This window comes from Rhinatrema bivittatum, chromosome 1 (genome assembly GCF_901001135.1).
Source record: "Rhinatrema bivittatum chromosome 1, aRhiBiv1.1, whole genome shotgun sequence".
Lineage (NCBI taxonomy): Eukaryota > Metazoa > Chordata > Amphibia > Gymnophiona > Rhinatrematidae > Rhinatrema > Rhinatrema bivittatum.
In genome coordinates, this window is record NC_042615.1 from 373,354,152 (window position 1) to 373,498,330 (window position 144,179).

A 144,179-nucleotide genomic window follows, 5' to 3' on the forward strand; every position below is an offset into this window, starting at 1 on the left:
ATAAGAATATCAAGTGTCTTGTTTATAATTCATGAAAGGAGTAGTGATGATTTTGGAAGGTGGTTGGCAGATTCCTTTTGTGATATTTGCATTTTTGCTTGCAGGATCAAGTTGTTTCTCTTTTTTGTTTGTTTACACTATCGCTCAGACTATTAGGTGACCCACCATTACCATGACATAAAGGCCCAGCTAAAAACCAAGGTTTTGAACCAGAATAAATATTTGCACAAGACCGGAGGAGGAGCAACTTGCCCCATCATGATGACCCCCATGGAGGATCGCCTAATCAAATGGCTGGGACCAGATATCTTTGAGGGAGTGGCCGAGTAGCTGGACTCCCTGTGAGCCAGAGCCGGTAAATTAATCTTACCTGTAAATGACAAGGCTGCTACAGATGCCCACATATTTTGACATAAGATGCTCACATTGATTGATGCATTATGCCAAACAATACATGTGTACTTCTTAGCATTCATATTTATGTCTTCTTCATTCTTTCCACAGCTCTCACCCAAGAAATTGGCGGTCTCAGCCATGAAGCCCCATGAACCAGCAGCACAGTTCCACCTTTTTCTGCACCTTTCCAAACAGATGCAGAAACTCAGTGGAGCTATGAAGAGGAGGAACAGCAGCATCAGCACCCGCCACCACAAGAACACCTCCAGATGCTGGCAACCCTACCATCACCTGTACTACTCAACATGAGCTTCCACTTGAATGGCTTTAATGATGACTCGTTTTTTTCATGGGAGGAATCTCAGCTATTCCCACCTGCCTCCACATGCCATGTTGCCAGCAGAAGTCAGCTATCACTCATCAAAATGAGCCCACTAGACTGGACATGCCAGTTTTGAAGTGCAAGATTATGCCTTGAACAGCACTGACCACACCACCTGCAGCACCAACACCAGCAGAAATGGTGCGGACAATGTATGAGATGGTCAACCGCATGGAAAGGAAGCATAGCATCTATCTCCACCACATATGGGTAGAGTTAGTGCGCCTGAGGAGGGCCCAAATCAGCCACACCCAGGCCCTTTGGAATCAGACAGCAGCGCTTATGTATGGCCTATCCACTGTGGCAACATCCATTAACATGACAAACCCATTGATGCAAATTCCTCAGTGCTTGCCAGAGCCTCCATCAGTGCAATTGCCAGCTTCCCAGGAATGCAATCCAAACAGATGCTACTCCCAACCAAAAAACCCTCCAATGAAAATGTCCATGAAGCCCCAGGGTTAAATGAAATAAAAAGGCAATTGAAGATTGGTCCAAACAAGACTGGCTGGTCCTCTATGCAGTGTTCCTGTGCCAGCTAGATGGAATAAGACTCCTGAGTCCATCCTGACTACAGAGATCCTGTGCCAGCCTGCTGATATGGATGGTCTACTGTCTGCTGTATCATCCTGCTGCATACTTATAATGCCCTCCTCTATCCTCTGCCTGTACTCCTGCCTCCTTGATTCAGTCTCTAGTCACAGTTCTGCTGGTGTCTCTTCTAATCATGTCTCATTTCCTGGTCCAACTGCTGATGTCTCAACTCATCTCAGCCTGCTGATGCCTCCATGCTGCTGTTTCATTTCCTGGAGCTGCTGCCACATTTTCTGGAGCTTTTGCCTCTATGCTGTGCTCTTCAGTCCTGATCCTGCTGCCTGCTCTTTGAAATATACTGCCTTGACCCTTACGTGTCCCCTTTGAGTGCACTCTGTCAACAAGGACTGTCTGTGCCTTTGCTTGCTATCACATAGTTGTGCTTCCATCATAAGAACATAAGAAATTGCCATGCTGGGTCAGACCAAGGGTCCATCAAGCCCAACATCCTGTTTCCAACAGAGGCCAAACCAGGCCACAAGAACCTGGCAATTACTCAAACACTAAGAAGATCCCATGCTACTGATGCAATTAATAGCAGTGGCTATTCCCTAAGTAAACTTGATTAACAGCTGTTAATGGACTTCTCCAAGAACTTATCCAAACTTATGCTCTCTTAACAATTCTTACGATTGAGACGCCTATGCATGACTGTGGATGAATATAGAGCGAGAGCACAGGAGATGACAGCAAGGTTTTTGGAACGAGGATATATGAAAAAAGTTGTTAAGAGAGCATTTAAGCAGGCGTTATACGCCAATAGAGATAATCTATTGATTACAAGAAAAAAGGAACCATTGACTAGAGTGGTGTGTACCCTTCCATTTTCCCATTTGGGATTTAATATTAAATCAATTGTTAATCAATGCTGGCCAGTATTACAGGATGAGGGGGTGTTTTGAGAATTGCCAATTTTTGCGTTTAGGAAAAAGAGATCTTTAAGGGATATGTTAACTTCTTCGGTACTGCCTATTCAAAGTGAAAATCAAGAAGACAGGGGGCAGTACACTTGTGAAGGTTGTGCAGCTTGCCCATATGTGCAACAAGTAAAATATTTACACATTCCATCCACAGGGGAAATATATTACTTACCAAGACATTTTAATTGAAAATCTGCTCAAGTGATATATGTGATCATGTGCCCCTGTGGATTGTTTTACATAGGGCAAACTAAAAGAATTATTAATGTAAGAATATTGGAACACATCAGTAATATTCGGATAAAAAAAGATAAAGCACCATTGGTTAATGATAAGAAGGGACATAAAATAGAAGAAATGAGATTCTGCTTACTGTACCAATTGACATTGAAGAGAGGAGGAAATATCTCAAGGGTATTGACACAAAAGGAACAGCGATTCATATATAGATGGGGAACAGTGGAACCAGGGGGGTTCAATCAGGAGATAGAGTGGAACATTTTTTTTATGAGGGATTGTGTAGAATGAGTAATATCGATGGCTCGGTTGTACATTAGGTCGGTGGAGAAATATATACAATTCCTGGTTCGTGCGTTCCACTTGGCCGTTAGCTTGGGGATGGAACGCGGTATTGAAGTCTAGCTGGACCCCAAACTTTTTACAGCGCGCCCTCCAATACTTCACCATGAATTGGGAGCCCCTGTCCGAGGCGATGTGTAGAGGGAGTCCATGAAGGCGAAAGATATGATGAGTAAACAGGTTCACCAGTTCGGGTGCTGAGGGCAATTTAGCGAGGGGCACAAAGTGAGCCATCTTAGAGAACCTCTCTATAGTGATCCAGATCACCATTTTCCCTTCAAAGGCGGGTAAATCTATGATAAAATCTGTGGATAAGTGGGTCCATGGTTCAGAGGGGACAGGCAAAGGCTGAAGAAGACCCCAGGGATGACCGGTGGGAGTCTTCTGTCGGGCACAGGTTGGGCAGGAGCTGACATAGAGATGGATGTCCCTCTTAAACTGAGGCCACCAGTAGAATTCAGAGAGTAGCTCCTGTGTCCTAGCTACTCCCAGATGACCAGCGTTCAGGGAGTCATGGGCCCAAGAGAGGACCTTTTTTTGAAGTCGGAGAGGCACCACTGTCTTCCCCATCGGGACCATGTCGGAGGTCGCAAGGAGCACTTTGGCCAGGTCAAGGATGTACTGTGGTGGATTAGGGGTATCTTCCATCTCCACTGTATGGGAAAGGGTGTCCGCCCGGATGTTCTTGTCTGCTGGCCGGTAGCGGAGAAGGAAGTCGAAGCGGCTAAAGAAGAGAGACCACCGGGCCTGCCGGAGGTTAAGACGCTGGGTGCGGCATAGGTATTCCAAGTTCTTGTGGTCCATATACATGACCACTGGGTGCTGGGCCCCTTCCAACCACCTACGCCACTCTTTGAATGCTAGTTTGATAGCCAGCAACTCTTTATCCCCTATGTCATAGTTCCTCTCTGTGGGCGAAAAAAATAGGAGCAGGGCAAGGATTTACCCCCATTGGATAATTGGCTTAGGACGGCCCCTTTGGCCCTGTTGGAGGCGTCGACCTCCATGATGAACTGGCGTTGAGGGTCTGGGTGCCAGAGGCATGTGTCCTGGAGGAAAGTGTCCTTCAATTCCTGAAAGGCTCGTAGGGCCGTCGCCAGCCAGTTCTTAGCGTCGGCCCCCTTTCTGGTGAGGGCTGTCAGCGTGGCCGCCATCTGGGAATAGTGTGGTATAAATTGCCGGTAGAAATTGGAAAAACCGAGGAACCGCTGAAGTGTTTTGACTCCCATAGGCTGAGGCCAATTCTTGATGGTGGCAACCATCTCTGGGTCCATATGGAACCCCGTGGAGGATATGATGTACCCCAGAAAGGGTAGTGACTCCTGTTCAAATTGGCATTTCTCCAATTTGGCATAAAGCCGATTCTCTCGCAGTTTCTGCAGTACTTGACGGACATCTCGGCGGTGCGCCTCCAAGTCCTTGGAATATATTAACACGTCATTGAGGTAGACAATCACTGAGGTGTGCAGCATTTCCCTGAGTACCTCGTTCATGAGGTTCTGAAACACAGCCGGGGCATTGCAGAGGCCGAAGGGCATGACGAGATATTCATAATGACCATCTCTTGTGTTGAATGCGGTCTTCCACTCATCACTGGGCCGAATTCTCACCAGATTATATGCCCTTCGGAGATCCAACTTCGTGAAGACCTTGGCTCCCTGTAGCCGATCCAATAGTTCTGGGATCAAGAGTAGCAGGTAGCGGTCACGCCGCGAAATGCTGTTCAGGCTGCGGTAATCGATACAGGGTCGAAGGGACCCGGTCCTTCTTACCTACGAAGAAAAACCCGGCTCCGGCCGGGGAGTTGGACGGTCTGATGAACCCTCGGTCCAAGTTCTCTTTGATATAGGCAGACATGGCCTGAGTCTCCGGGAGTGATAGCGGGTAGACCCTTCCTCGAGGTGGCGTGGTGCCAGGGATCAGGTTGATCGCACAATCGAAGGGCCGATGTTCAGGAAGTAGTTCGGCCTTCTCCTTAGAAAATACGTCTTGGAAGGCATGATACTGGGGAGGTAGTGCTAGTGGAGTTGTCAAGAGAGTACCAGCGGTCGAGGCTGGGCAGACAGACACTCATTAAAACAGGTTGGACCCCAGGATGTAATCTGGAGGGAGTCCCAACTGATCACAGGAGAGTGCTTCCGAAGCCAAGGCTGTCCTAACACAACTGGGTAATAATAACAACTGTTGGTAGTAATACCATTGCAGTTTATCAAATAGGTATAGACTGCATTTTATCAAATAATTAAAGAGAACCAAACTCTCTCTACAACCTCTAGCAAAACTAGAGTGGGTAAAAATGTGGTTGCTTTACCAGAATGGACTTTCTTCATCTTCACCTTTGCAGCTTTTGAAAAAATTCCTCAATATCAGGCACACCATGAACAGACACCAAGGGACCAATGCAATATGCCGAGTGCGCTCTTAACGAGCAGTTAGACGTGGGTAAAATAGGTGCTAATCATTAATCAATCCCCTAATGCAATAAGGGGATTAGAGCCTATTTATCGCGCGTCTAACGCGGAGTGAATGATATAGCGCTCATCACATGCAAATGCATGTAAATGAGTCTATTACTCATTCACTCCCATGTAAAAGATAAATGTGCATCTCAGATGCCATTTTCATTACTGGCAGACAGGCAGGATATAAAATCCGAGGTCGAGTTTACCGGCGTCCGTCTTTATAACTCGGCTGTCTGCCAGTACTGAAAATGGCCGCCGATAAACTTGGGGGTTGTTTTCATTACTGGAAGACAGGCAACCATGACCCCCTAATTTAAATATTGCATGGCACCCCCCCTTTGGGGCACCATGCGTGTGTTAAGAGAGCGGGTGCCTTTATTGCATGGGCCCCTAAAGCCGCACTGGTTGTATTTTTTACTTCATGCGCTGCTGCTGAATATTTTCTTCCTGCTGTCTGCAATTATTCTATTGGGGAACATGCTGATTTTATGGAGCCTGAGGTTACTACCATCAGAGATGAATTCCCAGTGAAGTTGAAAACTTTTACTTGCTGGAACTGCAACCATCAAGATGTATTGGAAGTTTCTGCAATTGCTTCCTTCTTACCAGGAGGTATGGCCAAGTGGTTAGAGAAATATCCTGAAAGCTAGGAATACCAGAGATCCAATCCTATTTCCCTCACTGATACTCCTTGTGGCCTTGGGCAAGTCACTTTATCTCCAATTGCCTCAGGAACCCATCCAGACTGTAAATTCCTTGGGGTACAATCTTATTGTATATGAATACTAATAACACCGTAAGCCTCCTTGAGCATTATTTTTAAAAGTAGGCTAAAAATAATAATATTTTTATTATTATTACTACTCCATTATCTGTGAAAACATCTGTGAGTAATATGGGCCAGTCCCCATTTCAATTTGGTAAGAGGACTTTAATTATGGAAAAAATAAGGAATTTTCTTTTGATTCTATATCCAAGCGAAAAATCTTTGGACACATTGCTACATTTATTAGGTTAGAGGCTCTTGTGGTTGCAAAAATTGAGCTTCAATATGATTTGGGAGAGAAATCTGTAGACTATATTATTCAGTGTGAAGTGGTTGTGACAAAAATAAATAAAAAGTATCTTCTGTTGAATCTAATGTATATCTATTCAGCATACATGTGTTGCCTTTACTATAGATAAGATCACACTTCATCATAATTTGTAAAGTGCTGAGAATGTTTTAAAAACATAAAAATATACATCTAGTCAGTTTTCCATGTGTGCCAAGTATTTCAGGTATCGAGCTATTTAAACCATTATTTGAAAGAGGTTTTGAAAATTCCTGAGGCAGCTTTGCTGCCCTAAGCCTCAGCTTATTATTTGCCAAACAAAACCAGAGTAAAGTTTGAAAATGGGAAAGCAGAAATAATTGTTGGAAAAGAGATAAATTTTGATAATTCCTTGGGGAAGGCCTTGAGGCATTTTACAAGCATCGCTGACTTAATCTACTTCGCTTCCAGATCTTTTGTTGGAACTGGATTGTGATTGGATTTTAAACCTTTTTTTAATCCCTAGATGTGATTTAAAAAAAAATTGGCTCAAGTAATAAATCCATAAAAGAGGAGTCTTAAGTATTCCTTCCTTTAGGGAATACACTACCTAGGCCAGGTAAAGGAGAAAAGAAAAATCAGTTTTTCTTTTAAATCAAGCTTTTCCTTTCAAATTCACTTGCCATCTGATTTTAATGGGTCTATTTTGGCTATACGTATTTAGAGAGCATTGTTAATATTTTTGGGTTAGTTTTCTTATTTTGTTTCATATATTTCTGTTTGTTCATGGAATATTTTAAATCTTATTTTTTTATTATTATTTGTTACTGCTGTTTTCTTCATATTTGTTTATATATTGCATGTTGATTTTATTCTGTTATTATTGAACACTGTTTCATTTGTTTATTATTGTGCACCACTTTGATCATTACCATAGAAAAATGGTCTTCAAACACTGTATAGATGTAAATAAATAAATAAAGGCATAAATAAAATAAATATCAATATTTTCAGATATTGGAGACAAGCTTGTAAACAGGCATTAAAAATCTAAAGTGCTTGCTATGAGAGCTGATTTTCTCCCATAAATGTAATTTATTTCATAAGCAGAAAATTTGTATTTTTTTTTAGACAAATCAACTTTATGAATTTTCAAAGAATGACCAGCAGGCATTTAGGGAGCCTCAGGTCATCCCAAGCCATTCGGGATATGGTGCCAACAAGATAGAAGTAACTGAGGATCAATCCTGGCCCATTAGAGACCTGGAGGGTTCTACATGTAGTTGGGGGGGTGGGGAAGGATCTGAGGAGTGCCAAGGTAGGTAAGGGTATTTTTATCTTGTGGAGTTGGGGGAGGTATTCAGAGCTGGGAGGCAGTCCTTATACATTCACTCTTTTTGGAAAGATACTAAATATGGGGAGCCTGAAAGCCTTGCTTTTTGAGAGAGGTTTTCTGAAAGTGGTGCCTTAAGGTGGGGTTGGAACTTGAATTGCCCATTTAAATATCACTGGGTAGACTGGGACATGCATTTCCACAACATGGCACATGCATGTTATAAAATCCAATGGCCATGCATACATATTCGGGTGGCACGTGCAGGGGGGGATTTTCACGAAATATGTGCGCCAATGCAATTGGGCCTCCCCTAGTTCCCTCCTAGTCCACTCCAATTAAGGAGTGGACTGGGAAGTAACTTCCACACCCCCCTACTAACCTTCCTCCCTCTTCCCCTCTCCTCCCCACCCCCTAAACCTATCCTAACTATCCCAAATTTTTTATTTTAGTACTCACTGCTACTCTGGAGCAGAAGTAATCTTCACACACCGGCAGCCAACCAGCGCTTCCCTGGGACAGTGTTAAATTGTGCTGTCTCAGCCAGCCCCCCCACCCACCCAGACTCCGACCCCTGGCCCACCCCTTTGGTGAGGACCGGCACTTCGGCGTTTAATGGGGTTTACTTGTGTGGCTGAGCCAGTTGTAAAATGTGCGCGGCATGTGCAATGCCTTGCTACACGCATAGCCAATTTAAAATTTACTTGTTAGTGATTACCATGCGGACTAAGGGGGTTATTTTCCAAGCTGCGTCAAGGCGTAAACTCACCCAAAGATGAGATTTCTGCAATGTTCTCTCAACCTAGCTTGATGTTACCCAGGTAGAGAGTCCATCAAGCTAGGTTGAGAGAACATTGCACAAATTTCATCTTTGGGTGTCAGTTTCCTCACTCCGAAGCTCATCAAATCTTCACAAGAGAGCAGTGTTCTAAACCTCACCTCGAGTAACTATGTGGCCCTCATATAGAGGTATAAATACCTACCTAGAATGAGGGCATTATGGCTAGACACTCTCTCCTCCCTCCCCCCAGTGGTTATAGATAGGAATTATATCAGTTGTGGCACTTACCACAAAGTATGAAAAGTTATCACACTCTGCAAAGTGCTATGATAGCACACTTGGCAATAAATAAGCTATTACCATAAAACATGCCCCTCTTCCTATCACATGTGATAGTTTGATGAATCTTGGCCTAAATCAGGTTTTATTGCTTGACTTTACTGCACTTTAGTAAACAGGCATCTTAATTTATTGGTGCTACCAGCATATGTGGTGGTTTCTGGCATTCACTTCCTTTAAACTGGTAATCCATTAATTAAAGGGTGCACAAATCCAGAAGTAGCCAAGTATGCTTTCTACTCTACTCATTCTTGAAATATAGTTATCTAAGATATGTATCATTTCTAGGGATGTGAATCGTTTTTTGACGATTTAAAATATCGTCCGATATATTTTAAATCGTCAAAAATCGTTAGAGCCGCGATACAATAACAATTCCCCCGATTTATCGTCAAAAAATCATAAATCGGGGGAAGGGAGAGGGGAAGGGGGAGGGCGGGAAAACCGGCACACTAAAACAACCCTAAAACCCACCCCGACCCTTTAAAATAAATCCCCCACCCTCCCGAACCCCCCCAAAATGCTTAAATTAACTGGGGTCCAGAGGAAGGGTCCCGGTGTGATCTTTTACTCTCGGACCTCCGGTGCTTGTAGAAATGGCGCCGGCGCTACCTTTGGTTTTTCCGTACGGAAAAACGATTCGTGGCAGGAGATCGCTCCCGGACCCCCGCTGGACCCCCAGGGACTTTTGGCCAGCTTGGGGGGGCCTCCTGACACCCACAAGACTTGCCAAAAGTCCAGCGGGGGTCCGGAACGACCTCCTGCAGTCGAATCGTGTTGTCTATGGCCGGCGCCATTTTGCGCAAAATGGCGGCGCAAAATGGCGGCGCAAAATGGTGGCGCAAAATGGCGCCGGCCGTAGACAACACGATTCGACTGCAGGAGGTCGTTCCGGACACCCGCTGGACTTTTTGCAAGTCTTGTGGGGGTCAGGAGGACCCCCCAAGCTGGCCAAAAGTCCCTGGGGGTCCAGCGGGGGTCCGGGAGCGATCTCCTGCTGCGAATTGTTTTTCCGTACGGAAAAACAATTTGCATGCAGGAAGTCATTCCCGGACCCCCGCTGGACTTTTGGCAAGTCTTGTGGGGGTCAGGAGGCCCCCCCAAGCTGGCCAAAAGTTCCTGGGGGTCCGGGAGCGATCTCCTACGCTCCTGACCTCGAGGGACAAAAAACAAAATGGCGCCGGCGCTACCTTTGACCTGTCATATGACAAGGCAAAGGTAGTGCCGGCGCCATTTCTACAAGCACCGGAGGTTCGAGAGTAAAAGATCACACCGGGACCCTTCCTCTGGACACCAGGTAATTTAAGGCATTTTGGGGGGGTTCGGGAGGGTGGGGGATTTATTTTAAAGGGTCGGGGTGGGTTTTAGGGTTGTTTTAGTGTGCCGGTTTTCCCGCCCTCCCCCCCACTGGACCCCAGGTAATTTAAGGCATTTGGGGGGGGGGGTTCGGGAGGGTGGGGGATTTATTTTAAAGGGTCGGGGTGGGTTTTAGGGATGTTTTAGTGTCCCGGTTTTCGATTTAAACGATTTTCACGATATTTAAAAAACCCAAACGGTGACGATCCAATTCCCTCCCCCTTCCAGCCGAAATCGATCGTTAAGACGATCGATCACACGATTCACATCTCTAATCATTTCTCTGACATTCCTTTCTCCCAATTTGATTTAAAGATATTTTATTAGTTTAAACCAGAAGCCTGCAGCCTTCCTTGTTTTCTCCTTCCAGTCAATTTTTCTTTTCTTATTTAATTTCATATTTTTGCATTTATAGACCTTCTGCAAATACCCCAATGCAGTTTACAATATTTGAATATTTAGCTTTCTGAACAAGCTAAGTTGAAAAATCATATTTTCCTAGCATGTAGCAGATGGATTCAGGACCAATAGGTATAGTGTGCTCCTGATAGCAGTTGGAGATGGATCAGATTTCAATCTGACGTCAGCCCTAGTACATATACCCCTGCAGGAAGCCCTGCTCTTCAGTATTTTCCATCTCCATAGCAGTTCGGGACTCTATACACACTTGCACAGCGTTATTCTAACCAAAGAAATCCCAAACAAAGAAGAAAACTTATCTTTACAGTTGAGCCCCGCTCTCCTGCGATGATACCTTTGGGTCCCTCCCCCAGTCGAGATTCCTGAGGTGATTTCCGCAATGAGAGGTAGACCTCAGTCTGGCAGCCGGCTCCCGGCGGAGACTTAGACCCTGGCAATGGGTGCGGCTGAGAGGCAGCGTGTGCAACTTCGAGCGCGGTGATGAAGGTACTTTTCCCTCTCCCCCCGCAGCCGAAGACCGCCTGGGACGAGACCGGGAAACGCTGAGACAAGGTAAGGTAGAAAACTTCCTAAAAGTCTCCGGTCTCCGGGGCTCGAATAGCTGCACAGATTGCCAGCCGGCGTCAGTGCTACTGGGTTGATCAGCCCTATCCGGGCTAGACCCTGGCCGGACAACAGGGTCCTCCCACGTGGAGACCCCCCGAGGTGCTAGCCATATTGCTTGCGTGGTTGCTGTCACCATTTTCACTTGATCGCCGCCCTGTCCGCCGATTCGATCCATGTGCACAGAGGAGAGCCGTGCGCACAAAATCACTTGTGCACACACCGGCGCACGCATAAGGCTGTGCGCACAGCAATGCACATAAGGTGCCAGGCGCACAGCCACACGCTTCACTGTGCTGGGCACAAAAGTAAACCCATGTGCACAACGGCGTGCGCATCTTATTGAGCACGCATCCAACCTACATGCACAACTTCTGCACACACGGAGTACATAACTAAGCCTCTCGGCGTACACTTGAATGCACAAACCGGAGTATTCTTCAATCCTACACACACAAACCATGGCACCACCGGACAAGAAGCTCAAGGTTCAGGGCCTCTGCCCAGCATGCAACATCAGAGCTGCACAGCAGGAAGATGCCACAGCCCTGTGTCTACAGTGCAAGGATGCTCTGGGTGAACCAGGCCAAAGTCCTCTCCAGACGGCACTGGGATCCGGATCCACAGACAGTACACTGGATCTGGCTACCCCCGATGGAAGCCTCCTTCCAAAGGGGCTCCCTGGGGACGCGGAGCCTCTCAATTTAGACCCAGCATCTTTCTCCTAGGTAGAATTCTTCAAAGGCCTACATACCTTTGTCCACATGCAACCGTCGCCCCCGATGACACAGCCACAGCCTGCCCCAGAGGACCCGAACATCCCGGGATCCTCTAAACCTAAAGAAGTGCCCCTCCCACCTCAAAGCCCCAACTTTGGGGACACGGACACCTCATACAAGGATCAAGACTCTCTGGAGGAAGGGGAAAGCCCTCCATGAATGGAACCTTACTGAACCATGAGGTGTTCCTTTGCTAAAGATGAACTATAAGACCTCGTGGCTCACAGCCTGAAAGAGCTTTCTATCCCAGGCATGAGTGCCACAGGGGAACCGAAGATGAACCCCCTCCTCGAGGGACTCCATTAGGCCTCCCGCCATTTCCCTTTGCTGCAGGCCGTTCAACAGCTGATTGACCTGGAATGGGAGGATCCAGAGGCCACGTTCAAGGAGGGACAGACCCTGGCAGCCCTAAACCCCCTGGACCCCGCTGCCAAGGACCTCCTGACATTCCCTAAAGTGTATGCCATGGTCTGCGTGGTCTCAAAGTGCACTACCATCCCAGTCGAGGGAGGAGCGACACTCAAGGATGCCCAGGACAGATGCCTCGAATCCATCCTCAAACAGTCATTCGACGTATCAGCTATGTCACTACAGATCATGGCCTGCTGTGCCCGGGTGACACGTGCCAGCTTATCAAAGACCAGGAACGCCACTATACCCGTCGATGCACTAGAACCAGCAGGATAATTACTCACGGATGCGACCTCTGACCTGGTATGCACCGCAGCCAAAGGCGTTTCGACCATCATGGCAGCCAGAAGACAACTCTGGCTCAGAAGCTGGTCAGCCAACGCAATGTCCAAAATGAGACTCATGAGAATGTCCTTTAAGGGAAGCCTCCTGTTCGGAAGCAAACTGGAGAAGTTAGCCAATAAATGGGGTGAATATCCAGTACCGCAGCTACCGGAGGACAAGAAGAAGAGAAGCCAGAGCCCCTCCCCATGAACATCTAAGGGCAGAGGATCACAGCACTTCAAACCGTACAGAAGTATATATCAAGCATCTCACCCCACAGGCAGGGCCAGTCCTTTTGGAACAAACACAACAAAAGGGGAGCCGGCGTTAGTCCAGGCCCCAGCTGACCCCGCAATGAAGATCAGCCAATCCATCCACAGGAAGAAGCCATAGGGGGCAGGCTTGCCCTATTCTGCCAAAGATGGGTCAAGATAACTTCGGACAAGTGGGTCCTAATACTCATTCGACAGGGATATTATCTGGACTTCCACAACATCCCTCCAGACAAGTTTGTTAAATCTCCCTGCCAAGACCATTTCAAGAGTGCGGCAGTGGAATCTACACTGACCAAATTGCTCAAATTAAAGGCCATAATGCCATTGCCCATGCAACAAGAAAATACGGAGCACTATTCCATCTATTTTATCATTCCCAAGAAAGAGGGTATGTTCCGGCCCATCCTGGACCTCAAGTCGATCAACCACCACCTGAGGGTACCTCGCTTCCACATGGAAACCCTACCCTCGGTCATAAGGGCGATATAGCCGGGAGAATTTCTCACATCCCTGGATCTGTCAGAAGCCTACCTACACATCCCGGTCCATCATGAGCATCAGTGTTTTTTAAGCTTCGCGATCCTGGACCACCACTACCAGTTCCGGGCACTACCCTTCTGGTTAGCCACAACACCCCGAATGCTCACCAAAATCATGGTTGTAGTGGTGGTGACACTGAGAAAAGAAGGAATCCTCATACACCCATATCTGGACTATTGGCTGATCAGGGCACAATCCCCAGAGGAAAGTCATCAGGCGACCACCAGAGTCAAAACTCTACTGGAGAACCTCGGGTGGGTGGTCAACACAAACAAGAGCTGTCTGCAGCCCTCCCAATCTCTGGAATACCTGGGAGTCCGGTTCAACACCAGACAAGACAAGGTCATTCTGACTCCTACAAGGAGAACAAAACTGATGAACCAATTGCGAAACCTATTAAGCAGTCTTTGCCCCAAGGTGTGGGACTACCTCCAAGTCCTCAGTCTTATGACATCCACACTGGAAGTGGTCCCATGGGCCCCCTACAGCATTCTCTTCTGTCATGATGGAATCTGATGTACCAGAATTACTCCATTCACCTTCAGCTCCCGGAGGAAGTTCAAACCCAGCTACAATGGTGGCTACAAGAAGATTATCTGAGTAAGGGAGTAAGGCTATCCCCGCTGACCTGGATCCTGCTCACCATGGATGCAAGCCTACGAGGGTGGGGAGCCCACTACCAGGAACTGACCACCCAGAGGCAATGGGACTAGGAATAGTCGGGATGGAACATCAACCAACTGGAAGCCCGGGCAGTCAGACAAGCCTGCCTACAGTTCAATTACAAACTCCAGGGTGAATCGGTCAGAGTCTTGACGGACAATGCCACAACAGTGGCCTACATCACTGACAGTGAGGAACCAGAAGCCAACAAGTGTCCCTGGAAAAAGACCCCCTAATGGCGTGGGCAGAATCAAACCTACAAGAAATCTCAGTCGCCCACATCGCGGGAAAAGACAGCGTCACTGCAGATTACCTCAGCAGACAAAGTCTAGACCACGACATCCTCGCATGGATAGTCAAGATTCCCACGATTCTGGAATTCCTGCAGAACGGCTTACAGAAGGGGTTGTCTCTCAACTCCATCAAGGTGCAGGTGGCCGCGTTCGCCTGCTACAGAGCCAATGTGAGGGTCGGCAGCCTAGCCTCTCACCCAGACGTCTCCCACCTCCTGAAAGGGGTCAAACAGATCCGACCACCCCTAAAGTGCCCGGTACCTTTATGGAATCTCAATCTAGTTCTAGACTTCCTAGCAGGAGCCTTCTTCAGACCAACCTGCGGTCTGTCCCTCCGACTACTAACATTGAAGACTGCATTTCTAGTGGCAGTCTGTTTGGCCTGTTGCATCTCCAAGCTTCTAGCACTGTCCTGTCGAGAACCCTTCTTCAGGTTCACACCAGGACCCATACAGCTAGCATGGTCCCCACCTTCCTCCCAAAAGTGGCTTCTCACTTCCATCTAAACCAAACCATCTCACTGCCATTGCCAGACAAGCATAAGGACTCGGAAGAATCTCGCCGCCTTCGCCATCTTAACGTCAGCAGACTCCCAGTCTAATATCTGGAAACGTCGGAATCCGACGAAAGAAGGACCACCTCTTCGTCCTTCACAATGGGAAGAAACAAGGGGAAGCGGCCTCACGGGCAAACATAGCCCGCTGGATCAAAGAAGTTATCAAGGCAGCCTACGTAGAGGCAGGCAAGCCTCCACATCTACAAGTCAAAGCCCATTCCACTAGAGCCCAGGCAGTGTCCTGGGTGGAAACCAAGATGTTGTCAGCTGCCGAGATCTGTCGGGTGGCGACATGGTCCTCCATTCATACCTTCTCTAGGTTCTACCGCCTGGATATTCAGTCTCGGGAGGACATAGCATTCACAAGCACAGTACTAAGTGGGCCATGGGCAGTCTCCCACCCAGTTCGGGAGTAGCTTTTGTACATCCCATTGGTCCTGAGTCCATCTGCTACACACTAGGAAATGGAGAAATTACTTACCTGATAATTTCATTTTCCTTAGTGTAGACAGATGGACTCAGCATCCCACCCATGGCTGCCGACAACCACGGAAAACTCGGGTGACAATTCCCCGAGAGCAAGACAAACACGGGTAAGCCAAGCTTCATAAGAACATAAGAACATGCCATACTGGGTCAGACCAAGGGTCCATCAAGCCCAGCATCCTGTTTCCAACAGTGGCCAATCCAGGCCATAAGAACCTGGCAAGTACCCAAAAACTAAGTCTATTCCATATTACAGTTGCTAGTAATAGCGGTGGTTATTATCTAGGTCAACTTAACTAATAGCAGGTAATGGACTTCTCCTCCAAGAACTTATCCAATCCCTTTTTAAACACAACTACATTAACTGCATTAACTACATCTTCTGTCAACAAATTCTAGAGTTTAATTGTGCGTTGAGTGAAAAAAAACTTTCTCCCATTAGTTTTAAATGTGCCACATGCTAACTTCATGGAGTGCCCCCTAGTCTTTCTATTATCCGAATGAGTAAAAAACTGATTCACATCTACTCGTTCTAGACCTCTCATGATTTTAAACACCTCTATCATATCCCCCCTCAGCCGTCTCTTCTCCAAGATGAAAAGTCCTAACCTCTTTAGTCTTTCCTCATAGGGGAGCTGTTCCATTCTCTTTATCATTTTGGTTGCCCTTCTGTGTACCTTCTCCGTCGCAATTATATCTTTTTTGAGATGCGGCGACCAGAATTGTACACAGTATTCAAGGTGTGGTCTCACCATGGAGCGATACAGAGGCATTATGACATTTTCCGTTTTATTCACCATTCCCTTTCTAATAATTCCCAACATTCTGTTTGTTTTTTTGACTGCCGCAGTACACTGAACTGACAATTTCAATGTGTTATCCACTATGACGCCTAGATCTTTTTCTTGGGTAGTAGCACCTAATATGGAACCTAACATTGTGTAACTATAACATGGGTTATTTTTCCCTATATGCATCACCTTGCACTTGTCCACATTAAATTTCATCTGCCACTTTGATGCCCAATTTTCCAGCCTCACAAGGTCTTCCTGCAATTTATCATAATCTGCTTGTGATTTAACTACTCTGAACAATTTTGTATCATCCGCAAATTTTATTACCTCACTTGTCGTATTTCTTTCCAGATCATTTATAAATATATTGAAAAGTAAGGGTCCCAATATAGATCCTTGAGGCACTCCACTGCCCACACCCTTCCTCTGAGAAAATTGTCCATTTAATCCTACTCTCTGTTTCTTGTCTTTTAGCCAGTTTGTAATCCACGAAAGGACATCACCACCTATCCCTTGAGGAACTTTGTCAAATGCCTTCTGAAAATCCAAGTACACTACATCTACAGGTTCACCTTTATCCACATGTTTATTAACTCCTCCAAAAAAGTGAAGCAGATTTGTGAGGCAAGACTTGCCTTGGGTAAAGCCATGCTGACTTTGTTCCATTAAACCACCTCTTTCTATATGTTCTGTGATTTTGATGTTTAGAATAATTTCTACTATTAAGACACCCATACCTACCGGGTGTTGGTGTTTCTCGGTTGAAGTGCACTGGCGGTCTCCAGCTATATCCACATCAACCAGTTCAATTTATTCAAGTTAATCAAAGTTAACCAAGTTAATCAAGTTGTTCAGTCACACATATATCCACAATTGCTTTTCGAAGAGAATACTGAAGAGCAGGGCTTCCTGCAAGGGTATGTGTACTAGGGCTGACATCAGATTGAAATCTGATCCATCTCCAACTGCTATCAGGAGCACACTATACCCATTGGTCCTGAGTCCATCTGTCTACATTAAGGAAAACACAATTATCAGGTAAGTAATTTCTCAATTTTATAATGTATAAAGAATTAATGAGTTCGTGTCAGGTTATATGATCAATCTGTATTTCTCAGTGAGCAGGAAAGAGAAATATAGCCAATCACTTATCATCTACTATCCACTCTTGCAGAACAATCTCCTCTTTTAAATTTGGTTCTGATATATATAGCCAAAGTGGGTTGTGACAAATTACTGATTTCTTTCAGTGAAACCCACAAAGTTAATAACAAGTTTATTTATGTATGTATTTATTTATTTGATTAATATACCACAATTCAAATCCAAATTGGGTTGCCCAATGCAATTTACAGTTTATAATCGTTAAGCCATCAAATAAAAATGCATCATAACAATAAATCATAATGAATAATAAAATAAATAATTTAAAACAAAATTGATGCCAAGCAAGTAGATCATAATCCTTCCACCCTACATCCCCACAGCTCAGTTAGATCTAGACATCACCCATTCCCAATATTAAGCCCATTCAAATGTAACTGCTTCAAGAGGCTTACCAAGGAAAAATCCATGTTTTGGCTTTCTTCCTTAAAGTGAGATTGTTCTCCTCCAATGTAAGTGCCAGCAGAAGCCTATTTCACATGGAAGAAGCCTCTACTAAAAAGGCTCCAGTGTTTTATGCATTTTTTTTTTCACAAAGACAACAATTAGTACTGCTACTTGACTAGAATATTAGCATCACCATCGGATTTGTTTTAGGTAAAATAGACCATTTTCCTTCATTACTTAAAATGTCAAAGATATCAATTTGAATTGGATACAGTGTAGAATAGATTATGGCTATAGGTGATTAGCACTTTAACTGATATCCTTTAAAATGAATTCAATAGTTTTAAAGGAGCAGAAGCTTACATCTTTTATGAGATAGTAAATCAGTTTTATTTTAGCAGCATAAGTATACAAGATGTAAGATGGTAAATATAATTTTGTTTTTAAGTTTCTAAGTTTTACAAAGCAATGAACTGTTATAAAAAATAAGCATAAACTCATGCGTTACCTCCATGTCAACCTGTACTTGACAAATATGCAATGAAGGACTAATTAATTCAGGTGAAATATTAATTAAACCAATTTATCTAACCCTTAGCTGTTGGCAGGTCACACTCCTACAGAGATCCAGGACCTGTCTCACAGCACAGTGCTGGGGAATCCAGTAACATTCAAGCAGCCAAATGACAGGTTGTTCCAAATCTCAAAGAAAACTAGAATTCAAAGGTCGCACAGATGTCACTGTGAGGTATATCGGCAAGAACAGAGTAAAGAAGCACTTGGATTGCTAAATTTTAAGCAGAAATAAAATTGGCAAATATTATAAGGCAGCTACCCCAGAGATTAATGGAGCATGTTAAGCTGAGCACGGAACTTAGTCTTAAACTAGCTAGTTCACAGGTATTTATTGTGAACCGCAACAGTTAATGTTCTGTGGAAAAAGTTCTGGAAAAATCCCCTGGGAAAAGATTCCTTAGGAAAAGATCCACTGTCTTTTAGTTCAGGGTTTTTTTTTTTCTCTGCAAGGAACTTATTTGCATATTCAGTTCCAGGGGATCCAATGTTGATCTCAATTCAATGTCACCATCATCTACAGGCACAGAATTGGTGGGATGCTGATGTCATCTTCTGTGTCCAGATGCTTGTGAATAACAAGCAATATGTGAATAATAAGTAATATGTTATTAACTAACTGAATAACTAGCCAATATGTATCTAGACATAATCAAACAGCTATTAAACCAAATGGAGCTAGTGATAAACTTAGAACAAAAAAACATAAACCCTATCCATTCACCAATAACAATTAACAATAACCAAAGAGTAGAATTAGCAGAAAAGGTACGAAACCTAGGTGTCATACTAGACTCTGAACTAAACCTGAAACAGCACATATCACTGAAAATAAAAGAGGGATACGCTAAACTAATGGTACTCAGGAAGTTAAAACCTTTACTAACACTATCAGATTTCCATACAGTTTTACAAGAACTAATTTTCGCAAGCACTGACTATTGCAACGCCCTGTTCCTAGGACTATCACAGGTGACCCCACGACCTCTTCAAATTTTGCAAAATTCAGCCGCAAAAATATTGACAGGTAAAAGAAAAAGAGACCATATTACTGGAATACTTGCAGAACTTCATTGTCTACCTACTGAACAAAAAGTGCAATATAAAGTGCTATGCACTATACACAAATTAATTCAGGATGAAAAAGCAGAATGGCTGAACACAGCATTACATGTACATGTTCCACACAGAAACCTAAGATCAGCTAAAAAAGGACTTACTAACTATCCCCTCGGTTAAGTCTGCTAGACTCACACAAGTACGGGAGTGAGCACTATCTTTGGCAGGACCCACATTATGGAATTCAATAGGGATATGAATAGTTTTTTGACGATTTAAAATATCATCCGATATATTTTAAATCGTCAAAAATCGTTAGAGGCGATATTTAATAGGAATTCCCCCGATTTATCGTCAAAAATCATAAATCGGGGGAAGGGGGAGGGGAAGGGGGAGGACGGGAAAACCGGCACACTAAAACATCCCTAAAACCCACCCCGACCCTTTAAAATAAATCCCCCACCCTCCTGAACCCCCCAAAATGTCTTAAATTACCTGGGGTCCAGTGGGGGGGGTCCCGTTGTGATCTTCCACTCTCGGGCCACGGGTGCGTTGATAGAAATGGCGCCGGCGCTACCTTTGCCCTGTCATATGGCTGGCGCCATTTTGCAAAATGGAGCCGGCCGTACGGCAACACGATTCGAGTGCAGGAGGTCATTCCCGGACACCCGCTGGACTTTTGGAAAGTCTTGTGGGGGTCAGGAGGCCCCCCCAAGCTGGCCAAAAGTCCCTGGGGGTCCAGCGGGGGTCCGGGAGCGATCTCCTACGCTCGTGACGTCGGGGGACAGGAAGCAAAATGGCGCCGGCACCATTTCTATCAACGCACCCGTGGCCCGAGAGTGGAAGATCACAACGGGACCCCCCCACTGGACCCCAGGTAATTTAAGACATTTTGGGGGGGTTCGGGAGGGTGGGAGATTTATTTTAAAGGGTCAGGGTGGGTTTTAGGGATGTTTTAGTGTGCCGGTTTTCCCGCCCTCCCCTGATTTACGATTTACACGATATTTAAAAAAACAAAACCGCGACGATCCGATTCCCTTCCCCCCCCCCCAGCCGAAATCGATCATTAAGACGATCGATCACACGATTCACATCTCTAGAATTCAATGCCTCTGGAGATAAGACTGCAAAACAACTTCATTTTGAGTACAAGCAGCTGATAGCCTTTGCCCTCACTATGTCACAAGGGCCAACAGTCGGCCCCTGTGACATAGTGAGGGCAAAGGCTATCGGTGACATTTTGAATACTGGCAGCCAACTTTTTTAAATCAATGCCTTACTGAACAATACCTGCTTCATAGCTGGTTTCATGGCTAGATACAAAGTTTTCCACAAAGGATATGCTCAGCAGTTCATGGGTCTGAGGTGCACTAGAACATTGTGTAGACAGCTATCTGATAGGGAAGAACAATTGCAGATTCTTCTCACCTGTGTGATTCACAGCCTCATATGAAGTTGCCAAGGTCATCACATAGCAGAAGATTTCATTGTTGTATTGCTTAAACTTGCTCTTTGGTTCAGTCTGTGTGCATGTCTGTAGGCTGTAGGGATGTGCAGAGCAAAATTTTATGTTCATATTTTTTATGTCCGAAAGGGGGTCCCACTTGCGGCCAATATGGACATAAAAAAAATCCAATGAGTTGGGTATATGTACATATGTGCAAAAAAAAAATTTAAACTCCCTCACCCTCCTTAATCCCCCCCCCAGACTTACCACAACTCCCTGGTGATCGAGCGAGGAGTGAGGACGTCATTTCTGCAATCCTTGGCGAGAAGCATGTGACGTCGGCGGCACGTCGAGTGACGCCGGCGTCACGTGATTCCCGGCTCGTTTGCGCCGGACGGCTCGTTCGGCCCAAAAAGAACTTTTGGCCAGCTTGGGGGGGCCTCCTCCTGACCCCCCCAAGCTGGCCAAAAGTTCTTTTTGGGCCGAACGAGCCATCCGGCGCGAACGAGCCGGGAATCACGTGACGCCGGCGTCACTCGACGTGCCGCCGACGTCACATGCTTCTCGCCAAGGATTGCAGAAATGGCGTCCTCACTCCTCGCTCCATCACCAGGGAGTTGTGGTAAGTCGGGGGGGGGGGGATTAAGGAGGGTGAGGGGGTTTATATTTTTATTTTGGCTCAACAATCGCGATTTCCCACATATCGAACATATCTATGTTCGATATGTGGGAAATCCGATCGTTTATGTCGAATCAATTTTTTAAGTAAAAAAAAAATATGAGTTGCGTTTTACTAATGCGGTCAATCCGAATGCACACCCCTAGTAGGCTGAGGTTCAATTATGAACCTCCTCAGGGGCGGATTGACTTAACGGGGGATCGAGCTTCCCCCGGTGGGCCGGTCTAGCTGGTCACGTGGTCTTGACCGCGTGGCTAATCGTCTCTTGCAGCCTGCACTCAGCCCAGTGACCTCCAACAATTCAAGGTAGGTGGCGAAATGGTGATTGCAGCCTCGCAGCCCCCCCCCCCCTCGAAGCAGGGCCGACACAGGTGGTAGCTGGTAGCTGTACCCAGCCAGTCCCTGCCGGAGAAATTAAAATCGAGGCCAGCGGAGGCCGAAGAAAAGAAGATGGGCCGGCACCGCCCAGCCAGCCCCCACTGGAGACCAAGTGGCAGGGGCCGAAGAAATAAAAATCATGGCCGGCGGAGGCCAAAGAAAAGAAATGGGCCGGCCCAGCACCTCCCAGACAGCCCCCGCGGGAGACCAAGCCTGCGAGGGCCAAAAAAATAAAGATGGGCGCCGCCCAGCCAGCCCCCGCTGGAGACCAAGCGGCGGGGGCCAAAGAAATAAAAATTGTGGCCGGCGGAGGCCGAAGAAAAGAAGATGGGCCGGCGCCTCCCAGGCAGCCCCCGCGGGAGACCAAGCCCGCGAGGGCCGAATAAATGAAGATGGGTGCTGCCCAGCCAGCCCCCGCTGGAGACCAAGCGGCGGGGGCCGAAGAAATAAAAACCGTTGCCGGCAGGGGCGAAAAAATGAAGATGGGCGCCGGTGGGGGCCAAAAAAGTGAACACCGGTGCTGCTAGCCACCGCCGGAGACCAGCTGTTCAGCTGGGGGCCTTAGATCGACAGAGTGCTTCTGTGTGTGTGTGTGTGTGTGTGTGTGAGAAAGGAATGGTGCTTCTGTGTGTGTGTGTGTGTGTGAGAAGGGAATGGTGCTTGTGTGTGTGTGTGTGTGTGAGAAAGGAATGGTGCTTCTGTGTGTGTGTGTGTGAGAAAGGAATGGTGCTTCTGTGTGTGTGTGTGTTTGTGTGTGTGTGAGAAAGGAATGGTGCTTCTGTGTGTGTTTGTTTGTGTGTGTGTGAGAAAGGAATGGTGCTTCTGTGTGTGTTTGTTTGTGTGTGAGAAAGAAATGGTGCTTCGGTGTGTGTTTGTGTGTGAGAAAGGAATGGTGCTTCTGTGTGTGTTTGTTTGTGTGTGTGAGAAAGGAATGATGCTTGTGTGTGTTTGTTTGTGTGTGTGAGAAAGGAATGGTGCTTGTGTGTGTTTGTTTGTGTGTGTGTGAGAAAGGAATGGTGCTTCTGTTGTGATCCTGCCCGCGAGGAGCGTGGGCAGGCTCTTACCTTTGTGGCCAGTGGGGCTGCCGACTCGCCCCCACGGGTCCCCAGCTGTTCAGCGCGGCGGGCCGCCACTGTCGCCGTCCTCTGCGGCATGGAGGCCGCGTTCTTCTGCCCTGCGTGGCAGGGCCGATTCGCCGGGAGCCGTCTCTCGCGGCAGTAGCCATGCTGCCACGGCCGGGGTCCTCAAATGGCAGAGAGGCCGTCTCTGCCGTTGCCTGTGCTCCTTCGTCCATCTTCACGGCCGGGTGCCGCTCCCGCAGCCTGCCTCTCTCCCTTCAGCTTCACAGCAGGGCTGCCACTCCGAAGCTGCTACAGTCCGGGTCTTCAGCCAGCAGGGTGGCCGTCCCGGCCGGTGCCTGCAGCTCTCCATGCTTCCTACCTTCTGTCTTCACGGCATGGAGCCGCTCCTGCAGTCAGCCTGGAGTTCTCTTGTCCTGTGGCTGGAGGCCACCTCTGCTCCGCTGCCCGACTGGCTTCTTCAGACCTTCCACATGGCTGAGGACGCCACCTGCAGATCCTGCTTCTCTCTCCAGCTTCCTTAGGTATGGGCGCGCACCTCTCGTCTGTTTTTCAAGGGCCAGCTGGGTGTGGCCCTCTGCTGACCCCTCCCTGGGCATTGTCCTCTTCAGCCCTACAAAAGGGCTCAGTGTCCATTCCAGCTTTGCCTTCGCAAGGAGTTGGTCAATCCTGGGATACTGCTGTCCTTCGCTTCAGGAGTCATCCTTGTTCCAGCACTTCAAGGTCCTGTGTTTCCTGTTTTCATTGGAGCTCCTCGTCTTGTCTTCTTGTCTACGTTCCAGTCCTGATGTTTACCTGCTGTTCCAGATGTTCGTGTCCCAGCCCTAAGGTCTGTCTCCTGATCCAGTATCTGTGTTCCAGTCCAGATGTTTGTTCCTGATATCCGTGATCCAGCCTGATGTTGCTTCTCCTGATCCTGAAGTCCGTGAGTTTGTCTTGCTCTCCTGAACCCTGGTTCCTCATTCCTGAGTCTTTCGTACGCTTGGAACCTCGCGGCAAGCCATGTCGTGGTCCGCAACCAGCCCCACGGGTGGGCTGAGTAGGGCGCTTCATGATGCAAGCCTTGTACCTTGTTCCTGAGTCTTCTGAAAGCCAAGTACCTCATTCCTGAATCTCTGAAAGCCAAGTACCTTATTCCTGAATCTTCTGTACACTTGGTACCTCGCGGCAAGCCATGTTGTGGTCCGTGACCAGCCCCACGGGCGGGCTGAGTAGGGTGTTTCATGATGCAAACCTTGTACCTTGTTCCTGTGTCTTCTGAAAGCCAAGTACCTCATTCCTGAATCTCTGAAAGCCAAGTACCTCATTCCTGAATCTTCTGTATGCTTGGTACCTCGTGGCAAGCCATGTCGTGGTCCGCGACCAGCCCCACGGGTGGGCTGAGTAGGGCGTTTCATGATGCAAGCCTTGTACCTTGTTCCTGAGTCTTCTGAAAGCCAAGTACCTCGTTCCTTCCTGCGCTGGTACCACTCCCGCGGATGTAGGACAGGATGGTCCGTGACCAGACCAGTAGTACTGGCTGAGTAGGGCACCTGAGGGATCGCGCCACTGACCTTATACCCCGAAGTCTAGTCTTTGCATCCAAGTACTTCGTTCCTGAGTCTTCGTCTGTGCCTGAGTCTTCATCTGTGCATCCCAGAACCTCTTTCCTGAGTCTACGTTTGTGCCTGAGTCTTCGTCTGTGCATCCAAGTACCTCGTCCCTGAATCTCGTCTGAATCTCCATGTTCCGGTCTCCGCTGCCCTGAACTCCATCCGGCCTGCCACTTCTTGCCATTCCCTGCGGCAGGTCCGAAAGGGCTTGGAACGGTTGGAGGACTGTTCATAAGACCATCATTGCGTTGTTGGTCTTCCGAAGCGTGCAGGTCCGGAGGAGGGTCAGTATCTCCAGTCTTCAGTCCAGCCTCGCTCCTGCCAGCCCATGCTCGGGCATGCCTCGCCTACCGCGGCACCTCTTTGGAGTTCCTCTGGGTTCGAGCCGTGGCCAAAGAACACACATCTCTTGGTAAGTGGGACCGCTCTCCTAGCGCTCCACAACAGCTTCTGTGTGTGTTTGTTTGTGTGTGTGTGTGAGAAAAGAATGGTGCTTCTCTGTGTGTTTGTTTGTGTGTGTGTGAGAAAGGAATGGTGCTTCTGTGTGTGTTTGTGTGTGTGTGTGTGTGTGTGTGTGTGAGAAAGGAAGGGTGCTTCTGTGTGTGTTTGTGTGTGTGTGAGAAAAGAATGGTGCTTCTGTGTGTGTTTGTTTGTGTGTGTGTGAGAAAGGAATGGTGCTTCTGTGTGTGTTTGTGTGTGTGTGTGTGTGTGTGTGTGTGTGTGAGAAAGGAAGGGTGCTTATTTGTGTGTTTGTGTGTGTGTGTGTGTGTGTGTGTGTGTGTGTGTATGTGTGAGAAAGGAATGGTGCTTCTGTGTGTGTTTGTGCGTGTGTGTGTGTGAGAAAGGAATGGTGTTTGTGTGTGTGTTTGTGTGTATGAGAAAGGAATGGTGCTTGTGTGAGTCAATGTGTGTGTGCGAGAGAGAGATGGAGCATGTTTTTGGCTGGCTTGTGGCCTTGAAAGAGAGGGCATGTGTATGATTGAGCATGTAAGTGAGATAGAACATGTGTGTGATTGAGAGCTTGTGTGTAAGTGAAATAGAGAGAGCATGTGTGTGATTGAAATCCTGTGTGTAAGTAAGGGGAGCGAGAGCATTGTGTGATTGAGAGAGACTGGCCAGAGAGGCGACGTGTGTATGTGTGAGACTGATCAGGGAGATGACTGGTATGTGTGTGCTTGTGTGTGTGAGAGAGAGATACTGGTTGGGGAGATGATTGGTGTGTGAGAGATAGAAACTGGTCTTGAGGGTGTGACTGGTGTGTGTGTGTGTGTGTGTGGGAGAGAGATAGAGAAGAGACTGGTTGTGGTCCCTAAGGAAGAGGACCATGTGGACAGCTTCAGCAGCTACTGCTGCTTCTGGTGTTGCCTGCAAGGGAAAGAAGTAGGAGAACTGCTGGAGAGGGTAAGTAAAGGTGGCTTTTTAAGTTCATTTTTCTTGACTGACTCCCATTTTAATTATTGGGTAGTATGTGATGTGTCTGCTGTTTGAAATATTTTATTGGTAATTGGTAAAGGTTTCAAAATTTTCTTGAGTCTTTAATTATTGGATATTCTATTCATATAGAAACATAGAAACATAGAAGTGACGGCAGAAGAAGACCAACGGCCCATCCAGTCTGCCCAGCAAGCTACGCAGTTTATCCATTTTTTTCCCCCCTTTTTTCTCCCTCCCACCCGTCTCTATTGGCTTCCAGCACCCTCCGGCCCCAATTCCCTTCCACCCCTCCACCAATGCAGAGAGCAGCGCCATCCTAGTGAACATCCAGCTCAATCAGGGGTAGCAACCGCCGCAACCAGCAGGCCACATCCCTGCCCCTTACCCACCCCTGTTTTGTTTGCTTGTTTGTTTTTTTTTTATTTTTTGAGATGGCAGCCCTCCATCCTTCCACTCTGTGAAGGTGGAACACCAACCACTGGCATCCCGCTCCGTGAATGCCTCTGTGGCTACTGCCACTCCGTGCAGTGTTTTGTTGCATGAAAGTGGAACACCAACTACTGGCCACTGGCATCCCGCTCCGTGAATGCCTCAGTGGCTACTGCCGCTCCGTGCAGTGTTTTGCTGCCTGAAGGTGGAACACCAACTACTGGCCACTGGCATCCCGCTCCGTGAATGCCTCAGTGGCTACTGCCGCTCCGTGCAGTGTTTGCTGCCTCCTCTCTATTTATTCATCAGCTGTTTTGAAATTATTTTATTAGTATGATTTTATAATTATGATTCATGATTTATATATCTTGATTTTATTGTTTCATGAAGAATGGTGACTTTTTGTTTTTCCATTGTTGCACTGTATAGAGTCTGGTGTGATATGTTTTACAGTTTAGTTTTTGTCTGCGCATTTCTATTTATACTTTATGTGGCTTTATTCTGTATTTGGTGAGAGTTTGTGTTCTGCATGCAAAGACTGAGATGAAGCATTATTTTTAATATGTGGTTTCTCTGTAGGGATCTGTAGTAGCTTGGCCTGTTCTGCTTTCCTGATAGGAGGTGTATTGATATTTTAGATTCTGGTGTAATATTTGTGGTATTCTTTTTCATAGGTGGGGTTGTTATTCTTTGAGTTTTGGCAAATAGTACTGTGTTGATACGGGAGGACCGTACCGAAATATAGGTGTGTGTACATATATATGTAAACTATATATGTAAATTATATTGTATATGTAATTAATATTAATATTAACGACAAAGAGACATTACTGCACAATGTAAATAATCTACCTCTGTAAAGTTTATATTCATTCCTATCTATTCTCCTTCATCCCCCAGTTTTAATGACCTTGTTATATTGTAACTTTTTTGCTTCTTCTGCACTGGTTAAAAGTTTTTCACACCCCTGTTATTTGTAAACCGGCATGATATGATTGTATCATGAATCCCGGTATAGAAAAGCCTTAAATAAAATAAATAAATAATAAAATAATTGGGTACCCATGGGCCAGTATGGAGAAAAATCCCCCGGGCCACTATTTTCCCTCAATCTGCCCCTGAACCTCCTTGATTCAGTCGACTGGGTTTTACCCTACAGCAGGATTGGATTGGAAGCTAATGTACGAATCTCAAAATTGAGTTCATTGTAGAGCATCTAGGGCAACCCTTAATCATACATATAGTTGCAATCGAGAAGGTACAGAGAAAGGCAACCAACATGATAAAGGGAATGGAACAGCTTCCCTATGAGGAAAGGCTGAAGAGGTTAGGGCTGTTCAGCTTGGAGAAGAGCGGCTGAGCGGGTATATCATAGAGGTCTTTAAGATCATGAGAGGTCTTGAATTAGTAGATATGAATCAGTTATTTACACTTTCAGATAATAGAAGGACTAGGGGGCATTCCATGAAGTTAGCAAGTAGCACATTTAAGACTAATCAGAGAAAATTATTTTTCATTCAGCGCACAATTAAGCTCTGGAATTTGTTGCCACAGGATGTGGTTAGTGCAGTTAGTGTAGCTGGGTGGAGGTGGAGCATAGGAGGAGACAGAGTCTATCTGGAGCTTTGCCAATAGCAACCCGGGGTTCCCTCAGGTTGAGCCCTTGGTTAACCGGGCCGCCTGCTACTTAGGTGGGCCTCACAGGGTCTCCTAGAGAGGAAGTGCAGGGGAGTGCCCACCATGAATAAGGGTGTGCAGTCGATGTCCAAGCAACAATGTCCAGAGGTTGCAGGAGGCCAGAAGAGTGTGTCCGAGAGGAAAGCAAAGATCAAGGCCAGTCTAGAATGGTCAGCCGAAGCAGGGGTCAGTACCTGTAGTCAATCCAGGAGTAGTCAGTTCAGGCAAAGGTCAAGTTCCAGGCAGTGGTCAGACAAGGTCAGTGGACAGGCAGAGGTCGGTTCCAGGCAGTGGTCAGACGTGGTCAGTGAACAGGCAGAGGTCGGATCCAGGCAGCAGTCAGGCGAGGTCAAGAGCAAGCAAAGGTCAGTACCGTGAGATCAGTCTGAAGGGTACTACCAGAGATAGAGATGAAGGAACAGGAGATGCTGGAACAGGAGACACTGGAACAGGCAAATTAGAGAACACCAGAGTGTACGACCCAATTGCCAAGGTAAGGAAGTGGTGTCTGACCACGTCCTTAAATCCTGCTGTTAATCAGGGTGCACCGCAGAGCTGGTATCCGCCCTTTGCCCTTTAAGAGGCCGGGTGGTCTGCTCGCGCAGGCCTAGGGGCGGGGCTGACACCATGGAGGATGCCGAACCCTGCCGTGAGACCTGGATGGGAGACTGTGAGCGGGGGAGCCGGGGACACCGCGAACTGGCTGCGGCTGTGGAGGAGGAGAGGCCAGAACTCATGGATGGGAGAGAAAGGTGAGCAGGGCTGGCACGGAGCGGACGCGGCCAGGATGCGCAACAATAACCACTTCTATTAATTGCATCAGTAGCATGGGATCTTCTTGGTGTTTGGGTAATTCCAGGTTCTTGTGTCCTGGTTTGACCACTGTTGAAAACAGGATGCTGGGCTTGATGGACTCTTGGTCTGACCCAGGATGGCAATTTCTTATGTTCTTATGTACTGGCAACTGTGTTCTGAGCAACTTGTAGTCGATGCAAAAGCCTCTTTGGCAGACCCATGCATAGACAATTACAGTAATCTAACTGAGATATTATTACAGCTTGAACAATTGTGCAAAATAACTTGCAGTCTAAATAACTCAATTATAAAAAAAAAAATCCAAAAACATTTTTACCACCTGGGAGACCTGAGGGATCCAATTAAACTCAGCATCTAGCTTTACTCCTATATTCTTGACTATATTGGACAGTGTTATCTTATTCAATCCAATCTGAATAGAGATGGGAGAGAATTCTCCCTTTGTAATCCAACTCTCAAGAGTTTGGTTTTCTGGACATTTAAAATCACTTAAAGAAAGCAGTTTGCATTACCTCTAGATCTAATTATACTTTATTAGTTTCTAGTTTGTACCTTATCCAGGGGAATAAGAATCTGTATGCCATTGGCATGTATATCCTTTTAAACCCAACTCCACAAATAATTTCCCTAATGATTTAAAAAAAAATATTAAACAAAAAGGGAAACAATTAAGAAGCTTGTGGGACTTCATAAGTTTATTTCCTCCCAACAAGTTGCTCTAAATAATGTTTAATCTATTTTACATTTTTAAAAATGAGATATTTTAGGTTACGAGAATGGTTAAAAATGCTTAATACAAAGCAAACAGTCAAAAATGTTAAAATTATAGGAAAAGAAAAATACTATAAACAGCCACCATCACAACCAATTATGAATGTAGACAGGTCAAAAACAGGATAATTAGTGTGAAGTGTCAGACCTGCAACATCTTGGATATCAATGTGTTAGGTATTACAATTCTCTAGTAGTTACTTTTGAAATCTCTGGATTCTTACTGTAACTTTAATGTCCAGTTCATTTCTATGCTATACAATTCTGTCTTCTTACATTTTCTGGTAAATTGTGATGGCATTATAGATTTCCCAGAAGCTGCTGCGGTAAGGTGGGGCTAGATCCACTGAAGGAGGTTGGAGTGGCAGCAGGGTCCCTCAGCATTCCCTGGTAAAGCCACATGACTCTCTTGGGTTAATGAAAGAGATAAGAGGATGATTATGCATTCTGTGCACGTATGTATTACAGTGCAAGTTTCAATTTTCTTCACCAATAGTTGGAAGCATTGTCTGAAAATGGAATTTAAATGCATTTAAGGGAAAGTTAAATGAAGACAACAATATTGTTAAATCACATAAAGATATGGAAGGGAGCTTAAGAAGTTATCTAGTCCATCTTAGTGCTTCCAGGCAGGATCTTCAGTATCTGAACTATCTCACACAGATACATGTCTATTCTGTTTTTAAAAACATCCAGTAACATAGATTGTACCATTCCCTAAGATAATTTGTTTTAGTGCTTAATTACCCTTACAGTTAGAGTTGTTCCTCAGGTTGAACTTAAATCTCCCCTGCTACATTAAGCCCATTACATCTTTCTCCAGGGAAGATAGAGAATATTGATTATTATCCTTTTTGTAGCTTCTTTCTATATAGTTCAGTGCTGTCATGTTTTTGCAGGCTAAAAACAAAATTATATTAACCTTTTCTTGCACACATATACAATCACACCTCTCCCACATACCACCACCCACATACAATCCACACATGCCTGAACCCACACATATACATACACACACACATTCCTACACCTACACACACACACACACACACACATACACATACCTCCACTTCTAGAACAACCACACACATCTGTTGTGAGCACACAATCGTGAGCGTGAGCCCCTGTGCTGCGACATGACTGACACAACCCCGGGGTTGGCCGTGGTCCATGCTGCTGGCAGGTGAGTGCATCTGTTCACGGGCTAGGCTGAAACAGGAACACTCTTGACTTGGAACAGGAACACTTGGATGTCCATCACACACTACCAACTGAGAACCAGCAACCCATGTTGGTCTCTGGGGTAGTCCTCCGGCCACTCCAAAAGCCCTTTCAGACTGCCGCTTGAAAGCAGTTTGCATGAGGACAGATGGAGGCAAAGAAAACTGAAGGTGACACTGGAGACATGGACATAACACTGAAGACTTGCACGTGATGAAGCTGAAGCATGGTTTAAAACAGGAACAAGACGAGGCTCAAGGTTTGGAATAGTCAGGTGGCTGGAACAAGAACTCCAGAGACCCAGGATAGGACTCAGGAACTTGGACTCAGGAACTCAGACTCAGGAGACTCGAACCAGCGAGGAAGGTGAATATAGGACCACAAACCAGGAACAGGAACTGAGGTCTCTGAAGACTCTGAAGACTGGAACAGGACTCAGGAACTGGAACAAGATGACAAAACCAACAGGAAACAGACCAGGAACACGAAGGGCCTTGAAGATCACAGGAGACCTGAAAACCTTGTGAAGCCCTGCGGCAATGACAGAAGAGGTCTTTTAAAAGCCTAAAGCAGTGACATCATCAGAAGGGGCAGCAGTCCCTTTAAATTTCAAACAGGGATGTGCACAGCTAAGGAGAAAGGTGTGCTGCAGCGGGAGTCATCAGTAGCATTTCAGGGCCACACTGAAGATCAGTGGCGTCTTTCCCTCTGAGAGGAGTGGCAACCAAGCTGAAGTGGCATCCGGCTAGCATCTGATGGAGCGGCAGCATTCAAGGGCCGCATGGAACCAAAGCGGCGTTAAGGACAGCGGTGCTCCAGCCTCACAAGAAGCCAAAGGCAGCAACTCAAGCTGCAAAGAGGCAGAGGCACACAAGCGGTGCTGGGAGGCAAGTGAGGCCACTTGTGGAGCTCTCCTGTGAGCAGAATCGCAACAACATCCACATTTGTATTCCCCACAAAGATGAAGGTGATTACAGTGACAATGTCTGTGTTGTGAACGTGTGGATGCGGTTGCTTTCTCTAGAGGGATGGAAGCCCTTGGGTCACGGCACAGCTTAGGGAGGAACCTCGAATCACACACTGTGGGAGGTGAGAGTGTCCAAGCACAGGCTGGAGCTGGAACAAAGCTGGAGCTGGAACAAGATGTGGAACATCGTAGGCAATGGAACAAGGCAGGCTCAGACCTCCACTGGACCTACACGCACAGGTGAGACCCAGCAACGCAAAGCTGGTCTCAAGAGTAGCCCTCAGGCCACTCGGTAGCTCTTGGGAACAACGAGTGCATGAGGCTAGGAGGTAGCTGAGGAAAGGAACATCACTGGACATCACTGGACAAAAACCTCTTAGACATCCCATCACCACGACAGGCCCGTCTTGACATCACCAGAAAAAGATCATTCTCTGTCATTGGACCAATCTTATGGAACGCATTACCAGACTCTTTAAGATCCATATCCAACTCCAAACACTTCAAAAAATCCCTAAAAACACATTTATTTCAATCTGCTTTCCATATATCACACACTAAATAACATAACTACTTCTCCATCACACAGGGCACAACATTATTATATATTGATTTATTTTTATGTAAACTATTCATTGTTTTAGATTTTTATTTTTATTATATATTTTTGTAATTTTGAGCTTTTATAATTTGATAATCTTTATGTTCTTTTAAATTTAAATCTTTATTTACATTTGTTTTTTATTTAGTTATGTAAACCGTTTTGATTAAACACTGTTTGTAAAGACGGTATACAAACACTTTTAAATAAATAAATAAATAAATAACATGATGAAACATGGAACTGAGGAACTTGGAAGACTCAGACAGAAATTTGAGGAACTTTGAAGATTCAGACAGAGACTCAAGGAACTTGGAAGACTCAGACGAGGACTCGAGGAACATGGAGGACTCAGATGAGGATTCAAGATTCAAGCACTAGTACAGGGTGAGTACTGCTCAGCAGCACACCCTAGACAGCCGTCTATGGCTGGTCGCGGACCATGCCGGAAGCGAAGCAGACTCCAGACAGAAGATGAAGATTTGAACTGGAAACATGACGAAGATTCAGGAGAGGCCTGCACCAAGGTGCGCCTTACACAGCTGCCTGTGGCTGGTCACGGACCATGCTGAAGTGGAGCAGGCTCTGGCTTGAGTCTAGGGCATAGAGAGAAGCAGGAACAAGGAACTCCGAAGACTGGGAACAGGATTCAGGTTTCAAGGCTCAGGTTTAAAGACTCAGGATTCAGGATCAGACCTCGGTATTAAAAGCAAGAGCCTTCTGGAGACTTGTACTGCAGACATGAAGACAGACCTTGTGCCCCAAAACGCCATACACAGCCCCCCATGGGCTGGTCACGGACCACAACGGTGGCATGCCAGGAAAGGTGGATGAGAAGGAAACCTGGAAGCAGGACGAAGAGCCAGAAGATGGAACATCAGGACCAGGATTGGAACATCAGGAACTCAGAACATGAAGAACAAAGAACATCAGGAACATGGAAAATCAGGGACACCGAAGAGACAACGAAGCAGCTCCGATGAGGAACAGGAATATCCATGGAGACCAGGAACATCTAACTTGAAAACCATCAAGGCAGACGAAGGCCACGGAGAACCTTGCATATTGAAGGAAGCACAGACGACTTTGAGAATCTGATGTGAAGTTCCCGAGGAAGTGGAAGAGAGCCCTTTTAAAGGGCTGACATGGCATGGAGTGATAATAGCATCTGTTTGAGCCGCGGGGCTTTTCCCAATGCTGGCCCTGTAAATATTGAATAGAGGCATGCGCGCCTATGCAGGGCCCAGGACAGGCAGGAGAAGGATAGCAACGTCGGCGGCATTCCTGCCGCAAGGTGAAGCACAGCAGCGGCGGCACCAGGGCTGTGAAGAAAGAACCGACGGTGGCGGCTTCTCAGCTGCAAGGGATTGGAGATAGCGGCTTCCCCTGCTGTACAGAGATGGTTTCAGCAGCTGCTCCTACCATGCAAAGAAGAGGAAGATGTAGCGGCCCTTCCTGCCGCAGACAGCGGTGGCCCCACGGCGTAAAGGAGCAACAACAGGGGTGTTGGGCCACGAAGATGAAGAGAAGACATTGGGCGCCACCCTGACCGGTGCGGGAGGTGAGAGGCTGCTCACAGGATGGGCTCAGTGAGCAGTATCGCAACAGCCTGATAGGACATCTGTAAGTAAAACTATATTTTACTTAGAGAAGTTGCCTTTTACAAAATTACATGCTGCTATGCATAAGATTACCTAAACTGAGCAGAGGCTTTCCTGGGGACAGAATTGGTGAGGGACTTGCATATAGGAAGGATAACTGTCAAACATGCTCATATATGGCCATGTGGAGATCTAGTACAGTATTTTATGTCCTGTGCATATTATAAAATACACATATCTGTCCCTCAACATTCGCACGTATGTTTGCTTATGCACAAATATCTGCAATGCACAGAAAATACATACTTTTCCAAACTATTTTATAAACAAACACATGTATATTTTACACGTAGAAAAAATATAACTTCTTTGCTTAAAACCCTGCGTCTATTTCTATACAGAAACATAGAAACATATAGAAACATAGAAAAATAGAAACATAGAAATGACGGCAGAAGAAGACCAAACGGCCCATCCAGTCTGCCCAGCAAGCCTTACACATTTTTTCTCTCATACTTATCTGTTTCTCTTAGCTCTTGGTTCTAGTTCCCTTCCACCCCCACCATTAATGTAGAGAGCAGTGATGGAGCTGCATCCAAGTGAAATATCTAGCTTGATTAGTTAGGGGTAGTAGGGGTAGTAACCGCCGCAATAAGCAAGCTGCACCCATGCTTATTTGTTTTACCCAGACTATGTTATACAGCCCTTATTGGTTGTTTTTCTTCTCCCCTGCCGTTGAAGCAGGGAGCTATGCTGGATATGCGTGAAGTATCAGTTTTTTTTTTTTTCACCCCTGCCATTGAAGCAGAGAGCTATGCTGGATATGTGTGAAGTATCAGTTTTTCTTCTCCCCTGCCGTTGAAGCAGAGAGCTATGCTGGAAATGCGTGATGTATCAGTCTTTCTCCCATGCTGTTGAAGCAGAGAGCCATGTTGGATATGCATCGAAAGTGAAGTATCAGGCACATTTGGTTTGGGGTAGTAACGCCATAACAAGCCAGCTACTCCCTGCTTTGTGAGTGTGAATCCTTTTTTCTTCTCCCCTGCCGTTGAAGCTATGCTGGATATGCGTGAAGTATCAGTTTTTCTTTTCCCCTGCCGTTGAAGCAGAGAGCTATGCTGGAAATGCGTGATGTATCAGTCTTTCTCCCATGCCGTTGAAGCAGAGAGCCATGCTGGATATGCATCGAAAGTGAAGTATCAGGCACATTTGGTTTGGGGTAGTAACCGCCGTAACAAGCCAGCTTCTCCCCGCTTTGTGAGTGTGAACCCTTTTTTCTTCTCCCCTGCCGTTGTAGCAGAGAGCTCTGCTGGATGTGTGAAGTATCAGTTTTTCTTCTCCCCTGCCGTTGAAGCAGAGAACTATGCTGGATATGCATTGAAAGTGAAGTATCAGGCTTATTTGGTTTGGGGTAGTAACTGCCGTAACAAGCCAGCTACTCCCCTGTTTGCACAAGTAATTGAAATCACCAGTTTGCCAATACCTCCACCAGTTTACTCAGTCCTTCTCCGGGACATCAGCATTCTTCTAGTTATTCACCCAGTTCACCCCGACCTCCCACCCACAATAGTAGACAACATACAGGTCTGATATCAATTGCATTAGATAATTAGCAGGTGTAACCCCTGCTATAGTTACCCAATGTTAGGTTCCATATTAGGAGCTACCACCCAAGAAAGAGATCTGGGCGTCATAGTGGATGACACATTAAAATAGTCAGCTCAGTGTGCTGTGGCAGTCAAAAAAGCAAACAGAATGTTGGGAATTATTAGAAAGGGAATGGTGAATAAAACGGAAAATGTCATAATGCCTCTGTATCGCTCCATGGTGAGACAGCACCTTGAATACTGTGTACAATTCCGGTCGCCGAATCTCAAAAAAGATATAGTTGTGATGGAGAAGGTAGGGAGAAGGGCGACCAAAATGATAAAGGAAATGGTACAGCTCCCCTATGAGGAAAGACTAAAGAGGTTAGGACTTTTCAGCTTGGAGAAGAGATGGCTGAGGGGGGATATGATACAGGTGTTAAAAATCATGAGAGGTCTAGAACGGGTTAATGTGAATCTGTTATTTACTCTTTTGGATAATAGAAAGACTAGGGGGCACTCCATGAAGTTAGCATGTGGCACATTTAAATCTAATCAGAGAAAGTTCTTTTTCACTGAACGCACAATTAAACTCTGGAATTTGTTGCCAGAGGATGTGATTAATGCAGTTAGTGTAGCTGTGTTTAAAAAAGGATTGGATAAGTTCTTGGAAGAGAAGACCATTCCTGCCATTAAGTTGACTTAGAAAATAGCCACTGCTTTGGTCTCAGTTGGAAACAGGATGCTGGGCTTGATGGACCCTTGGTCTGACTCAGCATGGCAATTTCTTGTGTTCTTATGTTCTTATGAACAGACTTAGTTTTTGTTCTTATGAACAGACTTAGTTTTTGGGTACTTGCCAGGTTCTTATGGCCTGGATTGGCCACTGTTGGAAACAGGATGCTGGGCTTGATGGACCCTTGGTCTGATCCAGTATGGCATGTTCTTATGTTCTCACATATAAAATAATGTATTCACATATAAAATAGTAACTTACATGTGCATCTATGACAGCGGTTCTCAACCCTGTCCTGGGGGACCCCCCCAGCCAGTCGGGTTTACAGGATATCCACAATGAATATGCATGAGAGAAAATTTGCATGTTATGGAGGCAGTGTATGCAAATTTTCTCTCATGCATATTCATTGTGCATATCCTGAGAACCCAACTGGCTGGGGGGGGGGAGTCCCCAGGACAGGGTTGAGAACCACTGATCTATGAGCCATGCTCAGGACACACCTAGACCACCCTTTTGTTGCGCAGGTAAATGTGCATGGGAAACAAAAAATGTATGCATACTTTTGATGTTTATGAAACAGCATGTATGTGAGGTTCCAGCTACTTATCCATGTATATGCTAATTTTATATTTTTAACTCCTTTGAAAATTCACTCCATTCTTTGTAAAATTCAATCATATGTGCATAAATTTTCATAATTTTCAAGGTAAATATATGTACTTAAATTTGCTTTCAAAATTTGTATAAACTATGCATGTATTTGCTGCATATATTATGTGGAATTTTTAAACACAACTGAGCCTTTGTTTTTTTTCTTGGGGGTGGCCTCCCCTCTCTCTCCCCTGCACCCAGCCCTTTCCCCACATCAGTATCCCACCTCTTCTTCCCCATCCACCTCTTCTCACTTCAGCCTCTGTCCTCATCCACTGTCTCTCTCCACCCTTGCTCCCTTCAGCCCCATCCTTTTCCTTTCCCCTGCTTCCATCCCCCCCTCTTGCTCATTTTTCCACTTCCTGCCACCACGCCGATCCCTACCCATCTGGGGTGTTACTAAATGCATAAAAAATCCAGGTCAAAAGCCCATAAGTTCTCCCCTTCCTTCCCCCCAAGGTTTTAATAATTAATTCATCATGATCAACAACTTCCCACCTTCCCCAGAACTTTCTTTTAAAAACACACAATTGGACATCTGACTATTCATTTTTTTTTTAAATTATTTATTTATAAATTTTTCACATATATACAAGAATATCTAAATATCTTGCAGATAAGAAATATAAGTCATTTACATCAGGTAAACAAAAGAAAGAAATATAACATAATTATATCAATACAACATTCGTAAATGTACTTCTAACTATAGGAAAAATTTGTTGAGATCTCTACAATTAGAATAAATGAGCCAAATTCAAAAGAAAACATACACAAGAGAATATAGTACTTGGAATCTCACTATACTCTTATTTCCCTATTTTATTTCCCAAGAAGTTTTTTAACTGATCTGGATCTAAGAAGGAATAATCCTTCCCCCCTAGTTTAATTGCACACCTACAAGGGTATTTTAGGAAAAAGAAACCTCCTTTTTCCTCCACCTCTTTTTTGAAACCTAAAAACTTTTTCCTTCGCAGTTGTGTGTTTTTTTCCAAGTCTGGAAAAATCCAAACTTTCTGTCCGTAAAAAGCTTTTGTTCTATTACGGAAAAATAGCTTTAGGACATTATCTTTATCAGTTATGAAAGCAAACTGAATTAATAAAGTACTTCTATCATTAATGTCTAATTCATCTTGGGATTTTTGTAATATTTCTGAAATATTTAATGATGGTTCCAACTGCTGTTCTCTCTCAGCACCAGGTTTCGCTAATTGGTCTTTTCTCTTTTTCCCCCCAACATAGAAAGCTCGTACTATTACAGGGTACATTTGTTCAGATATGTTAAGAATTTTGTTGGCATATATTTTAAACAATTCAATAGGGCTTAGATATTCAGAGACTGGAAAATTTGTTATTCTTAAATTTAACGCTCTTACAGTGTTTTCCAATGTTTCAATCTTTCTCTGTATAATAATCTCGTTTTTAATCTGACATTCTTGAACATTTTCAACATGTTTCAACCTTTTATCTAAGCAACTAATTTCTTTTTGCTGTTCCTGAATCTTATTACTATTTTCTTTCACAGTAACATTTGTCTGTCTAACTTCTCCTGTCAAATTTACAATAAGGGAATCAATTTTCGCCATATAATTCCAAAGTGATTCTAACGTTATAGTAGTAGGTTTCATCATTTGCAACTTTTCCTGGTCTAATTTTACAACATCACCCTTAATTACATTTGACATTTTAGGAGTACTAGAGTCTCTAGGTTCCTGTTGAATTTTCCCATCGGGACTTATTTCATGATCTCCTAATAAGGGAGGTTCCACCTGTTGGTCAACCAGTCTCTCTTCTCCTTTTTGTAGGTTAGCAACTATTCCAGTACAGTTAATTACTTCTTTTGGTTCCTCAGGTTCCATTGAGGGTAAGGACCCTTCATAGCCAGGAGGAGATGGTTTATCGGGAGCCCCCGGACTCAGAGATATTTCAGAGGTCAGGTGGAGGGGATTTAGCTCATAATCACCCTGCACAGCGACCTGTACAACGGGGGCATTTTCGGAAGATTCCATCCATTCTGTAACCGATCTTTGTCCAGGAATTGAGGAAACATTAGATACTAGGCGTAACTTCGCCTTTCTCTTTGAGTGAGGCATTAATCCTTGAAAATAACCTGGTCACTTCAAGGTACAGATAGGATCTCGTACTACTGATCAGGAGAGTAGAGAACCTCGTGGAGAGGTGTTTGTGTGGAGAAAACCTCAGCAAAATTAAAGGACTAGTTAACTCACAGTTTGTCGCAGTCAATTCAGGCAAATCAGGCAAAGCCGGGCTAAGCCGGACGTAACCGCGCGCGCCCCTTAGGCTTTGGCGGCGCACCTGGCGTCGGCTGCGCGCCGCTATCGGCAGTGTTTTTAAAGTCCCGCCCCAGTTCCGGTTCGGGGCAGCCGGCCAATCAATCTCCACCACTCCGTCGGGGCTAAGAAAATCTCCAACCCCCGGTTAGGGCAGAGCAGGTAATTGTAGGTTCAGAGTTTCCTCTCACCCAGATCCTCTCAAGGCAAAATAGGACTCGGCAGCGTTTTTAAAGTCCCGCCCCAGTTCCAGTTCAGGGCAGCCGGCCAATCAATCTCTACCACTCCGTCGGGGCTAAGAAAATCTCCAACCCCCGGTTAGGGCAGAGCAGGTAATTGTAGGTTCAGAGTTTCCTCTCACCCAGATCCTCTCAAGGCAAAATAGGACTCGGCAGTGTTTTTAAAGTCCCGCCCCAGTTCCGGTTCGGGGCAGCCGGCCAATCAATCTCCACCACTCCGTCGGGGCTAAGAAAATCTCCAACCCCCGGTTAGGGCAGAGCAGGTAATTGTAGGTTCAGAGTTTCCTCTCACCCAGATCCTCTCAAGGCAAAATAGGACTCGGCAGCGTTTTTAAAGTCCCGCCCCAGTTCCGGTTCGGGCAGCCGGCCAATCAATCTCCACCACTCCGTCGGGGCTAAGAAAATCTCCAACCCCCGGTTAGGGCAGAGCAGGTAATTGTAGGTTCAGAGTTTCCTCTCACCCAGATCCTCTCAAGGCAAAATAGGACTCGGCAGCGTTTTTAAAGTCCCGCCCCAGTTCCGGTTCGGGGCAGCCGGCCAATCAATCTCCACCACTCCGTCGGGACTAAGAAAATCTCCAACCCCCGGTTAGGGCAGAGCAGGTAATTGTAGGTTCAGAGTTTCCTCTCACCCAGATCCTCTCAAGGCAAAATAGGACTCGGCAGCATTTTAAAGTCCCGCCCCAGTTCCGGTTCGGGGCAGCCGGCCAATCAATCTCCACCACTCCGTCGGGGCTAAGAAAATCTCCACCCCCGGTTAGGGCAGAGCAGGTAATTGTAGGTTCAGAGTTTCCCTCTCACCCAGATCCTCTCAAGGCAAAATAGGGACTCGGCAGCGTTTTTAAAGTCTCGCCCCAGTTCCGGTTCGGGGCAGCCGGCCAATCAATCTCCACCACTCCGTCGGGGCTAAGAAAATCTCCAACCCCCGGTTAGGGCAGAGCAGGTAATTGTAGGTTCAGAGTTTCCTCTCACCCAGATCCTCTCAAGGCAAAATAGGACTCGGCAGCGTTTTTAAAGTCCCGCCCCAGTTCCGGTTCGGGGCAGCCGGCCAATCAATCTCCACCACTCCGTCGGGGCTAAGAAAATCTCCAACCCCCAGTTAGGGCAGAGCAAGTAATTGTAGGTCCAGAGTTTCCTCTCACCCAGATCCTCTCAAGGCAAAATAGGACTCGGCAGCGTTTTTAAAGTCCCGCCCCAGTTCCGGTTCGGGGCAGCCGGCCAATCAATCTCCACCACTCCGTCGGGGCTAAGAAAATCTCCAACCCCCGGTTAGGGCAGAGCAGGTAATTGTAGGTTCAGAGTTTCCTCTCACCCAGATCCTCTCAAGGCAAATAGGACTCGGCAGTGTTTTTAAAGTCCCGCCCCAGTTCCGGTTCGGGGCAGCCGGCCAATCAATCTCCACCACTCCGTCGGGGCTAAGAAAATCTCCAACCCCCGGTTAGGGCAAGAGCAGGTAATTGTAGGTTCAGAGTTTCCTCTCACCCAGATCCTCTCAAGGCAAAATAGGACTCGGCAGCGTTTTTAAAGTCCCGCCCCAGTTCCGGTTCGGGGCAGCCAGCCAATCAATCTCCACCACTCCGTCGGGGCTAAGAAAATCTCCAACCCCCGGTTAGGGCAGAGCAGGTAATTGTAGGTTCAGAGTTTCCTCTCACCCAGATCCTCTCAAGGCAAAATAGGACTCGGCAGCGTTTTTAAAGTCCCGCCCCAGTTTCCGGTTCGGGGCAGCCGGCCAATCAATCTCCACCACTCCGTCGGGGCTAAGAAAATCTCCAACCCCCGGTTAGGGCAGAGCAGGTAATTGTAGGTTCAGAGTTTCCTCTCACCCAGATCCTCTCAAGGCAAAATAGGACTCGGCAGTGTTTTTAAAGTCCCGCCCCAGTTCCGGTTCGGGGGCAGCCGGCCAATCAATCTCCACCACTCCGTCGGGGCTAAGAAATCTCCAACCCCCGGTTAGGGCAGAGCAGGTAATTGTAGGTTCAGAGTTTCCTCTCACCCAGATCCTCTCAAGGCAAAATAGGACTCGGCAGCGTTTTTAAAAGTCCCGTCCCAGTTCCGGTTCGGGGCAGCCGGCCAATCAATCTCCACCACTCCGTCGGGGCTAAGAAAATCTCCAACCCCCGGTTAGGGCAGAGCAGGTAATTGTAGGTTCAGAGTTTCCTCTCACCCAGATCCTCTCAAGGCAAAATAGGACTCGGCAGCGTTTTTAAAGTCCCGCCCCAGTTCCAGTTCAGGGCAGCCGGCCAATCAATCTCCACCACTCCGTCGGGGCTAAGAAAATCTCCAACCCCCGGTTAGGGCAGAGCAGGTAATTGTAGGTTCAGAGTTTCCTCTCACCCAGATCCTCTCAAGGCAAAATAGGACTCGGCAGTGTTTTTAAAGTCCCGCCCCAGTTCCGGTTCGGGGCAGCCGGCCAATCAATCTCCACCACTCCGTCGGGGCTAAGAAAATCTCCAACCCCCGGTTAGGGCAGAGCAGGTAATTGTAGGTTCAGAGTTTCCTCTCACCCAGATCCTCTCAAGGCAAAATAGGACTCGGCAGCGTTTTTTAAAGTCCCGCCCCAGTTCCGGTTCGGGGCAGCCGGCCAATCAATCTCCACCACTCCGTCGGGGCTAAGAAAATCTCCAACCCCCGGTTAGGGCAGAGCAGGTAATTGTAGGTTCAGAGTTTTCCTCTCACCCAGATCCTCTCAAGGCAAAATAGGACTCGGCAGCGTTTTTTAAAGTCCCGCCCCAGTTCCGGTTCGGGGCAGCCGGGCCAATCAATCTCCACCACTCCGTCGGGGCCAAGAAAATCTCCAACCCCCCGGTTAGGGCAGAGCAGGTAATTGTAGGTTCAGAGTTTCCTCTCACCCAGATCCTCTCAAGGCAAAATAGGACTCGGCAGCATTTTTAAAGTCCCGCCCCAGTTCCGGTTCGGGGCAGCCGGCCAATCAATCTCCACCACTCCGTCGGGGCTAAGAAAATCTCCAACCCCCGGTTAGGGCAGAGCAGGTAATTGTAGGTTCAGAGTTTCCTCTCACCCAGATCCTCTCAAGGCAAAATAGGACTCGGCAGCGTTTTTAAAGTCCCGCCCCAGTTCCGGTTCGGGGCAGCCAGCCAATCAATCTCCACCACTCCGTCGGGGCTAAGAAAATCTCCAACCCCCGGTTAGGGCAGAGCAGGTAATTGTAGGTTCAGAGTTTCCTCTCACCCAGATCCTCTCAAGGCAAAATAGGACTCGGCAGCGTTTTTAAAGTCCCGCCCCAGTTCCGGTTCGGGGCAGCCGGCCAATCAATCTCCACCACTCCGTCGGGGCTAAGAAAATCTCCAACCCCCAGTTAGGGCAGAGCAAGTAATTGTAGGTCCAGAGTTTCCTCTCACCCAGATCCTCTCAAGGCAAAATAGGACTCGGCAGCGTTTTTAAAGTCCCGCCCCAGTTCCGGTTCGGGGCAGCCGGCCAATCATTCTCCACCACTCCGTCGGGGCTAAGAAAATCTCCAACCCCCGGTTAGGGCAGAGCAGGTAATTGTAGGTTCAGAGTTTCCTCTCACCCAGATCCTCTCAAGGCAAAATAGGACTCGGCAGTGTTTTTAAAGTCCCGCCCCAGTTCCGGTTCGGGGCAGCCGGCCAATCAATCTCCACCACTCCGTCGGGGCTAAGAAAATCTCCAACCCCCGGTTAGGGCAGAGCAGGTAATTGTAGGTTCAGAGTTTCCTCTCACCCAGATCCTCTCAAGGCAAAATAGGACTCGGCAGCGTTTTTAAAGTCCCGCACCAGTTCCGGTTCGGGGCAGCCGGCCAATCAATCTCCACCACTCCGTCGGGGCTAAGAAAATCTCCAACCCCCGGTTAGGGCAGAGCAGGTAATTGTAGGTTCAGAGTTTCCTCTCACCCAGATCCTCTCAAGGCAAAATAGGACTCGGCAGTGTTTTTAAAGTTCCGCCCCAGTTCCGGTTCGGGGCAGCCGGCCAATCAATCTCCACCACTCCGTCGGGGCTAAGAAAATCTCCAACCCCCGGTTAGGGCAGAGCAGGTAATTGTAGGTTCAGAGTTTCCTCTCACCCAGATCCTCTCAAGGCAAAATAGGACTCGGCAGCGTTTTTAAAGTCCCGCCCCAGTTCCGGTTCGGGGCAGCCGGCCAATCAATCTCCACCACTCCGTCGGGGCTAAGAAAATCTCCAACCCCCGGTTAGGGCAGAGCAGGTAATTGTAGGTTCAGAGTTTCCTCTCACCCAGATCCTCTCCCTATTCATTTTTATATGAGCTCTATTCTACATTGCTATGCAGCTGTCATTAGGGAATCATCCTGAATGACCTGTGACAGGGAAACCATCCAGCTAGTTCAATCTCAGTAGGGGTCCCACAGTTATCTCCACACCCTCTTCTTATTTCCATTCATATGAAGACAAGACATCCCTGCTCATTAGGGGGCGGATTTTCAGAGCCCTGCTCGCTTAAACCCGCCCAAAACTGGGCGGATTTACGCAAGCAGGGCCCTGCGCGCCGGGAAGCCTATTTTACATAGGCCTCCCGGCGCGCGCAGAGCCCCGGGACTCGCGTAAGTCCCGGGGTTCTCCGAGGGGGGCGTGTCGGGGCGTGTCGGGGGCGGGCCCTGTCGTCGCTGCGTTTCGGGGGCGTGTCGGCAGCGTTTTGTGGGCGGGTACGGGGGCGTGGCTACGGCCCGGGGCGGTCCGGGGGCGTGGCCGCGCCCTCCGTACCCGCCCCCAGGTCACGGCCCGGCGCGCAGGAGGCCCGCTGGCGCGCGGGGATTTACGCCTCCCTCCGGGAGGCGTAAATCCCCCAACAAAGGTAAGGGGGGGGTTTAGATAGGGCCGGGTGGGTGGGTTAGGTAGGGGAAGGGAGGGGAAGGTGAGGGGAGGGCAAAGGAAAGTTCCCTCCGAGGCCGCTCCGATTTCGGAGCGGTCTTGGAGGGAACGGGAGTAGGCTGCGCGGCTCGGCGCGCGCCGGCTATACAAAATCCATAGCCTTGCGCGCACCAATCCAGGATTTTAGCAGATACGCGCGGCTCCGCGCGTATCTACTAAAATCCAGCGTACTTTTGTTTGCGCCTGGAGCGCAAACAAAAGTAGGCTATTCGCGCGCCTTTTAAAATCCGCCCCTAGGGATGTGAATCGTTTTTTGAAGATTTAAAATATCGTCCGATATATTTTAAATCGTCAAAAATCGTTAGAGCCATGATACAATAACAATTCCCCCGATTTATCATCAAAAAATTGTAAATCGGGGGAAGGGGGAGGGGAAGGGGGAGGGCGGGAAAACCGGCACACTAAAACAACCCTAAAACCCACCCCGACCCTTTAAAATAAATCCCCCACCCTCCCGAACCCCCTCAAAATGCCTTAAATTGCCTGGGGTCCAGAGGAAGGGTCCCGGTGTGATCTTTTACTCTTGGACCTCCGTGCGTTGTACGGCCAGCGCCATTTTACGCAAAATGGCGCCGGACGTACGGCAACACGATTCGACTGCAGTAGGTCGTTCCGGACCCCCGCTGGACTTTTGGCAAGTCTTGTGGGGGTCAGGAGGCCCCCCCAAGCTGGCCAAAAGTCCCTGGGGGTCCAGCGGGGGTCCGGGAGCGATCTCTTATGCTCCTGCCGTCGGGGGACAAAAAAAAAATGGCACCGGCGCTACCTTTGCCCTGACAGGTCAAAGGTAGCGCCGGCACAATTTCTACAACGCACGGAGGTCCGAGAGTAAAAGATCACACCGGGACCCTTCCTCTGGACCCCAGGTAATTTAAAGCATTTTGGGGGGGTTCGGGAGGGTGGGGGATTTATTTTAAAGGGTCGGGGTGGGTTTTAGGTTTGTTTTAGTGTGCCGGTTTTCCCACCCTCCCCCTTCTCCTCCCCCCCCCACTGGACCCCAGGTAATTTAAGGCATTTTGTGGGGGTTCGGGAGGGTGGGGGATTTATTTTAAAGGGTCGGGGTGGGTTTTAGGGATGTTTTAGTGTGCCAGTTTTCGATTTACACGATTTACACGATTTACACGATATTTAAAAAACCCAAACTACGACGATCCAATTCCCTCCCCCTCCCAGCCGAAATCGATCGTTAAGACGATCGATCACAAGATTCACATCTCTACTGCTCATAAAGCAGGAGGCACCCTCACAAACGTTTTGCACCATTATTACAAAGTGCTGGGTATACATGTCAGTGGTCTTTCTAGACAGACGGAACTTGTATGCAACAAAGAAACCCATGGCCAGTTTCAACCATCTAGTAAAGCTACCACTAAAACTATTCAAATGCATCAATATAAAGTTATTTTAGGAGTGAAGCCTGGGGTCTGTATAGGACAGGACAGAATTCCAATATAAATCCTTCATCTCAAGTTCTACAGTACCCTGTGTTTACAGAAGCTCCCTCAAAGGATGCAGAGCAGAAATAGGACACTTCTCCTTATCAATCACCATATAAATATACTATTTAAACACTGTTGTCACCTCACTGTAACAGCAACACATTAGCCCACCTCAGTAACATTGTGTAACCATTCAAAACCCTGCAAAAAATGTACTCAGAACCTAGAGCAAACTGGTATAACATTAAATACTAATTGCCAGTAATGATCCTACCCATGAAAAAGTAACACTGCAAATATTACACCAGGCCCTAAAACACCAGTACACCTCCTATTGGACAAACAGAACAAGTCAGGCTGCTATAGATCTCGTCACAGGAACTACATGCTAGCAAAATACCTCACATCAGTCACATACAGAACACAGACAGACTCCCACCAAATATAGGATAAAGAGACCATAAAGTATAAATGGAAACATGCAGACAAAAACTGAACCAAAAACCACAACATGCCAGACTTTGTATGCAATGCAACAATGGAAAAAAAAGAAACATCACCATTCCTCATTAAATATTAAATACAATCAAGAAGTATAAAACATGATCCATACCAATAAAAATAATATATCAATTCAGTTGGGGGCAAATCTTTAAACTTACGCAAGGGCGCAGATTTGTTCGCACAACCTGGCGCGACCTGAGGAGTCCCTTCGTTAAATTAGAAGATCCATTATTGCATTTCAACTTGAAGTGGGCTTTGGACGTTCCTTTACATCGCCACTTCTCCTGAAGATCTCAGTGACATCCACGGTAGTTCAACCATGGCTGCTGCTATTCTTAGCTGCTATTCTTAGCGCCCTCTACATTCACCTGGCCTCAAAGGTGCTCAACATCTATCCGCATTTATGGATTACAAACTAAGAGATATGTCACGTTCCAACCTTTCGGAGGATGTGTCTGATGAGCCACAGCACATAACAGTTCCGAAGAAGATATCTCTGACAACCAGCTAGTCTGTTTCCGCTGGTAATGCCATCATCTTAGAAGTGGACCTTAGACGTACCACAACTTTGCCACTTCCGCTGAAGCCTCAGTGACGTCCACATCAGCTACTTTACAGCTGAATTCTACATCTACTCTCATCCAGCAACTTCTTCTGGAGAGTCATCTGTAGAGATGGATTGGACATTAGGGATGTGAATCGTTTTAGGACGATTAAAATTATCGTCCGATAATTTTAATATCGTCTTAAACCGTTATGGAACACAATACAATACAGATTCTAACGATTTATCGTTATAAATCGTTAGAATCGTGAGCCGGCACACTAAAACCCCCTAAAACCCACCCCCGACCCTTTAAATTAAATCCCCCACCCTCCCGAACCCCCCCCCCAAATAACTTAAATAACCTGCGGGTCCAGCGGCGGTCCGGAACGGCAGCGGTCCGGAACGGGCTCCTGCTCTGAATCTTGTCGTCTTCAGCCGGCGCCATTTTCCAAAATGGCGCCGAAAATGGCGGCGGCCATAGACGAAAAAGATTGGACGGCAGGAGGTCCTTCCGGACCCCCGCTGGACTTTTGGCAAGTCTCGTGGGGGTCAGGAGGCCCCCCACAAGCTGGCCAAAAGTTCCTGGAGGTCCAGCGGGGGTCAGGGAGCGATTTCCCGCCGCGAATCGTTTTCGTACAGAAAATGGCGCCGGCCATACGCGTATGGCCGGCGCCATTTTCCGTACGGAAAATGGCGCCGGCAGGAGATCGACTGCAGGAGGTCGTTCAGCGAGGCGCCGGAACCCTCGCTGAACGACCTCCTGCAGTCGATCTCCTGCCGGCGCCATTTTCCGTACGAAAACGATTCGCGGCGGGAAATCGCTCCCTGACCCCCGCTGGACCTCCAGGAACTTTTGGCCAGCTTGTGGGGGGCCTCCTGACCCCCACGAGACTTGCCAAAAGTCCAGCGGGGGTCCGGAAGGACCTCCTGCCGTCCAATCTTTTTCGTCTATGGCCGCCGCCATTTTCGGCGCCATTTTGGAAAATGGCGCCGGCTGAAGACGACAAGATTCAGAGCAGGAGCCCGTTCCGGACCGCTGCCGTTCCGGACCGCCGCTGGACCCGCAGGTTATTTAAGTTATTTGGTGGGGGATTTAATTTAAAGGGTCGGGGGTGGGTTTTAGGGGGTTTTAATGTGCCGGTTTTTCGATTTTTCGATTTTTAACGATTTTTAACGATTTTTCACGATATTTTACCCCCCCAAATGGCAACAATACGATTCCCTCCCTCTCCCAGCCGAAATCGATCGTTAAGACGATCGAGGACACGATTCACATCCCTATTGGACATACCTCAACATCGCTACTACCGCTGAAGCCTCAGTGATGTCCACATCAGCTACTTACAGCTGAATTCTACATCTACTCTCATCCAGCAAACATCTACTGGAGAGTCATCTATAGAGATGGGTTTGGACATACCTCAACATCAAATAACCGTCTTCATGGATCATAAAAACCTTAAGTATCTCTGCCACGCACAACGTTGAATTACCGTTTTGATTTTCTGCTTAAGTATTGATCTGGAGATCAAAACACCAGAGCAGATGTGCTGTCTCGCTCGTTTCACTCGGAAGATGTGCCTGATGAACCACAGCACATAATGGATCCAAAGAAGATATCTCTAGCAACCAGCCAGTCAGTTTCCACTGGTGATGCTACCATCTCTCATCCAGCATTATCTACTGAAGAGTCATCTTTAGACGTGGATCTTGGACGTAACCTGACATCATCAATTCCACTGAAACCTTCAGTGACATCCACAGCAGCTCCATACATTGCTGCTGATATCAATAACACTCTGCAAGATTCTTCCAAATCTCAATATCCATCTGTCATCATTGCAGAAGATGAATTAGAAATTAAGATCAAAGAGATTTTGGATGTTCATAACAGAGGCAAGACTTTTGAATACCTTCTGATTTGGGAAGGCTTCGGCCCCGATTTAATCACTTGGGAGCCTCGGACCAATATCTTGGAGAAAGAGATTATTCATCAGTACCACTCGCGCATCCTTTTAAACCTAAGCCTGGTACCCAAAGAGGAGATCACCCTTTGAAGGGGGGTACTATTGCATCCATCGCTGCTCCATGCCCTCACTCTGTCCTCTTTGCCTCTGTGGTGACTCCCTCCGGGTCTGATGGATGGCTGGCTGCTGCGGCATCTCCATGCAGTCTCCCTCCAGCATCCCCGGACCGGCTCGATGTTACAGATCTGCCATGTTTGCCTGAAGACATAGGGCGCACGTGCGTGCTCTGACTGAAGTACCAGCAAGGGCGCAAACTTCAGGGGCATCCCCCTGAGATGATGTCATCCGCTTCCAATATTTAAAGGTCTCTATTTCCACTGTTGAGTTGAGTTAGCAAGGAGTGAAGAAGATACAGATACGGATCCATCTACGATTCCTCCAAGCTACTCTGCCTCCTCGGACTTACCAGAGGTACCTGCTCCTCGGGGGCCCGGCTCTCTCTTTACCTTTCAGATTACAGATAGGAACCGGTACTCGCTCCTTGAGGGCCCATGTTCCTGGACACTCTGAAGATTCTTTACTGCCTGGAAGATATCGCTACAACAAACAATTGTGAGTTACCATCGCTCTCTCAGAGCTTTCCCTGGAACCAGGTACTCGCTCCTCAAGGGCCTAAACCTTTCCAGCTCCTGAGCTTCCTTGAGACCTTATGTGAGTTTTGTCATCGAGTTCTGTTCACAAACCTTTTCTACTCTGCCTACACGTTCTACAGTTTCTCAACTGCTCAGCCATCCTGGATCGCTGTTCCAGTACCTGAGGGACTAAAGCCTTGTCGGGCATAACAGCTCACTACTGCCACCTCTGGTGGTTTCTAAACCATGTGTGTCTGTCTCCATACTCAAGCCTAGCGGGTGGTTCCTCTCGGGATACCCTCCCGAGGGTATGGTCATCTGCCACTGGCCAAGGGATCCACCCACAACTATATCTAATGCTACAGATTGTTACTCTGCAGTCTACTAGTACAGATTTCCATCTGCTTGCTCCTCCCATCAGCATAACAGATTATAACAGATTGATAAAGCCTCCTTCTTAGGAGCTCATTATTAACAGATATCACAACAGATTGCTACTCCTTGCAACAGAACATAACACATCCCTCAGTCCCAGCGCGTCAACAATTCTAACCCTACTATCTGGACCCCCAGAAGGAGAAGGGGGGAAAACAACTACTGAAAGCACTGATGGGACAATCAACCCCAAGGACCTCATTAGCCCCGAGAAGTAACAGTGGGTTGCCATCTACTTCAGAGAGCCTGATTTTCCAGGGCTCCAAGGGCCAGAGCAAGGAGGAACGGCGATTGGAACAGGGGGGGGGGGGGGTGGAGAGATGCCCCTTGGAAGTAGGAGTAAAAGAATCTAAAATACATGTAATGCTTGCTACTTCTTTGGAAATGCCTGTAAAAATCACTCTAGAAGAAATTTGGAAAGTTTTAATTACAATGAACCGAGCAATAAATTATTTAACTACTGTTGTGAAGGAAAATATGAAGAAAGTTCAGAGAATGGAAAATAAGATTCTGGAGATGGAAACATCATTAAAAGAAATAGACTCAGAGATGAAAAAGGTTAAAGAAGTGCGATGTAATTTGATAAAATCAGAAAATTTCTGAATTTTCCGAAAACTAGGTGGATGTCCCCTAAAGACCTTCTCAAAAGCTACTTAACTAATATCTTAGGATTTTCTGAAACATCTATTCCGGCGGTTTCTAAAATATTATATTTACCTTCTAAAGAGGAAGAAAAAGAAAAACAGGATCAGGCTCATATATCAGCAGATAACTTAACGGACATATTAGAAAAATCCTTTGAGACTAAAATAGAAACTAGGGCAATGTTGCTGGTGTCCTTTACACTGGTTTCAGATAGAGACACTATACTTTGATTGTATTTTCACATTCAGAACTTGCAATTCTATGGCAAACAAATCAGAGTATTTCCTGATATTACAAAGTTAAAGCAAGAAAAGAGAAAACTTTTCCTGATGATGAAGAGTGAAGTAATCTCAAGAGGAGCTAAATACTATTTAAGATTCCCATGCAGATGTATCATAGTATTTCAAAATGCTAGATATATTTTTGCTGAGCCTGAGCAATTATGGCTGTATTTAGATTTCCACTCCTAATAATAACTCCAAGAGGGGGTTGGCTATATAAATGAAGGTACATGTTTTTCACTGTGCTGTAATCAATATTATAATAAGTTTTTTCCTTCAATCTGCTTTAATGTACTTGATCTCCCACCATTCACATAATATTTGGATAAAATAGATAATCTTCTGTACAATATATAACTAGAATGATTTCTTTTCTGTATTTTTCTGGAAACATTGTTTCAATGTTATTTGTTTAAACTCCAATAAAAATAAAAATAAAAATAAAAAATCTGTTACACTTGCACACAAATTGCTAACTTTTGATTCCTGTCCATGGGTGAATGCATTGTTACATATAAATATAATCAGATGTGGGCTTTGCATTCCTCCCAGAGGGGCTTATTAGAAGTCCATAGTGCATGACTTGCGTGGCTAGCTGAAATGAGAGAGCAAATCTTTTAGGTGGCTGTGCCTGAGATCTTGAATTCCTTTCCTTTTGAATTTTGCATGGAAAGCTGGACAAAAACTTTTAAAAGTTTGTTAAAAATTGACTTGTTTTGTTTAGCCTATATATTATGAGGTAGACTTTAAAAAATGGCCACATATGCATGTAAGCTATGCAAATTTTAAATAGTCTGGAAGAAAAAGTAGGTGGAAAAGGGACATGCCTCAGCCGGCATGTGTAACAGCTCCTCAGTGAGAGAGAGAAAGACTCTGTATAAGGCTCAGTCTGATACTCTTATATATGGACCATTGTATGGGGGGCACTTTGATTCGGGGTGAGTTTTCAGGCGGTGGGTTGGGGTTAAAGAGGAGGGTGTTACAGACACATTGCAATGTTGACATCATTAAAGAATTTTAGACCTTATAAGTGACGAAAAGGAGTTGATTTGTACAATGCAGCTAGCAGATATATCTGAATATGTCTGCATCACTCCCCCCCACCCCAATCCTTCTCCCAAAAACTCACCCCAAATCAAAGTGTCCCCTTACAATGCTCCATATATACAATATCCGACTGAGCCATATAAAGAGTCTCTCTCCCCCCCCCCCTCCCCCCCAGCATGTGTAAGATATGTGCACAGAGCTGCAGAAATATGAACATGAAGAGTATTGTATAACCTATGGGGCGGATTTTAAAAAGCATTTACATGCGTAAATCTGGGTTTTACGCATGTAAATGCACTTTATTCGAGTAAGTGGGCTTTTGAAAATTGCTACAATATATGCCATTGAATCATCCATAGGATTTATTCGCATAAGTGCACTTTACGTGAGTAAATGGCTTTTAAAAATTGCTACAATAGTAGTTACATTTATGCACGTAACTCCTTTGAAAATTACCCCCTATGTGTACACTTTATAAAATAGTGCATATCTTTTTGCATGTCTATGGGTGCACGCGTGATCCTTTTAAAATCTACCCATATGAGAGAATTGTACTTATAATATTGTGAGCTGTTCATTTTTTATGATTTAATGCTGTTAGCAACTGTTTTGTTTTATGTGATTTTACTATCTATGTTTTTCTGTTTACCAACCTGGGACTACAGTATTGGTGGTCTAAGAATACCAAATAAGTAAGTAAGCAAAGTAATTAATTAAATAATTAATTAATTGAGCAATAATAAAAATGCATATAAAAATGTTTAAAAAATTACCAAACACCAATAAAATATTTCAAAACAGCAGACAAATCACATTTAATAATTAAAACTAATAAGGTTAAAAAAAATTCCCCCATTCTCCAATCCTGGGTACTTTAGATTTCCAGTCAACCTGATATAGTCATAGATTGGAGGGTTGCACACAAACTTTAACCTTTCTCTTTCACATTCACACACAGGCTCTCTCAAACTCATAAAGGAAGTCTTTCTCACACATATAGACACAGATACAGAGGCACTCACACACAGAGAGAGGTACACCAGACACATCTCAACCACCCTCGTTTTGAATTCCTTTAAAGTCGAGCAAAGGTACTGAAGGTGAAGGAACCGGCTAAGAGGTAAATTATCTTGTAATCTTTTAGGGTGACAACTGCGATACACTATCAGTTGGTTTTTTATAGATGGAAACATTGAAACTTCATAAGAACATAAGAACATAAGAAAATGCCATACTGGGTCAGACCAAGGGTCCATCAAGCCCAGCATCCTGTTTCCAACAGTGGCCAATCCAGGCCATAAGAACCTGGCAAGTACCCAAAAACTAAGTCTATTCTATGTAACCATTGCCAATGGCAGTGGCTATTCTCTAAGTGAACTTAATAGCAGGTAATGGACTTCTCCTCCAAGAACTTATCCAATCCTTTTTTAAACACAGCTATACTAACTGCACTAACCACATCCTCTGGCAACAAATTCCAGAGTTTAATTGTGCGTTGAGTAAAAAAGAACTTTCTCCGATTAGTTTTAAATGTGCCCCATGCTAACTTCATGGAGTGTCCCCTAGTCCTTCTACTATCTGAAAGAGTAAATAACCGATTCACATCTACCCGTTCTAGACCTCTCATGATTTTAAACACCTCTATCATATCCCCCCTCAGTCGTCTCTTCTCCAAGCTGAAAAGTCCTGTCTATATGGACACAATAACATCCAAACTTGGAAGACTCAAATAACTGAAGTAGTAAGTAAACTGCAAATTTGCATCAATAAATTCAACCACTCCATAAATTCTGAAAATAGTTCCTTGTCCCCAGCCCATAAAACAAATATGTCACCTTTGGCGCCTGAATTTGACTTAAAGGGAATTCAACACAAGGGCAGCGGAGATGCATACAGATTTTGTTCAACTTGCGAACCTTGTTCCCCATACAGGCCAATGCAATATCAGTGCATAAAAAATGTGCATCCAAAATGGGCTTTTTGAATGCATGCACATCCACCTGTCCTGGGTGCTCGATGCAATAGGTAAATGAGCTGCCGTGCTAAAAGGGAGACACAATGAGTAATTTGTGCATCCCTAGCGCTCCTGCATCGAGCACCCAGGAGAAGTGGAGGTGTGTCTAGAACAGGCTGGTCAGATCTCCCTCCCCACCACTGGCAGGGCTGTTCCTGATTTGTCCTTTTACTGACACTTGTCAGTGAAAGAATCAATCCTGGTTCAGGACAGCATTCTGAAAGGCCAGCAGGGGTTCCGACTGGCCAGGCATTGGGAATGCTGCTTTCTGTGGTTTCCCCCATGAGGAACCATAGAAAGCAAAAATTTTTGTTTCGTTAAACCCTTGAAGGGGACAAATTCTGCTTTATGTGGCTCCTCCTATTTAGTATCACCAGGATACTAATAGGAGGAATCACAGAAAACAGGAGTTTTTGGGGGGTTTCTGTCAGTCCTTGAGCGCCGCATGTCTTAATGCCTACTCCTCGGCAAGTGTTAAATTTGTTGCGTTAAAATAGACACCATGGCCACGCAGCAATTTTTTACATCAGGGGTAATAGCAAACACCCTCATCAACATGAATTTATATGTGATGAGCCCTATTAACTATGCAATGGTTTGGACGCGTGTTTTGGATACGCTTATCCCCTTATTGCATGAGGGGTTTTGGATGCATGTCCAAAATGCGCATCCAAGTGCACTATATTGCATTGGCCTGATAATGCATAAGGCTTACAAATGAGCTAATTGTGATCTTTTGTTCTACCAGGCCAATGTCATGCATCCTTAAGTCCTGTATGTATTGCTAAATTCTCCATTTAGCTACAGAATTCAACTAAGTATTCATAAGAATACTATAGTTATATCCTAGATTTAATGAGTTACTGATTTTTGTACTAACACATGGCTGTTTACATTAAGGACATGGCTGTTGGTTCTGAATATAATTCTAACACAGTAGAGAGCATTAGTTCAAAAGTTGTTAGAGGCCATCATCCCTATGGTAATTGTTTTGTTTGTGAACAATCTTTTAATGGTGTTATCTTGCCATTTCAGGCTTTGGCTGCCTACAATTTGAGATCCCACATGACCTGTCTGTCCACTGGGGTTGTTTACATTATGTGATATACGTGGAATTTGTTGTATATTGGCAAAACCACTTCTTCCTTGAGAGTTTGTATGATTGAACATTGGAGCTCAATATCTCATCAAAAACTAGAGGCTGTGTTAGTAACACATTGTATTTTGGCCCGTTATTCCTTTGAGCAGCTCATGTTTGCTGTTTTGGCGAAACCTCTGCTCAGTAGACATGGAAGACATTTTAATTTGCTACCTGTGAGGAGGGAATGACGATAATATAATGGGAAGTGTGTACCATTCTCTAAGCCAGATCGGAGGAAGGCTTTAAATGGGGCCTATGACAATGCTCAGAGAACAGAGGCAAGCAACAAAGCAGAAAGTCACGAGAACCTGAACTCAGATACTAAACTAATCAGGGAGGAGGAGCCACAAGAAGAAAAAGGCTTGGAAGTGCAGTGGAGAGAGGAGCTGAACAAGGTGGCTCCCCTTCTAAAGGTAAGAGTCTTCTGCAGGGCCATTGCTCTCTGAAATGAGGGAGAACATAGGACTGTTGGAGGAGGTGCAGGAAATCCTTCACTGCAGTGAGTAAGCAAACTCAAAGGAAGCTTACTGCCAAATTATCCTGCGAACGGGTGGTGACAGCCCACCCCAGCACACACCTGTGCTGGGAAAAGGAGAGCAAGGCCCTATGAACTGAGCCTAGAGGATGACAGTAATGTTTTGGGGCCTAGAGACATAAATCCCCTGTTGAGCTGTGTGGAGCAGCAGCTGTGATGGGGGAAAAAAAGAGCAAGGCCCAATGTCTGAGCCCAGAGCCTTATGTAATGGTTAGGACTCTGAACTGTATGTTGCAGCAGTTGTGCTGTGGGAAAGGACAGCAAGGCCCTATGAAATGATATGTGAACCTCGTGTGGTGCTGAGACTGTGGAGAGCTATAATCTTTGCTGTTGAACTGTATCTGGGAGCAGTGGTTCTTGTGAATGTTTCATAGGCTCTGGTGGTTCAATTGAGTGCCCTAGAATACTGCGGTGCGAATCTGCCCTCAGATGTCCAGCTGTGGAGTGAACCAAGGTACAAAAAGACAGAGCCTGACAAATAGATACAATGTTTAAATATTGTACATCTTTTTGGACTAAACAAGGAAATAGAATGGTTTGCTTGTTGAGATATATATACTTTTTAGTCGGTTAAACATGGGTAGTATGCTGTATGGACATTTTCATTGGTTGTTTCTTTGCTTGATTCAGATTGGACAATGAGTTTAAAGGGATGTGATTGGGGGGGAGGGGGGGTTAGTTGGCGCCCTTGAGAGCATTAGCATCATGTGGGTATACACGTTAGATGTATGGTGAGTGGAAGTTTGTATAAATGTCCATTTAGATGTTATATATTTCATCATGGTGTTTTCAGTCATTAGTTTTAATTTTATGTTTTTTGTTCTTCGTTCCAGAATTTATGACTCCTGAAGCAAGCAGTTTCTTACCCACCAAAACATGGTCCTGTGTCTGGTTTTTCAGCTAAGTTACTTTTAAGCATTTAAATTGTTGAGACTGTTCCACACATCAGTTGTTTTGGAAGACAAATAAAATATATGGAATAGAAGTACTGAACTGGCAAATGCATGAACTTGAGTGCCATTGTCTGAAACTGCTTACAGCCCATTGGGAGGTGAAAGGCAATGGATTAGATTTCTGAGCACATTTTCTGATGTTGTGTTCACTCATGCAATGAATGTGTCAGTTCATCATGAAGTGTTAGCCATTATAACAATTTGTACAATTGAGTGGCTGTAGTCTTTTGTTACCTCTCTTTCTTTTTTATGAGTTGTGAGAGGTTTCTGTTTTGCTTTCTAAGAAAGTATGTAAGACAGAATGATAGTAGCTGTAAATGTAAAGCAATGGATTGGTGGTGGGAATGTGGGCAGAGCTTGGGGGTGGAGTTGGGGGCAGAGCTTGGTTGGTCCCTCCCAACCAAAAAGGTATTCTGCTGCCCTTGTACCAATGGTGTTACTAAAACTCTAGGTATACATGAACAAAGTACAGTACACGCCTTCATGTTTAGACCCAAGAGCATAATAATCCAGTGTCACTTGCTCATAAAGATCTCCCTTCCACCTCTTCTCCCCCTCCCCCAGGCAACCAGGCACTAAACAAAGGGAGCGAGGAGAAGCAACCTGAGCAGAGGAATTTCCCACCACAAGGACAAAAGAGTAGGTGATGGGCACACATAGCTGGAAAGGGTTAAAAGTTTGGCATGGGAGAGGCTAGTACCCTTTTCTGTGCTGAGGAAAGAGAGAATTCCCCACTGCAAAAGTCTGTGTGTTGTCAGAGTGGCACCAGTCTGGCTCAATCTTGTTGTTCAAGGTCAGAACAGGGGGTATACAACAGGGACCGCTATGCTGTCTAGGACCTGAAATATATGGTTGCATGTTTTTCTTCATGAGAAGTTGTGCTGGTATAACCAGATACCATAGCAAGAAGCAGTAGTCTCGTCAACTCAGACAGACTAATACAGGTTAAAACCCATCTAATTAATCCTTACAATCCAAGCCCTTTCATGTACTGTTAGGTGACATAGCTAGGGAATATTAATCTCTTGTTGTCTGATCTGGAGAATGCCCTTTTACTAACGGACTTCCATCACTCTGGATCTAAAGTGGAATTACAGCAACTAAACAGGCTTTTGGGGGCTGTATTTTTTCCATCAAGTCAGTGCAAAATCATTCAGTCTTACAAATCTTTGTCCATATCTATCTTTTAATATTTTGAATTTAAACCTAAGAAAATATTGGGAAGATTTTAAATCCCTTGCACGCATAAAAAACAGGGGATACACACGTGGTCAGGCTCTGTGCATGCCGCATTCATTTTCAAAGGGGCCTGGCCACACGTGTCACCCCCATTATGCACCAAAGTGCTGGGCCCAGATAAAGGGGTAGTCCAGGGGGCCGGCGCGCACAAGTTGCTTCTGCTCCGGAGGAACAGCAACTTAAAAAATAAAAAAAAAGGTAAAGGTAGGGTAGGTTTAGAGGGTGGGGAGGATAGGGGAAGGGGAAGGAAGGTTAGGCAGGGGGTTAGGGAAATTCCCTCCCAGTCTGCTCACATGAACGCAAGCATGCATGATTTAAATGCTACCCCTAAATTAGTTGAATAAATTTAAATAAGTGACTAACTATGAAAGAGATAATACAATGGGACAGGGGTAATTTTCAAACTCCTGAGCCCTCTGGAGATAGGGAAATACCTACAGTACCTGAATGTGATCCACTTTGAGAGCTGCGAAAAGTGGAATCTAAATAAATAAATAAATAAATAAATAAATAAGCCCACATAAGATGAAGTCTGTGAGTACTTTTTACCTGCGCATTTTAGCCTGAATTTATCATGCACATAAAAATACACTAAAAAATGTGTTCTTTTATGCCCTATGTCCACGAGGGCAACTTTCAAAATGCCACTTTCTTCACATAACACCAAGTTTTACGCACATAAGTATCTTTTAAAATGACCCCCTAAACTGTATTTTCAACTTTGATTAAAATAGATTTTTATCCATATTCCTCTGAAATTCATATATTGGTAAATCCTTTGGCCTATAAGCCAGAAGCTGACTGGAGCCCTCAACAGAATTATCTGAGAGGAAACTGCAACCTCGCTGCTTTTTGTGCAGTCAAAACATTTTTTTCTTTTTTTAAATTCAATTTTGTTTTTTTATTTGTGTCATCATGTAGTTTTTTTATTTTGTTTTGATTTAGTGTGTCCTATATTAAATGTGTCTAAGTTTTATGTAGGTGTTATCAGGCAAGGACTAGAATATGAATTTATAGTCATTCCTGCATTTATTTGCTAAGAAATGTGTGTTTAAAGGTTGTATAAGGAAAAATATAGACTTGATGCCAAATATATGTGTGTATGTATGTGTGTGTGTGAGTGTGTGTGCTGGACAGAAGTAACAGTAATGAGGCTCTGGGCAGATTCCAAAAATGATATTGATATATGGCCACTTATTAGTCTTTTAGACTCATAAGGGTAAAAATAAGGTAAATTTGGAAGAAAGTGAATGTGTGAATGGAAATGTTTATCACCAGGATGGACACGGTTGTAGTCTGATATGAAATAATTACAAGAGGTTGCTCATAATTGTGTAGACCTAATTGTATACACCTGTCAGACACAGGCATAGACTTATTCAACTCTAACTTACATAGGACAATTAAGCTGGAGGCTGGAGCCACAAGAGATGTGCATTTTTCCTTCTATCATTTTTAGTGTTGACTATTTTGAATAGTGTGCATATTTCTGAATAATGCACTAAATAAAAAACAAACAAAAAATTGGAAAAAAATGTAAACATGGAAATTTGTCCCTAAATGACACAAAATGATATAGCATGAAATTATTTAGCCTTAGTGGCCACAGCTAGTCAGGATGGGGAGGTTCCAACAAATAGAGTTATTACTGGAGCCTGTGGCAAAAATTTGGAGATTTGACATATGCATTGGACAATAAGGGGCAGATTTTAAAAGCCCTGCTCGCGTAAATCCGCCCGGATTTACGCGAGCAGGGCCTTGCGCGCTGGCGCGCCTATTTTCCATAGGCCTGCCGGCGCGCGCAGAGCCCCGGGACTCGCGTAAGTCCCGGGTTTTTTTGTCTGGGGCGTGTCGGGGGCGGGACCGATCAACGCGGCGTTTTGGGGGCGGGGCGCGGCGTTTCGGGGGCTGGCCCGGGGGCGTGGTTTCGGCCCGGGGCGGTCCGGGGGCGTGGCCGCGCGTGGATTTACGTCTCCCTTCAGGAGGCGTAAATCCCTGGACAAAGGTAGGGGGGGGGTTAGATAGGGCCGGGGGGGTGGGTTAGGTAGAGGAAGGGAAGGGAAGGTGAGGGGAGGGCAAAAGAGAGTTCCCTCCGAGGCCGCTCCGATTTCGGAGCGGCCTCGGAGGGAACGGAGGCAGGCTGCGCGGCTCGGCGCACACCGGCTGTCCAAAATCGGCCGCCTTGCGCGCGCCGATCCTGGATTTTAGCAGATACATGCGGCTATGCGCGTATCTACTAAAATCCAGCGTACTTTTGTTTGCGACTGGTGCGCCAACAAAAGTACGCGAACGCGCATTTTTTAAAAATCTACCCCTAAGGAACTGATGATGTATGATTATCTCTGCACTTCTCCACTGATCAAACTCTTGATAAGGTGTAGGGAATTTCTGTGTTTAAGTTAAACGGCTGATTAAATTTTTTCTTTAAGTGTGAAAGTGATACCTGCCTATAAATTAAAGGATGCGCTATGGGTGGGTAGGAGAGGGATGGGAGGGTTGGGAATTATAAACACACAAACTTCTGTTTGTTGCCTGACTTTCTTACTTCCTATTTAAAATAAAACACACAAACTTCAGTTTGTGGCCTGACATTTTGACTACCTATTTAAAACAAAACACACAAACTTGTTTGTTGCCTAACTTTCTGACTAGCTATTTAGAACAAAACACATGAACCCACTAAATAATATACCGCAATAATTTACTTCTTCCCCCCACCCAATGGGATAGATTTTCAAAGGGCTCGGTGGCGCACGCAAGCCCCAGGCTGCGTGTATGTCCCGGGGCTTCCCAAAATGGGCAGTCCATGGGCGGGACAGGGGGGCGTGGTGGTGGCCTGGGGCAGGGACAGGGCATGGCGGCAGTCCGGGGGTGGTCCGGGAGCGGTCCCGAGTGCTCCGGCACAGTGGCCCGTGCCGGGGCATGGTGGGCAGGCAGCCGGCCAGCCCACACAAGTTATGCCTGCCTTAGGCAGGCCTAACTACTGAAAAAAAGGTAGGGAGGATTTAGTATGACTGGGGGGTGGGTTAGATATTTATTTATTTATTTATTTATTTGAGGTTCTTTATATACCGACATTCGTTTAGTAACATCATGTCGGTGTACATTCAACAAAACTTTAGCAGCAGCGCTGGAACAGATAGAAAATAGCGGCAGTGCTTTACAATTAATATTCAACTTAGAAAGGACATTAGGAGATTATAACAAGGAAAGATTGGATCAGGGAATGCAAACAGGGAAGGGGAGGGAGAGGGAAAATAAAGGAAGAATTAAGAAGAATATATTAACGTTAATACATATGATAAATACATTAAATACATTAGTTATAATAGATTACTAGGCATCAACTTTATAGAGATATTAGAGAGGAGTAAATTATGGGGAAGGGAGGGAAAGGTGGGGAAAGGTGGTAAATTATGGGGAAGGGAGGGAAAGGTGGGAAAGGTGGTAAATTATGGGGAAGGGAGGGAAAGGTGGGGAAAGGTGGTAAATTATGGGGAAGGGAGGGAAAGGGAGGGAAAGGTGGGGGGGTGATCGAAAAAATGTTCCCTCCAAGGACGCTCTGATGGAACGGGGAAAGCCATCGGATCTCCCCTTGGGCTCGGCACGCACAAGGTGCACAAGTGTGCACCCCCTTGTGTGCGCTGACCCCGGATTTTATAACATGCGCATTGCAGCATGTGCATGTTATAAAATCGGGTGTACATTTCTGCGTGCCGGGTAGCACACTCAAATGTACCCCATGCACGTAACATTTAAAATCTGCCCCAATAATTTAAAGTTTTAAAATTTCTCCAAGTAGTACTTACTGATTTTTTCCAGCCACCAGCAAGGTGATCCTCTCTTCCCAGTGCTCCCTAGTTCTTAAGAACTTGCCATACTGGGTCAGACAGAAGGTCCATTGCACCTAGTATCCTGTTTCCTGGCAAGATCCTAAACATTAACTAGATTCCATGCTGCTATCGCGCAGTGATAAGTAGTGGCAATTCTTAAATCTACTTTCTTAATATTAATTTATGAACTTCTCTTCTAGGAACTTGTCCAATGTTTGTAAGGATTTTGCCTGCTATGAAGCCTTATCCTACCTTCATGACACCTCCCCACCAGTAGAAGCTCTCAGTGTGCCTCATCAGTATTCTTGCCAAACTCTTCACTGTCCTTGCCATGCCCTAGTCCCAGACCTATGTAACCCTGCCTAGCCAGTAGCTCCTTGCCTTCTTATGGTGTCACTTCTAGCTCTGTGACCTGACTCTTGTTCCTGACTTATCTTGTGGCCTATGGCCCTTCTGCCTTGCCTTGAGGTCCTCAAGCCTATCCTGCCGTGTTTCCTGCCTTGAGGCTGTTTGGCCTATTGTTCCAAACCTTGCTGCCTTCAGGCTTGCTTCTGTGTTCTTTGTTCTATGTTTCCCTTGTTGTTCTTGTCCTGTCTGTTCCAGTATCCTATCCAGTTCTGCCTGTACCATGGTCTTGTCCTTGCCTTGATTCACCCCTGTCTTGTCTAGTTTAAAGGCCCTTCTTACTCTCCAGCCTTCCTTGTCCTGCCTGCGTTCATCCAAGCCTTGTCCTGTCTGCCAAGTCTGCCTGCCTTGTCCAAGCCTTGCCTGTGGGACTCAGCACTATGATGTACTGCCGCCGCAGAGATCTACTGGCCCCCCAGAACTCAACCTGTGGGGAAGGGGGCTGGCTAGGCAGAAGACTTTCCCTTGGCTCGCGTCGTGCCATGCAGTCCTGTGCCGCTCCCCAGGTGGGTTTCCCAGACTCCAGGACCCACAACAGAATAAGACCAACACCCAGCTGCAAGAGTGGGTACGAGACCCTTAGCCCTGCTGGTGAGTCCAAGCCAAATTTTTCTGTTACCTATGAGAGTAATTATGTTCCTGATTTCTTTCTCTCAGACACCTTAGACAGAAATTATTTTTGTCTTGTCTGTTTTGTTCAAGGCTCTTTCAAGATCTTTCAGGAATTTCAATGTCCTGCTTGTAACGCTAAAAGCAGGAGGTGTGCTCAGTGTAACTCTAAGACTCATAAGACATGTCTTTAATGTGAGCATAGGGTGGTGCTGCCTAAGCCAAGAACACTAGAACCTCCTCTTAGTGTAAGCCTTTTGAAATTCACAGAATCCCTGAAAGCACTAACTTGCCAGGTTAAAGTTCTGGAAATCCCAGCCTGTCTGATCAATTTTTCGGCTCCTAATTACCAAGTTAAATTACAATACAGATAAGGCAGCCATAGCCTGTTCCAGGGGTTTAAAATCCTTACCTGAAAAGGGATTTCCTGTTGTATGCAGCACAGAAAACCAGGGACAAACAGAAGCACTGAAATCCCCAGTATGCCTGACTAATTAAGGTTCTGTTCCTATTGATCAAAATAATTTACACAGTTAATTCCACCACAGCATGTTCAACTATATTAAAATCCTTACCTGGAAATGTAAAATCTTCTTGTTATTCCAGTTTAAAACCCTGAGGCAAGTGAAATCACTGTTTAATAGAGATGTGAATCGTGTGCCCGATCGTTTTAACGATCAGGTTCGGATGGTGGGAGAAAAAAATCTGATCGTTAGAGATGTGAATTGCACATTGTTAATTTTTTAGTGAGGCCTGAGCAGATAAAAAAAACCCCACCCCGACCCTTTACAAATGACCCCTTTGCTCTCCCACCCTCCCGAACCCCCCCCCCAAAATGTTAAATTACCTGGTGGTTCAGTGGGGGGGGAGGGGGTCCCGGCGCGATCTCCCGCTCTCGGGCTATTGGCTCCATTTTGGCTACCACTGATAAAAATGGCGTCGATGGCCCGATAAAAAAAACCCCACCCCGACCCTTTACAAATTACCCCTTTGCTTCTCCCACCCTCCCAACCCCCCAAAAAACCTTTACATGTACCTGGTGGTCTAGCGGGGGGTCCGGGAGCCATCCCTTCAATCATACTTTCGGTGCCGGTGCTGGAGGTTTCAAAATGGCGCCGATCGCCTTTGCCGTCACTATGTCACAGGGAGCGACCGTCGCTCCCTGTGACATAGTGAGGGCAATTTTTGCCGCGTCCATGTGCGCATGTCGGTAACTGCGCAAACATGGACGCACATGTGGGCCTTTGAAAATTTACCCCATAGTGTTCCCAATATACAGTTTTTCACATGATACAATTCATAATACCTGAAGATTGGGTTTATGAGCAATTACAATTTCACTGTGATTTCTTATGTCCTTATGTCCCTATCCTAATTCTGCTCTTAGCATTACTATCTTTTCCAATCTTTCTCCCATCATCAGCATGCTACCATTTTACCTTGTTTTTCTGTTTGTCAAAATCCCCCATAATCTATTATATTATTATCATTATTTATTAGATTTGATTTATTGCCATTTCTTACTACAGTAAATCAAGGCAATTTACAATAAACTTTAGAGTAAAACAACATAAGTCAATGAAACATAAATAAACAGCATGTCAAAGATAATAAAACATGAAAAAACAGTAAATTACAGATTTAAAAAACCCATAAAATTAAATGGAGCATAAAAGTAAATAACTCTTAAAATAAAATAAAGAAACTAAAAATGATATTAAAGAGACCCATGAAATACATGTGCAAATACAAAGGGGTGGATTTTAAAAGGTTTGCATGCGTAACTGTGAGTACCTGCTCCTGCACACGCTGAGCCTATTTGCATAGGCTCGGCAATGCACATAAGCCCCGGGACGCGCGTATGTCCCGGGGCTTGAAAAAAGGGGTTGGGGTGGGCGGTGTTGTCCAGGGGCAAGGTGGGGGTGGGACCGAGGCCTCCGGCACAGTGTCTGTGCCGGGGGATCACGTACCTGCACTCGGCCGGTGCGCAACCTAAGCCTGCCCGGAGGCAGGCACAACTTTAAAAACAAAGGTCGGGGGGGGGGGGGGTTAGGTAGGGCTAGGGGGCGGCTTAGGTAGGAGATGGGAGGAGAAGGTGGGGCTGCAGAAGGAAAGTTCCCTCCGAGGCCGCTCCGATTTCGGAGCGGTCTCGGAGGGAACAGGAAAGCCATCGGGGGCTCCCCTAGGGCTCAGCGCGTGCAAGGTGCACAATTGTGCAACCCCTTGCGCACACTGACCCCGGATTTTATAACATGCACGCTGCTGCATGCGTATGTTATAAAATCTGGCGCAGATTTGTGCGTGCTGGGTTGCATGCACAAATCTACGCCCACGCGTACCTCTTAAAATACGGCCCAAAGCTTTTAAGGGATTTCCTAAACTTCAAATAATCAATTTCAAGCCATAAGCTTAGAGGAAGAGAATTCTAGATGCTTGGAGCAAGGTATATAAAACAACTTTCTCTTATGGATTCTTTGTGTAAAGGGATGGTGAGTAATTCTTGATGAACAGAACAAAGAATTCTATTTGAAAGGTATAGTTTAAGAAGAGTAGCCAAATAAGAAGGTGTACCATGATGATATACCTTGAATGTTAAACACCAATCTCACAACTCTCCATACCTGAAGTGTTATCTGAAATACAAAAAAACAACTACTCTACTCCCCTCAACCTAGAAAAATCTTGAATATATTAACTGTATGAAAAAATATTTTTAAAGTGAAAGTTAGTATTTTCATACACTGCCCAACTCAGTAACATCCATGTTACCGTGGCTTTCACATTAATCATTAACCACCTTCTTTCAAACATTGAATTTTTTTTTTTTAATTTTCAAAAATGCATATTAAAATATACTTGACAATGCCATCATTAGATCATTAGTTGACTCTCAGATTATCAGAAATCTTTAAAGACGTTCAAGTTCATAAGTTATTCCCTTCAAACATAGAAAAAGTCAATCAAGTTTTTGCACTGTCCTACTCACAAATGTTGATCCCAATGTGGCTGAGTTTCAAAAATGTATCCTTCATCAAGGGAAAATGTCTTGTTTATCTCTGGTGGATGAACATCAATCCAGCTCTGGTCTTCAACTAATTATTTTTATTTATTTATATTAAAATATTTCTTACCAGCCCTTCCTATGTTCAGGGTGGGGTACAAACAACATACACATTATTTAAAATACGTAAAACAGATATGCAGTTAGTGTGGCTATGTTTGAAGAGGGATTGGATAGGTTCTTGGAGGAGTCCATTACCTGCTATTAATTAAGTTGACTTAGAAAATAGCCACTGCTATTACTAGCAACAGTAATATGGAATAGACTTAGTTATGGTCTTTATTGTCCACTGTTGGAAACAGGATGCTGGGCATGATGAACCCTTGGTCTGACCCAGTATGGCATGTTCTTATGTTCTTAAAATACAAAGACAGGAGATAAAATGGGTGGATGAATGGAAGATGGCATTCAATATGCAGAATGAGCACTATGAGTATCTTGTGAAGCCCATTCTCATCTTCTCTAAGGACCTTGTTTCCCATCATCAGGATGTTCACCTAGTCATCCAGAGGCTACAAGATAACAAATTATATGCTGTTGGAGAAATGCCTTTTTGAGAAGGAGAATCTTCCTTTCCTAGAATACATCATCTTCAGCAAAAGCTTCCATATAGATCCAGATAAGGTCAAGTGCAATCAAGACTGGCCACAACCCTATAGTCTTTGTGCCCTGCCAAGATTCTTAAGCTTTGCTAACTACTACCTGCTTTTAATTCCCAAGTATTCCCAGATTGTGGCTCCACTTACAGCGCTTTCAAGAAAAGGAGTCAACACCAAAGTTTGGCCTTCTGAAGCAGTTATTGCCTTCCAAGATTTGAAGAATACCTTCCTACAAGAACTGTGCCTCCATCACCATGACTCTGCATGTCCCTTTATCCTTGAAGTTGATGCCTCCTCATTTGGGACAGGAGCAGTTCTAAGTCAATACTCCAATACGGGGATCCTTTGCCCCTGCTCCTTCTTGACATAGAAATTTTCCCTCACAGAGCACAATCATGGAATTGGGACAGAGAACAGTTGGCCATCGAGCTTGCCCTTGAAGAATGGTGCCAATGACTTGAAGGCAATCAACACCACATTATTGTATATACCTATCACAAAAACGTAGAACATATTCATCATGCTCAATGACTGAACGCTTGCAAAGCTTGGTGGTCGCTGTACTTCATACATTTTGACTTTGAGCTGAGGTACCGGCCAGCCAACAAGAATGTCTGAGCAGATGCCCTCTCCCAGTCCTACCTGGCAGAAAGCATCCCAGATCTACCCAGGCTCATTATCGTTCCGGCTCAGATATTCCTGGCCTCCACCATGACAATTCCACCAGGGAAGATGGTTGTTCCATGCAAACTTTGAGAGAAAGTATTAAAGTGGTCCCATGATTCCCGTGTTGCAGTTCTAAGATCATTAGTGTTAAGAAAAGGTCATAATCTGTGGATGAGATGAATATGGATAAAAGGATGAGATGAATATGGATAAGAGGATGGATAAGAGGATTGAATCAAATGAGAAAAATGTGATTTGAATGATAAATCACTATCTAATATAACATGTAGAGTTTTAGAAATTTCATGGACTGGAATAGAGATATCATCCATACCTGGAGAAGGTAATGGATCAGAGCAACTTTTACCTAAAAACTACAGTCTTGCTGGGATTAACCTTGAGTTTGAAGCATTTTAACCATTGGGTTATTTCAGTGAGACAAGCATTGAAAGCAGCTAAAGGGATAAGGATATTCAAATCAACTGAAGCAACTGCCTGTATATCAGCATAAATATGTGATATAAAACCAAGGCTTTGAAATAAAGGTAGCTGGCGGAACAAGCTGGAGATTAAAATATATGGGTGATAAAACCAAGCCTTGAGGAACTCTGCAAGTGAGAGGTGACATTGTTCAAGACAACTTGATAAGATCTTTCTTCTAAAAATGACTTGAACCAATGAAGTGCATGCTCTTTAATTGGTATATCAAAAAGACGATTTAAGAGTAATTGATGGTCAACAGTATCAAAAATGGCCCTCATGTCCAGAAAGACTATGAGTACTGTTTTACCTTATTCTATAATTGAGGATAATGTTGGATTGCAAAGCTGTCAATCTAGTTTCAGTGCTAAAACCTTTGCAGTATCCTGGTTTTTTGGTGTAAAACAAAAGTTTATCAAGAAAGAAGAAAGTTGGAAATGGACTAATTTCTCAATTGTATTGAGTGTAGGTAGATTAGAGATAGGTCTCTAGATGGAAAATCAGGATCAAGGTTTTTGAGGGTTTTTTTTTAGGAAGAAGCTGAATAATAGCAGACTTTAGTGAAGTGGGAAGATATCCCGTTTCAAGGCTAGTATTGATAATATTCAGTAAGAAAGAGGAAAGAGATTGAGGGTAGGATTGAGGATGAAACTAATTGGAATTGGACTGAAGTAGAAGAAACTGGAGTGTTTCTAAAAATTAATGGTAAACTTTCTTGAGTGATTTTTTTACCAATGTGGATAAGAGAAACTTCACAAGAGGATGGAAAAATAAGAGTAGAAGCTGAAAGAGACACTGAGTCGGTCAAAAATTCTGATCTAATAGTGGCAATTTTAGAAAAAAAGGCTTGAGAAACTCATCAGCTTTTAAACTAACAGATTGACAAGTTTGAGAAGAATTAGTACCGGAGATTTCTGAAATTAAATGAAACAGCTTTTGTGGTCTATTGGAAGCTCTGTGAAGAATATTTTTATACTAGGTACGCTTAGATATTTTAATTTTATTTATTTATTTATTTTTATTTAAAACTTTTTCTATACCGGCATTAGTGGGTACATCACACTGGTTTACATTGTAACAAAATGGTTGAAAATACATATAACAGGGTAGAAAACAGTAAGGTAGGGGGCACACTTGAGGCAGTAAGGAAGGATAGAGTAACTGCAGAGAACTTCTTAACAAGGTAAATCAGAATAAATATATCGATATAGGACAATTCTCAATTACCAAATAAATAGGGATAAACATAATTGAATGAAGCTATATACATATGTGAGTGAAGTATGATTGACTTGAGCTATATACATAAGTAGGTAAGGAATAAATGGCATTATATACTAGGGATGTGAATCGTTTTTTGACGATTTAAAATATCGTCCGATATATTTTAAATCGTCAAAAATCTTTAGGGCCACGATACAATACCAATTCCCCCGATTTATCGTCAAAAAATCGTAAATCGGGGGAAGGGGGAGGGCAGGAAAAGCAGCACACTAAAACACCCTACAACCCACCCCCGACCCTTTAAATTAAATCCCCCACCCTCCCGAACCCCCCCCCCCAAATGCCTTAAATTACCTGGGGGTCCAGCGGCACACTAAAACACGGCACACTAAAACACGGCACGCTAAAACCCACCCTGACCCTTTAAATTAAATCCCCCACCCCAAATGCCTTAAATTACCTGGGGGTCCGTAGCCTTAAATTACCTCCATAGCGGCGGTCCGTAGCTAAATCGGGGGAAGGGGGAGAGCAGGAAAAGCGGCACACTAAATCCTGTGGTCTTCAGCCGGCGCCATTTTGCAAAATGGCCGCCGCAAAATGGCGGCGGCCATAGACCAAAACGATTCGACGCAGGAGGTCGTTCCGGACCCCCGCTGGACTTTTGGCAAGTCTTGTGGGGGTCAGGAGGCCCCCCAAGCTGGCCAAAAGTTCCTGGGGGTCCAGCGGGCGTCCGGGAGCGATTTCCTGCCGCGAATCGTTTTCCGTACGTAAAATGGCTCCGGCAGGAGATCGACTGCAGGAGGTCATTCAGCGGGGGTCGGAACCCTCGCTGAACGACCTCCTGCAGTCGATCTCCTGCCGGCGCCATTTTCCGTACGGAAAACGATTCGCGGCAGGAAATCGCTCCCGGACGCCCGCTGGACCCCCAGGAACTTTTGGCCAGCTTGGGGGGGCCTCCTGACTCCCACAAGACTTGCCAAAAGTCCAGCAGGGGTCCGGAACGACCTCCTGCGTCGAATCGTTTTGGTCTATGGCCGCCGCCATTTTGCGGCGGCCATTTTGCAAAATGGCGCCGGCTGAAGACCACAGGACTTAGTGTGCCGCTTTTCCTGCTCTCCCCCTTCCCCCGATTTAGCTACGGACCGCCGCTAGGGAGGTAATTTAAGGCTACGGACCCCCAGGTAATTTAAGGCATTTGGGGGTGGGGATTTAATTTAAAGGGTCGGGGTGGGTTTTAGGGGGTTTTAGTGTGCCGCTGGACCCCCAGGTAATTTAAGGCATTTGGGGGGGGGGGTTCAGGAGGGTGGGGGATTTAATTTAAAGGGTCGGGGGTGGGTTTTAGGGGGTTTTAGTGTGCCGGCTCACGATTTTAACGATTTTCACGATACTTTACACACCCAAACGGCAACAATACGATTCCCTCCCCCTCCCAGCCGAAATCGATCGTTAAGACGATCGAGGACACGATTCACATCTCTATTATATACATATGTAATTAAGGTGTAGATATACACTGGTAAGGTAAATTGGAATTATATACATATGTAATTGAGGTATAAATACATAGAGAATATCTGGAGAGGGCTGTGTTTTATGTTACACTTGAGCTTATATTCATTATCTGGAGTTTTGTACTTTCACCATTTTCTTTCAAGTTGTCAGATTTGTACTATGTGGAGGGTAATTATCAAATGGAGTTAGCCAGCTAGATCAGAAAGTTTGAGAATTGCTCCACACTCTAAAGATCCTATGAATCAAACATTTTTCTCATTTGCAGAAAATGGGGAAAATTCTTTAATACAACAGGCATTTCTCAGGGACACATCTTGATTGGGAGAGAAAACTGCATGCTGTATTGAATATTCTTTTTGAAAATCTGTTACAGTTATGCAGATAAAATGTACTTGAGTACTTTGCTGCCAGGAAGTTTAATTCAAGGTCCAAATTCAGCATCAAACGTTTGGACAAAACTCCCAGTTATTTTGCTATTACAAGGAAATAGCTTAATTTTCAAAGTATGACCCTCATATAATGAGAAATTGACCTTATTTCACCCTTTATCATGGATGTGCTATCGTTTCAAAGTGACCATGTTTTAAGGTATAAACATCAGTCATTCACAGTTTATATTTCTGTTGAAAAGTTGTTTTTTGGGTTTTTTTTTTTGGGGGGGGGGGGTTAATGCAAGTAAAATTACTTTATCTTAAGGCAAGTGTTTATCTTAGCAAATTACCCACTCAACACTGCTTTAGGGTTTCATTGTTTAAACGCATCATCAACTGTGCCTGTCAGAAGAGTCAAAAATAGAATTACAAAGTCCTGGTTCCTAAATTCATGCTCAGTTGAAGTATGGCTCCTTGCAGTTTTCCAGCTCACAATATGAACATAGCCAGTGATAATTTTATAAAAAAATAATGTATCAGGTTGGGGCGAGCAGAGGCCCCCTTCTTCCACTCCATTTGCATCGAAGAAGAGAAACAAAAAGGTTTCCAGGTCAGTGACCTGGTGTGACCTGGCAAGGAAGAACCACTGAATAAGGCAAACAAAAGTGTTACAATGATGATTCTATTATGTTTTCAGTTCAAAAATAGACTAAATCTAAACTCAAGAGAAAATGTACAGTTTATACGTTAATGTGTCCATGCAGCCAACAAGGTCTAGGGCAAATTATTACCACATGGAAGGCAAAAGCAAATTCCAATGCCATGACACTTTCGTATACCCTACAGCATTAACCCAGCAGAAATTAAATTCAAGGTTTTGGAATTAATTTTGTTATGCACAGGGGGAGATAATGGGATTAGGGCATGATTTACAATGATTTTTTTTCAGAAGGCAACCATTAATTTGTCAGACCTCTAATACAAGTTTCCGCTCTAGATCTGCGAATCAAAATTAAAGTAGCACAAAAAAAAATAAATAGCCAGCTCAAACAAACTTTGACATTGGAAATCACATTAAATATTTAAACAGGATTGAAATACAGAAATAGATTTGAATTAGCATGATGGAGATCCATTTAATTTACTTGTACCATGGATACCCTGCAGGGTTGAGCACATTTCCCAGAAAAATAGACCTGTACAAGGAGAAAAAAAATGAAATAATTAGATTAATTTAATTCAGGTTAGGAAGTAATGAGTAGACTAAATGAAATACGAAGGTCTGTCCATGGAATTATATAGTTGTGTATTCCAATTAAATATTTGTTAAGGTTTATAATACTTTTAAAAGGTGAGGTTTGTTGCTTATATTGAGAGAGATACATTTTGATATTCAATATACCCTAAAACATGTTACTGCTTTAAAATATAGCATGTAATGTTTGAGCAATATGACATTATAAATACTTATATAGACTAGCATGCAATTTAGATTTAGACTGTATACTACAAGACTTTCTACCAGGTGAGCTAAAGAAGCAAAGATCCATCGAGTTTTGAAAAAGACTCCACTGAAAATTATTGGCCGATTTTAAAATTACCTTCCATTGAGAGTGATTTTTACACAACTCTCAGTCTAAACCCTGATAATGGAAAGACATGACCATCATTTATTCATCACACTTTTGATCAACAATGGTATTTGTGGTTCCCCCTCTTAACTGTTACAAATCTTTTCTTGTAAATCAGACTTTTTTAGGTTGACTGGAATTCCGGTTCCTCTCAAACTCATCCTCTTACTTATGGTATCCCTCAGAGCTTTGTTTTGTCTCTCATACTATTTAATCTGTATCTCTCACCTCTTGCAATTTTAATTCAAAGTCTTGACTTTGGCTCTTTTTCTGTGTTGACGATATTGAAATTATTCCCAGCATAGATGAAAAGTCTCCTAACTCTCTACATCACTTTAACTTCTGTCTAAGTAAGGGCCTCATTTACTAAACATTTTTCCATAGACACAGAATAAGAGAAGACCTTTAGTAAATCAGGCCATAAGGTTGCGGAGTGGCTTCTTTCTTTTAAACTGAAAGTCAACCCAGCTAAATTTGAAACCATGTGGTTTTCTAGGAACATTGATCCTAAGACCCTTTCTCTATCTTTCACAGCTGGTTCTTTCATCCCAGTTAAGGATGCTATTACTATCAGTGGAAAGAAGAAATATTTTCATTTTGTTTTCAGGGGTTTGGTTTTCCATGAATTTTATTTTGTCAAATGTTTATTTCTTTTATTTTGTTAAACAAATGAAATAAAGGTTTAAACAAACCCCCTACCCAAAAACAAACAAACAAAAAAAAAGGGCCTCCCAAGCCCACCACCAATCCTTCACACCTGAGAAAATGCCAGGATCAAGATCCTCCCAGGCCCCCACTTACCCAGTCTGCAGAGGATCCGACACTAAGGCTGAAGCCTGGTCCTTGTGTACAATGTAATGCAAGTTTGCACAGACCTACTGTCGTCTAAGCCTAAGCAAGACCAAGCCTTCAGCCTGGGCGTAAGCGTCAGGGCCTAGACCATGGTAGGTTGCCACCATCTTGGCCTATATCCTATGCAAGACCTAGGCTTTAAGGCCAGGACCAGGCACCTGGGACTCATTTGCGTCAGGTCTGGGGTCCATGCCTGACACCATGACCCAGTCCTTGCACCAGGTCCTGATGCTGGGACCTCAGCCCGGTCCCAGGCCCAATGCAATGACCCAGTCTGGAGATCAGGTCCCAATGCCAGGGCTTTGGTCCAGACCCAGGCCCAATGGCAGGACTAAGTCCAAATTTGTGACCCGGTCTGGAGACAGGGTCCTGATGCCAAGGCCTCTGCCTGGACCAATGCAGGACCCAAACCAGAGGCCAGGTCCTGATGCCTTGGCCTAGGCCTAGGCAGGAGCCCAGACCCAGGCCCTATGCAGCAACCTGGTCTAGAGACCAAGTCCCATCTGTTACGCTCTCCTCCTCAAGAAGGGAGGAGTTAGCAATCTGTTATCACTCACCCCGCCAGGAGGGCGGAGCTAGCAATCTATTCTGCTTTTCTCCCAAAAGGGGGAGGAGATAGCAATCTGTCATGATCTGCTCCTCCAGAGGGGAGGAGTTAGCTATCTGTAGTTCTTACCCTGCCAGGAGGGCGGAGTTAGTAATCTGTTAGCGAACTGTTGTTAGATGCTCCTGTAAGGGAAGTAGGTATCAATCTGTTATGGGTCAACTCCTCGAGGAAGAGGGGTTGGCAATCTGTTCAATGATACTCTTCTGAGGAGAGCTAACAATAGGTAAATTGTATTTCGCTACTGAGATAGCAATCTATTATGCCTCCGCTACTGAGTAGCAATCTGTTATATATAGGCTGCTGGCAAGACCCATAGAAAGAGAAGGTAGCTATCTATCTAATACTTCCGTAAGCGGTGTTAGTGGTCGGTAGTAGTTAGCTCCCACAGAGTTATAGCAGTGTAAGGAATGACCACTTGGAGGAAATGGTGAATCCCTGGGCCGATTGCAGATGACAGCGCCCCCAGGAGGAGATCCTGAGAGGAACCACCGGCTAGGCTAGAATATGAAGTAAACCCAAATAGTTCTTTATCAGACTGGAAGCTGGACCACCAGTGGAGGCAGTAGTGAGTCGATGTGTCCGGTAGGGCTGAAGTCCTTCTGATACTGGAATATAATCTCTGGGTTGCTGAGTTGTAGAAAGAGACTAGAAGTAGTGAGTAGACAGGGTATACTGGATACAAGATGGTACACTCACAATAGTAGATGTCTGCAATGGTCTCTATGCCACAGAGTATCTTCAGTATATTCAGGAACAGGAGCCATAGGCGAGCACTGGTTCCTCTGAACAGTCTGTAATAAGAACTCACAATAGCTGTTTATGAAATGGCTTCTAGAGTAGAAGAGAGTCTGTAAAGGATTCTAGGAGCATGGGCCCTCGTGGAGCGAGTACCGGTTCCTATCTGTAATCTTGCCAATATAACTCTCGATCTCCATACCTGCAATAAAGTCTTGGATGAAAGGGAGTCTTCAGAGCTATAGGAATGTAGGCTCTCGTGGAGCGAGTATGGATTCCTATCTACAATAGGACTCACTGTGTTCACATCCGCGATCGCCTCCAGGCAATGAGGAGTCTTCTGAGTATTCAGGGACGTAGACCCTCGAGGAGCGAGTACCGGATCCCATTTTAGCAATCTGAAATCAAGAAGAGAGAGCGGAGCCCCCGTGGAGTGGGTACTCCTGGAAAGTTTGAAAAGGCCGAGCAGTAGAGAAGGATTCCCCTCGCTGACTAGGATCATTGTTGCAAGTATCGTGAACTGCCGAAGCAGTAGCAGAGGTACAGAGAAGGGCTACCAAAATGATAAGGGGAATAGAACAGCTCCCCTATGAGGAAAGACTAAAGAGGTTAGGACTTTTCAGCTTGGAGAAGAGACGACTGAGGGGGGATATGATAGAGGTGTTTAAAATCAGGAGAGGTCTAGAATGGGTAGATGTGAATCGGTTATTTACTCTTTCGGATAGTAGAAAGACTAGGGGGCACTCCATGAAGTTAGCATGGGGCACATTTAAAACTAATCGGAGAAAGTTCTTTTTTACTCAACGCACAATTAATCTCTGGAATTTGTTGCCAGAGGATGTGGTTAGTGCAGTTAGTATAGCTGTGTTTAAAAAAGGATTGGATACGTTTTTGGAGGAGAAGTCCATTACCTGCTATTAAGTTCACTTAGAGAATAGCCACTGCCATTAGCAATGGTAACATGGAATAGACTTAGTTTTTGGGTACTTGCCAGGTTCTTATGGCCTGGATTGGCCACTCTTGGAAACAGGATGCTGGGCTTGATGGACCCTTGGTCTGACCCAGTATGGCATTTTCTTATGTTCTTATGTTCTTAAGTCCTGTTGGAGTTCCTTGCTAACTCATTAGAGGTTAGCAAACAAAGACCTTTTAAAGTGAAAATGGATGGCGTCACTATGGGGGGACGCCCCCGAGGTTCTCGCCCATGCTGGTTCAAAGTCTTGAGTGCGCGCCCTTACGTCATCAGAAGCATGACGGATCCATAGCGTCAAGCCAGCCCGGGGACACCGGGACCAAGAGGCAGGGAGAAGCCGTGGCTGCATCTGTCCGTCAGAGCCGAAGGGAGTCTCTCCCAAGGTAGAGAGGGTGGAGCGAGGGGCAAGAAGAGGCACGAACGCAACACCATCATCAAGGCCTAGGCTCAATGCCTGACACCCAATGCCTAGGCTTGGCTCAGGATCAGGCCCAGGTCTCAGAATGCTCTTCTTTTCTTCAGCTCTTGAGGCCAACTGATGCAGTCCTCTGGGGTTGCATCAAAATTAATTACATCTAGCATATTCATCCCAGTGAACAGTGCCACTTTGATGTACAGCAATGTATTACAATGCCATACTTAAAAATGGCGCCATCTGCTGGGATAAATATGCCATAGTTAATTAACTCCAGCGTGACCCCAGTGGATGGCGTCATTTGGTTTACAAGTGCAGAAGAAAGAAGATGATGAAGAAGAGGAGGAACTTCCAGGCCTGGGATCAGAGATCTGGGCCTGAACCTGGGCTGAAGCCCAAGCATCAGAATCTTGCTTCCGGGTCGGGTCTCACATCAGGTCAGATCTGGGACCTGATCTCTGGTCCGGGTTGTAGCATAAGGCTGGGCTTGGGCGCAGCTTAGGCCGAGGCCCAGGCATCGGGACCTAGAATCTAGGTTGGATCACAGCATGAGGCTGAGGCCCATGTGTCAGGTGTGGGCATGAACCACAACACTGAGTTCCCAGAACAGGCAACTTTTTTACATTGTTGGGGTCTTGGTTAAGGCTCTGGTGTTAGGTCTTGATCTCAACTGAGACCTAGGCATCAAGCTTGGGTCTAGACCGCAGGTCGTGCAATAGGCCATGGTCTATGCCTAGGCAAGGCCACAGCATTGCACTCTGGCCTAGACCAAGGCCCTTGCTTTGGGTCTCAGCCTATTCCATAGGTGAGGCTTCAGCTTCGGGCCTGCTAAACGGAATCTTTGTGAAGGAAAGGAGATGCATGTACAGTTAGCTCTCCCACACTGCTATGGCAGTACGTAGCCAACAGTGCTGTCATGGGGACAATACTGTGTATCAGCCTCCATAACCACATGTAGTACAGACATGAAACATCAGTGACAGTTTGTACAGTGCCTGCTCCGATTACTCGGTGGTTGTGATTCACACACACCCTTCACTGGCCTCCCTCTAACTGAATATGCATGTACATGTAGTCAGGCCTACATATTCATGGATTATAATCGCTGCTCATATCATGTATTTGGCTGTGACTGTGAATGTGAAACCAGTGATGTGGAGGTCAATGGGCAGCCTGGCATAGCTGACAAAACAGGGCAGTTGGGACTTCAAAGGCTGCAGCCACCATTTATCCTGGTTATGAATGCCAACCCCGAGGTGCTCATGTGCACATTGTGATATGGTACATGTATATGGTATGTGAATATTAGTACAGTATGTTACGCCTTGGCCATCATGTCCCCACTAACAGTTCGAACTGTTTAGTGAGAGTACGACTACTGATGGAACAGCAGCAGAGCTCAGTCTTGATGTCTACTTCACACCTTGCATCCAAGGCATACCAGACACCTGATTCATGCCAGATATGGGACACATTATCTGATGGAGTTAGTGAACAACACAGTGCACATGTGAATCAAGAAAATAGCCACCTGGCCATGCATGCTCATGGTACGATCACACACATAGGCCGTCTGACTGTTAATGATATAGATGTCCCCTGTTGGGACACCCAGCCACCATTTAATGGAGGCCTTAAATGCTCCTGTCATAACATGTCACTTGTTGAAACTATCAGCAGTGCTGTCTGCACTGAGCTGCCACATGGGAGTACACACCCACATGTCACTTTTTCCTGCCAAAAGGTGATGGGCTGTTGGCAGCCACTTCGCAGAAAGGCTTTCACCAGCAGCACAACTGATCTGCCAGGCTGCCAAAGGGAGGTTGCATGCATGTGTACGGTGCTCTATTGAGTGATTGATGGCCATTACTGAGGAGTGAGCCCTCACAAGTGGACTGACAGGTGGATGTGACAGTGATGCAGTCCCCATCAATGTGGTGTCAGCCACCCTTCAAATGTCTATAAGGGGCAGAAAGTAGCAGCCTGCAATCTAGACAAACATGGAGATGTGTGCACATTGCCAATGAGGCTGTCAGGACTGTAACAGAGTGCCTGTTCACCCAGGCCCTCAACAGACAACTGCCCACAAAGGGGTCAGAGTGCCACAAGCCACAGATCTGGGTGTGGCCGGTGGCACATAACCCACTGCAGTTGGTTCAGTAGGACAGAAAGCACCCTGTGTAATGTGGAAGCACCACCGACCAGACATTTGGACCCCTACAGCATGATTCCAGTGAGCTGACACACAGTCATGCACACTCCTCCAAACGGAGTCAATTATAACTGTATTGGCTGTACCAACGCCATCATCATAGCTGCCTTACTGCACAGTATGAAGGCAAACTAATGTCCACGGGTAATCCACCAAGAATGACAGATGATCACACAGCCTACCAGCACAAGTCCTGACGTCCAAATAAAGGACTTCCATACGCATATGTGAATGTGTCCCTGGAGCATAAGGCTTTGCCTGATCCCGCATTACCCATGTGTCATCCATATGGAGGTGGCAGAACACAAGAGGAGGCTGCACAGGGTGGAATGTATGGATGAAGGGGGCCAGCTATACGGCTATGCAGGTGAAGAAGTACATTGGTGTACAGCCCACTCCTTGTTCTTAAAATGTGTAGTACTTCTGTGCGGCAGCAAACAAGAGGTGGTATAGGATGAATAGGTGATCAATGAGCAGGAACAATGAATGTGTGCTAGGTGTCTGGATAGAGGGTACCAGCCTCTCAGCACACACCATGTGGACAACATATTCCTGAGCTCTTTGGAACACCTGCACTTGGATGGGTGTCAGTGACAAACCACTAGCTGAGACACATAACTGTACAGCAACAGTTGCTTCCACGCTTGCTACTTGCAGTGATGAGGATGACAGGGGTTCAGACAGGGTGCCAAACTAATGTCTTGCACTTTTACAATATTGGACCCATTTGTGGGTGAAATGGTATGATAGGGATGTGAATCGTTTTTTGATGATTTAAAATATCGTCCGATATATTTTAAATCGTCAAAAATCGTTAGAGGCGATATATAATAGGAATTCCCCCGATTTATCGTCAAAAATCATAAATCGGGGGAAGGGGGAGGGGAAGGGGGAGGGCGGGTAAACCGGCATACTAAAACAACCCTAAAACCCACCCCGACCCTTTAAAATAAATCCCCACCCTCCCGAACCCCCCCCAAAATGTCTTAAATTACCTGGAGTCCAGTGGGGGGTCCCGGTGTGATCTTCCACTCTTGGGCCACGGGTGCGTTGATAGAAATGGCGCCGGCGCTACCTTTGCCCTGTCATATGACAGGGCAAAGGTAGCGCCGGCGCCATTTTGGTTCTTGTCTCCCGACTTCACGAGCATAGGAGATCGCTCCCGGACCCCCAGGGACTTTTGGCCAGCTTGGGGGGGCCTCCTGACCCCCACAAGACTTGCCAAAAGTCCAGCGGGGGTCTGGGAACGACCTCCTGCAGTCGAATCGAGTTGCCGTATTGCAAAATGGCAATATGGCCATACGGCCGGCGCCATTTTGCAATACTCGGGCCGTATTGCAATACGGCAACATGATTCGAGTGCAGGAGGTCGTTCCCGGACCCCCGCTGGACTTTTGGCAAGTCTTGTGGGGGTCAGGAGGCCCCCCCAAGCTGACCAAAAGTCCCTGGGGGTCCAGCGGGGGTCCGGGAGCGATCTCCTATGCTCGTGACGTCGGGGGACAGGAACCAAAATGGCGCCGGCGCTACCTTTGCCCTGTCATATGACAGGTGTAAACTATACAATAACCAACCTCGTTGCCTTGTGCAATAATACTATAACTCACTACATAACAAGGAAACTTCTTGTTATGTGGATATTTGTGCGGTTGCCGGTCTCGAGGCAGCCTTTAAATTTTGACTGCCCCCCCGGGCTGGCTCCCGTGTTTTATTCTTTTATTACTTTTCTCAACAATTTTTTATAGATATATTTTTTAATTATATTTTTGCATCTTCATTGTACTTTAACAGTCCATTGCTTAGTTCCCCCGCTATGCGGATAAACCCGTGAGATATTGCGTTTTAATTCCACTTATCTTTTTAGCAATTGCCGCAATTGCCGCTGATTTTCGGGTTTATGTCCGCCTGCCCGACATGGGCCATGTTTCGGCATTCGCTGCCTGCTTCAGGGGCCGCGGGACCAAGCTTGCAATGGAATTTACGTATGGACCTACAATACAACTATTTTTTAATTTTTCTAAAAACCTAAATAACAGCGTTATCTTTTTAGCTAAAATATTTCCACTAGTCAAGTTTATAAATACTTACTGTGTCGTGATATTCATTTAACGTGAGCGGTGCCTGGCAGAGATATCATAATCAATACAATAAAACATGGTAGTAAAAATAATAAATCACGGTAGTGCAAAGATATAAGTAACCACATTTTTTAAGGTGGTGCACACATGACAGGGATAAAGATAGTAGCAAAATCAAAACATAGGTGATGTCATTCATTTATTAAATCATCTGACTAGCAGAGCACCCTAGGGTGCTAGCACCTAGGATCCGAAAGAGATGATGTGATTGGCCAACAGAGTGACTTGAATGGGTATATCAAGAGCTGTGTAGAGGGAGACGCCGGATTTACAAGTGAAGGCCCGAGAGTGGAAGATCACACCAGGACCCCCCACTGGACCCCAGGTAATTTAAGACATTTTGGGGGGATTCGGGAGGGTGGGGGATTTATTTTAAAGGGTCGGGGTGGGTTTTAGGGTTGTTTTAATGTGCCGGTTTTCCCGCCCTCCCCCGAGTTACGAGTTACACGATATTTAAAAAAACAAAACCACGACGATCCGATTCCCTCCCCCCCCCCAGCCAAAATTGATCGTTAAGACGATCGATCACATGATTCACATCTCTAATGTTGGATTAACTGCACTGTCACCCTCATACTGTACAGTACAATGGTAGGCTGGCCTGGAAGGTGCACAGTTGGGATGATGTTAGCTCTGCACTGTGACCGGACCCCAATCTCCACCCAGTCCGCCCACAATATATCGGAGGCCATCCCACCCAGCTTCTGTAAATGCCACAGGTTGCTGTGTGATTCAGCCATTATGACAACTATGTTGCTGGCCACAGCACCAGCCAATACCAAGATGGCAAATTGGGATACAGGTGGTACCCAGCCTCTGCGTAACACACCCTTCCTCTGCACCTACCGCTCTCAGGTTAACTCCTCAACCATGATACTATACCGATTTACACAGAGACTTTATGTACTGTACCATATAAGGGTGCACCCTTCTGCCAGCAGGCCACATGCCTGCACCCAGAGATGTCCTCCATAAGGGGATATCAGGAAGGCCAAACTAGCCATGAGCCCTTGGCATTCTAGGCCACAGTGTGATAATATCTTCCACTAGGCCAAGCACATGTGCATCCTTAACAATTGTGCACTATGCAGCGACACAGTTATGTGGTCCAGGAGCTCCATTAGCTGGATGTGCATACATTAAACAGGCAGAATGATACATGCTGTATTCTTGGACATGGCAACCTGTCCTTCCTGAGGTGGAATGTGTCAGGGTACCAAGCTGTGCCTAAGGGGGCCTCTCAGGCTCTCCCCTTTCAGTGCACTCTTTCAACATAGACCGCCTGGGGCCCAAACTTTCACTCTGCTCACGGGCCTCTCAGGCTCTCCCCTTTCAGTGCACTCTTTCAACATGGACCACCTGGGCCCTATGCCTGTCTACACATTGTATACTGTCCAGCAGTAATCTTTGTATTGCAGTATCTGAGCTATTGGGGGTGCCACTTCCTGTTTCTCTGTTCCTAGCTAATCATGCTTTGCCAGTACAGATAACACCCACTACCTGATACGTGTGTGCTGTATACTATTTATGTGGGAGTTAAATCCAACGATATGTGGTGTTGCACAGAATTAGCCCATTTGGGAGGAATTAGTTATCTAGTACTTGCAGATAATGACTACCTATGAATGTCTAATGTATGGTTAAACTGTTGATCTAATAAATCACAATACCCTGCACAATGTTGTCAGGAATAAATATCTTGTTTTACCTACCACCTTTTGTGTCCTCTTTATGTTCCTATTGTGCCCTTGGTTTACATCTACCACACATAGCATGCTGCATCACACCCCTTAGGTAGCACGTTGGACCAATGCAGAGCTTCCTAAACGCCCCCTGTCTGAGATTGAGTACAGCAACGTCTGCACCTGCCATTGACATACCTTACAGTTAGGTTCATGTACAAGGAGGGTGATAAGGAGGACCCTGCAGTGTAAACATAATGGGGTACATGACATGTTCCTCACAGTAGAAAAGGTACTGTCCCTCAGTACACTCAATGCACAGTCAGGAAGCGTTCTGATGTATGCATGTTGTTAAGATCTGTGAGGAAAGAGGAAGGGGTGGACAGCAGTCTATTCTAATTGCAGTGCTCATTTCAGCCACTGTTGGTGGTGAGGACTCTAAACACGTATTTCTTAGCAGTGTTCAGTATTACAGCTATCGCAGCCTGACAAACGCCACGTATGTGAGCCAAACCTATGCTAGGGTACAAACCGAGTTTGCTTCCTATATTGGTCTCTCACATGTGCTGGCAAATGGAAGATGCTTTCCACCAACTCTGGGTGACTGACAGGCAGATTAACAACTTCTGGTGCCATGCAGGACATCCATTATAGTGGTGGATCATGCATACGCTCAATGTCCTGGTCCTATAGGCATACAATAGTGTGTAGCCATTCTCATCTGCACAAGCTAAGCATGTACCCTGTACATACTGACATATCACTGTACAAACACCACATGCCAGCTTGTACATGGATTCCTTGTGTGGCAGGGAAGGATTCCTATAGTTACTGTCTTAGCCTTAAGGTTGTGGGCCACTGAAAGGTGATGCATGGGAATGGTTATGTAGCTATTTGCATGCCGTTTATTAACACAGTTGCACAGACTGTCAGCGGACAGGTTATAAGGCTGTTGCTAGTCGTAAGGAGAGGTTAATATAATAATGCTAATGTGTCATACCCGTTTACATGGTGCAACCTGTGTAAGGAATGTTCAACAGGCCTTAAGAGTGTCTATCTGGTGTCCATGTGCACACAGAAGTGGTGACTGCTGGTGTGCAGTCAGTGTTAACTACCAGTATATTAATTGGATGGCCAGACCACACATAATGTTATGTTATCAGACACACAGCCATTCCTCCAGAAAAGGCCAAATGTTGCAAGATTTGGTCACCATCCATTGTGACATGCATCTCTCCAGTGGCGTCTCCCAGCTGTGGTGTGTGCATGTACACTTTATAATGTGGGCCCCATCCAACATGTGAACACTGTCTGAAGGGCAACAATGTGTAGTACACAGTCCTACATTCTCTTCAAAAATATTACATCGCCAGACATTGATATACGAGCCACTATCCATGGTTAATGACATTGCTGATAGTGCATGTTGTTTGGAAATACAGTACAGTCCACTGACAAGTATCTGTCTGTGTTGTTAAATATTTGGTATACATTAAGTACTATTAACACAACAACATACAGTTACATGCTGCAGAACCCCAGTGGACTTTCCTCCCTAAAGGTCTGCTGTTCAAAAGGTTGCAGGTAACGAATGTTGCTCACACATCCTTATCAGCGGAATATTAGTGTTTGCACACACGCTGTATGACCTGTGACACCATCACATAATATACCCACTTCACCCCTGTTCTACATACTCCATCTTGAAGCTCCTGTTCCTGCAAGACTTTCTTGAGGGACATCATGTGAATGGGATGCATACCCTCCCAACTGAGGGATATGGGTGCATCTATCTGAGTTGGAAGGAGATGTAGGGCCTTATCTGGTCCATATTCCCTCTATTGTTGCCCACAGCTCAGTTAGCACTGACTGGGATGACCACTGTCCTGCAGCTCCTCTGGAATACATGGTTAGGCAGCAAGCTAAAGGGGTCATGGCCACATATAGGCTCTCACGCACTGCCATAGTCCCAACGTCTGAACCTATATGTATCACCGTGTGGCCCACACTTCTGTACTCCTTTATGAGTAGGTTTGTGCGGCCGTGGAGGATACAATCCTTGACAGATGATCTGCCACTGTAATTGGACATCTGGCATCTCAGAGCTTTCTACCTCTTGGCATACATGCTGTAAGGTGCTGCCTAGATGTCCAGCCCACTGGGTGGCCTGTGTATGTAGTACTTCACAGTCCAGTCGCAACACTGAACACTGCAATGTTGAAAGAGTGCACTGAAAGGGGAGAGCCTGAGAGGCGTGCCAGCAGAGTGAAAGTCCAGGCAGCAGACAAGGCAGCATACAGTTCAGCATGTAGGCAGCAGGGGAACACATCAAGGGTGTGGCAACAGCGGTGAAGGACCAGGACGAGACAGCAGTTGCATGGCGGCAGGAGGAAGCCCAGGACGAGACATCCCAAGTGGCAGTTGGAGCCCTTGAGCACAGAAGGCATCCCACAGCACACAACCAGCATTAGCAGCCCTTGAGAACTGAAGGCACCCCACAGCACATAGCAGAGTGGCGCAGCGGATGCAGATGGCACATAGCAGAGTGGCGCAGTGGATGCAGATGGCCCAGCTGACCAGGAGGGTGGGAGGTGGCGCCTCATCTTCTTTGGATCATGCATGTTCTTCCATCTCGACGGCACAGCAACTCTGCGGGATGGCCATCCCAATGGTGGTTATGAGATTCTGACCTGGCCAGTTTAGGCTTTCTTGTATTCCCCTCAGGGCCCTTTGCCACGTCGTGCAGGTCCTGTGGGAGGTGACATCATCTTGGGGGGATGTCCCCTGTGGCCTCGGGACCCTGAGGGACTGCTTTGGGATGTAGATGTTGTTGAGGAAGTTGACTGCTGGTCCGGCATCCGCTGCAGGATTTGTAGCATTATGGTGTTAAGTGTGCCAATTGCTGCAGTGATGCTGGTGGATGTCTGCATGGATGCTGCTGTCTGGAGCTCAACAAGCCGGTTGTGCCATGTGAGGGCTCTCCTAACGGTGTGCAGTTCCATCCGCAAATGCTCTGCCTGTGTGCCAGTCATAGGGTCTGGGGTGGCAGGAAGGGTGGGGCTGGTGTTGCTGGTTCTGGTGCTGGTGGATGTGGATGTGGGATTGGTGCCACAGGTGCAGGGCTGTGTGGTGACATTACTGGGGTTAGGTGGGTGAGCGTCATGGGAGAACCTATTTGCACACTGAGTGGGCTGCTTGCCTGCAGAGCAGTGGGAGAGCCCTCCCACTCCAGACTGCCGAGGGCAACTGACAAGTTGAGGAGGATGCCTTCGGGTGCTGTCATGGGGCCCACCTCTTCCTCCTCATCATCTGACCACTGCGTCATGGCATCCATATAGAAGGGCCTGGTGAACATTGGTGGCCACCTTGTCCCAGGTGGATCACGACTGGTGCCTGGGCCTTCCCAGCTGGCTTCTGGACTCTCCTGCCTGAGACCAGAGTGCTCTGTAGAAAATGGGGGGAAAAAGGATGGACAGCATCAGGACCACAGCATTTTGTTGCATTACAGTAGAATGACACAGGGACACATTTTCATTGAACAACGTCATGCTGCTTATAAAGTTATGTTGTTTCTCTGTACCTAATGGCCTGTGGCTTGGGGGATGGGGGGAGGGTCAAGACTGGTCAGGAGAGCACATGGGGTATTTAAAAACAAAACAGTTCTAAGCATTTGGGTTACATTTCACACTGCTAGTCTCAGTCTGTAGCCTGGGGGATGAAGGGAGGGGTCAAGACTGGTCAGGAGAGCACAACCTACAACACACATTTCTAAGCATTGTGTATGAACCTTGAACAGGACAGCAAAGGACTTGGTGGGGGGTACAGGCCAACTTACCATCTTCGAGGTGGGATGTGTCAAGGCGTGGATCCAACCCCTCAAACACGTCTGGTCCCAGCCGCTGCATTAGGCGCCTCTCCATGTCACTGAACCTTATTGGGCAAGGGGCTCTTCTTCAGCTGGGCCTTGATGACTGGTCCACTTGCTCCCCAGTGCGCTGGATCCCACTCTGATGCCTGATGTCTGCTGCAATGCTGGCCCAGAGCTGTGCCTTGGCTGCCTTAGAGGTCTTCACTGAGAGGTTGCCAAACAGATGGGCATAATGGCAGAGGACTCCTTCAATGAGCCGATCGTTGTCCTCCGGGCTGAAGCGGATAGCATGCTGCCTCACCCTTTCCTGGCTGCCTGATTGGGGTGCCACTTCCGGAGGGGTCTCCTCCCTACCTTCACTCTCCGACCTACCTGATTCCCCACTCCCTTCCTCCCCCTCCACCTCACCCTGTGCTTCCAGCTCCCTTCCCCTCTGGCCTGGCTGCCTAACCCTACCTCCTTCCACCATTCTTCCCTGCATCACCCTTTCCCCCACCCCCACCCTCCTATCACTTCCCTCCTGCCTATCTCTCCCACTACCCCTGTCCCTGCTCCTACTCCTCATACCCCTATCACTAGGTCCCTCTTCCTCCCTTCCCCCTCCCTCATCCTCCCTCTACTCTCAACTCCCCTCTTCTGTCCTCTCCTCCCACTCCTGTCACGCTCCATCCTCCACCACACTCCTCCTCCTCACCATCACCACCACCACACTCCTCCTCACCACCTTCACCACCACCACACTCCTCCTCCTCCTCCACACAGATAAGGACAAACAAGTAACAAACCACCTTTCACTCCAACGGATATGACAAATGACACAGGTTAAGGGAAACATGAAAACACAGAAGACATGACTCCGCACTCAGTAATCAATATATCTAAACCACCAACACCTCCTAAGCCACAAACCTACCTCCACTACAAAACTCCTTCCAAACCCTCAAAGGAGGAGGGGCAGGAAGTGACCTTTTATACATGTCACATTATCGCAGTACGCAGTATTTTTAATTTTTTTTCGCTGACTGCAAAAACATCGCGACTGCAATCGCACTTTTCACAAAGTGCGATTGCAGCGCGAATCGCGAAAACATCGCAGATCGTGAAAAATTTGCAGCTATGCGGAAAGTACTTCATTTGCATGGAAATGCCCCTTTTACTAACGCGCGTTAACCATGCGATATTGGTAAATCCAGCCCATTATTTTATAGACCTCTTTCATATCTCCCCTGAGCCATCTGTTCTCCAAGCTGGAGTCCTATCATCTTTAGTCTTTCTTCTTAGGAGAATTATTCCATCCCCTTTATCATTTTTTGGGCAGATTTTTAAAATTACTTGCGGGGGGTACATTTGTGCTTGCTACCCGGCGCACAAATGTACACCTGATTTTATAACATGCGCGCGCTGCCGCACACATGTTATAAAATCCGGAGTCAGCGCGCACAAGGGGGTGTGCACATGTGCACCTTGCATGTGCCAAGCCCTAGGGGAGGCCCGATGGCTTTCCCCGTTCCCTCCAAGGCCGCTCCGAAATCGGAGTGGCCTTGGAGGGAACTTTTTTTTTGTTCCCCCCCCACCTTTCCCCTCCCTTCCCCTATCAGAACCATCCCCCAGCCCTACCTAAATCCCCCCCACCTTATTTTGTTGAGTTACACCTGCCTCTGGCAGGTGTAACTTGCGTGCGCCGGCTGTTAACCGGCGCGGCAGGCCCCAACACAGGCCGATGTGTCGGGGCACGTCCATGCCCCCGGACCACAGCCACACCCCTGGACCCGCCCCAGACCATGGCCCCCACCCACGCCCTGGCCAATCTTGCAAGCCCCGGGACATTCTCGCGTCCCGGGGCTTGCGCGCACTGCCGAGCCTATGCAAAATAGGCTCGGCGCGCGCAGGGGGGGTTTTAAGGGTTACACGCATAACCCTTTTAAAATCCACCCCTTTGGTTGCCCTTCTCTGTAACTTTTCTAATTCTACTATAACTGTTTTGAGATATGGTGACCAGAACTGCACACAAGATTCAAGATGAGATCGCACTATGGAGCGATACAGAGGCATTATGATATTGTCTGTTTTATTCTCCATTCCTTTCCTAATAATCCCTAGCATTCTATTTGCTTTCTTGGCCGCTGCTGCACACTGAGCAGAATATTTCAATGTATTTCCAACAATGACACCTAGTTCCTTTTCCTGAGTGGTGACTCATAATGTGGAACCTTGCATTATGTAGCTATAATTTGGGTTGCTTTTCCTTAAGTGCATCTCTTTGCTCTTATCCACATTAAATTTAATTTGCTATTTGCATGCCCAGTCTCCTAGTTTTGCAAGGTCCTTTTGCAATTTCTCACAATTCTCTTGTAATTTAAAAAATGTGAATAATTTTGTGTCATCAGCAAATTTGATCACCTCAATTGTTGTTCCCCTTTCCAGGTCTTTTATAAATATATTAAAAAGCATTGGTCCCAGAAAGATCCCTGGGACACTCCACTATTCACCTTTTTCCACTGGGAAAATTTATCAGTTAGCTCTACTCTGTTTTCTATCTTTTAACCAGTTGGTAATTCACAATAGGACACTGCCACCTATCCCATGACTTTTTAATTTTCTAAGAAGTGTCTCATGGGAAAACTTTGTCAAATGTTTCTGGAAATCCAGATACAGTCTATCAACTGGCCACCTTTATCCCCATATTTATTTACGCCCTCAAAAAATGTAGCAAATTTGTGAGACAAGACTTCCCTTGGCTAAATCTATGTTAGCTTTGTCCCATTAAACTATGCTTATCTATATGTTCAGCAATTTTGTTCTTTACGAGAGTTCCTACCATTTTGCCTGAGACAGACGTCAGACTTGCTGGTCTGTAATTTTTTTGATCACCCCTTGATCCCTTTTTAAAAATTGGCGTTACATTGTCAACCATCCAGTCTTCAGTACCATAGCTGACCTTACTGATAGTTTACAAATTTCCAGTATCAGGTCTGCAAATTTTATTTCTTAGTTCTTTCAGCACTCTGGGATTATAATATTTAGTCCATGTATTTGCTACTCTTTAGTTTGTCAATTTGCCCTAGTACATCTTCTAGGTTCACTGAGATTTGTTTCAGTTCTTCTGAATCATCACCTTTGAATATCATTTCTGGCATGAGTAGTTCTCTTACATGTTCCTCAGTGAATACCGAAGCAAAGAATTAATGTAGTCATTCTGCTATGGTTTTAACATCCCTAAGTGCCCCTTTTACACTTTGATCATCTAATGATCCAACTAACTCCCTTGCAAGCTTTTTATCTTGAATGTACCTGAAAAAGTTTTTATGAGTTTTTGTTTCCATAGCAAGCTTCTTTTCAAATTCTTTCCTTCTCTTCCTTACCAATGCTTTGCATCTGGCTTGCCAGTGCTTATGCTGTTTTCTTCATTTAGATCTCTTTTCCATTTCTTGAAAAATGTTTGTTTAGATAGTATAGCCTCTCTCACCTCACCTTTTAACTATGCTGGTAGTCATTTAGCCTTCCTTCCTCCTTTTCAAATGTGTGGAATACATCTGTTCTGGGCTTCAAATATGGTATTTTTAAATAATGTTCAAGCCTGAGCTAAACTCTTAGGGGCGGATTTTAAGAGCCCTGCTCGCGTAAATCCGCCCGGATTTACGCGAGCAGGGCCCTGCGCGCCGGGAAGCCTATTTTACATAGGCCTCCCGGCGCGCGCAGAGCCCGGGACTCGCGTAAGTCCCGGGGTTCTCGGAGGGGGCGCGTCGGGGGCGTGTCGGGGGCGGGCCCGGTCGTCGCGGCGTTCCGGGGGCGTGTCGGCAGCGTTTTGGGGGCGGGTACGGGGCGTGGCTATGGCCCGGGGGCGTGGCCGCGCCCTCCGTACCCGCCCCCAGGTCGCGGCCCGGCGCGCAGCAGGCCCGCTGGCGCGCGGGGATTTACGTCTCCCTCCGGGAGGCGTAAATCCCCCGAAAAAGGTAAGGGGGGGGTGTAGACAGGGCCGGGCGGGTGGGTTAGGTAGGGGAAGGGAGGGGAAGGTGAGGGGAGGGCAAAGGAAAGTTCCCTCCAAGGCCGCTCCGATTTCGGAGCGGCCTTGGAGGGAACGGGGGGAGGCAGCGCGGCTCGGCGCGCGCAGGCTATACAAAATCGATAGCCTTGCGCGCGCCGATCCAGGATTTTAGTGGATACGCGCGGCTCCGCGCGTATCTACTAAAATCCAGCGTACTTTTGCTTGAGTCTGATGCGCAAGCAAAAGTAGGCTGATCGCGCTTCTTTTAAAATCTACCCCTTAACCTTTGCAGTTGCTCCTTTCAGTTTTCCTAACCATTTTCTTTATTTTAACATAGTCACCTTTTTGAAAGTTAAATGTTGTTGCAGTAGATCTCTTTTTTGAGCTCCCTTCAGTTAAGTCAAATTTGATAATGTTGTGATCACTATTGCCAAATGGCTCCAACACTGTTACCTCTCATGCCAACTTCTGTGTTTCACTAAGTACTAGGTCTAAAATAGTTTTCTCTCTTGTTGGTTCTTGTAACAGCTCCTCCATGAAGAAGTCATTTTATTTCATCTAGGATCAGTATTTCTCTAGAATGACCTGATGTAACATTCACCCAGTCAATACTGGGGTATTTGAAATCACCCATTATTTCTATGCTGCAGATTTTGTTAGCTTCCCTAATTTCTTTTAGCATTTTGTTTTGTTTATTTCATTCTGGCCAGGTGGCCAGAATGAAGTAATGGCCCCCATTATTATTTTCTTCCTTTTTTCATCTGGAATTTCTATCCATAAAGATTCAACAGTGCTTTTTGTTTAGTGCCAAACTTTTATCCTGTTTGACTCAATGCTCTCTTTATCCTATAGTACCACCCCTCCACCAATTTGATCCATCGTATCATTTCAATATAATCTGTACCCTGTTATGACAGTGTCCCATTGGTTATCCTCCTTCTACCAGGTCTCTGAGATGCCAATTATATCTATCTCTTCATCCACTGCAAAACACTATCCCAGCTCATTTTTTTTAGACTTTTGAGCATATGTATACAGACATTTCAAAGTATGTTATTTGTTTTTATTAACAACCTGCTCTTCAGTTGACGGGTAATTTGGAATCTTTCTGCACTTCATTCAAAGACATCTGGTCCACTTTGCCATTTATTGCAATCTCGCTACTGGACTGTCTCTCTTAGTATCTTTCAAAGATACATCATTCCAAATCATGTGCTTCTGAGTGACTGTCAGCTTTCCCCTATCATCTAGTTTAAAAGCTGTGCAATCTCCTTTTGAAAGGTTATCATTCAAGAGCTGGAGACTTCATCTGTTACTGTAATTTCAAAAGTAACTTGGTTGGTTATTCTTGTCCTGGAACCTGATGATAATTTTAATTATACATCTTTTTTTGTGCAATGAATAAGAAGTTTATATGCACCAAGACAATAATTTACCCAGATGTCTCTCAAAAGGCACAGGTTAAATATAAAGGGTTTTATTAATGAGAAATGAAATACAAAAGAAGTTGGCCACTTTTTCCCTCAAATTTTCTACTAAGTGTTGAATAGTATATACAGTTGCTCAGTACATTTTTTTTGGAACCTAATCAATTGTCAGAGTTTTTGTCTAAATTAGATTTATCTACTTTTCAATCCCGAGTGCTTGCTGAGTTTAGCTGTATTTTGTTTAATGAAATAATCCTTAATTTTGTGGCTCCTTCTGTGGCTATGAGCTTTCCTTTCAAAACAAATTGGATGTGCTTATTTTCAGCATGATAATAGAATGTATTTATTTTTATATAATTTTTTATTTATGCAATTTTCAAATGTTTTATATACATCTTATTTCAAGGTATAAGAGGTCCATTATAACATTTCAAAAGGAAAAACAGAACATCTTAAATTAGATTACAACCAAAATAAGGACCTCTTGGCATTAAAGGAAATAATGGAGCCAAGATGTATATTCCAGGAAATTTAGGAGCTCAATACAAATAAATCAACTTAACAATATAAGTATAAACCATTACAGGAGACACTCCCCCCCTACTTATAATACTTGCACTTCAACCCCTTCCAAATTATCAGGCAGATACAGTAAGGAGCGGTAGGAAGAGCTGCGTTAGTGCCGGGCACACCCGTGGTTGCTGCACGCACAGTCCGGCTCACCTACCGCTCATTACTGTTTATAAATAGCTTGCAAATGCAAGCTGCGTCCAAGAAGCGTCCGTGAAGCGTTAGGCCCGCGCAACTCATTTTACTGTATAGAGCGCTATACAGTATCCTGGATGCGCTGGCTTAACGCTTCACGGACACGCTGGTATCTGTCATTTCAAATGTCATTTCAAATGACATTTGAAATGACAAGTACCAGGAAGTGGACGGTTCTCCTATGCTCAGGATTGCCAGTACTCTCTCTCCTCCTCCCGAAGCAAGGCTCTTGGAGTCACATGCCGTGACGCCAAACGTCATGACATCACGCCTTGAGCGGCCCAATTGCACGCACAGGGGCCACTTTCACCCATGCAGGCATCCATCTTCGCCGGCAGCTGGAGGCAGGGGAGCCGCGGTCCAGCTCCGCCAAGGTCCATCTCCGGAGGGGGGCTGCAAGGAGAGTAAGTCACTTCGTTGCTTTACACTGCCAGTCCTCTCTCCCCTCCTCCCGAAGCAAGGCTGCTTTATGCGCCTTGCTTCGGGAGGAGGGGAGAGAGGACTGGCAATCCCAAGCGTAGGAGAACCGTCTACTTCATTGCTACTTTTTTTTTTTCGCTTTTTTTTTTCACTTTTTCGCTTTTTTCCGCTTTCGTTGCTTCGAGAGGAGGGGAGAGGACTGGGGCTGCCCCGGAGACCAGCACCCATGGACGCGGCCAGGGCAGGTGAGCGGGGGCTGGGGGAAAGTTTGCCGCCTACCCTTACCCCGCCTCTAATGCAGGGGTAAGGGTAGGCGGTAAGTTAGCAGGTTAAACGCGCGGCAAAACGGCAGGTTAAAAAAGCGATAGTCGGGGCGTGCATTACTGTATGGGAGGGAATAGCTAATTCGATCATTTACATCTAATATACATGCCGTGGGCGGAAGGGGTTACCCGGTGATTTAAAGAGGCGGTAAGAATGGGTTAAAGGGGATAGTGTATCGCGGGTTGGACTAGTGCGGCCAGAAAGTGAGCAGAAAGAGGGTTAGGAGCAGGGTAACCGCGGCCGCACTTTACTGTATGGACCTGTATGAGAGGTCTAGAATGGGTAGATGTGAATCGGTTATTTACTCTTTTGGATAGTAGAAAGACTAGGGGGCACTCCATGAAGTTAGCATGGGGCACATTTAAACTAATCGAAGAAAGTTCTTTTTTTACTCAACGCACAATTAAACTCTGTAATTTGTTGCCAGAGGATGTGGTTAGTGCAGTTAGTATAGCTGTGTTTAAAAAAGGATTGGATAAGTTCTTGGAGGAGAAGTCCATTACCTGCTATTAAGTTCACTTAGGGGTAGATTTTAAAAAATTGCGTGATCGCGTACTTTTGTTCGCGCACCAGGCGCGAACAAAAGTAAGCTGGATTTTATAAGGTACGCGCGTAGCCGCGCGTACCTTATAAAATCCGGGGTCGGCGTGCGCAAGGGGTGCACATTTGTGCAACCTGCGCGCGCCGAGCCCAGCGCGCGCTGCCTGTTCCCTCCGAGGCCGCTCCGATTTCGGAGCAGCCTCGGAGGGAACTTTCCTTCGCCCTCCCCCCACCTTCCCCTCCCTTCCCCTACCTAACCCACCCCCCCAGCCCTATCTAAACCCCCCCCCTAACTTTGCACTCGCTGGCCGGCAGCCCCACTCCATGTTCTGGTCCCGGGGCTGGTCCGGAGGCCGCAGCTACGCCCACGGAACACCCCCGGGCTGAAACCACGCCCACATCGCCGCCCCTGACACACCCCTTTTCTAAAGCCCCGGGACTTACGCGCGTCCCAAGGCTTTACACCCGTCGGCGGCCTATGCAAAATAGGTGCGCCGGCGTGCGAGTGCCCTGCGCGCGTAAATCCAGAAGGATTTACGCGCGCAGGTCTTTTAAAATCCGCCCCTTAGAGAATAGCCACTGCCATTAGCAATGGTAACATGGAATAGACTTAGTTTTTGGGTACTTGCCAGGTTCTTATGGCCTGGATTAGTCACTGTTGAAAACAGGATGCTGGGCTTCATGGACACTTGGTCTGACCCAGTATGGCATTTTCTTATGTTCTTATGTTCATCTAAGAAACCACTTTATTGTTCAGGTGTAAGAAAGTCTGTTTAGTGAACCCTTGGCCCGACTGCCTGAACAGCGGAGTCCAGACGATGGAAAAGGAGCCGGGAGGCGGCACGGATCTGGCGTGGAGGAAGGATTGTTCGCCCTGGAAACCCGAGACCCCCCCAGGAGGAGCCTGTAGGGGTCCGGGTCGCTGGGACTTAGGAGGTCCGGTGATCAAGGCTGGCTGAGGACGAGAAGAGTCGAGCAGAAATCCGATGGTCAAGGCTGGCGGAAGACGAGAAGAGTCAAGCAGAAGTCCGATGGTCAAGGCTGGCGGAAGACGAGAAGAGTCAAGCAGAAGTCCGATGGTCAAGGCTGGAGGAAGACGAGAAGAGTCAAGCAGAAGTCCGATGGTCAAGGCTGGCGGAAGACAAGAAGCTGAAAAGGCAGGAGCGGAACCACAGGAGCGGGAACTGGAACAAGCAGGAACGGAGCAAGGCAGGAACCACAGGAGCAGACACAGGAACAAGCAGGAACTAGGTACGGCAGGATACACAGGAACAAGGACCGGAACAAGCAGGAACGGAGCAAGCTGGATCCAGGGAAGCAACTAAGTACTCACAGGAGCGACCTAGTTGCAAGGCAAGGCAGGAGAGACTGAAGCTGCCTTAAATACTCATCCAGGCTCCGACGTCAGCAAAGGGGTGGTTCAGCACTTCCGGGTGCTGGACCTACAAGAGCCGTCCCTTCGCGCGCGCGCGTACCCGGCAGAGGGGAGGAGTCAGAATCGGCCTCGACGGCGTCTCCACGAGGGAGACGCCGCTGCCATGCGGCCGACCAGGCCCGAAAGTCCGGCGGAGTGCGGCGAACCCGGGGCCCTCGGGATAGAGGTAAGAGCCCGGTCGCTAGTCTGGCGACCGGGATAGCAACATCAGGTTCAAAAAAGATATATTTATCCTGTTGATATTTTATAAGACATTTACAGGGGTATCTTAACTGCATGGTAGCCCATCTATTTCCACCTCCGATCTCATTAATAGAAATTTTCTCCTGCACTCCTGGGTGGAGTGGACAATGTCCTGATAAATCCAAACACTCTGTCATGATATTGTGAAGTTCTATTTCTAAAGAAAAACTTCATTACAAGATTTCTGTCTTGTACAAAGTCAAAGGTGGCTAATAGTGTGCCTCTTGACTTGATTTCCATTTGCAATGACATCTCAAGTAAATCAGTAACATTAAGATGTTGTTGTTCTTGATTTTCCTCAGAGTCTCTCATTGGTAAATTCTTCCTTGAAACAAAAAAGGCTCTTGAAATTACAGGTGTTAATTCTTTAGGAATCTTCAGACAGACATTCAAATATTCTTTAAGCATTTCACCTGGTGCCATTCCTTTCATCAATGGAAAATTTACTATTCGTAAATTTAAAGAACGGAGATTGTTCTCTATATTTTCAATCTTTCTTTCAGTGTTAGTCTCAGATTTTATTAAATTACACTGTATTTTTTCAACCGTTATAATTTTTTCCTCCATTTTCAATATTTTCTCTTGATGTATATTAGTTGTTTTTTCAGTATTCAATCCTCTCTTATTCAGATCTAAAATTGCTTGAGTTAGAGTAGTAATAGCTGATTCAATGGATGTTATAGCTTTCCACAACGTATCCATAGTCACAACTGGGTGTTTATGCAATGAAAACACATTTTTGGACTGCATTGTTACCAGGTTTTGAAGCGCTGAGTCTTCTCTGATATCCCTTGCCAGTTCAGCCATAGGGGGTATTCCCTCTCTCCGCTATCTCCGTCAGACTCACTGGGGGGCTGCTCACTCCTTTCCTGCTGCTGAGCAGAAGCTGTTTCTTCCTCCCCTGTTCCCGTCTGACCTCGCGGAGGTGACAGCGTCATGGGCGCCCCTGGGCTAAGCGAAATCTCGTTGGCCATAGCGAGAGTTCTGAGCTCCTGGAACTCTTTCCTCGTGGCCCACACCTCTGGCATTTTCGGGGTAGATTTGTAGAAGCTCTCTATCATTGTTTGGAAACTTTCTTCCTTAGAGATAATACTTTCTTTCAGTTGCACCTTTTGCTTTGTTTGCGGCATATCAATAAATCAATGATATTTCAAAGGTAATTTTGAAAAGAAACGACCTGGCAATAAGCGAGCTCCTCACATACGTCTCATGGAGCGGCCATCTTGGCTCGGTATATAATAATAGAATTTATTTGATAGTGGAATGGTATTTCATATGTCTCCCTCTTTCTCCATTTTTATGGATCTCTAGTTAAGATGTCATTATTTTGTAATAATTGAATTTGTCTTGTATTTTCTGTCTGTTCATTTCATATGTTTGTGTGAATTTACATATTTCGAAACTTAATAAAAAGAAGCTTTTTTTAAAAAATCATCTCCTGAAGATGAGATCAAAGAGTTACTAACTAAAATGAGAATACCAAATAGGTCATGAACCATCACTTATTAAACAACAATATGAAACAAAGGAGTATTAATGCAGTTTATATTCACTGCTGTACACTAGGATTTATTTATTTATTTAACACTTTTCTATACCGACCTTCATGAATAAATTCAAATCAAATCGGTTTACATGTAACAAGGGGTAGAACTTAATCAACCATTTAACAAGAGGCGAAAGTTACATATAACAAGGAGGTAGTAACTGGGGGGGGGGGGGGGCTAAGTTAGCTGGAGACAAAGGACAGCAAAACTGAATAAACTAAATAATGAAACAAAGAAACAGAGGCAAAATATCAAGCCCAAACTAGGCGGGGCGCCTAGTCAGGTAAGCGGAGTCCTGAGTATCCATGCATGCTTTAGAAAATAGTGCCTTTGGCCATGATAGAGCTTTAATACATTAGAAGCTTTTTATACATCTGTTAAACCCTCTTAATGTACATGCTAAATATTGCAGTATTTTGGAAGTAGGTCCCTAAATGAGAACTACTATATCTATATACTTGCAAAGATGCTGAATCAAAAGATGGTCAATCAAATTAAAGAAATAATAAAAATAATCATGAATCTTCATTGCAGATATTCTGAATACAAGATCTGCTTATTTTCCTCAAAGACCATAGATAACTATCCCCGAGTCATAAAGAAATGCCAGGCTTTTATCAGTTAATTTGTAACCTATCATTAAAATCATCCATTGTACCTCAAGACTGGAAGATGTCCAGTGTAACCCCGATATCTAAAAAGGGTTCCAGGGGTGATCCGTGAAACTATAGAATGGTTAGCCTGACTTCAGTGCCAGGAAAAATCATGGAAACTGTTATAAAGAATAAAATCACAAAACATTTAGATAGACATGGTTTAATGGGACACAGCCAGCATGGATTTACCCAAGGGAAGTCCTGGATTCCAAATATCCTACATATTTTTAAAGGGGTGAATAAACATGTGGACAAGGGTAAACCGGTAGGTGTGGTGTATTTGGATTTTCTGAAGGCATTTGACTAAGCCCCTCATGAGAGGCTTCTAAGAAAACTAAAAAGTCATGGGATAGGAGACTGTCCTTTTGTGGATTACAAACTGGTTAAAAGATAGGAAACAGAGAGTAGGATTAAATGGTCTGTTTTCACAGTGGAAAAAGGTAAACAGTGGAGTGCCTCAGGGATCTGTACTTGGACTGGTGCTTTTTAATATATTTATAAATGATCTGAGATGATCAAATTTGCAATGATACAAAATTATGCAGAGTAGTTAAATCTCAAGCGGATTGTAATAAATTGCAGGAGGACCTTGTGAGACTGGAAGATTGGGCTTCCAAATGGCAGATGAAATTTAAAGTGGACATGTGCAAAGTGTTGCATATAGGGAAAAATAACCCTTGCTATAGTTACACAATGTTAGGTTCTGTCTTCGGAGTTACCATCCAGGAAAGAGATCTAGGCATCATAGTGGATAATACATTGAAATCATTGATTCAGTATGCTGCGGCAGTTAAAAAAGCAAACAGAATGTTAGGAATTATTAGGAAGGAAATGGCAAATAAAACAAAGGATTTCATAATGCCTCTCTATCGCTCCATGGTGAGGCCGCATCTTGAATTCTGTGTGCAATTCTGGTCACCACATCTCAAAAAAGATATAGTTACACTAGAGAAAATGCAGAGAAAGGTGACCAAAATCAGTGGCATGGCATGGCAGCCCTATGAGGTAAGGCTAAGGAAGTTAGGACTGTACAGCTTGAATAAGAGACAGCTGAGGGGGGATATAATAGAGGTCTACAAAATCATGAAGGGACTTGAATAGGCAAATGTGAAATGGTTATTTATTCTTTTAGATAATACAAGGACTAGGGGGCACTCCATGAGGTTAGCAAGTAGCTCATTTAAAACAAATCAAAGAAAATTCTTTTTCACTCAGTGAATAGCTAAGCTCTGGAATTCATTGCCAGAAGATATGGTTACATAATTTAGTGTCGCTAGGTTTAAAAAAAGGTTTGGATAAGTTCTTAGAGGAAAAATCCATAAACAGCTATTAATTATTAAGCAATAGTAGTTTGAGATTTATTTAATGTTTGGGTACTCACCAGGTACTTGTGTCTTGGATTGGCCACTGTTGAAAACAGGATACTGGGCTTGATGGACCCTTGAGCTAACCCAATATGGCAATTCTTATGATCTTGTGTAATTTATTTAAGTTTGTATTAACTGGTACAGCAGGCACACAAGTTAATTAAAAACGTTATGCAATGTCTGCTGAAGATTCTTTGGCATATGTTAAACTATGTTTATAGGAATTCATTTTTCTCATGAGGAGTGGTGACTTTTAGTCATGTTAAATTTAATTTAGAACAGAACAATCCAGTCATAACATTTCACATTAGATCTGCAGTTAACCCAACTTGAAGTTTGTAGCCCTATTCTTTTATTTTATTAATGAAGTTTCTAATATATGTGGCCATTTCTGCCACTGATTTCTGGGAACCTCACTGTACTGTTGGTTGCATGGATGATATCTATGTAGAGTCCTACATAATTTATATGTCCTTTTCCTATATGTTCAATTCCTGTCAACTACAGGACCAGAGGTTGAAGTGGCAAGCGCTGTATATTGCCATGCAGAAGACCTACATTCTATTCCTGGGCTGTATGAGGCTGAGAATGACACAGAGGCAACACTCACAGTCCATGAGGGGGAGGGAGTCACAATCATTGCATAGCAGTGATGAAGAGTGGCCAGGTTTTGCAACGAGCTGCAGTGTGGGGCTCCTGGCCAAGAACTGTTACTGCAATGCTTGGGCTGTGGGGATATTATAATTAGAGGGAACCCCCCCCATGTAGCTGTGAAGGAAGGGTCAAACTGCTATAATTGGTTTCAGTTGAACTGGAAGCTGAAAGGAGAGGAAACTGCAGGCCAGAGGCATACTGAGGGACTCTAGTGCCCGGGGGCCAATACATTTGTGTTATCTCCCCTGCACCCCACCCCCCCATGCCGCCTACCATCTTCCTTGTAGAAATGCATGCAGTCACAGAAAGTCACACTAATACAAACCCCAGAAAAGCAGACTACTGTGAGCTGCCTATGAGGCAGAAGCTTCCTTGCTTTCATACAGGTTGCCAACAGAATTTCCTTTGCCCCTTCCTTCTGTGGTATGGCAAGCAAACAAAAACAGCCTCTGATAAAGAATGAGACAAAGTCAGGGTCTATGATGTAAAATTTCTAAACTTTTCCAAAATTTCCAATTTTTCCACTTCTGACCATCAAGAAAAAAAAAAAAAAAGCATTCCTCATGGGTCCTTTTTTTCCAGACCTGCACACATCGCTGCAGCCTCATAACAGCATACTGCTCATCCCCTCACAAATACAGAATAATTGACCACCAATTAGAAAGAGAAATGCGGACCCAAAAGCTGAACTGGAAACTTCAAAAAGCCAGACTCTGCCTGCAGTAATACAGCAGAGAAATAAAATTTGAATGTTCCCTGTTTAAATAAAATAGAAATATTCAGATGCTCATTTTCCAAAAATGACAGACAAAATCAAATTCTTCCCACTTCCCATCTCAGAGAAACGGAAGCAATAGCAGTCTCACTCTCCAACCCTTCCAAGTCCCCCAGCAGTCTTGCTCCCTCTCACCTCCTGATCCCCAGCAGTCTTGCTCTACAGCCAGGGGCAGTTCTATAATGAGGCAGGGTGAAGCAGCCACTTCAGGAGGCAAAATTTTGGGGCAGCAGAAAGTGCCCCCCAAAAATACCCCTACAGCAGTCACCTTACTTTGCCTTTCCAACCCTGCATCTAATCTGTGCTTGATAAAAACCTGGCGGCACCTAAAAATGATGTGCTGGCGGGGTTCCCATTCCCCTCCAGCAAGACCACCACCTGTGTGGTGCCGGCACATGAATATGATGAGCTGGTGGGGGTCCTAGTGCCCTCCAACAAGAAGACCCGCAAGCTGCTCCTGATGTTATCCTGCTGATATGAGTAAGAAATAAAGACCCGGGAGTGGGGGAGACGGGAGGTAAGGGAAAGGAGGTATGAGTGAATGAAGAGGTAAGTTAAGGGAGGTGAGTGATTGGGAGAAAAGGAAAGAAGGTGGGAGAGAAGGGGAGTGAGGAGTGAGAATATGCCTCTATGTGAGCATGTGTTTGAAAGAGAGCAAGTGTGCATATGTGTGAGAGAGCGTGTGTGCATATGTGTGAGAATGTGTGAGAGTGTGTGTATGTGTAAAAAAAACATACCACAAACCCACAACAATCTCAGGATGACTGGAAATCAAAAGTTCATAGGTATGCATTGCAGGAATATTTTCATTCTTATATTGATTATTGGGTGTTATTTCATGGGTCTGCTATTTGGAAGTAATTTATTGGTTTCTGGAAAATTTGTAAACATTTGTATGAGCTTATTGGATGTTATTCTATTCATCATCTGTTTGAAATATTTTTATTATTATTGTTTAATATTATGTCTGATGTTTTATATTTCTTGATTTTATGAGGAATGTTGATGTTTCTGTTTTAATACTTCAAAAATAAAAGTTCCAGCAATTCATTCTGGAGGTTCTTATAATGTCATTATTGATAAAGACAATAAAGTATATTAAGTATGTTTTTATAATGGTTGGATAATTGTTTCTAATTATTTGTTTTACCATTGCTGCACTGGATACAGAGTCTGGCTTGTCGTTTCCAGTTCAGTTTTTGTCTGCATGTTTCTATTTATACTTTATGGTCTGTTTTTGGTGAGGTTTTATCTGTGTTCTGCATTTATGACCAAGATGAGGTATTCTGCTGGCATGTACTTTCTATTTAGGGATCTACAGCAGCCTAGCTTGTTCTGAGTTCCTAATAGGAGGTGTATTGGTGTACTAGAATCTGGTGTAACATGTGCAGTGTTGTATTTTCATAGGTAGAAAGCTAGTGCTGTTTTGGTATGGAAAGTGTATTGTATTATAATTGTTTACTCATGGCTTTCTGAGGGCCGAGTCCACACCCAATGTGCTTTTCAATAGTCCTAATATATGAGTCCAGTTGTCTTTTTTTGCAGGGTTTTTTGGTTGGCACCATAGCAGTGCATGTAAATGTAAAATACATGTTGTAAATTACATTTTTATCTCAGAAGACCGTACTTTGAAGTTTTTGTGTAAAATTTCTCTTTCTGCATCAGAGAAGTAGTTAATATGAAATTTCAAAATATAGGCATAACTTTTGTTTTTGCGGAGTGGGGAAGGGAGATGCTGTAAGGTTCACCTAGGTGCCTGATACCTTGCACTGGCCTGAGAGAGAGCACCCACCATCTCCCACATCCTCAGAGGACAGATGCTGGGAAAGGGTGTGAGGCAGGTAGTAGGATACCGCGGAGACAGACAGGGTGGCCAACTTCCTAGGAGTATTATTATTGACACACTGTCTGCTGCTTCTTGGGAACTCTGATCCCTGCATCCCCCTTCCCAGCATTTCAAGTCACTTAAAGGGCCAGACTCCAAGGAGGACCCCTCCCCTTTGGTCCCCTCAGTGGTTTAACCTGTACTGTGTGTTTTGTTTTTGGGTGGAGGGACAGGGGGCACCCTTTCATTCCCTCACCTCAGGCAGCAGATTTCCTTGAGCTGCCCCTGTCTCCAGCCCCTCTCCCCTCCCAGTCCTCTCAACCAGACTCATATGCAAGGCAATAATGAAATAACAAAAACAAAGCCATTCTCCTAAAACAAACTCAAGAAATATAAAATCAATCATTATAAGAGTATTTTAAAACAGATGAAAATAGAGCATCTAATAAGAACAATAAGGATATAAACTTTAAACATTTCAAAAAATTAATAACATATTTCAAAACAATAAAACTAATAAGGATAATAAATGTCCATGCCTGGGATTTTTGTGGCTTAGTGGATAGGAGGTGGGGGAGCAGGGAAGGAAAGAACACACAAACTTTCTCCTCTCTCTCTGTCATATGCACATATTTCTTTCACACATACTCACACAATCCTTCTTCCCTTTCTTCTTACTCTTCTCTTCTACTGCCTTCCTTTTCTTCCCTTTCCCCTTTCCCCTTTCATCTCACTCATCCCCTTTTCCCTTACTCTCAAATCCTTTTCTTCCCAGTCAAATAGCCCCTCACTCCCACACCTTCTCTCTGTCACTCACATCCCCCTCCCACTCATCCTATCCGTTCCCTCTCAGTCACTCACCCTTCCCTCCTATTCATCCCAACCATTCCCTTTTAGTCACTCTCCCCCTCCCTTCTACTCAACTCCTTCCATTCCCTCCCTCCCTTCCTGTTGTGACTCCTGGAGGTGGACCCCTTGCCTGAGGTGGAGTTGGCGCCACCTGTGGAGGAAACCCCCACAGGTTCCCACCATCGGTTTGAGAGGCCTGGATGGAGCAGAGACCTTGCTGGAGCTTCCCAGCACCAGCCCGTGTTCCCCTCAGGTTGAGCCCTTGGGTACCAGGGTTGGCTGGACTTATATGGGGTCTCTGGCAGAAGAGGAGATGGCGCTCAATGGATATTGGGACCGGGTCTGGAAGCCGGTGTGAAGACTCGAGTAGAGTGGTAGCCGAGAGTCAGGGCAGGCAGCAGTTCTTCTAGTCATGGTTCCAGGCGTGGGTCGAATTCTAGACGAAGGTCAAATAGATCAGGAATGCAGAAGAGATCCTCCGGGGAAGAATAGAATACAGGACCTAGAAAGCAAGAAGTCAAGGCAAGGTCTGCAAGCCAGACCTTGCCTTAAATAGGAAAAGAAAAGGTGGAGCAGAAAAGAGAGGCTGTGTCAATTTCCTACCATGGGCCCTTTAAATTTAGAGCAGAGATGTGTGCACGAGCCTAGAGAGGTCCAGAGGGGGAGGAGCAGTGCTGAGGATGGCTGTGCATCAGAGAATGCCCCAGCAGAGAGGCCTACCGGTGCGCCGGAGGAGAAGCCTGCATGCCCGGAGGAGAGGCCTGCATGCCTGGCCCCAAAGCGTCGCACCAGAGAGGTGGGTGGAGGAGGCTGGTTGCAGGGAGCCACGGCCGGCAGACATAACACTTCCCCCTTCCTATCCCTTTCCCTCACTCATAACATAAGAAATGCTATGAAGGGTCAGATCAAGATCCATTAAGCCTACCAGCCTGACCTGACAATGGTCAATCCAGGTTGCAAGTACCTGGCAGATTCCATAAAGTAGATGATCTGGACACTCATGTGAACCTTCTCTTCCTCCCCATCATCTCCAGAGGCCAAACTCAATTTTTTTTTCTCTTTCTCTCTTTGCTCTCTTCCTTCCTTCTCTCCAACAGTCACACTCTTTCTCTCTCTCTATCCTCCTCCCCAACACTGACTATCAAACCCCCTAATCCCCAGCAGTCTATCAATCTGTCTCTCTCGATCAATTGCTCTCATACCCACAACTCACTCCCTCTCCCAACTCATCCCCCTCGCTTTTTCTCTCTCCATAGCCCCCTCCTTCAGTTCTCTTTCCCCTATTCACTGCAGTCATAATCTCTCTTCTTCTTCATCTGCAGCAATCATCTCCCCCTCCTTCCCAAGCAATCAATCTCTCTACCTCCCTCCCCTCCCCTGCCCCCAGTAGTTAATCTTTCAACTCTGGCAGATGCTTAGGAACAATAAATCAAATATGCAAAACTGACCAGATAAATCAAGTAAAAACAGAAAAAGGTAATTGCACTTATGTGAATGGCAAAGTTCATACATCTCTCATCTAAATATCAATTATGCATCTGTATTATTAAGGAGCAGTCATATCTGTAATGGTTTAGCATTGAAGAGCTGGTTCCTTCTCAAAGTACAGTCTTTTGAAATAAAAATTCACATGTATATTATATTTACATGCACGCTGTGGTGTCAACCAGAAAACCCTGCATAAAAGCCAAAAAGACACTTGGAGCACATATAGTATTAGAACTATTGTATCTCATGTTGGGTGTGGGCTTGATCATCCAAAAGCATGAGCAACTATATTACAATTACAATATAGCAAATGTCCCATTCAAAAACAGCACTAACTGCCAGCATTTAAACAGAAACAACTATGAAAAAGTGACCCTTCAAACATCACACTAGGCCCTAAAACACTAATACATTTCCTATTAGGAAAACAGAAAAAGGCAGCTGAGCCGGGAAGCAGGGAGGCCCACAGTGGTGAGCCCCAGTGACTTTTTTTAACTTGAGTTGTTCGCCGGCCCTGACGTCATCAGGAGGAGCCGAGCCTGCCCATAAATCAGCGTTACAGTGGCCCACAGACTGTAGCTGAGCCGGGAAGCAGATAGGCCCACAGTGGTGAGCCCCAGTGACTTTTTTTGCACCCGAGACATTCGCCGGCCCTGATGTCATCAGGAGGAGCCGAGCCTGCCCATAAAATTGGCGTTACAGCGGCGCACCGCAGCTGCCGGTGCGCCACCAAAGCCACGCACGCCTAAGGGGCGCGCACAACTTTGCTCGGCTTTGTCCGGCTTAGTCTGGTTTAGATGGTTTAGTGGGGACACTCTGAATCTCAGCTGCCACTGAGGATAATAAAAATTGCAGTTAGATAGACATAAGCAAAGCTCCTGCATGGTAGTATAGGAAAGTTTGTATTATTGTTGAAATATTATGCCTCCAAAGCGTAAGGGGAAAGTAAGGGTTTATCCCTCTAATCCCCTTCCATCTCCTATACAGCAGGAGATTATTCATTATATGTCTGCTTCTGCACTAGCTAGTCCAGCAACCAAGGATACTGCTGATCCAGAACTTTTGGGAGGAAGAACTGGATCTATAGAGGAGGCATCGCTGAGTCCCAATCTCAGTTTACCACCCTTGCAGAGGGTAAGTGAAACCTCTCTTGGGTTTACCTCGGAGCTAAGTCCACCAGGACCCAAGGTTGCCTTGGGAAGCCTAGGAGATGGAACCCCAATGGCAGAAGGAACGGAGGTGGGTCTGCAAGGACTTGGGGAGGGGCAGACACCTCAAGTGTCCACATCTGGAGGGGAAGATCTGTTAGCATGAGGAGAGGCTTTAGAGATCATGACACGCCCTACGGTGGTTACACTAGAATTATTGTGGGACTTGATGGCAGTAATGACTAACAACATAAAGGGGTTAGAAAAAAAGATTGATTCTATTGCAGGGAAGAGTCTTCAGGATATAATGGTAATCCAGAATGAGGTTAAAAAAATCAGAGGACAGATTTAAAAACCTAGAGGAAACAGGCAAAAAGACCTTGGAATTCCAAGCAGCGGTAGTAAAGGATAGAGAATTAATATCTAGGTGATTGGAGAATTTCAAAAATAATTCTAAACGTTTAAATCTCTGCCTGCTCAACTTCTCTAGGGTAGTTGGGCAGGTTCCGATGGAGACGTTGAAATGTTTCTTGAAAGACGTATTGGGTTTTGGTGAAGATGAATTACCATATATAAGTATGTGTTACTTTTTGCCTAAGAAAAATGTTAACTTGAATACAATAGAGTTACCTTTTCAAGGAAATCTTACCAATTTCCTAGAAAATTCTAATAATCAAATAATAGATTGGGGAGTATTGCTTGTTTCTTTTATAAATTTTCTTGATTTAAATAAGGTAATGAAAAAATATTTTTCGAAATATCCTATATCTTTTCAAGATAATGTAGTAAACATTTTCCCCGACTTTTCATTTGCTACACAGCTTAGGAGAAAAGGTTTTTTAGCCTTCCAACAGGAAGTGTTATCTCTGGGTTATTCGTTTACCCTGAAATTTCCCTGCAAATGTCTAATAAAAAAAGAGCATGATATGTTTATTTTCTTTTTACCTGATCACCTGAAATTTTTCTTGAACAGAAAAAGATAACCACCTCGTCCCCGATATCTAGTGAATTAGGATAATATAATAGTGCAGTGACAGCAAATGTTCCTATTTCTTAGTAAATTGAATCTTGTAGAATCTCCCCATTGATTGCTATTGGCCTTGGTTAATAAGTTGAAAGGTAACATTTTTATCATTGATATTAAGTATAGAATTATTACCTGTAAAATGTTGAGATTACTTACCTGATAATCTCCTTTTCCTTAGTGTATGCAGATGGACTCAGAACAAGTGGGTATAGTGTGCTCGTGCTAGCAGTTGGAGACGGATCTGACGTCAGCACGGGTACATATACCCCCACAGGAAGTGAAGCCACTCAGTAATCTTCCTTGCAAAAGCTGTTATGGATATATGTGTACTGACTGATCAATGAATTAGTGAAACAGGATTCCCCTGACCGATTGATAGACGCTGGAGACCACCAGTGTTCCCAACTGGAAGGCGACGACACCTGGTAGAGTGGACGCTCTCGTGTAAGAAATGACATGCCTTACCTTGAACTGGTGACACCCATGTCTACCGGCAGCTGGGCGGGATGGTGAGTCCATCTGCATACACTAAGGAAAAGGAGATTATCAGGTAAGTAATCTCAACATTTCCTAGCGTGTAGCAGATGGACTCAGAACAAGTGGGATGTACAAAAGCTACTCCTGAACTGGGCGGGAGGCTGCCTGAGGACCGCGTAGGACTGCCCTCGCAAATGCTGTGTCCTCCCTGGCCTGGGACATCCAGACGGTAAAACCTGGAGAAGGTATGGAGGGAGGACCATGTCGCCGCCTTACATATCTCCGCGGGCGACAGCATCCTAGATTCTGCCCAAGAGGCCACCTGCGCTCTGGTAGAATGAGCCTTGACCTGTAGAGGTGGTGACTTCCCGGACTCTACATAGGCCGCTCTGATAACTTCTTTAATCCAGCGGGCGATGGTGGGCTGAGAGGCCGCTTCCCCTTGCTTCTTCCCGCTGTGAAGAACGAACAGATGGTCCGTCTTTTGTACTGCTTCTGTCATTTCCAGGTATCTGGGCAGCAATCTGCCAATGTCAAGATGGCGTAACAAACGCCCTTCTTCTGATTTCTTCATACCCGCCGTGGTGGGCAATGATATGGTTTGATTGAGGTGAAATTGTGAGACTACTTTAGGTAAGAAGGAGGGAACCATGCGAAGATGGATAGCCTCTGGAGTGAGCCTGAGAAAGGGATCACGGCAGGACAGCGCTTGTAGCTCTGAGATGCGGCGTGCTGAACACACTGCCAGCAGGAACACCATCTTCAAAGTTAGCGAACGGAGAGATAGGCCCCGAAGGGGTCTAAAGGTGGATCCCGCGAGGAAATCCAAAACTAGGTTGAGGTTCCACAGGGGCACTGGCCACTTCAGTGGCGGACGAATGTGCTTGACTCCTTTCAGGAAGCGGAAAACATCTGGGTGTGTGGCAATGGTCTTGCCATCCCCCCTGGGACTGTAGCAGGACAGCGCAGCCACCTGAACCTTGATGGAGCTGAGGGAGAGACCCTTCTGAAGCCCATCCTGCAGGAAATCCAGAACAATAGGGACTGTGGTCGCACGTGGATTGGTGCCATGAGTGTCGCACCAGGCTTTAAATACTCCACATATCCTTATATATGTTAGTGATGTGGAAAACTTGCGAGCTCGGAGGAGTGCATCTATCTCCAGCTCCGAGTATCGTCTTTTCCTCAGTCTAACCCTCTCAATTGAGAATTGAGCCGGATCCTCATGGAGGATGGGACCTTGACATAGCAGGTCCCTGAGAGGAGGCAGGGGAAGGGAAAGTAGAAAGTAGTATTGGAAAACACGCTCAGCGAGCGTGCAGGCGCTCCAAACTGCTTTGGAGATGGAAATACCCCCACAGGAAGCTTCACTTCCTGTGGGGGTATATGTACCCGTGCTGACGTCAGATCCGTCTCCAACTGCTAGCACGAGCACACTACACCCACTTGTTCTGAGTCCATCTGCTACATGCTAGGAAATTGTAGTTTGAAGGGTATTCAAACTATACTGAAGTAAAAGTTTAATTTCTGTATTAATTGTGGAAAATCAATAAAGATATAATTATAAAAAAAAAAAAAAGGAAAACAGAAAAAGCCAAGCTGCTATTGATCCATAAATAGAAACAATATGTGAGCAGAGTACTTAATCTCAGTCACACATGCAGAACACAGACAGACCCTCATCAAATACTTTATTTATTTATTTATTTATTTATTTATTTAAATAATTTTATATACCGTTGTTAAGTTAAAAACCATCACGACGGTTTACAAATAAGGCACCCAAGAATAACATTAAATATCTAAAAATACTAAAACATTAAAATGCCAATCAATTAAAAATTGGTTACAAAAATAGTCTAAAATATCAGTATTTAAATGAATGTAAAACAGCTAAAACTGAATCCATTTCCTACTTTATACTGCATTTAAAAATTCAAACTATTTTAAGATGACTGTGTAAAATAAGATAAAATCTATAAAATGTATAAAACAGCTATCCTATTATGTAATACAGATTTCTTCAAGGTGCTCAATCACATCAAATAGTCTGCCTGTCATATGCACAGTCTTTCTTTACTTTTCCTCAAACTCACTCTGAAAACCCTGTTTAAAGAGCCAAGTTTTTAAAAAGCCTTTAAAATGCTTATAGTTTCTCTGTAGTCTTATTTCCAGGGGATTGCTATTCCACAAGTTAGGACCTGCTAAAGACAAGGCTCCGTCCCGAACCTGTGTCATTTTTGCAGTTTTAACTGATGGGACCGTCAATAATGCCTTATTCACTGATCGCAAATTCCTTTGCAGTGCATGTACTCGCAAAGCTGTATTAAGCCATACAGAATAAAATGATTAGAAACTATAAATGGAAAAGTGCAACCAAAAACTGAACTGGAAACTGCAACAAGTCAGAATCTGTATGTAGTACACCAATGGAAAAACAGAAGCAACACCAGTCCTTAGAAAACATCAAACAATAAAATTTAACATAATAGTAAACCCAAACTAATATAAAGAATTAGTATTTCAAAACAGCTGATGAACAGAATAAAATCCAATAATCAAAACCTCATATAATATTTTATTTTAATTTCCAAAACACCTAACCTCAGCCTGGACCTTGATTCTGCCTGATCTCTGCCTGCCCTGACTTTGGCCTGGACCTTGACACCACTTGCTCATTGTTAACCTTGGCCTCAGTGTGCTACTTCACTTCATCTGTCCCTTCCTTACAGGACCCTTGCCTAAGCCCTGCTGGTCTCTGGAACCCAAGAGCTCAACTTGCAGGGAGTGGGGCTCTTACAGGTGAAGCCTTAGTCCTAACCCTTGTAAAAGCGAGTCCACCTGAAGTCAGTGTGGGCCTAGTGGCTTCACTTGCTAGGCTGCATCAACCATGCCACAGCCCAAGGGCTCACATCCATGACCCAGGCAGGCACACATACACACACACACACATGCTGGCTCCCTCCGTCTCTCTCCAGCACACACACACACACACACAGACTCTCTCTCTCTCAGAAACACACAAGCAAGCTGGAACCCTCTCTCTGAGGTGCATATGCATAAACACATTGACTCCCTCTCTCTCAGGCGTGCACACACTCACATACACACTCTCTTTGTCTCAGGGACACACATAATCTGACTTCCTATGTCTCACACACACACACACACATAGGCTGGCTCCCTGTCTCTCAGACACACATATGCTGGCTCCTTCTCTCTGAGACCCACTCATACACACACACTGGCTCCCTCTCTCTCAAGCACACATACACATGCTGATCCCTCTCTTTCTCTGGCACAAAGACTCACATACACTCTTGATCCATCTCTCTCAGACAAGCACACACATGCTGGCGCCCTCTCTCTCAGACACACGGACATATGCTGAAATGACTGAGAAATGAATTTGTGGACCTGCTATTGGAAATGTGTAAATTATCAGTAACATTATCTATGGTATCTGAAGACTGGAGGGTTGTCAATGTAACAACATTTTTTTAAAAGGGTTCAGAGAGATTGAAGTGGTAGAAACAATCAAAAAAACAAAACTGTTGAACATATAGATAGGCATAGTTTAATGGGACAAAGCCAACATGGATTTAGCCAGGGGAAGTCTTTCCTCACAAATTTGCTACATATTTTTGAGTATGTAATGAACATGGGGATAGTCAGTTCATACAGGGGTAGATTTTAAAACATACACGCGCCCGTCCATGTGCATGAAGTTCCCAGCATGCGCACATGGACGTGCTGATTTATAACAGGCGCTCGCTGGCGGGCGCATGTTAAAAATTGGGTGGCCACGTGCACATTTGGGCCGGATTTTACAATCCACTGCTCATGTGTGGGTGACGCACACTAGGGAGGTGAATTTTTGCAAATTACATGCGGCATCGATATCGGGCCTTCCCCCATTGCCTCCCAGTCTGCTCCAATTAATGAGTCATCAGGATAACATACAATGGCGCTGCTCCAGCCCGCCTCCCCCCTTCTCGCCCAGACCCCACCCAGGCCCGCCCCTTCGGAGAGGCCCAGCACTTGTGCGCGTACCGGGGTTTACACGCATGGCCAGGCCCATTTTAAAATGCGCACAGCGCGTGCAAGGCCCGGCCACTCACGTAAATCCCTGGTTTTACGCATGCAGACCTTTAAAATCTGGCTGATAGTATATCTGGATTTCCAAAATGTATTTGACAAAATCCCTCATGAGAGCCTTTTAGGAAATTAAAAAGTCATGGGCTAGGGGATAGTGTCCTATTGTGGATTGCCACCTGGTTAAAAGAAAGAAAAAAAGAGAGCAGGGCTAAATGGTCAATTTTATAAACAGAGAAAGGTGAATATTAGAGTGCCTCAGGGATCTGTTCTGGGACCACTGTTTGTTAATACATTTATAAATGACCTGGTAATGGGAACAACAGGTGAGGTGATCAAATTTGATGATGACACAAAATCAGTCAATTGTTAAATCACAAGAGGATGGTGAGAAATTGCTGGGCATACAAATAGCAAATGAAATTTAATGTGGACAAGTGCAAACTGCTGCACATACAGGCACATTTTAAAATCCCTGCATGTGCCAAAAGCTGCCCATGGACACACGTATCTCCCAATGCATGCACATGGCAATAGTTTCTTAAAAGGGGCGGAGCATAGGTGTGGTCTGGTGGGTTATGGGCATGTCAGGGCCTGGCCAAGAAATGTGCATGTAAATATTTACACATCCTTCTGTGCACAGGGGTCCCCTGCTGTATACATTTATTTCTATATGTAGAAGACGTAAGTTATAAAATAAAAAAATCTAGGCTAGCCAGCGGGGTTTTAAGGATTGGTGCTAACAGGGTAAAAGGGAAGGTATTTAACTGGTGGGGTTATCCTTAATCTGGATGAATTTGGAATGAATTGGGGAAACTAGTAATTGTGTCAACACATTTGTCTACTAAAATCCTCCCACTTATTCGGTAGAGATAGCATTTGCGCACACATGCACACATCCATATAAAGTTGTGCACACATGTATGCACGTACAGCCTATTTTATACCATGCACATCACCCTTCACCAGGGCCTAGAAGGGGTTAAGCTGGCCCGATAGCCAGGGGCTACCGGTGCCATTGGTCAGCCCCTGTCACATGGTAGGAGCACAAGATGGCACCGATGGCCATGTGACAGGGGCTGACCAATGGCACCGGTAGCCCCTGTGACATAGTAGGTCAAAGGCTATCGGCGCCATGATGAAACCGGCACCGAGGGTGTGAGAGTTCAGGGGATGGCTCCCGGACTCCCTGCTGGACCACCAGGGAGTTTTGGTAAGTCTTGGGGGAGGTCAGGAGGGTGGGGGGTTTGTTTAAATTGATTTATTTAGGCGGCCGAATAATTCGGCGAAGATTTGTGTATTCGTGGGGAATCACGATACGTTTCGCTTCCCCACGAATACAACGAATATGGCAACATCAGTTGTGGATTGCCAATACGTAGGGACTGAATGCACACCCCTACAAAAGGATAAACATCTTGCATGAGACTAAATGCACAATCAATCTTTATAGGTAGAAATCCCTTGTGTGTTGGGGAAGCCTATAGTTATAGGAGTATATTACCGTCCACCTGGTCAAGATGATGAGACGGACAGTGAAATGCTAAGAGAAATTAGGGAAGCTAAACAAATTGGTAGTGCGGTAATAATGGAAGATTTCAATTACCCCAGTATTGACGGAAACTACTGACCAGTTAGATTGACTTCAGTGCCAGGAAAAATAGTGGAAAGTGTACTAAATATCAAAATCACAGAACATATAGAAAGACATGGTTTAATGGAACAAAGTCAGCATGGCTTTACCCAAGGCAAGTCTTGCCTCACAAATCTGCTTCACTTTTTTGAAGGAGTTAATAAACATGTGGACCGGTAGATGTGGTATATTTGGATTTTCAGAAGGCATTTGACAAAGTTCCCCCTAAGAGGCTTCTAGGAAAAGTAGAGTCATGGGATAGGTGGTGATGTCCTTTCGTGGATTGCAAACTGGCTAAAAGACAGGAAACAGAGAGTAGGATTAAATGGACAATTTTCTCAGTGGAAGGGAGTGGACAGTGGAGTGCCTCAGGGATCTGTATTGGGACCCATACTTTTCAATATATTTATAAATGATCTGGAAAGAAATACGACAAGTGAGGTAATCAAATTTGCAGATGATACAAAATTGTTCAGAGTAGTTAAATGAAAGCAGATTGTGATAAATTGCAGGATGTTGTATCCGCCAGTCGCAGACAGCTGCGACCGCTCTGCCTTACCTCTTTTTCTCCCCTTGCTCTCTCTTTGGGCAAGATGGCTGTCTCCGGTGCCAAGTGACAATTTGAGTTAGCAAAGACTTTGCTTCGCTACTCTGCCTGCTCTAAGCTTCCCCTTTCCAACTTGTCTACGGGAGACAACCTTTACCTCCGCTGCCTATTCCATTGACAGTAGCCTCTCCTGCTGCACATGCTACCACAGCAGAATTATCCCAGCTTTGGAGACAGACGAAGGAGCTCTTTCTTAAAGCAGGACAAAAGGCAAAGAGGGCCTATGATGCTCATCATCAAAAGGCACCCCAGTTCCAGCCTGGAGACAAGGTTTGGTTAAGCACAAAATACCTCCGATTCAAGCTCTCTTCTGCAAGATTTGTTCCTCGCTTTGTGGGACCCTTCGGCAATTAGGAAATTTAACATACAGTCTCCAACTGCCTCCATCAATGAAGATACACAATGCATTTCATGTATCTCTACTAAGGCCAGTGATACTCTCTGAGTTCTCCAGAAAAGAACCAGAGCCTACCAGCCTGGACATAGAAGATGATATTGAATATGCCGTAGATGACATCCTTGATGTATGTAAAAGAGGCAAGACATGGGAGTACCTCATCTCTTAGGAGAACTATGGCCTAAAGGAAAACTCCTGGAAACCACTGGCCAATATAACAGACAAGGAGATGCTACGCCAATTCCACCTGGCACACCCATGCAAGCCCAGACCACCTGGAAGAGGTCTTAGAGGGGGCCCTTTGAAGGGGGGTACTGTTGCTTCTGGTGGTCGCAGACGGCTGCAACTGCTCTGCCTAACCTCTTTATCTCCCCTTTCTCTCTTTGGGCAAGATGGCTGTCTTCGGTGCTGAGTGCGGAGGACCTCGGTGTTTCCAGACCAGCATGGGCATGCCCATCTGCCATGCTCAGTCCCATGGTCTCCTAGGTTGCGAGCGCGCACATCTCCGATGCGAAAATATACGTCATGGCGGGAACATCGGTGGCGGGCCCACCGCATGACGTCAGTACCTCCAGGTATATCTAGCCTCCGCTTCCGCTACCAATTTGAGATAGCAAAGACTTCGCTTCACTACTCTGCCTAATCTAAGCTGTATGCTTAGATGCCACTTTCACGCTAAGGGCCTCACTCCAGCAGAAGCTCTAGATACCCACTCCTTGGTGGTCTCTCACTTCCAACTTCCCTTCGGGTTCCTCACTAACCAAGGCAACCGCTCCTCGGAGGTCTTTTCTCTCTATTCATTTCCAGGATATTGGACCATTGGGTACTTGCTCCTGAAGGGCTTATCTACTTCATATCCTGCACCACGGACCTTTGGTCCCACCATTCTACCATCAGGAAGACGCCGTCACTTTGTGAGTACCTCTACGAATCGGCGCTCCAACTCCACCCAACAGCCACGGCGTTACCCGCACTGTGGGCTCCTGCCTATCGTGAACATCTGGGTGAGACTATGCTTCTGAGCCTGTTGAGCGTATTGTCACTTCGTGGATCAGTGCCTTACCTTCCTGCTTCACTATCTATTTACAGCAGTACAATAAAGACTCTATCCATTCTGTGTCTGCTATCTGTGTCAGCCTATCACAGAGGTTCCCCATGGGCGGAGTCATCTCCTTTGCGACCAAGGGTCCACAATGCCTCAAACACAACAGATTGCTAACTCCATGGACTCGGCTCAGCTCGCAGCCCTGCAGGCTATCCCTGGCCTAGCCCAGCAGATTACAGAGCAACAAAAGTCTTTGGAGAACCCAGCTACTGCCTTCAATCAGTTACACGCTCAACTGAACTCTTCTACTCCTCCTGTGAAGGAATTGCTATCACCAGTGGTAACCCTTAAGACCACTGTGCCTTTATGTACACCTACCCGCTTCACAGGTGAAGCCAAGATGTGCAGAGGGTTCATCAATCAATGCAGCATGCATGTTTCATTACAGTCCAACCTCTTTCCCACTGAGGCTTCAAAGACCACGTACATCCTGTCGTTCCTTGAAGGACTAGCCTTGACCTGGGCTTCACCACTATGGGAACGTGAAGATCCTATCCTGAATGACCTACCAGGATTTCTACAACTTTTTAAGTCTGTATTTGATGACCCGGCTCACCAGACCATCGCTGGATCTGCCTTGCTCAACCTTCAGCAAGGTAACAAGCCACTTAAAGACTTTGCTATTGAATTTAAGACTCTAGCATACGAACTTCATTGCGACACTGGATGTTTACATGCCATATTCATGGAGGGTCTCAACTGTTGCATAAAGGATGAGTTAGTGGCTCGTGATTTGCCTGATTCCCTTGAGTCCCTGATGGAACTAGCAGGGAGAATTGATTGCCGTATCCACGATCATACTCAAGAGGCTAAGAGTCCATGAAAGTCTACAGTGGGGGCTAACCATCCTATACCTGTGCCTATTGCTTCCAGCTTACCGTCTGCACCCCTAGAGGAGGAAGAGCCTATGCAACTAGGCCGAAGCCACTTGACCTCCAAGGAGAGACGTTTTATGAAGCGCATGGGGTAGTGCATGTTCTGTGGCCAATCGGGTTATGCAGTCCAAACCTGTCCCATTTGTCCAGGAACCTGACGGGCCTAGGATCTGTGGGATGACTTCTCCTGGGCCTCACCTCTCCTACTCCTCCATTATCTTTACCTGTATCTCTGCTTTGTGCTCTCATTGACTCCGGTGCTGGAGGTAATTTTATTCTGAAGTGCTTGGTTGAATATCTGAGGATTCCTACCACACCAATAGCTAAGCCTCTGCTATTGTCATCTATCCATGGAGAACCACTTCCTGGAGAAGTTTCATTGACCACCCAGGCCATTGGCCTGCGCACTGGAGCACTACACACAGAATCAATTTCCTTTCTAGTGTTGGAAAAAGCCATGCATCCGGGGTGTTGGGCCTACCATGGCTTCAAGACCATATGCCACAATTTAATTGGGCTACCTTAGAACTGTCCCAATGGGACCAGACTGTCAACGTTGGTTTCTTGCTGAAGCTTCATCACTCATCTGCATGCCTACCACTCCATCATTACCTGGCTTACCTCCACAATATGCCTCCTTTCAGGATGTTTTCTCTAAGCAAGCAGCTGATGTTCTTCCGCCACACAGGGAGTTCAATTCTGCCATAAATCTGAAGCCAAATTCTGAACCTCCCTCTACCCTCATTCTGTAGCTGAGACCAAAGCTATGTCTACCTACATACAGGAAAATCTACAAAAGGGATTTATCAGACCTTGCTGGTGCAGGCTTCTTTTTTGTAGGGAAAAAAGATGGCACCTTATGCCCCTGCATCGACTACAGGGGTCTGAATGAGATTACCATCAAGGACAGGTACTACCTGCCCTTACTATCTGAACTGTTTGATAGACTCCAAGGGGCCAAAATATTCTCCAAATTGGACCTAAAAGGAGCTTACAACTTGGTGTGTATTCGAGAAGGAGACAAATGGAAGACTGCTTTTAACACCCGTGATGGACACTTTGAATACCTCGTCATGCCCTTCGGTTTAAGTAACGCACCTGCAGTCTTTCAAAATATAATGAATGACATCTTACGGGACTTACTGTATCAATGCGTAGTAGTATATCTTGATGATATACTGATCTTTTCTCAGGATCTGCAAAGTCATCAGGAGGATGTTAAGAAAGTCCTAAGATTCCTGCATGAGTACCACCTTTATGCAAAGCTTGAGAAGTACGAATTTCACAAAGAAGCTGTACCCTTCCTGGGATATATCATTTCAAAGAACGGGTTTCAAATGGACCCCAAGAAACTTGAGAGTATCTGGGACTGGCCTCAACCCACAGGCCTGAAAGCATTGCGTCACTTCTTGGGATTCACCAGTTCCTACCAATCCTTTATTAAAAACTACTCATCATTGACAGTCCCTCTAACTGCTATGACCAAGAAGGGAGTCAACCCTGCTAATTGGTCTCCTGAAGCCATCTCAGCCTTCATGACGCTCAAGGAGGCTTTTCAAAAGAAGCCCTGTCTCCACCACCCTGACCCACACCGCCCTTTCATCGTGGAGGTTGACGCATCCGACGTTGATGTGGGGACGGTTCTAAGTCAGTACAGCGAATCCAATGTGCTCCAATTCTCGCCTGCTGAGAGAAACTACGAGATAGGAAACAAGGAGCTTCTTGCGATCAAACTGGCTTTTGAAGAGTGGTGTCCCGGGCTAGAAGGCGCACAACACCAAATAGTAGTATACACCGATCACAAGAACCTTGAGTACCTTCGACATGCCCAATGACTCAATCACCGTCAAGCAAGATGGTCCCTGTTTTTCAACAGGTTTGATTTCCTTCTGAAATACTGTCCAGGAGAGAAGAACACCCGGACTGATGCCCTATCACGTTCCTTCTCACCAAAGGATGTGCCAGATGAACCCTGTCATATCATCGATCCCGCAAGAGTGGTCCTCGGAGCCACCCACATGGTAATTACCAGGAAGACGGTGGTGGCCAGAGGTTTAAGAAAAAGACTGTTGGAAATGGGCACACAATTCCTGTCTGGCAGGCCATCCTGGACAAAGTCGTACCTTAGCAATGTTGCAAAGATACTATTGGTGGCCAACCATGAAGAAGGATGTGCAAGGGTGCGTGGGTTCCTGCACTGTCTGTGCCAAGCAAAAGCCACCACCTAGGCGACCTTGGGGTTTAATACATCCTCTACCATCACTGGATGAACCATGGACCCATATCACTACCAATTTCGTAGTGGACCTGCCATCATCCAGCGACAATAACACCATATGGGTTACAGTTGACTGTTTCTCTAAAATGGCACACTTTGTAGCATTACCAGGATTATCCTTTGCTACTGAGTTAGCTTAGCTCTTCATTAAACACATCTTCTGTCTTCATGGGATGCCCAAACATATCCTATCCAACAGAGGAGTGCAATTTACTGCAAAGTTTTGGAGAGCATTATGTAAAAAATTTGACATTGCCTTGGATTTAACCTCTGCCTACCATCCTCAGTCTAACGGTTAGACAGAGAGGATGAATAGAATGCTGAAACAATTTCTGCGATCCTATGTCAATTCTAGACAGAATGACTGGGCTGAATTACTGCCTTGGGCAGAATTTGCCATCAATTCACATTCTGCTTCTTCAACGAGGTCTTCCCCTTTCCAACATGTCTACAGGAGACAACCTTTACCTCTGCTGCCTATTCCCAGGCTACAACAGCAGATTTATTCCAGCTTTGGAGACAGACAAAGGAGCTCCTTCTTAAAGCAGGTCAAAAGGCAAAGAGGACCTATGATGCTCATCATCAAAAGGCACCCCAGTTCCAGCCTGGAGACAAGGTTTGTTAACCACAAAATACCTCCAATTCAAGCTCCCTTCTGCAAGATTTGCTCCTCGCTTTGTGGGACCTTTCACCATCCTTCGGCGATTAGGAAATTTAACATACAGTCTCAAACTGCCTCCATCAATGAAGATACACAATGCATTTCATGCATCTCTACTAAAGCCAGTGATACTCTCCGAGTTCTCCAGAAAAGAACCAGAGCCTACCAGCCTGTACACAGAAGATGATATTGAATATGCCGTAGATGACATCCTTGATGTACGTAAAAGAGGCAAGACATGGAAGTACCTCATTTCTTGGGGGGAGCTATGGCCTAAAGGAAAACTCCTGGGAACCACTGGCCAATATAACAGACAAGGAGATGTTACACCAATTCCACCTGGCACACCCATGCAAGCCCAGACCACCTGGAAGAGGTCTTGGAGGGGGCCCTTTGAAGGGGGGTACTGTTGTGTCCGTTGGTCGCAGACGGCTGCAACCGCTCTGCCTTACCTCTTTTTCTCCCCTTTATCTCTCTTTGAGCAAGATGGCTATCTCCGGTGCCGAGTGCCTCGGCGTTTCCAGACCAGCATGAGCGTGCCCATCTGCCATGCTCACTCCCGTGGTCTCAGGGTGTGAGGGCGCACATCTCCAATGCTCAAATACACGTCATGGCGGGAACCTCGGGGGCGGCCCCACCGCATGACATCAGTACCTCCGGGTATATCTAGCCTCCGCTTCCGCTACCATTTTGAATTAGCAAAGACTTCACTTTGCTACTCTGCCTGCTCTAAGATGTACCCTTAGATGCCACTTTCATGCTAAGGGCCTCGCTCCAGCAGAAGCTAGGGATGTGCAGAGCAAAATTTTATGTTCATATTTTTTATGTCCGAAAGGGGGTCCCACTTGCGGCCAATATGGACATAAAAAAAATCCAATGAGTTGGGTATATGTACATATGTGCAAAAAAAAAATTTAAACCCCCTCACCTCCTTAATCCCCCCCCCAGACTTACCACAACTCCCTGGTGATCGAGCGAGGAGTGAGGACGTCATTTCTGCAATCCTTGGCGAGAAGCATGTGACGTCGGCGGCACGTCGAGTGACGCGGCGTCACGTGATTCCCGGCTCGTTCGCGCCGGACGGCTCGTTCGGCCCAAAAAGAACTTTTGGCCAGCTTGGGGGACCCCCTCAAGCTGGCCAAAAGTTCTTTTTGGGCCGAACGAGCCGTCCGGCGCGAACGAGCCGGGAATCACGTGACGCCGGCGTCACTCGACGTGCCGCCGACGTCACATGCTTCTCGCCAAGGATTGCAGAAATGGCGTCCTCACTCCTCGCTCCATCACCAGGGAGTTGTGGTAAGTCGGGGGGGGGGGGGGGGATTAAGGAGGGTGAGGGGGTTTATATTTTTATTTTGGCTCAACAATCGCGATTTCCCACATATCGAACATATCTATGTTCGATATGTGGGAAATCCGATCGTTTATGTCGAATCAATTTTTTAAGTAAAAAAAAAATATGAGTTGCGTTTTACTAATGCGGTCAATCCGAATGCACACCCCTAGCAGAAGCTCTAGACACCCACTCCTTGGGGGTCTCTCGCTTCCAACTTCCCTTTGGGGTCCTCATTAACCAAGACAACCGCTCCTCGGGGGTCTTTTCTCTCTATTTATTTCTAGGATATTGGACCATTGGGTACTCGCTCCTGAAGGGCCTATCTACTTCATATCCTGCACCATGGACCTTCGGTCCCACCATTCTACCATCAGGAAGACGCCTTCACTCTGTGAGTACCTCTAAGATCTGGTGCTCCAACTCCACCCACCAGCCACGGCGTTACCCGCACTGCGGGCTCCTGCCTATCATGAACATTTGGGTGAGACTATACTTCTGAGCCTGTTGAGCATATTGGCACTTCATGAATCAGTGCCTTACCTTCCTGCTTCACCATCTATTTACAGCAGTACAATAAAGACTCTATCCATTCTGTGTCTGCTATCTGTGCCAGCCTATCACAGTGGTTCCCCACGGGGCTCCTCTTCATGGGTGGAGTCATCTCCATTGAGTCATCTCTTTCTCTCTCTCTCTCTCTCAGGCTGGTTCTCCAGCAGCTTCAAAACTAGTAACACAGGCCTTTGAGAACACATCACAAAATGCAATCAAGCTTTAACACAACCTATCGCACAGCTTAATGCTACTGTCTGAGCTCACTGTTCCTGAGTTCACTCTTACTCCCATGCACCTTCACTGTTCCAGTTCACTCTTACCTCCATGCAGCTCCACTGTTCCAGTTCACTCAGCTTCAATACAGCTTTCAGTTTGTTCTTGAGCTTCAATCCAACCTGCACTCCATTCCTGAGCTCTAACTCCATCTGCACCCAGCGGTGGATTCACGTTTTCGGACCGGCCCGGGTATTCGCCACCCAGGCCAGCCCAGGACACATCACGTGGTCTGACAAGCGCAGCTCTGTCACGGCCGTGCATGGCAGACCACGTGACTGGAGCAATCGGCCTACCGGGGAATGCCCAATCCCCCAATAGGCCAATCCGCCCCTGTCTGCACCTCATCCCTTGCTTCAGCCTCACTGGACTGCCCAACCTAATTCTAATTTGCCCTGCCACCCTGGAAGTGGTGTCCACCACCCTTCTCCAGCTCTAAACCCACAACAACAGTTATCCTGCTGAGAATGATTTGTATCATATAACAAGTCTTTGAGAGCACTGGCCCATATGTCTCATTTATAGCTATATTGTCCCCATACCACTTTTGATTTGCAATGGCCTAAGAAAGAGCAAGAAACAGTTCCTGGATTAAGAGAATGCCATACGTGTTTTCTGTTGCTGCTCAAATATTGTAGAACATTGAATTTGTCTAGAAGTTTCTGCTACATTTGGGAAGGTGTGATCCCTGAAGCAGACAAGCTAAATGTCTGCTGAAAACTCTTCTGTTTCAAGAGAGAGCAGAGCCAGAAGCAGATGTAGCAATAAAAGTAGCAGCTTTACTTCAGATCTATCCAGAAATACAGCATGGCCTAAACATACACAGCTTTCAGTGCCAGAATGAACCTTCCAGGCTGCTACTTGCTGTAACATTGACATTTAGCACTCCATTGCTTGGCCAAGGGACTTCTTAATCCCTGAAGTAGACAGTTTTGCTGCAACAGACATGTCAGACAGTTTTGGACAGCATTTGTCAAAGCCTAGGACTCAGGAATCCTTCTGTTTCTATAGAATTTTCATGACTGATATATTTCCTTTTTTTTTTTTTCACATTGTATAATTGCTCCAACACATTGAGAATGTACGTGTATTGTACAATGTATGTATTATGAAGTGTCACTTATAAGTAAATTGCATATATGGTTGATTTACAGTGGTATTCCCTTTGCATTAATTACCTGATTCCATGCACCAACTTTCTCTAATAAAAATACTTTATTGTAGCATGGTGTGCTTATTCATACCAGCAGCATGAAAAAAGATTTCAGATACTATTCTCTAATCTCTGTTAATCAGTTTTCCTTGACATTAACATCCTTAGACATTCATACTACTACGACTTATCAATTTTATAGTGCAGCTAGACATATGCTGCACTGTACAGATACCCATAAGAGAGAGTTTGTGTTCTATGCAGCTTAAAATCTAGTCAAGGCACTAGGAATGTGCATTCATTTAAAATGAATAAGGAATTGAAACTTAAAATGCCCCTTTTTGATGAAACAAATCCCTGGTGGCTCAAAAAAAAATGCAATTTTTTAGGGGGGGGGGGGGAGTTCATTTTGGGAAATATCACACACTATTCCTAAATAGTGCACACTAACTGCAAATAGTGCATACTATTACCCAAAAAGAATAAAACCTGGAGAAACCCATTCCAACAAAATGAAATTCACTCTGAACCCACCCCATGAAGCACAATGAACTGGACCAAAAAATGGTTTCTCTGCACGTGCCTGCAAGACAAACAGAGAAGACAAATAAACATCTTTAGGAAATGTATTTATTATAGCAAGCACAATTAAAAATGAACAAGGCAATGTTCAGGGAAAGCCAGCAGTAAAGCAACTTCCAAAAAGTGTGTTTTTAAGTGGAACTTGAATATGGTCAATGAGAGAGCAGAATACACCAACTCGGAGAGGTTATTTCTGGCATGTGGTGCTGCAAGGTAGAATGCACAGACTCTGGATTCAGTGAAGAGGAGGACACAGAAAAGCAGCTTTACCTAATGAGTGGATGGTGTGAGGAGAGGTGTAGAGGGAGAAAAAATACAGAAGAGGTCGTGAGGAGCTGAAGAGAGGATGCATGTAGGCGAGTAGAAGCTTGAACTGTCTGTGAAAGTAGATGGGAAGCCAATACAGTGGCCCAAGAGGACACGTTTCATGGTCTCAGTGGCACTGGAGGAAGAAACGTTGTGCACCTGAATTTTGGAGAGATTATAATAGTAAGGAGACATTTGTCAGATGCAGGTTGCTGTAGTCTAAATAGAAGATGATACAAGAATGGGTTACTGTTCTGGTAGCGTACTATGAAATGAAAGGACAAATTTCACTGGTGTTATACAGAAAGAAATAATGTATTTTAGCAGTGTTTTGTATATAAGCAGAGAAAAAGGAGAGAAGAATAGAAGATAACCCCCAACATGTGAGACTAAGGGGACTAGGAAAATAATGTCATTCACAGACTGAAAAATGGGGGACAAATGGAAAGGAAGGAAAAAATGAAGTGAGTTTGGGAGAAAAGGTAAGAAGGTCAGTCTCGGCTATGAAAAATGTAATGTAGCAATGGGACATTCATGTGGCAATCTCAGACAGGCAGATATTTAGGGCTATAATTTTAGCAATATTTCTGATGCAGAGATGTAATTCAGATTATACTAAAGGCTATAGGAGGAGTTCATAATCACCAGAGGAATGAATGTACAGAGACAAAAGATGACAGCTGAGATCAATGGGATCCTGGTGCCATGATGCTTCATTTGTAACTACCCAGGTATTTTTCCCTATTTTAGAGCCCTCCCTCAGTGACAGTCCTTCAGCAGAGAGCTCCCCCAGGAACCCTGCCATCATGGGCCCTGAATCCAACCACTAGGTATTGCCATTGAGCAATGATTATGACTAATCCTCTGCAGCATCCCAAACTCCATTAGATCCAGGGTGCATAAGACTTGACTTGGAGATTGAATCTGGCACCTTTGACATGGCAGTACCACTGAGCTAGTTCCTGAGATGAACCCCCCTCCTCCCCCTTTGAGCCTCATATCATGACCCCTTGTCATATAAATTCCTTTACATTAAAAAATGTGGGCCGGATTTTAAAAAGGTCACGCGCGATGCGTGTAAGTCCCGGGGCTTTACAAAAGGGGTGGTCGAGGGGCGGGGCGGACCAGGAGTGGGGCCAGAGGCCTCCGACAGAGCGGCCATTTCAACTGTGTTGGAGGATCGCATGCTGGCAGCCTGCCGGCGTGCGCAAAAGGTAGGATAAACATTTTGGTGGCCGGGGGAGGGGGAGGAAAGATTAGGGGAAGGGGGGAAAGGTTAGGGGAAAGGGTGGGAAGGTCAAGTTAGGGGGAAGGGAACAGAGGAAGGCAGTGTGGCTCGGCTCGGCTCGCTTAAGGTGCACAAATGTGCACCCCCTTGCTCGCACCGACCCCGGATTTTAAAACATGTATGCGCATGTTGTAAAATCGGGTGTACATGTGCGTGCGCCGGGTAGCGCGCGCACATGTAAGCCACGCGCTCTTCTTTTAAAATCTACCCCTGTGTGTCTTGTACACTATTTTTACCATTAAGGTATATGAATATCTCTATCATACCCTATCTACACATTCTATCCTCCCTGGTGTATTGACATTGAGAGCAATTTTCAAAGGGTGTTAACCACATAACTAACTAGTCCCACAGCTAGATTTCCCTGAGTGAAAATTGTCATGTTCACAGTGGCTAAAAGTGCAGGCTCACTTTCACAACACAAGGACATTTAGCTGAATTTTAAAATGACATTATAGAGAGGAAGGAAAGAGGATGCTTCTGTTGTGGTAGTAAACAACACATGCACAATTTTTTTTTCAAATGTACACAGGTTGTTTCACCTACAAATATAGCAGGAGCAAATTACCTGGGTACTTTGAAGTTGTATATTTTGTAGTGACTTTTCAAAAAAGGAAACTACCCAGGTAGTTTTCCTTCAAAATATGTCTACAGATATATAAGGCCTTTTGCTACTAGGCAGCTTAGTGAGCATTGCCCCCATTTAAGTAGGTTTCTGCTTTTGCCATTTCTTCTCAGGTCTTTCAGGCTACCACCAGTGCAAAATGTCAGCTGCACTAATACACAGTTGTATCTGATCAAACATCATAGATATCTGTAATGGACCTCTTTTTTTCTCAAAATTCTGACCATGTCACTGTGTAAAATATTCAACTCCTTCAGCAACTGCAGCTCATAATCACTTAGCTCTCACTCCTTACTCCTGGGGAAATTCTGTGCAAACAAATTTAAAATTCTGTGCAAAAAAACTTAAAATTCTGAATACTTTTTATTGGATCAAAATAATACAATATACATGACAGTCTTTAAGTGATTAATTTAAAATGTAATACAGAAAAAAGTTATTAAAGATGCAGAGTTTTAAATATTTTGAGTAGAATTTCCCTAGAAGTTCACTGTAAGAGTGTCTCTTCTATCCTCTCTCCCTACTCCCATGACCAATCTCCTTTCACTTTGCCCTCTCAGGCTCCAATGCCGGGGCCTGCTCCTTCTTTGTCACAAGCAGAGGCTATCCTGCTCATGGCAAAAATTAAGCAGGCCCAGGCATGCCACGACAGGAGGCCATCCTGCTTGTGGTGAAGAAGGAGCAGGCCTGGGCATGCCGTGAGTGGAGGCCATCTGGCTTGCTGCACACCGGGGCCTGCCAAATTCTGCTCAGGAGGGGAATTCTGCAGAAATTCTGTGCTCCGCAGTAGCACAGAATTCTCACAGGACTAATTCCTGCACAGATCCCAGGGCAGGTGCCCCATTATGCAAACTAAGTGGTTATTTACAGCTCCAAAATATGTGTGTGTGTTGGGGGGGGGGGGGGGTGTAGTAGCAAAATTATAGGACAGGATGTACAGAGAGGCTACAAATGAGGTAACAGAATACCAAGAGTGGCACAAGGGTATACAAACTGGAAAAAATATACTCATAGACTGCAAGCTGATACACGATCATGTCGGGTCATTGATTATTTTCATGTAGTATCTCTGTTATTGTTACCCCTCTCTCCGATTTAGGGGCCAGAAGGGCAGAGGCATATGAGGGTCCTAGGGCCAACTGTCAGCTTTCTCCTACTGTAACACAGTTCGGGGCCCCTGGATAGGGTTCTTTATCCAATGGAGGGGGGGGGGAGGACTAAATTCTCCAAGACCCAAGATTTAGTTGCTGCCCTGTGGGGATAACAGTTCTCTTTCAAGTTTAAAGGATGTGAATGCCAACAAAATACAGTGAAGGCTCAGAGTGAGTGTCCAAATGAAATCTTTGTCAGAATTCTTAAATTGTAGAAATGGCACAATCATCAGATCTTGACTTGAAAGGGTGAAATTTAGAGTTCTTTAATCTATTGGTGGAAGTGTCTCTCAGTATAAGGAAGGGAAGCTCTCACTCTCTAGGGTTTGGGAGAGTAAGGTCCTCAGTTGGGCAGGGTATCCTTAGTTTGGACAGAAATCCCCTTCCAAATATACTAATGGCAAAAAGGATTATAGTCTTTGCACAGTCTCCCACAGTTTTTCTCTCCCAGAGTGAAGATGCCAGATGGGTGTCCTCAGAGTAGAATTGTAGATCTAACCAACAGTTGTCTTTGGTTGACAAATTCAGATCTTTCTTAGGAAAAGTCCAGTAGCCAGGGAACACAGCATCTCTCTACAGATGCTCACTCTTCAGGAAGGAAGGGTGGCTACAATAACTCAGAAACATTTTCACAAAAATAGTAAACATATATATATCAGGAATCCTCTTGTAGTGGATCACCTCTGATCCAGCCCCATCTGTGAGGGCTGGAGAGCAATGGAATCTTCCCTACCCCCCTGATCTAACCTAACTGGTGGATACCTCGAAATCCTCCAGCCAGGGCTACCAGGGTTCTCACAAGAAGGAATCCTCAAAAAGGCAAAAATATCCAAAACTCTAACAAATTATGGAACTAGCACTCAGAAAGGCACTGGTCCTCTTCCCACGAGGGTATTGGCTCAGGCTGTGACACACAGTACCCAAGCAAGGGAACAGTCTCAAAAAACACACTCTTACTCTCTCTAATTTCTAACCACAATGTGAAATTGAAATGCTGTAGGGTGTAGGCTGCTTTTATAAACATCAGGGGGCAGCCCATTCCAGCAACCTTAGTGGAGGAGCTGTTCCAAGTGGTGCAGCCCTCCCTCCACTATCTTACCTATCTTAACTCAAAGGGTTCATTACTAGGGCCTCTATAGTGATAATCCCAAAGGGTTGTAAGATTATTTATTGTATTATGTAGTTCTACATAACTTTGTCTAAGTTGTTATGCTTTGTGAATTATTAAAATATATTTAATGGTCCTTTAATGTTATCATTTATTATTATTATTTGTACTACTTGACATTATATCATATTCTATATATTTGCTATATTGGCCTCATATTTGTTATATATAAAAATGTGCCCTTGCAGTGGCAAAACTATACCAGTACAAAACTTAAAGCTGCTGGCAGAGTTCATCACATCAGCATCTGAAAAATAGGAAGCGGTCAGGGGCTGGAGTACAAGTAGATCCTCTCAACACCAGCAGCCAATGAACAAGAAGAGGCTTGGGGCCACTGTCAGACCTCATCAGCTATTAAAGAATGAAGGAAAAGACCTGGAGCTTCTGCATTAGGAGAGAAGAGAGGAAAATGAATTCTAGGAAAGTGTGGAGGAACAGGAGGAGAAAGAGAGAGAGGTACCTGATAGTTGGGGAGCAGATTAAAAAGAGATAGTGCAGAAGGGATGAGGAGTGGCAAGAGTGTGTGCTGGAGGTGGTGGGGTGAATGTGTGTTGAGTGAGTTGGGTAGATAGAGAGTGTGTATTCTGAGTGGATGAAAAGAGAGTTTAAGTGGATGGCCAGGTAGAGAAAGAGAGGTGTTGAGTGGGTAGAGGTAGAAAGAGATAGAGAAGGTGCTGAGCATTGGGGAGGACTGAGGGAGAGAGAGCGGGTGCTGAGAAAATGAGGATGAAAATGGAGAGAGAGAAAAGATGCTGGCAGTACAGACAGAGGGCAAAGAGAATAGAGGTATGCTAGGCATGAAGTATAGGGAAGAGAAAGGAGAATGCTGTGGGGAGGAGGGGATGAGATGCTGGGCAGGAAGAGGAAGAGAGAGATCATGCTGGGCACTATGGGCAGGGAGTAGAAAGAGGGAAATGCTGGGCAGAGGTTGAAAAAAGAGATCAAGAGGTTGCTGTGCCAGAACCAATGCTGCCAATGAAGTGAGTGCTCTGCTGGATCTGCTGCCACCGTGCTATGCTGGAGCTGTCACCAGATGAACAGTAGGACATGGAGAGTAAAAGACTCCTAATTCTTTAGCACAGGCTTTGGAAAATCCTGCTCAGGAACCATCAGCATCAGGGGCCTCTCCTGCTTATTTGCAAAAGCCCATAATTTGCTCTATCTATGATGTATTGTGGTATGGCAGGTACTTATCACCTTAGGAGATACCTATCTAGACAAGATTTGAACAATATTCTTAGAGAAAAAGCTATACAATGGGGGCTTCAAGTTGGACTCAATCAAGTCTCCTGGCAGAATTTCAAAAACTCTCTCTACTAGGAAATAGATAAATACCTGAGATATGGAAAATTAAAGACTACATTAAACCCCATGAATCTTTGAACTTGTGCCTTAGAAAAACCAGATCTAGTTGAAATAGGCCTGAAGGAAAGGATCAAATATATATAAAACTGTCCTGGGTTTACCACAGGTATTATCAAGGCATGTGTTCTGATTTAAGGTTTCCCGAAACGCTGTGATTTGGAAGTGAATTTGAAGTTTAAGATTAAGAAGAGGTTATATGAAAATCGTTGTGTGAATAAAATCCCCTGAAGAAACCAACGGGTGAAACAGGAGCTTCCTGTTGGGACATTGGTGAAATTTAGTAACCAAGAATTATCAGTCTACAAGGGATAGCGTTGAAATTTAACAATTAAGAAACATTAATTCACAAACAGCAATTTAATAAGGGACATCAATCTAAAAGGCAGCTTAAAGGGAGTTTATTTAATAAACCTTACTGAGGTTCATGAAACAAGGGAGTATTTTTGAAATGGGTATAGGGATACTTAGTAATTGAGGAGAATGTTTACATTGTAATTAGGGATTGTTGCAATATTTTTGTATGTTGAAAGTGTAACAAGTTTTGTATTGTTAAATTTGTAAATTCTGAAGGAAAGGATACCAGAAGCAAACACTTTGAATTTTCATCATTATCATTGAAACAAGAAGGGTTTTACATCTATCTTCTGAATCCTTAAGTTTAAATATGTTTATTAAAATATCTCCATGCAGCAGGAGATTTACTCACCTGAGTACAGCTGAGATGCTGGAGGTCCTGAAATAGGCTGCACTTGCATTATTGTGTTCCTTGGGGTGATCATTTGGCCTAGTTCTGCAGCACTGAGGCACTCTCCTGGGAAAATGCTGTCAGGCATGGTGAGGGGCAGCCCAGTGCTGATGTTATTGAGGTCCTGGGCCTTTAAATCTCTGTGCCATGTGGCATGCCCTTTATGTTTTTGCTTGTTTGTTTGTTTAGGACATGGGCAAGAAAAGGAAAGATCTCTCTTTCCCTCTAAGTATCTGCACTACAAAGAGGACCAATGGATTTCCATGACCTTCATCTCAAATCATCATGGCAGGTTACTCTGAGTACCATTTGGGAGAATTCATCTCTAAGGGACCTATTTACTAAAGGTTTTCTCCCATTCTTTGTCTATGGGAAAAATGCTTAGTAAATGACCCCCTAAGTTTTGAAGGATGTTCTCCTTCACCTAGGCCTTCTTTTACATATTGAAGTCAAGCTACGGTCTTAAATGAAGCTAGTTTATATCCTTTAGGAACAATTATACCTGACCCCTGTGATTTGCCTTCTACTTTGAATGTTCCATCTTCCAGTTTATCTTTGCTACAGGAGAATCAAGAAGGAACAAAGTGTATCATCCTGTGACATATTTTGCCTATTTGTCTGTTCCTGAGCCCCCTCAGCCCCTTGGAGTTGGGGTTGGGAGTGCCATGGCATCTAAACCCGCAGATGCATCTCTTAAAGACATCAGGAGGTTTGTGACTAGGACTGAAAATACTTTGATGAACTAATTTATTCAATTGCTTCTTTCTCCTCTGATGTCGCCACAAAATTAACTGACATGGATCATATGATGGTGCAGACAGAATTTCAAATGGCTACAAATAGACTACTGTTAAGCTTACCAGCCGCGGCCTGTCAGGGCCGGCCTTGCTGGCTTTTCAGGGCTCCGCCCTCTCCTGGCACAGCATGCGCCTCCCGGTCCTTGCCTTCACAGGCAGCTGGCCTCCTACTTGTTATGAGCGAGCTCCTCTGGAGGGAGGAGTAGCAATCTGTTATGGTTATACTCCTATGAAGGGGAGGAGTTAGCAAGCTGTTATGGTACTGCTCCTGTGGTAGAAGTTAGCAATCTGTTATAATCTATTCCTGTGGAAGGAGAAGTTAATAAACTGATATGCTCAGCTCCTGTAGAGGGAGTAGTAACAAACTGTAATGAATCTGTTGCTGAAGACTCCTGATGGGGAAGGAGTAGCCATATGTTACCAGCGGAGTGCTTGGAAAGGACATTCAGCTGTAGAGGAATGTAGATTGGTGAATCTTTGGGCCGATGGCAGATGACTGCGCCCCCAGGAGGATATCCTGAGAGGGACCACTGGCTAGGCTTGAGTACGGAGAAAGACACAGATAATACTTTTATTAGACAGGTTAGTAGAACCACCAAAGGTGGCATTAGTGAGCTGATATGCCCAGCAGGGCTGAAGTCCCTCAGGTACTGGAACAGCGATTCCAGGGTTGCTGAGCTGTAGAGAAACTATAGATAGTGAGTAGACAGGGTATGCTGTGTTCATAGCCAGAACTGGATGATAGATCTCACATAAGTCTTTAGAAAGCTCAGTACTGGAAAGGGTTAGGCCCTCGAGGAGCGAGTACCTGGTTCCGGGGAAAGCTCTGAGAGCGATGGTAACTCACAATTGTCTGTATCTGTGATAGCTTCCAGGCAGTAGAGAATCTTCAGAGTGTTCAGGAACATAGGCCCTTGAGGAGCTAGAACCGGTTCCCATCGGCAATCTGAAATAGAGAAAAGAGAGCGAGGCCCCCGAGGAGCGGGTATCCCTGGTAAGTCCGAGGAGGCAGAGTAGCTTGGACGAATCTGTTGCTAACTCAATTTGTTAGCAAATACTGAGACCTTTTATACTGGAAGCAGATGACGTCAGTTCAGGGGGACGCCCCTGAGGTTCGCGCCCTTGCTGGTACATATTTCGGAGCGAGTGCTCGCCCTACATCATCAGGAACATGGCAGATCCACAGCATCGTGCCGCTCCGGGGACGCCAGAGGAAGACAGCAAGAAGACACCGCGGCAGTAACTCGTCCATCAGGCCCGGAGGGTGTCGCCACAGTGGTAAGGAGGGCGGAGGGAGGGCATTGAGCAGCGACGGATGCCCACTCACACGATGCCGCCGGCGCTGTCCGCTCCTGGCCTTCTTCTTAGGAACGCATTTGCGCCTCCTGGGAACACTTAAAGGGCCCGCAGTGGGAAATTGTTGCCGGCCCTCCCGAGTGACGTCAGGCCACAGGAAGTATATATAACCAGCAAGATGTACCCACAAATGTCGATATCGCGGTGGGAAATTGTTGCCGGCCCTCCCGAGTGACGTCAGGCCACAGGAAGTATATATAACCGGCAAGATGTACCCACAAATGTCGATATCTAAAAGCAAATAAATAAATACATAAATAAATAAATTTACCTGCAACCAACATTCTTCAGGCGACTTGGCTACAAGTCTCTTCCTCCCAGGTTCTTGCTTCAGGTTTCCTGATCCAGCGTGCCTTGTTCTGGTCCAGAGTGCCTTGTTCCGGATCCAGCATACCTTGTTCCTGATACAGCATGCCTGTGTTCCTGATCCAGCTTCCCGTTCCTGTTCCAGCCTTCCAGCTCCGGACCCTGCCTGCCTGTTTCTCTTCCCGGTCTTCTCCCTTCAGATGGATCTTCTGGCTTCCTGACCTCAGTCCAGCTCTCATCTTGTCTCCCTCCGGCAGCCCTGACCTTGGATCGGATTCTTCGGCCTTCTCTCTGTTGCCTCTGTTTGGAACTGGATGGTGGTATTCTCTGCTCTTCTCCTTCTGCTCCAGTCCGGATTCCGCTTCACCTCCTGACCTTCTCATCTCCTTCACCTTCTCATCTCTCATCATCCCAGGGGCCCACCTAAGTCCTGCCGGCCCCGGCACCCAAGGGCTCAACCCACGGGGAACATGGGTTGGTAGTGGCAAAGCTCCAACTGTCCCCTGCGTCTCTCCAGCCTCACCTCTCGACGGTGGAGTCCTGTGGGGGTTCTCCCTCTCAGGTTGCACTAACTCCACCTCGGGCCATGGGTCCACAATCCCATCCATATTTCTGTGCATCAGGAATTAAAGATAGTTTTAATATTAATCATCACTTACAAACCTTTGAGAACTCCTTGAGATTTAAAAATCTTCATTTATTAAATTTCCCAAAATCACATTTTTTGTCTGGTATGGAATTTTTTAAGAAATGTGTTACTGAAGTATTACAATTTACTGAAGAAAAATCATTTTTGTTGTCTAAATTGTACTATTTGCCAGGTGTAAATGAGGACATCTTGTATTGATGAAGGAACCTCAGATGAGTTAGCTCCTATCTTTTAAGTCCTGACTTTTCTTTGTATTTGCAATCTTCAAACGATAATATTCCTACTAGGGTCACAATGATTGTTACCTTTGTATTGGAGTCAGATAGGGATCTTTTTCTTCAGCAATATTTAAAGTTTAAAGAGAATATATTTTGCATACATTTTCCCTGATGTTTCACAGGCAACCCAACACCTGGATGCACTAAGCTGTGATGTTTTATCGCAGGAAGCATCCCACTATCGTGAGAGGGATCCCAAACACCGAGGTACAAAAGAAAACAGTAAGAGGCCCTTTAACGCTATTGCGGCTGCAACTTCCTGGGACCACCGTTGCTGTAAAGGGCCGCTGGCCCGAAAAATAAAAGTCACAGCAAATGGGAAAGTTGAGTGGGGGTTAGTGCTGACCTCATCTCGATCCAAGGCCACCATAAGAGGTGGCCACGACACCCACCCCAAAGTGTAAAAATAGATTTAAAAGCCCACAAGGCAACAGCCCCTGCCCCCCCCCCCCCCCCCCCCACCCATGCAAAAAAAAATCTGCTTTGGGTCCCAGCTCCTCAATCTCCCCAAGTACCAAGAGTGTCCCGGCCCCCCTTCCCGCCTCCCAAGACAAAGATATTGCCCAGCCCCACCTGCCCATAACCACCCTCTCCCCTGCCCGGAAGCCAGAAAATACAAAAACTAGGGTGTAGGTACCAACCTGACTTTGCCCCAGCCATGTGACTGGGGTAAGGTCCAGGGATTGTATTCCCACTCAACCTCCCCACATTTTGTCACTTTTTTTTTTTTTACTGCCACATGAGTGTCCCAGGCTTCTCACTGCACATCTATGCATTTCAAATAGGTATTTTATCATGGCTGATGATCTTTATTGCTGGCTGTGATAAAATATGATCATCAAATTGACTATGCATGATCTTTTTTACATGCATTTGCATTATTCATGCATGCAAATCACATTCAAAGGAGGTCATTGTAATAGGGAAGGATATCTGGGTGGGGAGATACAAAATATCATGTACATCGAGTGATATCACCATGATAGTGCTCTATAGCAACATATCATGCAATGTAATGTGCGTTAGAACACTAACGCGGTTTGATGCATCACCCAGCAAGCTAGGAGGAAGACCTTTTTTCAATTGAAATCATGTGGTATTTCTTTGGGTGCTTCTTTCTTTTCTAAATATCTATACAGACCCCCTGTAGGTGGCCTTATATCCCTTTACTTAGAGATGGAGCAAGGGAGATGCCATCCTATCAGAAACTCCCACTGAGGATTATCTGAGATGGATTGATCCCTTCTTAGAAGGGAGGGTCAGGTACATTAGCAGTGTGGTCTTTTGAATTAGCCTCCAGAGAATGTGGAGTTATTTTGTTTTTTGGGTTTTATTTTGGGCCTGTCGAAGTTGGGATCTATCCCACCTAATCTGGAGTTTGACAAGTGAGAAGATTCTGGTACAGCGCACGCCCTGCCTAAGAGAATTGACTTCAGAATTTGGAGAAGAGAGTTTGGATTTTTGGCTGAGGTTGAGACCCTCGCTTCTCCCTGGTGAAGGACATGCCCCATATCTGAAGGCCAGAGGAGCTGAGAACCCCTCTCCATCCAAGTGAAGGGGTTGCAGTGACTGATTTACCATTCAGTAAAAGAGATGAGGCTGGGAAGTGTTTCAATTCTTCCTTTTTGGTTTAGAGGAGGTTTTCCATACCACCCCTCCTCATTGTGGGAATTGGCAGTAATAGCCAGATTCCAAATCAGCAGACATTTCTTCCAGATTCAAAGAGAAGAAGCAGTATTACATTGAGAGATCCACAACTGGATCTCTACCCTGGGGATGCAGGATTCAAGTATGGGGACATCGTTGGACTCTGTTGGATGTCATATACACATTTTGGGGCATTAAGATATCCTCACTTAGGATTTCCATGCCAGACTGGGACATTTGCACATTTCAGAAGGAAGGGATTAGCTACCTCCCAGACTATAATGCCCGGTACACTATCAAGGACAGTGGGATAGTAGACCTTGAAAAAATACCATTGGAATACAGATACACAGGTGAAATAATTGTCTATATGATAGGACTTTTATTAGGTCTGAAGAATCCAAGTAAAATTAATTCTGAACATCCACCCAGTGTCCTGCCTATTCAGAGGTATTCCATGTATAATTGACATCATTAAATAATTTTAGACCTTACAAGTGATGAAAATTCTAACAAGAGGAGTTGATTTGTACATTGCAGTCTATCTGCATTGTACAAATCAACTCCTTTTCATCACTTATAAGGTCTAAAATTCTTTAGTGATGTCAATTTTACAATGAATACCTTAAATGTGTCAGGAATACCACACCCCCTAACCCCAAGCCACCTCCCGAAAACTCACCCTGAATCAAAGTGCCCCCTTACAATGGTCCATATATTGTGTGTGAAGCTGAGCCTTATAAAGAGCCTGTCTGCTCTCTTTCTCCCCCCCCCCCCCCCATAAGATATGTATGGAAAGCTGCAAACATACACACGTGAAGAGTATTTTATAATCTGCGAGTATACTTTATAAAATAGCATGGCGAGATACACAGGTTTATGGGCGCACGTGCGGCCCTTTTAAAATCTACCCGTTGATTGATTAATATCATATAGAATGCACTTGATAGTCCATATGGACCAGGTGCCTTAAATAATCAGGACTGTTTAATAGCACTCTACCTTTTCTGTAAAGATAAAGGAGCATTTAGAAATCACAACTGCTCCTCTCACAATTTCGGAAGAGACAATGCCTTCAAGTAAGTCCTCGCATAGTGGGGATCACATGATTCGGCACTGTGCAAGCCCATATACAATTGATAAAAGATCTCCCCAATCTCTTTAGTAGACTGTACTTCATGACTCCTGCTATGCTTCATAGATGTGATAAACTTTTCCCAGCCCAATTTCCAGTCACATTTGCCAACATCTTTCCCGTCTTATTCCCATATAGAAAAAATTTACAATATGTTTATAATATACTTTTCTTAGTTCTTTGGTACAGTAATACATTAAGTGCAATTTGTGTGGCAACAAACTGCGATTTAGTAGCTGAGAAGGGGTTCCTTCCAAACTTTAGCCTCTCAATTTGTAATTGCTTCTCTAATTGTATTATTTCTTTTGCCAATATTGTCTTCCTTTGTGCAGTGCATGCTATGGCTTTGCCTCTCATCACAGCCTTGGCTGTTTCCCAAAAAAGCAAAGAATACTGCGGGTGGACTTGATTTGACTCTTCAAATTATTTCTATTTTGCAATTAAATACTCATTAAAATTGCCTTGGCAAAGGTATGTGGGGAAAATGCCAAATGTTTGATTTAGTATTAGAAATAAACCCCTCTGACTCCACCCAAACTGGTGCATGGTCAGAAATCTCCAGTGGGCCAGTCTCAAATCCTAAAACATGGGTGAAGCATAATCTGAAAGTAACACAACATGTAACCTGTACTGAGAATAATGTGCCCTAGATATCTATGTGTTTATTCTCTATCTAAGATGTGAAGGCTTCTCCAGGCAACTAGCAGATGTAGATGTTTGCACAAGTAAGGGATTCCACATCTCCAGTCTGGAGTCCCAGGAGCTCTCACTGGCCAGCTATCCAATTTAACATCATGTGTGATATTAAAAACTCCTCCCAAAAATAATGGGATATGTCTGTAATTCTCCAGAAGATTAACCAATTTAACAAAAAAAGGCATGGTTGTCAATATTGAGGGCATAATATATTCCCTACCATGATATGCTTGCCAAATAATTACCTTCCACAAAAATGTACCTACCCTCGGAGCTTAAATAATAGGAATTTCCTGAAAAAAGAGGAATTTATGGATAAGAATCACTACCCCTACCTTATGTTGCCCAGAAGACACAAAAAATCCCCTTTGCCTAGGCACTGTTTTTTCAGCTTCATGTGCTCAGCTTCAGTCAAGTGGGTCTCCTGTGATAAGGCAATACCAGTTTGAAATCTTTGCATTGCTTCAAATAATTTTAATCATATTACTATGGACATTAAGCCACAAGCATTCCAGGTGAAGAGCCTTATTTTATGTCATATATATATAATAAAAGCACTTGTAAAGATGAACACTAGCATTTCACTATGTAGCAACCACGGTTTTTTACCCCCAGCTTAGGCATACACCCCTCTTGCCTCATCTTACCAGTAAATGAAGTTATCCCCACTCACCCTGACCTTACCCCTTCTCCCCAAACTTCCTCTCCCCCTTGCCATATACAGCTTTTGTTAAAAGACTTTTAAATCCATATCTGCTACTTCTGAAATTCAGCAGCACACCATTATGTGGAAACTTTGATGCACATGCCCTTCATAGTTAATATTTAAAAAGAACACATTAATTTTGACCACTAGAAATCTTCAGAATGGTCAGTTAAGTAAACTCAAAATTATCAGAACCAGATAATACCACATGAATATAGAAATAGATACAGAGCAAGGTCTCATATAAGGATTCAGAAAATGGACATAAACCTTTCTTGTTCCAGTTCTAAAGATGAAAATTCAAAGTATTTGCTTCTGGTTGCCTTTCCTTCATGCCTATTTGAATCAGATCTGATTTCTGCAAAGGACAAACTCAGAGATTCATGGGGTTTATTATAGTTTTTAAATAAACAAACAAAAAAATAATACAAATTCTCCTACTACATTACTGAAACATTAAAAATGAGTCCTGTTTTCTCACCTTGGAGCCAGTAATGCATACTAGCATTCAGAGACCTAAGGCCTAGATTCATGAAACTGCTATATTTATTGTGGGAGCATGGCAACCGTGACAAATAAAAGGGTGTGGCTATGCACATTTTTGAGATTCTGCATTGTGTAGAGAAATATTGTTTCCTGTGATAGTTTTTGTGTCGAGGGTGCAGTATTGTGGTATGCAACGCAATAACATGTCACATGTCCAAAACCATGAGATACGCGCACAAGTTGGGCTGCTACCCGCAGAACGGGTGTTCAAAGCCACCCAAATAGCCACACATCTCCCTGCTATGCGCACGTGTGAAAAATATCGAAAAAGAGGCGGGGTATTGTTTGGGGAGGAGGCCAATAGAGGTGTGCGTATATACTTAAGCGCACAGGCACACACCTGGATCTCCTGCCTCATAACTTTACTACTGCTATGGAGGATGTGTATGTCTTAAAAGAAAAAATCTAGGCTAGTCAGTGGGCTATTATGGGTTGGGGATAACAGGGGGGAAGTAAGACAAATAAATTAGAGGGATTTGGAAGTCTTATCCCTAGCCTGGGTGAACTGGGAACAAACTGTGGCAACTTGTAATGGTGTTGGTGACTGTCCCTTTTCATGTAAAACTTTATTTTACAAAAGCTACCAAATACACAAACCTTCAGAGTGCAGTGTCTCTTATGCATTCAAAAGACAATTAAAAAAAAAAAAAATATATATATATATATATATGTTCTATAATGACCTTCTTGTTTACTCTCAACACCCCCCACCCCTTTGTAGCCCAGAATAAATCCACATGAACCCCTATCCTATCTTTAAAATCCCCCCACTTACGTGATGGAAGCGGGATTTGTGCACACATGTGCATGCAAATCCCGCTTCCATCACGTAAGTGGGCCAGTGAAGCACTAGTGTCGCACTACTAGTTAGTGATGTACATTAAAAAAAAAAAAAAAATCGTGCAGGTTCATTTTTCAGTTTGGAGGTGGGCCATTTCGGTCCATCCCGAATCAGAATTTTTTTTCCGTTGCCAATTTTGTTTTAACACCCCCCCCCCAAAGAAAAGCCCCAATCCTTTAAATTTAACTAAATGGAAAGCCCCCCCACCCTCCCAATCCCCCCAAACTCAATGTCCATGGAAGTCCAGCGGGGGGGGGGGGGGGGCCCAAGAGCTCAGAGAGATCTCCAGCTCCCAGGGGCCGACAGCTGCCAGTATTCAAAATGGCACTGGCGGCCCTTTGCCCTTACCATGTGACAGGGTTTTCCTATCATTTTTTTCTTCCCAAAATGCAATGAAATAGGAAATTTCATCTTTATTTCCTATTTCGTTGCAAATGACTGCACATCTCTACCACTAGTACACTTCCCCCTAACACAGAAGATTTAGGAAGACAGGGCAGGTAAGAAAAGGTTTTTGGGGTTTTTTTGGCCTAGCAGGGCTGAGTAGGTGTTGTGAGAAAAGCCCACATTTTTTCGTTCACGATAACAGCCACTGTAATAACCGCAACCCATGGTAACGGTGGCTATCCTATCATAAAAACCTTTTTCCCCCCACCGCCAAAAAAAAAGAGGTGTTGTTATTTTTGACGTTAAATCCTGCATTAGTGTGCATTAAATTTTTGTGACAGGTTGTAGGAGTCCCTCTTTTGTATAAAAAGTTAACTTTTGCATACTCAGAATATTTGCATAGAAACACGCGACGGGATAAAATTGCGCATTTATCTTGTGTTAGGCCCCTTTTATCGCGTGATGAATGATCCTGTATTCTCATCAACTGAGGTCTGAGTATGTAACAGTAATGATGATGTAAACAGGTCCTGCGGGCTAGGGCTAGGGCCAGTCATCATCATATAGCCTGGGAAAGCCATGCTTCCAAAATAGCAGCAAAATGGAAACTTCCTTTCAGTCCCAAAGCCAGACAGAAGTTTTATATCTATCAGATTAACCATCAGTGGATGAGGGCAGGAACACATTATTCATATATTTATTTGGATTTATTATCCATCTTTTTGATAAAGAAAACCCAAGGCAGGGTGCTACATATTAGAGTGGTAACATACTGTGAATGACTGATAGGTGTATCAATTTAACAAATCTAAATTAAAAGGAAAAGGTGAATAGGAAGGCCTACACTTGAAGTAAATCATTTCTAATCTGAAGGAGAGGTGGACATTAAGGATTAAAATTTAGAATAGATCAAACAAAAGGACAGAACTTAAAAAAAAATACATTTTATGCTTAAGCAAAACTCAGTAATATACACTACACCTCAGAGAACAATAGGTTTTATCAGCCCCTTTAGGCACTGATGCATGTTGGCAGGCAGTTTATATAGCATGCATTTCTTTCTAATGCATAAAGTCAATGAAATAATTAATAACTGAAATAATTGTCTCTACAACCCTTTTCTCTTTTTTAATTTCTAATTTATTATATATTCATCCTGTGCTCACCAACAAAACAAACTGTATAGTTTTGTTTCAAGACCAGAATCATTGTGTAGCAGGCTTATTGATAATGAAATTATGAGGTTTATAAAGAAACTGAATATGTTATCAAGCTCAGATCTTCTCCAGTTGGCACCACTGTCAGATCAAGTTACAGACATGATCAAAACCATCTGCAGAATGTAATCTAATGATTGCCAAATGCAATATTTTTTCCATTATTCTTTGATGCATGATTAAAATAACTGAAGTCAGGTGCTTAAGCAAAGGCATTTGCTTCTGAAGTGTGGTGGAGCTATTTCTAAAACAAAGATAAGCTGCAGTATAATATGTTACAGAAAATAATGTACCAATTCAGTCTTCTTAAAAGGTCATGTGTAAAGTGCAGACCCCTAGTTATATGGGGGTCTATAAAACTCTATATAAGACACTTTTAACTATTTAAATAATTAACAAAAAACCTGCCAAAATGAGTCAGACTAAAGATCGAGTTTAGTGTCCAGATGCTGACAGAGGCATGCAGTAGGTACCCAGAGTAAGAAATAGGCAACAGCAACACTTATCAGCTGAAACGATTAAGGGATGCACTGAACTCAGGGTGACACTCCTGATAGTTACATTAAATAAAGCAATCTTCCATAAATTTGTCTCATCATTTTTTAAACCCAAATATGCCTGATTTTCTCCACAGTGTCCTATGGCAATGGATGCCATAAGTTAACTGCACTGAGTGGGGATATGATAGAGGTGTTTAAAATCATGAGAGGTCTAGAACGGGTAGATGTGAATCGGTTATTTACTCTTTCGGATAGTAGAAAGACTAGGGGACACTCCATGAAGTTAGCATGGGGCACATTTAAAACTAATCGGAGAAAGTTCTTTTTTACTCAACGCACAATTAAACTCTGGAATTTGTTGCCAGAGAATGTGGTTCGTGCAGTTAGTATAGCTGTGTTTAAAAAAGGATTGGATAAGTTCTTGGAGGAGAAGTCCATTACCTGCTATTAAGTTCACTTAGAGAATAGCCACTGCCATTAGCAATGGTTACATGGAATAGACTTAGTTTTTGGGTACTTGCCAGGTTCTTATGGCCTGGATTGGCCACTGTTGGAAACAGGATGCTGGGCTTGATGGACCCTTGGTCTGACCCAGTATGGCATTTTCTTATGTTCTTATGTTCTTAAGAATTGTATTTCATTTGTTTTTAAGCCCTGCCACTGGATAATTGTATCAGACACTACGAAATAGGGTCTGACTTTCAAAAACATGTATGTACATATAAATGGACTTTTAGAAAATTGCCCTATGTGTGTAAATGTATGCACTGTATTGGAATCTATATCTCATTCCCCAAGGCACGGAACAAAAAGGGCTTGTATGAGTAGAATGAGAGAATATTCTGTACATGAGCAGGAGAGGTAGGAGCAGAAAGACTACAACTCCCAGAAACCAATGGGGTTCCGGAAGGGAAGGTTATTGAGAGTATGGAGGATGGCCATCTCCAAACAACTGGAGTGAAAGTAGTACAATTTACAGCTGGATAAAATGGGAGGGTTCAGTTTATTTTGGAGCAAAAAGCACTATAGCTGAAGACTGACTGGGCTGGAGTAAAACCAGAAACTGCTGCAGTTTTGAAGCAAAGCATTACTGTTTAAACTGACTGAGCTGGAACAAAACCAGACACTGCACAGTTTTGATTTAAAGCATTACTATTTAAACTTGATTGAACAGAAGTAAAGCCAGATACTGCTATGGTTTGATTTGAAGCCTTGTTATTTAAACCTTACTGAACTAGTTTAACAGGAAATTAGCAGTATACTAAGTGGAGACTACAGGATCCCGCAGAAAGGAACAGGCTGAGGATGCCTGGGCTGCGGAGCTGGCTGATAGAGAGCATTGTGGAGCACTATAGCACAGAAGCAATTTCACCCATACTAGAAAGAGGCATTCTTGAGGGTGGAGTTGAGGCGGAAAAAACATTTATGCATATGCGTTTGATTTTCAAAGCATGACAGTAATTTTATCTTTTCAGAATTTTTTATTAAGTATAAGAATTCATATAGAACACAACTCTGGAGTACAGTGGTTCCTGAAGTACACCAGAGAAGTAACAAGTCAAATAGCACAATCATCATTGCAAGAGGAAGAAGGCCAGAAGAAAAAGAAAAGGGGGGGGGGGAGGAAGGGGGGGGGAAGGAGCCTCCAACAAAACAAAAAAAGAAAATCAAGAGAAGACAAGATATTCAAAACGAGAATTAGAATGGTAATAGGACTTCACAGTCCAATCATTGAACATCCATGCTCCTTATCCATACAGTATTAGTCCACCAGTCTCCACATAGCTATCCAGCTGCGAGTCTGGTGATATCAACTGGCTGACTCCTTTTCGTAGCGATAATAGAGACACACAGTGTGCCACCAAAAAGTAGCATTGAGACCAGCAGAGTTTTTCCAATTTAACAATACCAATTTAACAGCAATAGACAATAGAAAGTCCAGTAGTTTTCTCTTTGAAGAGGTAAGAGGTGGCTGCAGAGCAAGGGATTTGAGAACAATAAGCTTATATGATGAGCAGGATAAATGCAACATATCTTGGAAATCATGGCCCAAACCTCATGCTAGTAAGTGTGGATGATGGGACAGTGAAATAAGAGGTGGGATAGAGCAGCTTTGGGGGCCTTACATGACCAACAGTGATGAGTCATGGATAACCCAGCCTTAAATGTGGTCAAGGGAGTCCAAATGGCTCAATGGGCCAGAAGGTACATAGATTGAGTAAGATGAGAAGAAAGAGAAATCCGAAGAGACCTATCCCATAACAAAGGCCATGGGAAACTAGGGGAGAGGGAGAGATCATGATCCCATACAGCTTCCAATTCCACGCAGTGTGGAAAGATATGGAGCTTAAAATATTTATAGATACATGAGGCACTATGCCGATTAACAGTTGTCTGAGCACAATGAGAGCCTGGGGAAGGCTGCTTTGAGCCTGCGAAAGGTAGGAAAGGAGTTGGGCCCACCGTAGGAATTGAGAGGCAGTTAAATGAACTTGGGCCTGTAACTCCAAAAACTGGAGAGGGGTACAGCCATGATATAGTTGATGAGGGGTCCAGATACCAGCTTTTTGCCAAACAGGCCAATTTAAAGGCTTCTGAGAAATTTGAAATTAAGCCATAATGGTAGTAAAGCTGTTGAGAGCCACGGCATTGACAATTGAGGCACAGAGGACTCAAAGGTGTGAAAAGCACTTTAGGAAGCCAAAAGGATGGGATGAGAGCAGAAGGGAGTCATTTTGGCTAGCCCTGGAATGAAGAAGAGGAGGAGCAGATGAACCATACCTTGCTCCAAGGAAAGCCACATAGGAGGGAAGGAATTTAATCGGAAATCCAGGCAAGACCCTGCTGTAATATAAAGGATTAATGATAACATTGAAAATCCACTGCCAAGATAATTTTAGGGTATGTAACAAGATCCGGGAGGGTTTGCCAATCCAAAAGAAATGAGATAGCAAGCCATACAATTTGCAGTAGAAGAAAGGAGAAAATAGCATCAGTAGCATAATAAGGCCTGCATTTATCAATATGCGATAAGTATCGCATGCGATAGCTAAAGGGGCATGTTTTATGCTAAGAGACAGTTTATCACAATTTGCGCTAATACCTATGCAAAGAGCTAGGTTAGTGCAAATTGCGATAACTTTTTCATACTTTGCAATAAATGCCAGACCTGTTCTATTTCCTACATATAACCACTGGGGGACCACTTTTAATGGAGAGAGAGAAAGAGAGAGAGAGCCTAGCCATAATGTGCTCTCCCTAGACAGGTATTTATATCCCTATGGGAGGCCCACCTAGTAACTCGAGGTGAGGTTTAGGTATTAGTGTAGGGGGTTAGGGGCCACTTTGACATTCAAAGTGAGACATACGAACAGAACAGTGGTCTCTTGTGAAGATGTGATGTCCTTTGGAGTGAGGAAACTCACCCAAAGATGAGATTTGTGCAATGTTCTCTCCACCTAGCTTGATGTTACCCAGGTAGAGAGTCCATCAAGCTAGGTTGAGAAAACATTGCACAAATCTCATCTTTGAGTGAGTTTCTTCACTCCGAAGGTCTTCAAATCTTCACAAGAGAGCCTTAGCAACAGGTCTCTACTGCTCAGTAGTGTGAATTGCTCTGCATTCCTCATCTGCAGTTCCACTGTTCCTTGTCTTTGTCTTTAGATTCAGTGGTCCCTATCTTCATCTTCAATTCTTGCATCATCATCCAGAGTTCTTCAGTTCTTCATCTCCTCATTTGCCCACCTGTCTTGCTCCTTGTCTTCCTATCCTGCCTATCCGTCCTGCCTTCCCCTCAGACAGATATCCAATATTGACCACAGCCTTGTCTCCTTGACATTCCTGAACACTGCCTGCCTCTGACCACTGGCTGCATCCTGAATGTCCCCGAATGCCACCTGCCACTGATCCCAGCCTGCTTCCAGATTCGTCTGTATTATATTTTCTCCAGCAAAGCAACCTCAACGGACCTCCTAACCATCAGCAGAGGACCCCACCTAGGACATGCTGGCTCCAGCACCCAAAAGCTCAACCCAAGGGGAACGTGGGCTGGTAAAGGCGAAGCTCTGTTTGGGCCTCTGCCTTGCCTGACTCTGCCTGCCAACAGTGGGGACCTGTAGGGCTCCTCCCTGCAGATTGCACCAATTCCATCTCAGTCCAAGGGTCC